Below are 141557 nucleotides of genomic sequence, written 5' to 3' on the forward strand. Positions count from 1 at the left end.
TCAAGCGCAACCCCTGCACTTCCTGAGGACATGTTTCTATCTTCTTCCTCAGAAGTAAATAAACAACGTGAAGAAGGCTGGGCTCCAACCTGAGAGAGTATTGCATTTACTAGGATATATATAGCCCTAACTCTGGTCCTGATACAGGACCAAAGAGGCCTGTAAGCAAGCATATGATTGTTTTCCACCCAGACAAAGTGTCTGGTCAAACCACAGGAGAAGCTATGTGAAGATGAATTAAACTCAAAACAGAAGGTCCTATATGGGCACCTCTTATTGTTTTCTTGTCTATTCCTCCACTTCAGCAGGAGCCCCCTCGGTCCAAACGCCAAATATGCTAAACAAAACCCCACTTACTTCTTTGAATTGCACTGACACCTCCAAAAAAGGCACCTCCCTGTCCTTAGAACTCTACCCCTCCTAGATCTTCCACTCAAGCCTCCGAATCTCTATTCCCCCCTCATGTCTCCCCATTTCCCCCAACTTTATGGGCAATTGCCACTTGTCTTTACACCTCTGACCTGAACCTCAGCCCTTTCTCATTACACACAGGTCTTCCAAAAATGTGTGTCCAGCTTAACTCTGGAACTGCCACTCACTCCACTTCTTAGCAAGCACAAGTGTCTAGTCAACAGTTTAACATCCCTCTTACATCTGTACTTCCTGGCTTTCACCTCTCAGCAGAGAAAAGAGAAACATCACAGGGAAAACAGAAAACACATATGCTTACTAAGTACGTAAAATTTCACAAGATAAAAGGTCTGATCTCCCTTAAAAGAACTCTTAATATCAGCCCAGCCTTCCTCAATATAATTCATTAAGTACTTTAAGCCTAATCCTACAGTCCACTGTATTGTTCTGGTTTTTTGGTACTTTCCAAAGTATCCTTCCTTGAATTTGTTTAAAGCTTTCCCAGCAAAGAGGAGTAGGTTGTCATAATTAAAAGTGTTCAAGCAGTAAATATCTTTAAGGTAATGATTCTCCACAAAGGAAAGAGACAGAAGATTGCCAAGGACTGTCCAGGGAAGTTTCAGAGCTGAGTTAAGCTTTGTCTCTTGCAGGTCAGTGTCTTTTCCATCATGCTATTCGGCGATAACCAGAGCTAGAAGGAATAGGTTGGGAGGGAAAAGCAGATCTAAGTGCAAAACAACCAGGGAAAAAAGTTTAATACCACTGAAAAAAAATATATATACAAAAGTTCTTAGAGTTTGTTTGGTTTTGTAACATAAAGCACCATTAATTCCACAGTACATTACAACTCAGCCTACTACACTTTCCAGAAAGCACCCAATACTCCTGAAATCTGATTTAGCACCAAGGGATTGCCATCTTGTTTAGCACCAAGAAACCTGTTAAACACACTCTTTGGTCCCCCTGCCCCCCTCTATCATGTGCATCAGGCACCATCTGGCTGCTCATGGGTAGCACAAGAGACCTATCACCGGCATTCAAACACCAAATAGAAAAGGAGGAAGAAGGAAGCTTGTTTCTGGAGATATTCAGTGTTAGAAAGGCTTGCTTCTCTTCAGGGAGACACAAGGGCACTACACACTGTAAATACACCTTGTCTGGGTTTGTAGCCTGTTGAGGAAGAGAGAAAGGGATTCAGTCCTGAGCATCACCTCCAGCATGTTGCTGCCTCTCTACTGCTTGAAATCCTGTCTCTGAGCAATTCCACGTGCTTGAACTGCTAAGGGAGGGGAAGAAACTCACAGTCTCCTTTAGTTCCCATGATCCCATCATCACATGTTTCCCTGGGAAAAAAAATAGCTTTGCTTCAGTGAAACCTTGTTTTTATACCCATTGCCTCAGTGATAGTGGTGGGGAGGATCCATGGCAGAAAGTGCCTGAAACTCATTCCAGTCTGTACAGCTTCCTCAGCAAAGCAGGGAGGGTAAGTAAACAGGGCAAGAGGGAAAATGTCCTGCAATTCTCTCAAGTTAATTTTTAATATTTACCCTGGGTCCCTGTGCCTTTGCCATCCTGGGTTGAGCATACTGGACCTAGTCCTGTAGAATGATGCATATCTCCTATGGGAGAGCTCTGGTAGTCCCAGGTGCTATAGGCAGAGACCATGGCTAATCATGAGACTGCAGAAGCTAGAAAAGTCAGAAGACTTCACTGTCAGTGATGGGCAGAGGAGAAATACAGTTTCTGTATTCCTGTCCTGAGACTCAAAAAAGAGACAACTCTTGGCACTGCAGTTTATGAGAGCATCACAACATGTGGAAGTAGGTTTCCCAAAGTGCTGAGTCAGCCTCACCTGCTCCTCCAGGACTGGGGCAATCCCAAACGGATGTGAGTGACAGCAGTGTGAGACCAGTACAAATGGTACCGCAAAACCCTACCACTGGCATTCCTTTCCCTCTGTGACATCTCCAACCTGGCAAGAAGAGCGAGGGTTTCTTTTAGCCACATGTTTTTCTCAGTTGCTCTGATGAGATTGCCAGAAAAGGGCACAGAGCGTGTGGCAGGGAAGATTTTAACCTTGGGGCAAGGTGCTGTGGTCTCATCTCTCCCTCTTCCATCACAAAGGCAAAGAGGTGCCAACCTGCCCAGGTTTGGAACTGATTCAACGGCAATTGCCCTTATAGCCTCCAGCTCAGGTCCTGAAATATCGGTCCCTCAATAGCAATGTAGGAGAACCACCTTCAGGAGGACAATGTAACAGCATGCAGGAGCCAGGACCTGATTCTTCCCTCACACTAGCGAGTGTAAGGGATAGCTGCTGATATCAATGGAAGGGCATTGGTGCACCTCTGCCAAAGAAGAGAGAAGATTCTGGTTCACTGTCTGGACTAGCTTCCCACAGCTGGGAAACCAAGACCAAATAACACCCCAGGGGAGGTTTGGGAGGGTTGTCTCTCTCTCTCTCATTCTGTACTTATGATCCCTAGTGGGAATAGAGCAGTGGGCTCTACTGATTCAACAGCAGATGCCTCTGAAGGGTCTGGCTGAGTGTCTAACCCTTCATCTCTTTGAAGAGCTAGAGTTAACACAGAACGATACAATCCCACCAGGCCTAGATTTTACAGAATCACAGAATGGTAGGGCTTGGAAGGGAGCTCTGGAGAACTAGTCCAACCCCGCTGCCGAAGCAGGAACATCTAACCTGGACTCTGTGACCCAGAAGGGTGTCTAAGAAAAGCCAATGACATATTTCAGAAGGCAAACAGCCCCCTTTTTGGAAAGACAGTATCGTCTCTCACCATTCCTACGTTCTCTCACTGCTCCTACATCTTCCTTGTCCTTCAGGAGGCCATCAGACCCCAGCCCGCTCTCTAGATTACACGTGTGAGAGATGACATTATGGCCGTGTTGCAGACAGCAAAACTGGCATGTCTTGCTGGGATGGAGAGGAGCCAGGATGCATCCGGGCAGCGGGGACTTTCTAGCCCTTTCTACAAGAGTCATTTTTGTATGAAGCCCCAAGGAGGGACACATCCTTGTGAGCTGTGTCTGGCAGATTTAGAAGAAGCCAATAACCTATGTTGGGGTCATGAGGTGAGGGGGTGAGAGATGGTAATGTCATGCTGTAAGTGGACAGATACAGGCCTGGCTACAAGAGACTGTGAGGTGGGAGCCAGTGTGGCAAGTTTCACACTCAGTGCTTGAGACCTGACAGGCCCATTTCTAAGTGATTTGCAGTGGTTGCGGGCAGTAAAGAGAGAGAGAGAGAGAGAGGAAGAAGGAAAAGGCCAAAGAGGCCCCAAGGAGGAGGAGAGGCAGTTAGTCAAGGCTGGGCTTGACCAGGTACCCGTTGAAGGTGATATACACGTCAACATCATCACTGTAAATGGCATTCTCCCGCTCCCGCTTGTAGAGCCTCACCCAGATCTCATCATTTTCCTGAAGTTCCAGCATGAGGCTTTGGCTCTGCATGATGCTGCGGTCACTGGGTTGGGCATACAAGATGACCGCCTCTTCTTCATTGTGCATGATGTGCATGTAGGTCTCCTTGAAGTTCCAGGTGTGGACATTGAGGCTGAAATAGTAAAGTCCACCTACATAGCAGTAGAATTTGCCATTGAACATGTCGAAGTGGCTGTAGAGGTTGACGAAGACAGTGTCGAAGATCAAGACCTGGAAGCCCTCACTGCTGTGCAGTGCTTTCTTGCGACCAACGGAGAATGCAGCGTACTGATGCTTGCAGGAGTCTCCTGCTGTGCCCATCTGTCCTTTACTGCCTTTCTGGCCCTGGGCACCCCTCTCACCTCGTGGTCCTTCTTTGCCCCATTTCCCTGGCATCCCAGGCTCTCCTCGGTCTCCTTTCTCTCCTACAAAAGGAAGCAGAGGACGCAACTCCTGTGTGATACCAGAGGCAGAGGTGGAAGTGGTGGTGAGAAAGCCTAACGAGGAGGCAGAGGCTTGCTCAAGGACAGGGAAATGCCAGAAGAAGAAAGGCTCCTGAGGGTCACAGTATCATTGTGCTTCATGGGAAAGAAGCCAGCAAAGCTCTGGGTGTGACTGGGTTCTCTTCTCTTACGAACCCCCTGTTTACCACATGATAGGGCCTTGCTGGAGGCACTAGGACCTGTCCCTAGGAGACTTCGGCTTGAGAGGGAGCCCACTAGTGCAAAGTACCACTGGGGCTCTTGGCCTCTTCTTCCTCTTCCACACTCCTCTACCCCCACCACAGCCCCTGCCCTCCCACACACCTCTCCTATGACCCAATTATCCTCATAGTGTGCACGCTGTTCTTGCTGTAGGCTGGAGAAGGGGAAGAAGTGTTAATGCCTGTGTGAGAATATGACTAGAGAAGGACAATGAGGTAGGTCAGAAGGAAAAGATCCAAGCTGAACTTGGTGGATGGTGCAGTGCAAGTTAGAGGCCTGATACTTTGACAACACCAGCATCCTTTGGGCAACCTCTATAATTAATACTGCAGTTCTACCCTGGGGTTTGTGCGTTGCCTGTCACACACTTCGGCAGGCATCAATACAGAGAGAGGGCAGCACCAGAACATACTTTGTGTATAGAGAGAACAGATGGGGGTCAGAGCAGCCTCCAGCACAAGTGGCAACATCCTAAATTTGTGCCTTGTTCTTTTCCTCCTCCCCAACCCCTGTGTGGTATTACGGGTGCCTCTGCAACACCCCATTCTAGTCAGGCCTCTGTCTGCCCCAGACACACTTCTGAGCCTTGGTGGATTGCAGCTATTTCCAGGCTGGGCAGGGAAAGGGGAGCATCTGCCCAGCTAGCCCAAAGGAACCACAGAGCAACAATAAGCAAATGAAGCAGGATCCAGCTGGGAACAGGCTTTTGCCCGCAGCAAAGGCTAAAAGGGGAGCCCTGAAGGGAGGAGCCGATCTAAAATAGGGAGCCTTTTCCCATTAGCCAAGCCAGCCACAGCAGGGTGGAACGAGCTGGGGGTCGCTGCCAGTTAGCCTGGAGGTGCTTGCAAATAGTTGCTATCTCCCCTTGCCCTCCTCCTGCTCCAAAATGGATGTGACCTATGGAGCTGGAGAAGGTTTCCTCACAGCCTTCCCAGGTGCCAATGCCTACCCTCTGAACATGCTTATTTTGCAGCTGGATAGAGACTGCTCCTTCCCTCAGGCACCACAGGACTCTGGAAGTCTGAGGCAAGGACAGTGTCCTCCCAGCTTGGTAAGAGGCTGTCATTGCCACTCCTGTGCTAGAAAGAGCTGGTAGCAGGCGACATCCTGAGACACAGAGGTCACAGCACAGATACGCACTGACTTCCCTCCCTCCAGGCTACTCTTCATCACAGCACAAAATATCCAAACCCTGGGCACAGCGTGTGTGGGCACATACCCTTCAGGACGGCATCTGGCAGTCTGTTAGCACAACCAGCACGCCAGCAACCCAGCTGTCACCTCCACCACAGTGCCACTAGTCCCTGATCAGGCCTTGGCATCCCGGGGCCAAAATGGGCACTTACCCTTCAGTATGGTGATGTTGATATAGGGACGGACCTCTGGCATTGGGTAGGGCAAGTGGTGGTGGTTGGGAGGGAGCGGTGGGGCATCTGTGGAAGAGTCCAGTGGGTCACAACACCGCTTGCAAGCACCAGAGGGTGGTTCTGTGAGGTTGGGTTCATCAGTGGGTGCCCCAAGCACAATGAGAGGGAGAAGAAGGAAGGCCAGGGGTGTTCGCAGGGAAATTTTGTCCATGGTGACCTGGGAAGATATGAGGAAGTGCCAGAGTGAGGTATAAGAAGGGGAGGACATGGGGGATGGAGCAGAGATCACCACAAAACATCCTTCTGAGGCTGCAGCCAGGGGTGGGGTGAAATGGCATTGTCCTGTGGGGCGAGTTTACACGCTTGAAATCCCTGAAGGTTAAAGACTACAATCTAAGTAGCAACCACATGGCTCCAGAGGGTGCCCCACGCCCTTCTGCCCAGACCAATGGAGCCTAGGAGCTAACCTTGGAAGAAGGCTTGACCCTCACTACACAAACCACTGGAACCACTAGAAGATTCAGTCCCTAGGCTGGGATAGAGGAGGGAGACATGGCAAACCACATAGCCCCTGCAGCAAAAGCATGCTTCGGTAGGCTGCTGAATCTGTGTAGAGGGCTGTGAAAAACTTCTCCAGTCCTCCAGTCACTAGGTATCAGATCTTTGCGGGAGTCTAACCCAACAACTCCCCTATCCCAGCCAGAGTCTGGCCCATATGTCTTTGCAGAGAGACCCCTTCTCCTGCGGGCTGAGAACTTAACTGCAACCCCCTCCTTCCCCCACCACATCCCATCCCTCTTCTATGCTTCAGCCCCCTCCCACCAATGCTCAGCTGTGTTCTCAGCCAAACCCCAGCACCTTCCCAAACAGATGGCCGGCTCCTCAGAGAGCAGCGGGCAGTGCCAGGCCTTTGCAGACAGACCAGAGGGGAGCTGCTCCGCTGCAGAGGGTGAAGGAAGCAAAGCTCGGAGCAGGCAGCCTGCAGAGAAGTATGCTTACGAAACACAGACACGCAAACAAGCTGAGAAAGCCCCTGTCCCAGCCTCTGCCCCCCTTCCCTCTGCCTGCACCCCAGCGCAGCGTGGCAGCTCACCCCGGAGGCTGAGGGCTCCCCTCTGTGCTTCCCAGCCCCTGCTCGTGGGCTCCCCTCTGCCTGCAAAGCCGGCCCCTGGGCCCATGGCTTTAAGAAAGCTGGTCTTGGCACAGGCACTGCTGACTGCTGGCTGGGTGCGCAAGCTGGGCTTGGACCTGCTCCCTCCCCTCTCCTCTCCCTCCCTTTCCCTCCCTGGCTTTGGGCGCTCTCCACTGCAAAGCGGCTTGTGTTTCAGCGCCTTTTAACTCTTTCCTAGGTAGTGCCTTTTCCTTACATACGTTTGGGGTTTTTTTTTCCTCTGCCTTTTCGCTTCCAAACAGCCTAGCCGTGGTCAGCAAAATGCAGGCAGCACTGATTGCAGTCTGTGCAAAGGGTGGGCAGGCAGCAGGGCAGTGTCCCACCCTGAGCATCTCAGGATGGGCAAGGTGAGGCGCATCCGTGCAAGAGACAGACTTTCCTTCAGGTGGGATGGTGCAGGACTCTGCCCTCACTCCTTTGCATTAGTCCCTTGTTCTATGCATTAGCCCTTCACTTGGCTGGCCTTGCGCTCTCCCCAGCTGTGCCTGTCCCACTCAGAGTCCCCAAACTTCACCTTTCATTCCATCCTGCACTGTTTCTTCTGCACATCACTGCAGCCTCTTGCCTCAGGCATGATATTTCTAGCAGGCTCATCTGCCAACTGGGAGAGGTATCCATTTTTTCCCTCTCTGGTCATCCGCTCTCCCTGGGCAGAGCCCCAAGCCTTGCACTCTGGCGCGTGTCATCCCCTGGTCATGTCCCCCCGTTAGGCCCTGGACTGAACAGTTCGTGTGGGAGGGGTGTGCCTGGCCTGAAGCACTGCCCGGCTGTGGGGAGCTGTCTGCCAGCAAAGCTGAGGATCTGGAGCAAACCCTGGCCGTGATCTTTGCCCCCAGCCTGGCGCCAAGCTGATGTGCTTGTGCTGTTGGGGTGAGCACTACATGGCTGCACCAGAACCTGGGAGTGAAGGACGTTTTGTGGGGGAAGAGTGGAGAGCGGGACAGACTGGAGACCTTTCTTACAATGCAGAATCTGTTGGGAAGAGGATTTTGGGGATCCCACCCCACAGCAAAACTGGATTTGTGAAGTTATACCCTGGGGGGGTGCACATATGTGTCTTTGGGAGGCAGGAGGAAGGATGGGCAATATCTCTCTTCTGCAGGGGCCAGAAGTGCCAAGTCAGCACTGCGCCTCCTGCGATTTCCAAGAGAAGCTGGAGAAGGCTCCAAGGTTTCTGAGGGGGAAAGGGTTTTGTGCATGTCTACGTGTGCTTGGACTTTTTTTTTCTGTTTTCCTTCTCCCATTTGTTTGGTTTGGGAATGGGAGGCCCCACTTCCCAGAGAGTGGCTGGCGGTTGGCAGGACCCCAGCACCACTGGAGAAGCAAGCGGAAAACTCTGGGAAAATATGTGCTGCGAGCCGGGGGGAAGGGAGGAAGGGGGGCTGGGATGCCTGGAGATATTCTCAGGCTGCCTGTCAGCCTGGAGCTCAATGAACATGGAGTGAACATGCCTCCCAACCCCAGGCAGGAAGAGGACCAAGAAATTCACTGCTGTGCTCGTGAGTTCCTAGGCAGGCTCCAGCACTGACATGCCATGAGACCCACTGCAAGTCTCCCATGTCTGCCTGTGCCTCAATTTCCCCTTTTAGAAAATGAAAGGGGAAAGGTTAGGGCAACAATTCTTGTTAATGGAGCCTTGCCAGCTGACAGAAGCAGGGTTTTTTTGATCAGTTGTGTTGTCTACTGCTGCCTGCTGCTGGTGGGGATTTCGGCATCTGACAGTACTACTGAAAGCCAATATATTTTCTGGGGTGCATGAAAACTCAGACTAACACTGAAGGCAAAGCTCCTCTCTGTCCCATCAAAGCTATTGCAGTGCCTCACTCCCTCCCTCAGGTTTTCCTGTCTGGCTTATTTCTGAAAATGACATTACCCACCTTTGCAGCTCTTAGCCTTAGGTCTGGCCTCCTCTACCTTTCCAAGGGGAACAGGTAGCAGGGAGGCCATTGTCCTAATTTCCGTCCCACATTTCCATCTGCACTCACAAGTTGCTCACAACCAAGCAAATGTTCTTCGTGGAGGACTTCATCCGCTGGGGCCTTTGCCTTTTTCTCATCTGACTGCAAGAACAGCTCACAGTGGGCAGTGAGTAGGACTTTGTATTTAATGTCTCATCTAAGCTGTATAGGGACCCGCAGGGAGCCAGCAAACAAAGATTTCCACTGGTGGCATTGCCCAGCAGGGCAGCAGTTTATGCTGGTAAAGACACTTCTGCCAGGGTAATATCACACTACTCCCTGAAGGGAACTGGCTGTACCAGCAACATTTTGCCAGGGCAGCCACATTTGCAGGAGGTTTTGGCTTGTACAGCTGAAGGCTCGAAGATACAAGTTTTGAGAAAGCTATCCAATAACCCTGTGCCAGCCACGCTTTTAAGTGTAACCCAAGCCTGAAGGCACCTTGTGCTCTCAACAATCTTCCCTCTACCTCATCACACACTCTGCCTTGGAGGCAGCCCAGGGAAGCTCTGGCCAGATTGGACCACAAGAATCCCTGCTCAAAAGCAGCTCCTTCCTCCTCCTTCTACACTTCCTCCCTTCTCCTGCAATTTCCCCCAACATGGCAAAGTAGGGGGATAAAGCCTGGCTCTCCCCAAGTGACTGCCTTCATCCTATTAACCCTCTTTACCATAGGTACAGAAGGAAGGAAATGACTTTGATGCTTTCTCCCCTTTCCAGCCCCTGTATAGAGCTCAGCTCCCCTGCTGCATATGTGGATCCCCTGCCCTGCTACACATACACACATACTCACATCCACCCACAAACACCAACACACTAGTCTTTCATGCATGGCTCCTCCCTCACCAAAACCTCCGGAGCAGAGGTATCACCCGTACCAATAGGCAGAGAATCGGCCCCTTCTCTTCCCCTTCCTGGCTGCTTCTCTTCCACCACAGCCGCTTTCCCTTTCCCCTTTTCCCCACCCCTCTGCCCCGACTCTCCAAGAGCATCGCAAGCCAGGAGGGGAAGCAGAGGACCTCTTACCTCCGCTCCCCTCCGGAGGGGTCCCGCGTTGGGTTATCCGTATCCTCAGCTGCTCCTGGTTAGCAGCGCAGGAAGGGAGGGTTGGCGGGGCCCAGCTGACTCCAGCCAGATGCTCGCCAAGTGCTCTTATGTAATTACTGTCTTTTCCATCCTGCCTCCGAGGCCTTTGTGAGTGCCTCCCCCCCTGCTCTGGCCCGTGTCAGGCTTGGCTCTCCCTCCCTCCCTCCTTCCACCCACCCCGCACAGCATCACGATTTGCTCAGCTCAACAGCTGATTCCTCCTGGAAGCAAACTTCAGGCTTTTGGCTACTGCTGTTGCTACCCTTGGACAGAGAGCTCACATGTGTTTTGAGAGCTGGGAAGTGATGGGCAGCACTGCTCTGTGCTCTTCTCCATCACTGCCCAACCGCTGCCGGGTACCTTTGCCTTGCCCTTCCATAGTGCTTGCAAACAGGGAGAGGAACACCAGAGACACGGAAAGGTGGCAGTGTGTTTTTATGCTTCAGTACTTTGGGGTGCCCTCGGGTTACCCTGTAACAGCAGCTGGCCCTCTGCTGTATCGGGATCACTGATCATCTCTGGCCAAGCTGCAGAGGGGGTTGGGAAGACAAGATGACCTTTAAAGGTCCCTTCCAACCCAAAGTATTCTGTGATTCTGTGATAAGATTAATTTTTTCCAGCCTGTGGACTCCACGGCTGCGCATGAGGCTTGTGTAACAGCCGGCCCTTGTTACCCAAGAGCACCAACACAATATGAAATTACTGGCTTAGAATATCATGTACATCTGAGGATGGGCAGGCCTGTTGGATGTCAGCTGTGTGGCTACATTTCTCTTGTAACTTCAGCCCATGTGGGGCCTGGACGAACGAGGAATGACAAGTTCCCTGGCTTTATGCAGGCTGCTGCCGAGTTTAAGGGCACTTCTGCCAGCAGGGATTTCTGTTGTGGGCTGCTCGGCGGCCTGGACTGTCTCACACAGAGATCAAGGCCTGGCAAAGCCACTACATTTTTTTGCTGTGCATTGCTGAAACGCCACGTGGCTGAGGAGCAGCTGAAAGAGCCATTCACCTGTACTCATCGCTAGAGCAAAGCTGTTGCTAGACTTGGCAGTCTCTGGCACTGAGCATGAAAGCGTGAGCTTGTCTCCCACTTCCCACTGCCCCCACAGCTAGTCCGAGACACCGCATGTCTGCCAGACACAGCTGAATGGTGTATCCAAGACTGGCTGACAAGCTGCATCAGCTGGAGATGCCTTGCAGCTGAGGGCATGTCATCCACGCTGCCCCTCTCCCCATAGGTAGCTTTTCCAGCTTGAGTGTCCCATCTCTTACCCCCACCTTGTGACCTTGCCTGTGAGACCAGTGAGACAAGAAGCTGTGCCAGTATTTACCCCAAACTCTGGCATGTGACTACAAGTGCTAACTCTTCTGCAACCAGCAACTTCGCTGCCTTGTGAGCGTCTAGGCCCAACAGATTGGCTGGGTGGAAGATACCAGATGACAATGCAGCCTGTTTCAACCAGTTCTTCAGCTGAGCCTGCTGCCTTCTGCTTCTCTGCATCTGAACGCGTCTGAATGCCTCTCCTTCCCATCCACTCCTATGTAGACCCAGGAGTTTTTACCCCTGTGCTGTCCCCTCCTACACATGCTCCTAGCCCTGCCCTGAGCAGTTATCACTGGGAGCATCTCAACTCTCACAAGGAGTGCTGAGAAAGGGAAACAGTGGTTAGAGTAAGAAAAACTTTCTTCAGAGGTACTCATGAGCTTTCTTACCAAAGAAACAAGCACTCTGTGGCAAGAGGGGGGAAGCTGGTGTTTAAGAGCTCACAGAAACCTCGGATCTGTGACAGGTACTTCCCATTAAGCGAACCATCCTGACACTGGGGTGGGGGGTTTGAAACAGAGAGGTTCCACCATCGCTTAGTAGCGCTGTCCTGAGTCTGGTCCTAAAACCAGTCAACAGGGCAACTGTCCTGCCACCTCCTCTGGCCATCTCATCCAGTATGAACATATTCATCACTCCATCTTCAAGGCACGGGGCACAGGTGTTGTTCGATACCCCTGCAGCAACGCTCGATGCTTTTCACAGCAACAGATCTCTGCTGCAGCTGTACAATGCCTTGCAGCAGCTACAATGCCCCTGAGGGTCTAACAGAGGGCTCTGCATGGTGAATATGCGGGATTTCCTCTTGGAAATCTTAAGATAGCGGCGTCCTGACAACACCCTCCCGCTCCTGCAGGCAACACACCGCGGGGGCGTGCAGGGGTGCAGCATCCCCGCCGGGCACAGCCCCGCCTCAAACCCGACACGTTTCCAGGTGGGAAAAGAGCAGCCGTGTGAGAAGCGGGCAGGGTCGGGCCGCGGCCTGCCCCGGCTGCCTGCCCGCCCGGCGGCTGCCGACTCCCCCCTGCAGGCCGCGCCGCGCAGCGCGGCCCGGCCCGGCCTCCCCCTCCCGGCCCCGGCCCGGCCCGGCCCGGCCTCCCCCTCCCGGCCCCGCCGCAGCCCGGCCGCCTGCCAACGGCGGGCAGCCGGCTTCGTCCTGCCGATGGGTGGGTGGCACCTGTGGCCGAGGGCAGGTAGGGACCGAGGTGGGCTCGCGTTCCTTCGTCCTCTCTGCCAGCTCCCGCCCGCAGCTTAACAGCTGCTCTGGTTAAAGACCACCAGAAGGAACCGGGGATGGGGCACGGTCCCCGCACGCAGTTTGGGAGCCGAGGTGTATGTATTTCCTTCCCACACGGCCGTGTTTGTCATGTAGCGGAGGCTGTGCCGCAGCCCAGGCACGTGTCTTTAGCTGGCTGCGCTGACGTGCGGGGTATGTGTGCGTGTGTGTTTGTGCATGACGCGGTAAGTGTGAGATCTGAGTGAGCCGGCTGCGTTGTGCGTGGCGTTTGCATATTTTATGCTTGGGAAGGCAAAGAACACCAAGTTTTCCTGAGCAAATATTTGCATATTTTCCACTTGTTCGAGCAGATAAAGCATTTTAATTCTCTGTTGAATCCTCAGGAGAGCCAGGAACATCTTTTCAAGGGTGTTTCCCTTTCTTGGACCTCCCCGTCTCTTTTATCTACTGGCTACCCTATTTCAACAGCTGATTAATTGCTCCTTGCCCCCTCCCCACACCCCCTTGTTCCACGGTCCTGTACAATAGCTGAAGCAGAACGTGGCCTGGGCAGTTTTGCTGTTGCCTGAGCTGAGCTGCTCTGTTTCCCTGCTGATGACAAATACAGCGGCTCCCCAACAATATTAACTGTGGGCTGTGTTAGTAACAGCCTGGAAACGCACCCTTGCCTCTCCATGCTGGAATCCCTCCACGATCGCCATTCACTGCCCTTCCAGTTTCTCTCCTGAAGATCCACTGCAGAACAGAAGTGTCACACTGAGTGGATCCTAAGCTGCTCCAGCACACTGTTGGGCTGGCAGAAATGTGCTCGGATGTGCATGTATGGTGGGTCCGTGTGTGGGGAGGGTCGTTTGCAAGGTCCGGTTATCATCTCCCAGTTTTAGCCCATGCCTGGGTATGAAGGTGCATGCGCCATGTTCTTGTGTTCGTGCTTAGGCCAAGAGGTACGTGCATGTCTGGGTATGTGTGCATCTGTGTGGGTGGCCATATATAATCTCACGCACACACAGATATACTTGAATCAAAGCACCCACAGACATGAATATGTATATATATTTATACACACTCACACAGTCGCATGCACCCACACATACACGCATGCTGTCACATCAATACTCATTTATATGCATGTATACACATCACATACATATGCCTCTCAATATCTGCTCTTGTGCACTCTGACGTGTGCATATGAACTCCCTGATCAGCTGGCAGAATGGGCTGTCCGTGTCTCTAACACCCTGTCTATGATCAAACATTCGCTGGGAAGAGGCATTGCCCAATGCTGCTGAAATCATTGCGGCCCTTTCTAGTCTTGCAGCTCTGATCTCTACGTGATGAGAATAAAACCTTTTGTGCAGCACAGGGCTTGATGGAGCCCTTATCTCTGTGTCTCTGCACCCGGAATAGAAAAATCCATTTCCACATCTGACTGGAACAAATTCCCCTGAACACAGCCAGAATTTCACTTAGCCACTGCGCACAGTCCCCACGGCCTCTGGGTTGCCCAGAGTCAACTGCACCGTCGTTAGTAGGGGGATCACAAGGGCAGCTGGATTAATGTTATTACCACAGAAAAAGCTGGGGATTCACCAGGAGAGAGACAGAGCTGAGGAGAGAGGTAGGGGTCAGGAGGCAGTGAGGTACCATCCGTCATTCCAAACGTCTGTTCCTATGAAAAGCAGCTTTTTAATCAATGGTGGTAATTTGCGGAATTTTGTAGCGTTTGTTTTCTCCTCATTAATTTCAGACAAAACATACCTTTTCTTTTCCTTCCCCCAGTCTTATTTTCAGTTCATCTCAATTTTTTTTTTCACAATTTGTCACTGAGAAACAGGGTGTGGTGTAGGGGGGAGAAGAAAACACAAGACAAAAATATGATGCTTGTGACCCCCTTTCTTTTAAACTCCTGTTTATACTAAAGACATCCAGACTTTTGCAAGTCTCCCTGCAACACATTTCGCTTTCCCCAGCAGGCTCCCCTGCAGAGCTGCCTTGCTAGTGGGCTCAGACTCCACGTTCAAATTGATGTCCCCTTGGTGCACTTGCTTGATGCTGGCATTGCAGTGCTGGGGCTCTTCAGAGATGTAGGTATTTTAAGCAGCCATCCAGTTGGTTGAGTTTCTTGAGTGGTGACTTGCAGCAGATGGAGCTGCAAAGGCGTGCGAAATGAAGTCTCAGCTCAATTCAGTGGTGAAGCAGAGCTGGTCTGTTAAGTGTGTTGGCAGCCACAGAACTCCCCCATCTCCCCATGGCAGCTGGGCAGCCACTCTGTGGAGAAGGAAACCCTTCCTATATCTGCCCCCCACCTATCTGAGCTCCTGTAAGGTCCTTGTTCGGTGTCACATGCCTTCTTCAGTGCCTGGTCATCAACTAGGAACAGCGCTACATGCTCCCCAGCTAATACCATTTCTCCTCTGTCCTACAGTGATGGCTGTGCCAGTGGTGCCCAGCGTTCACCTTGCCCTGCTCCTCACTGCAAGAGGAGCAACACAGACCCGCATTTAAAGTGATGCATTGTCCATCTACCTGACCACTTGGTAGCCAGGCCTTTTAATCTTTCTACTGTTTGTTGCCCCATATAGTGATAGAGAAGCAGGAGATTTGGCAGTTCATCATTCTGCTAGGATTTCTTGATTGTGTTTCGTCCAGTGGATGCTGCAGGAGCTCCCCAAGTGAAAAAAAAAAAAAAAAAAAAAAAAGAGGCTTTTTTAGTCCAACAGACTGTGTACCCGACACCCATGAACAGTTTGGCTGCTCTTCTCACTGGGGCCTACAGCGTGGGCAGCTGATGCATGGATGGAAGGAGGAGAAGATGTGAAGAAGTAGCAGAGGATAGAAACTGGCTACCAAGCACTTTCTTTTCCCCATGAGTTGAGCCTGAACTCCTGGGTGTCTGACTGTCCATACTCAGGGGAGCAAGTGCACTTTGTAAGAGGAGCTAAGCAATAGCTGTGTGGTATCGATGGTAGCTCTGCTCCTGAGCCTGAGCCTACAGGCACAGACAGCTTGGCACCAGCACCCCAGGCTCAGAGGAAACAAGAGGATGGAGGATTCATAGGGACAGTCTTTCTCTGTCAGGGAGACAATGGCTGTACCAGTGGCTGAGAGTACAGCTGAATGTCTTTTGCTTGGTCATGTCTGCAGTCCTTCCTGCCTTTTCTCTGCTCTCTGGCCTGGCTGGGACCTGTCTCCTCACCCGATGCCCTGTGACAGTCCTTTCCCGAACTCAGGCGCCCTGCACTTCAGTTCCGCTGATGCCTTCCAGGCCTTCACTTCTCACATTGCCTTCGGGTGACCTTGTCTCTTGCTTCCTCATGAAGTGGTTCTGTTCCCATCATCCTCAGCTGCTGCAGCTTGTTCTGCTTCCCTGTCCAGGGCTTTTGTCTTTTGTCCCAGCACACCTGACCCCATGACATCCCTTCACATCTCATGCTTTCTCTCAAGTGGCCTGTGAAATATCTTTCCATCACCCAGCCAGTTCTTGTCACTGACCCTCCACTGGCTGCCTCTTCCAACATCTCCAGACCTCAGGAAGGCGAGTCTTCTCCTGGTGGGTCCCTCCTTCCCATTTCTCAAAATAATTTGTGGAAAAAAGTGCCCAGATATAACCAAGGGCTATGGTATGAGAGTCTTGGTGGCTGTAGCTTAGCAACAGCACTCATAGAGAAGTTCAAGGTGTGGGGACAGACACTTAGCAGAGCCTGCAGGAATGAAACCAAAGTGGAGAGAGAGACCTTCATCCCACTCGCCCTTGTGCATTGCTGCTCCTCTAGCCTGCACACTGAGACAGACCCACCCACAACTTCCCTCCAACAACTGGTGCGCAGAAGCAAGCATTTATCCAACACTCACAGCAACACACGTACTCTCACACTCTTACCCAAGAAGTCACACGCGAGCACATTTTTATGTGCCCAACCCACGTGCATCTCCCACCAGCCCTGATTCCTCAATCTCTGATCCTATTCAGCCATTCTCATACATGCACAGTCCAGTGATCAAACTTTTGCATACAACCACCTTTGTGCACATGCAGACACATAATTTCTTCATCCTGAGCCAAATACTCTACCGTCTCCCACAAGACAAATCAGTTCCTAGCATTGCCCAGACTCCTGCAACCATACCTCTCACACACTGGAGATTTCCCCGACCTCCCTCTGCTCTCTGTCCCCGTCCCATACTGATACATGCCTTGATCTCCTGTACCAGCCAAACGTTAGTCCATACAGAGATCAACTCATCTCAAAGACATTGTGTATGCTCAAGAAGAGCCAAATCTATAGCACCTCCCTCCCCTAAACACACAGAATGGTTCTGCCCAGTTGGCTTTTTAAGTCCAAAGGGGTTTTGTTTATTTACAATAAGGCTTAGGGAGAGGTAAAGGGAAAGGGCATTTCAGCTTGTAAGAAAACCTGCTTTCAACCCATGCCTCGTTGTTTTCTTCTCTACCCTCGTTATGTCTTCCACCAGGGTGCAGAGGCACCAGGAAAACCCTGGAGAATGTGAGGTGCAGGAAAGAAATGTCCCATTTGCTCTCCCAGGTAAGTCTTATCAGCCTGTCCAGAGTCCATGAGAGCCCTGGAAAGAAAGAGGAGGCTTTGAGCAGTCAGAGTGGTCTCCAGCCATGACCAGCATGGGTAGGAACATTGTCCCCAAGACTTATTAGAAAGCTAGAGGCAGGGTCAGCCATTCATGCAACTGGCTGGTGTGTCTTCGCTGCAGACATCTTTCCTTCTCATTTTTCTTTTAGGATAAACCGCTTCTCAAGTTTATAACGGAGATAATCAAGGCACTGGGATGCCTATTTATTGAATATGCCATCTGAGGACTTCAGTGAGGTGCCACAGCCAGATGGCAGCTGATGCCCTTCACGGATGGGTCATTGAAGGATGAATCATGCAATCTAGGGCTGACCTTGCTCTCTCCATAAAGTCAGTGCCCATATTTAATATTCCCTTGTATCAATGTCTCCCATTGCCTTTGAGGTGGAAAAGCACAGAGGGTGAAGGGGATCCCATATCCCAATGTGTCTTTCCCCTGCACCATCCCTTTCATCATAAATAACTGACATGCAACTTGTTGCTCTTTTCGCATCCTGCGGGCTCCTCAGGGAGTGGTTTTTGCTCATTGCTTTCTCCTTCCCCACTGGTTAAAGGGTGCTCCTGCCTGTCATTACCATTCTGGGTGATCTTGCTGATCTCACCCTCTTCCCCTTCATCATCAGTCTTCTCTGGGAGGCATGCTGGCACCTCCTGGCTCTGGACTCGGCGGGACGGCCTGAAGATGGCCCTCCTGAAGCCCTGCTTGAAGCGGTAGGAGAGGAAGCCATAGATGATAGGATTGGCACAGCTGTTGGCATAAGGCAACACCACCACGAGGAAGTAGACGCCAAAGAGGGATGGCTCCTCTGGCAGTGGGCAGACAACATTGATTATGTTGAGGACGTAGAAGGGGAGCCAGCAAAGGACGAAGACAGCCACAACAGCCACCACCATGCGGGTCACTTTGCGCTCTGAAAGCTTGTGCTTGGAGGACAGAGCCCTCACCCGCCTGCCGGAGGAACGAACCTTCACAACGATAAGAAGATAGCAGAGACAAATCACCAGCAGTGGCCCAAAGAAGCCCAGGGTGGCAGTGTAGACAATGAAGCCCGCTCGCCACACCGAGGCAGGCTCTGGCCACTGGATGTGACATGTGCTCATCCCTAAAGGGACGTCTGAGAAGACGACCACAGGCAGTACCACTACGGAAGACAGCACCCACACAGTTGCACTCACAGCCTTGGCCACCCGTGCTGTCCGCCATTTGGAGGACTTCCCTGGGTGGACCACAGCCAGGTAGCGGTCAACACTCATCACCGTCAGGCAGAAGATGCTGGTGAACTGGTTGATGGCATCCACGGCCATCACCAGGCGGCACATGAAAGATCCAAATGGCCAGTAGGACAGGGCATTTTGTGCAGCCAGGAATGGCAGGCCCAGCATGAAGAGCTCATCAGCTAGGGCCAGGTTCAAGATGTAGACGTTGGTCACCGACTCGCTCACAGAGTGCCGCAGGACCACGTAAATAACTAGAGAATTCCCAGCCAGCCCCACCACACAGACAATGAGGTAGACCAGGGGGATGAGGACACCGCTGACAACCACACCAGGGCTGGCAGTGGTGGAGCTGTTGGGGGTGGTGAAGCCTGCCCAGCTGCCAGAGGCATTCCCCTCGTTCGACACTGCTGGTGTGGGGTGGCTGAAAGCAGAAGTGTCCATAGCAGAGGCAGGGAAGAGGGCAAGGGGGCAGTGTCCGTGCAGGATCAGTTAGCAACCTGGAGGTGAGAGGAGGAGAAAAAAGCCATTGATACTGAGGACATGACAGCCGAACAAGTCACAGATAAAATCATCACATTAACTGTGTGTAGGTATTGACAGGCATGGGAAGTCAAGGTGAGTTTGAGGATGCTGGCAGCCACTGGAAGATGTAAGATAATATCAACCCCATCTAGTCCTGGGAGGCACGGTGGGCATGGAAGGACAAACAGGGACAGGACTCAGTGTGGGCCAATGAATCCTCTCCCCTAGGGAAAGGTCTTCTGGGGAAAGAACCATAGACTAGCATAGGGACAGGGAAATTTCTCGTTTTCTGCTAATGGCTCCGATACTGGTGACATAGTCACCAGGTGCCTGATTCTCATTTAGTGGCAGGTGGGTGTCTTATGAACAAAAGAGGGAAAAGCATCTAGTGATGAAGTGCCATTCCAACTCTGGTTCCTCTATTCACTGAGTATCCTCCTGCTTGCTGAAGCTCTTCTTGGACTAGCCAGGTTATCATGGGGTTGTTAGCTCCACCAGCAGGAACAAAAGCACCTCCACTCTCAATCCAAGCTGAGAGGCTGAGCTCAGCACCTGAGCTGGAGGGTAGCAGTGTGGTTTGTGTTATGCCAGTTTGAGAGCAAAGGAAGAGCCGGATTATTTTGGGTACATCAAGAGGTATCAGTCCAGATCTCTCTTGTCTCTTTTCTCTCTCTCTTCTTCTGCACCCTGCAACACACTGCTAATGGAAGAGGCTCTGCCCACCCCAGCTGTTTGCAACACCAATGCAGTGTTCCAGTCTTCCTAATCTGAGGTGCCCAATTGCCTGTCACATCAGGGTTTGGCATGGAAACAGCACTCCGCTCACTCAGAGATAGCCTTGAATAAACAAGCTCGCCACTCGCCACCAGGTCTCTGCTGACAGTGGGTGAGAAGCTGCAGGGAGAGAAGAGACATATAAGGGAAGGACATGCCTTTTGTCTTTTGTCAGGTCTCCAGATATGAGATACAGAGCCCAACACATACTCCAGACAAGAGACGCCCTGGCAAACCTTATGCAGGGGAGATTTGTGATGCTTCCAGGATCACTCCAGTTCCGGCAATGACTGGCAGGGTCATCCTGTTGATGAACTAGCTCCTTGGAAAGGAGGGGTGACTTGGTGGAAGAGAACAGGAAGCCTGAGGCTCACCTTTACCCATCCCAACAAATCTCTTAGGGCTCTGAAGCCTCTTTGTTACTGAAATGAAAACTGAGCATCTCAAAGTAAAGGACTCCCAATATAAACTACTTGTAGGAGGTCAGAAACAATCCACAGACTTTTCTTCCGGATGGGATTCTCTGTAGCAACTTTCTTCACAAATGTTTTAATATTACAGCTTTTGTCCTTTTTTTGTAGATGTCATTCCAACTTCTGGAAACCTTAGGGGAGACTTGAGCTTTAGATGGATTCCTTGGATATCAGATAGGCAAACCCAACAGACTCCACAGATGTATCAGATCTTATGCTGAAAGAACGTCATCTGATAGGCCCATAATAACATGGTTGGGCAACATGTCTTAAGGCCTTTTCTACAGGCTATTGCATAAATGTTTCGTGCTATACTTAAATGGGCTTTGAAGGACTGAAATTGTTTAGACTTTCTTTATTTGCGGGTGCCTTGGGCTGTGACACACTGTCCTGATAGAGGCCTATCTCTTGGGGTGCTGCAGTAATGAGTTGTCCTACACATCATGAGTGGCTGCAAAGAATGGACAGAGTGGGAAGTGATTTGAAACTCTATTTCTAAGCTCGAGTGGTATTTTTTTCCAGTGCTGTTCCAGTGATGCAAGTCACTTGTTGGAGGAAAGGGGAAGGCCACAGCTGCTCTGGGGACAAAGATCCCTGCAAAGGGTGGCAGAGACCAGAACTGTATGTTCATAAAAAGATGATACTCTAAAAGGTGGGGCTGTAGTTAGGAATACCTTTGGATGTTCCTCCTGCATGCAAAGGAATTTCCAAAAAAAAAAATCATTTGGAAACAGCCCTACAAATATCAAATATGGATGGGGACACTCATGCTGGTTCTGAAGAGCATTTGAGGCAGTGTCTAGGGTCTAGACTTCAAAGCTGATTGCTCAGACTGTGGTTTAGCAATACAGCAAACCCAGCCTCAGGGCTCCAAAAGCCCTATCAAAAATGCCAAGGCATGCAACACAAAGCACGGATTCACTATAAACTCATTCTCCTGCTCAGACAGCTGCAGTGGAGAAACTTTGTCTTTAAGCAGGCATAGCTTGTCTGTGCCATTCTAACTTTGTCAAGTACCACCTACCAGCTCAAAAGCTGTATCACACATTCTGGCTAGTTCAACAGAACAACCACGGGACACCAGTGCCTCATCTGGGTTGCATCCACTCTGATGGCTGCTTTGGCAGCACGCAAATAGGTAGGAATTGATGAGGAACCTCAGCCTCCGACTGATAGTGCGTTGGCATCTGCTTGGGGTCTGTTCCTGATGTGGATAGCAACTTGAGGCTTGGGATCCCCTAACAGGTGCTGCCAGAATATACCTGGTCCATACATCTGGAGAGCAGGAGGAAGGCAGAGAGGTAGGAAGAGACAATAAATTGGTGCTACTGCTTTCTTTAGGAAAAAAAAATACTATCTATCTATCTATCTATCTATCTATCTATCTATCTATCTATATCTGCATTGAATGAGAGGAGGAGGTGGATGCTAAAAGCTGAGCCCAGACCTGGTTACAAAACAGCAATAGAAGCTGGGAGGGACCACAGAGTCCAATAACCTGCAACCCCTCTTGCCACCCTGCACACCTGTCCACCTTGTTTCTCATGGCCCTGCTCCAGCTGAGGACTCCCCCTGCCTCACCTCGGGGCTGAGCTCTCTGCTAGGGATCAGGCTGGGCTGGCAGAGTTGGGGGGTCGGGAGAGGGCCGGGGAAGGTCGGCAGGTTTCCTTCTCTGGGACCGCAGTTAACTTCTACGTGGACTCACGCCCGCGGGAGACATCTGGGAAGAGCGGGCAGAGCCGCCGGGTACTTACGTGCCGTCGGGATGTACATTTTCCTCTGCTTCACCGGGAGAATCCGTGTCATGTTTTTTTTCCGCTTCCCCTTTCTTAAAAGCAATTGAGCAAAGCGGTACCAGGAGAGAGCCAGTCCCACCGTGCGCTACCGCAGACGCAAGTCCTTCTTCCTGGACCTGCCCATCGCCCCCCTCCGTGACTGCTGTGGGACTGGGGCCCACTCCCGCACCGGCTGGCGGCCGCCCGGGGATGCGCGGTCCCTCGCCCTGACGCCGGCGGGTCTCTCCCCCGCGCTCCCCTCGCCGGCCGCGGGAGAGGGGGCTCGGCCGCCGGGCTCGGGCGGACCGAGTGGAGCGGCGGGTACCGGGGGGGAGACGGATGGCGGCAGCCAATGGGCGCCACGCACGGAAACACCGGCAGGAGAAGGAGAAGAATGAGAAGGAGGGGATGGACGATAGGGCTGGAGAACGAAGAGGAGCCGCGCGGGGAGAGACGGGGATGGAGAGTAAAAGGGGGAGAGGGAGGTGCAGGAGAGGGGCTAGGGGAGAGGGGGAGCGCAGAGGAGGGAAGGATGGAGGAATGGGGAGTGAGGTAAAAGAAGCTGGGGTCAGTGGAGGGGAGAGGGAGAGAAAGAAGGAAGGGATGCAGAGAGCAGCTGTGTGGTGGGAGAGTGGTGTGGCAGGGGGCAGGGCGGGGGGGGGGGGCTCGTCTCGGGTCCCCTAGGCAAAGAGCCCTGTGAATGCCCACAGGAGAGGGGCTCCCTGTTCCCTGAGGATCTTACGGGCAGGACCGGTGCTGCTCAGAGATGCAGGGACACAGCAAAGCCTTCTGGCTGGCAAGATGCTCAGAAACCGGAGTGGATTCTGAGCACATAAACCCTTCTCCCTTCTATTCTGCCCTACGAGCACCTCCAGATGGATGGAGCCATGGGCAGATGGGCAAATAGGGGGGCTGTCTGTCTCAATTCTCTCCCTCCCCTGGCTCCATGCACAACCTCATGTCTTTGCCCCTCCTTTGGGAAAAACCTTCAGTACAACAGCCCCAAACTCTCCCACCAGATTTCATCTCTGCTGCAAGGAGTGGACCCAGAAGAAATGCGGCAGGGTAAGAAATTAAGCTCCTTTGTGTGAACAGGTTTCCCAGGAAGGAAATTGGAATTTTCCCATCCCATTCCCTGCACAGTGCTTCCCTGTAGTCCTCACCCCCTTCCCTGCCCTGCAGCCAACATCAGTGACACTGCTGTTATAAGCCTTTGAACTCCTAGGGCCAGCTCCAGCCTTTACAGAAGTAGGGAGTATCTCTGCGAGCAGAACATAGCCAGGACATATAACCTGGCCTTCCAAACCTGCTTGAGCAATTTTATGTCCAGCCAGTGCTGCTCGAAGGTGAACAGATGAAGGTAGTACAGGGTTTCAAAACTGTCAGGATGCCTTAGCCTAGATCTTGGCCACAATGCTGTCTGAAGACACACAGGAGAGATGAGGCCTCACTGGGGAAGGAATGGCATGGGCAGCACCCAGTGGCTATCTTTGTCATGGCAGGGCAGGTGTCTGCAGCACCACGCAGGGAGCCCCCGAGCTCATGTCTTAGAAAAAACAGAGCAATCCAACAGCAGAGCTCTACCCAGGCCAGCTACCACTTGCAGGACTTGTTAGCATAAGCACAGTCATAGGATCACAGCTTCCAGGTCTCCAGCTCGCTTCCTCAATGCTCAGTCCTGCCCTGTTCTCTGCCTCAGCTCCAACGGGGTTGTGAAACTGCTTGAATTGTGTTAGAAGGAGAGCTCAGCCTGTGCACCTCCACAGGTAGGCAGATACACGAATTTTATTTCATGCACATGGTGAGCCTCAACTCTCTGCATTGCTGCACGTGATACAGAACAGGGCAGACTAAGAAGATAAAAGCCAAGGCTTGAAAACTGGAGAGGAAGTACTAACGCACTGGGATTTCATTGGTTTGAGTAATGCTTGGGATGTTTAAGGGAGGCTAGATCCCAGTCTCAAGGGCTTTGTGTCCCTTGCCTTTCCAAAGGTATATGTGCACACCAGAGACTTCATTTCTGCTCTTCTGGACTTACGTTGACATAATTTATGTTACATTTAGATGGGGCTTGGGCACTTCATCCGGCAGCCCATGTGCAATGCAGACATTTGTGGAACTCGCTGCCACAGGATGTCCTCCAGGGTTGCTCTGGGCATTATCAGTGCATAATATGTCACATCACTGAATTAATTACCTTACGCAGGTCCAACCATGAATTGAATTTGCAGAAATTTCCCTGACAGCAGGGTACCTCAGGGGCTTCACTGTAGCAAGTTGTTGCTGACTCTACTCATGCACCTCCTCAGCGCAGGAAGCAGCCTTTGAAACTCAGAAGTGGTGCTGCATCGGGGAGTGGTAAGCTGGCTCAACTCCACAGTTTCTCTGTGCCCTCCTAGGACTGCAGGATTTTGCAGTGCCAATCACTGCACCCTGAGCCCTCCTCCCTCCTCCCTCCTGCAAGCAGTGGCAGTAGCAGCTACCCTGTAACACTTCTTAGGCTCAAGGCCCTGCAATGCATCAGGAAGGCAGGTGCTCACAGCTGCCAGATCCATAGCACCGCTGGGACCACTCTCTTCGGCTTAATTTTAGTTACTTGGAGGCAATTTGTCTGGACTGGTGACTCATTCCTCGCTCTTTTATTTTTTTTTCCCCTGCCCTCCTCCTTCCTGTTCTCACTCTGCCTGTGCCTGGCAGCGTGAGTGAGTGGTGGTACTGACATGACTGCCTGTGACCTGAGCTTAGGAGCATTAATGCAGAAACGTTTTGGTGAAAGGGTGTCCCCAGCAACCTGCAGGGGCAGTCCCCTTGGAGAGGAGTGGGTGCCTCCTTTCAAAGCCTGCATCTCATCTTCTGTGAGTCTTGAAGGGGAGACAACATTTTCCTTTGAACACATGGAGTCTGAGAAGAGGAAGGGCAAAAGCCAAGGTGTAATCACCCTGCTGCCTTTGGCTGGCACACAATATTCACACTTTCCTAAGGAATGCAGGGGGCTCAGCGGAGAACTTAGCAACTTGGTGCATGAATCAGGCTTTGTCTCTTCATTTTATAGTGGCTGGGTCTCCCCAGTACCAAGCTCAGCATGGTGCTGCCTGGGTTGAAGGAGAGGCATAGCTGGCAAGTACCTCCACCCCAGCCATCCGGTTGCTGACTGCTTCAGGACTGTGTCCCCCCCAAAGTGCAACACATCAAGGACATGGCAAGAAGGTACGGTCTGTTTATTGGGTCTTATTCACTACGCTGTAACCTCGGGGGTTGGTGAGCAAAGGAAGGGGCAGACGGGGTGAGGTGAGTGTGGGGAAGTTGTGCAAACAGACAAACCAGTGCTACAGACCCACAACAGTCTTTCAAGCCAGCAGAAGTGAAAAGAGCAGTGACCGCCACAAGGTACTGAGCTCTGGGATGCTGGAGCCATCGCTCTCCTGCACGCTGGGCAGAGCCTGGCATCAGGATGGGGCCGGGATCTGCAGCCAAAAACATGACAGAACTCATGAAACCAGCTCGGCTGTTTTCCCGCTCTCCCTCCCTCTGCCCTGTGGTGGTGGTAGAACGAAGGGGTAGGGTCCCAGCTAGAAAGCTGTCACTCCTCTCTCCTTAGGCTCTGGCCAACTTTGCCTCTTCTCCTGAAGCCTCTCTCCTCCCTCTGCTGCCTTGAGTTGAAGGGGAAGGGCAGGTGGGGACAATATGAGGAGAAAAGGAGTCCTGGGGGAGAAGCAGCTGCCTGCCAATGAACAGCAACACAACCCCCCCCCCTTGAGGTGAGCAGGCCTGGTAAGAGGAAGGGCCATTAGGCAACTGCCATGAATAAGGAACAGGTTTGTTGGGGTTTTTTTCCTATAGGCAAAGGCTTCAGCTTCACAGTTTTTGCAGCAGGTCATCCTCAGGGCAGCCTGCACACAGTTCCTTCTGTGGCAGAAGGTGACAGACTGTTCTTCTCTGTGAGGGCAGAGGTGGAAAATCCTGGGCTGCCCTGCACCAGGAGATGGGGAAAAACCTGCCATGGGCAAGCAGCAAGGAGGGGGAAGTGGTTCAGGGGTCCGTGCACTCTGTCATACCGTTCTCTGTCCTTTCCCCAAGCAGGACTGCTGTCCCCCTCTCTCTCTTTCAGGGTGACCCATCCCACAAGGCACAGCAGGTCATAGGAACCCAGTGGCCCTGACCATCTAGGTTCAGGAGCAGGAAGATGCCACTGGTATCACTCCCAGGGATCCCTTTCAGACCTACTTGCTTAGAGGAGGCTGCATGCACGTTTCTTTGTCCGGGTGGGCTGCGGACAGAGGACTGCTCGGATGGCCTCATCAAACACCGTCTTGAGGCCGCGCTGTGTCAAAGCTGAGCATTCGAGGTATTTCACAGAGTCTGTTGGGAGGAAAGCAGGTGCTGTAATGGGGAGCAAGGGAACTGCAAGGCAGTGGGGCTACCCAGGGTAGCCAAGGTCTGCTGCAAAGTGTGCTCAGAAGAGAAACATGCAGGAGGGATTCCACAGATCGCGTCAATCAGAAAGGCATGCATGGGCCTGTATCACCAACATGTTTCTGGCTCCCATCACTTCACAGCCACAACACCCTTCTCCCTTAATGCCCATTTTACAGTGTCCCGAGGCACATATATACCACCTAAACACCCTCTGAGGCTAGTCTTGAGATGAAGTCTCGAGTCTCTTCAGGCTTCAAGTGTCATTCAGACTGACTGTCCTCAAGCACCTCTGGTGGCATCTCAAATCACATGGCATCTCCCTTTTGGGACTCTGTACCCCCAAATTCTCAGAGACCTTGTGCTGGAAAGCAAGGCACCTGGCTTTTGCCTGAATTGAATAGACACAGCTCGGGTGATCAGACCCATTAAGCATTGTCAGGACACACTTCACTCACTCAGGCAGTCTTGACTTCAGGGCAAAGCTTGCCAGCTGTGCAAGACCAGGGTTTGCCTATTCTTCACCCTTGTAGCCAGAGCAGAACCATCACATGAGGCTGTCTATGTTATCCTGGCCAGACGCCCTCTCCTCTGAACTCCTGGTTGAAAACTTCTCCCTCAAGCTGTATTTTCCACCCTCTCCGCTGCCTCTGTGTACTGCATCTGAGAAGAGAGGTTACCTGGAACAGGCATTTGTGCAGGTCCCAAAATACGGGAGGAAGCTGATGCCCCTGAGATGGATGGTGGGATGAGACATGCACACGCGGGGTTGCATGTAAAAGCCCCAGTAGTCAGAGGCAAGGACAGGAAGCTGCAGTTGCAACTCTTCCTGAGAGATGTTAGAAAACTCACTCTTCTGCCTCTTTCCGGATGTGGAGGAGAGGCCTCTGCCCACACAGCAGCTGCAGCTTGCACAGAAAAATATTGTCCCCAATAGAAATAGCAGACTAAAAGGGGAGAGGAATGTGCAAGTGTATATTTGCTTGCGTGTGTGGAGGGTGGTGGCTAAAGAGAGGCAGAAAACAGAGGGTTGAGGAGTTGAGGCTTCCTCAAGAAGCAGATCTCCTTCCTGAGTCTCCTGAAGTGCATTTTGTCCCATAACCCTTGATGTGTCTCCCTGCATCCCTCGAAGATAACACTGTAAGATACCTCTACAAAAGCCTCATTAAGTTGAGGGGAAGCCCTTATCTTCTGCCTCTCTCCTTTCAGTAGGTCCAAGATGTTGCCCCAAGCACGTACCGATTTCCTTGGCCAAAGCAAGGCCCTGAGGATATGTAATGGGGGATAGCTTCTTCTCCTTCAGCTTCTCAATGGTGTCCTTGTCATCTCGAAGATCCAGCTTTGTGCCCACAAGGATGATGGGAGTGTTAGGGCAGTGGTGCCGCACCTCAGGGAACCACTGGCATGGGAGTAAAAGGGCAAAGATGTGAGAAGAAGTCACACATATGGGCATTCACAAGGGAAACAAAAAAATGAAAAAATGTCAGCAAGATAGCTGTCCTTCCTCACAGCCCTTCCATCCAGCATTGGGCACCATAGTCTGGCCCAGGCCAGCCCTTGTTGCCAGGTCCTCAGGCAAAATCCCTGACATGGAGCTCAAATTCTGCCAAGCAACAGCACAAGGTGCTCTCCAACCTTCATGGCTCCCTGAAATCCAGGGAAGAACCTGAAAGTGGTAGGAAGGAAATACTATGTTGTGTCCTCTCCATCAATCGCGCCTTTCTTCCCTCACTTTCCATCCAATGGCTGTGGGTACCTGCTTCTCACACCCTACAGACTGGTCCTGCATGTCTGTGCTGCAACAATCTTGGCTGAAAGATGCCATCAAACTATAATCCTGTGGTCTCACAGCTCAATAGCCCAGAAAGAAGAATACTAGCCCTTCAATAGGGTTGGCCACCCTCTCTGAATCTAGACTTCCTATTAACAATTTCCACCCACAGTCACTCTCTTTGGAAGACCAGCATCAATCTCACCCTCGTCATCCCCTGAAGGACCAGGATACTTTATCTCACCTTAGCACGGACGTTTTCGTAAGATGCTGGGCTGACAAGGGAGAAGCAGATCAGGAAGACGTCCTGTAGGCATACAAGCATAGTGCAGAGTTAAGACAAGAGCATGGGATTGCATGACAGGAGACAGGGAGGGGGGAGAAGAGCTGAGTGGGCAGCAACCTCTCTTTGCAGCAGAGGGTCATGCTAGGGAATGCTGTCTCTCACAATGTAACACAGTCCTGACTGCTGCTAATTGCCTCTAGAGGAGAGAAGGTTATTTGCTCCACTGACTCATGGTAACCATAGCCACCATTATCAGAAAAGCCAAATGTTTAACTATGAGGATGGGGTTTTTGTGGTAGGCACACTTATCCTCATGGGAAATGGCCTGACAGTGCCCTGCTCATTTTTCACAGAAAACCAGAGAGCTTTCAGGCAAGAATAATTTTGCCTGTTGTTGAGACAGAGCTAGGCTCAGCCCAAAAAGTGCGCACGCAGGACGCAAATGAGGTGGAGTTGTGGTTATCCACGTAAGCGCTTTTACGGGGCATGGCAGAATTCAGACTTCTATTAAAAAGAAAAAAAAACCCAAAACCAGCTCTTCAGGGTTATATTTATTTCATCCAACTTCGCCTAGCTAAAACAAGAGCGTCAGGCCCAGCTTATCCATTTCCATACTTCTACAACCATCAGATGCAAAAACCTTGAAGAACAGTTCCCCCACCTATACTTGGGATGCCATTGCTGAGAAATACACCTGCTTGCACTGGCTGTGGATGAAGCCTAGGCAAACAGCTTATACCAGGTGTCCAACTTTGGGGTGGCTGAATCTAGCTGAAACAAATAGTGCCCTCAATTCCTAGCCCTTTTGGTTGCAATGACAGCCTTCAGACCAACTCCTGAGGCAGCAGGGTCTTTCTGAGCTTGTCAAGAGACTGCTTGGAACAACATCCTCCAGGGAAGATCTTTAAACCCTGAAATCACTTTGTCAATATGGTGGAAATTGGTGAACACAGTATCTGAGGCATCCATTTGTTCTGCTAGAGGCTTAGGCTTAGTTAAGGCATCAGCACATCAAATACATGTGTCCACACATCCGATCTCTTTTAAAAGGCAGAAGCCAGAATAGTGGGATTCACAGAAATGTGAGAAGAATGGCCTGCTTCATCTCCTACATTCCCTTGCCACTTTAACTTCCCAAAAGGACGGTTTTTTACCGCGGCTGTTCAAGGCATCTGCCCCACACCAAAATCAGTGTCTGCTGGGCTCATAAGTATCTTTAGCTGGACTCATAAGTGTCTTTGAAGATCTTGGTTTTCTTGCTAAGTTATACCAGTAATGAAGCTTAGATAAAGGCTCCAAAATACCCCTAGATGTATTCTCAGAAAAGGGCAGAGGGAGATGGGAACAGTCCTGTCACTCTTTTATGGCAAACGTTGATTTTTGCAGCAGGGGATGGAGACATATCTGAGGGAGGGAGGAGGGGCATGGAGTGCGACTCACCGTCTGTGGGTAAGAGAGTGGCCTCAGCCTGTCATAATCCTCTTGTCCAGCAGTATCCCACAGCCCCAGATTTACAGGCTTGCTGTCAACCATCACGTTGGCAGAATAGTTATCAAACCTGAAATGCAGAGACATAGGCCATGGCTGAAACAGGAGAAGAGGGAGCCGTTCCTGTAGTACACTACAGGAAGTGTGGTTCACTAGGTGCACCCACGAGCAAAGCATAGTGATTCCTCTTCTCAGCTCTCCTGGGTGATGCTCCTTTCCTGTGAACCTCGACCTTATGGACTTCTCACTCAACATCAACCTCCTCCCCATCACCCAGCTGTCCTGGACAGTTGCCTGACTGCGGCTCCACCTTTGCCACGTCACATGCAGATCCATAAACCCTTCAGTTTCCCCACTTCTTTCCCCAGTATCCTTCCCACAGCTGTGTCTGCTCTAGCCAAGACCCTGCCTTTCTTTTGTGGTCTAAACCCCAGCTTTCTTCTTAAAAGTGAAGAAGAAGAACCCAGGTAGCTCTGTAGCTCCCCCAGAGCCCTGCACTCCTTAACAACCCTGCTGGAACTGAGGCCAATATGCCAAGGGGTGTCCCCTTACTCTTTGACAATCTAGCATGAAATGTTTGAGAACAGCTGTCAGGATTGCACGCTTGGGAGCAAAGACCTGATGGAAAAAAAGGATATTAAATCAATAGAGATGTTCCTCCCCTCATCCTAGAAAATTTTATTTCCTGTTACTTCTGGTATTTTTTTTTTTTTTGGGGGGCTAAGATGAGAGAAACCAGTGATAGGAAGGAACTAACACAAAGACCTTGTGAACATGCTCAGGGTGTACACCACCATTGTAAGATAAGCAGTGCTGTCCAGGAGCACAAAGTGGACTCCCTTTCACATCTCCAGACACAAGCCTAAGACAGGAGGAGAAATGGTGTGCGACACACAAAATGCATAGTCACTTCATGACTACATGCTAGGAAGGGATGGTGTGCTTCCATAAACCAGCTTCTGCGAAAGCGTGAGTTCTTGCTGCCACAGCCATTTTTTGCAATGTCAATCACAAATTGGTCTGGAGAAAAAAGTGAGGCTCTGAGGTTTTCCTGCACCTGTCCTTGCCAAGGAATCTGAACCTGAGCTGGCAGCCTGACGCATTATGCCTATCTCCTTTTCCCACCTCAGGGAGTGTGTAGCCATACTCCACATCCCAGTGGTGTGGTATGAGTATGTGTGGTGTGCATTGTCAAACATATCCCCATGCGCTGTGGGGAGACGTATACATCTGACCGCTCAGACTAAAGCAACCCTAGGCTTGCTCCTTATTCCAACAGTCTGCAGGTCTCTCCCAGCCTCATGCATGCACCCACTGGATTGCATTGTGCTTCTGCTCTGGCACTGAGCTGAATCCTGCACTCTTGCTGTCAGGGTTATCAGTGCCTGCTCCAATGACAGCAGGTGCCTTGGACAAGGAAGTGGGGACCCCTGTCCATACAACTACTTTCTTCTGGGTCTGGCCCAATTTTTGTAGCTTGGTGCCTGGTTGTTTTGCCTAGCAGGACCCCATCTACCACTTGTAAACTTAGCAGGGAGATAGACTCTTGGGTTGGTTTGTGTTGTCCAAATATCCCATTTATACCAGGGTATTATGAGGTCACTCATGCTTTTGGTGAAAGGTGACAGATCTGAAGTGTAGTGGTACCTTCACTGGTTTGGCAGCCCTTCCTCTGCTGGTATGGAGATTGTGATCGGGCCTTCAGAGTGCACAACAAGGGGTTTCTGCGCCCCTTTGCATCCTGCTTTCCATGCCTCCCACCCGCCCCCCCTGGACCCATTTAAGTGTTACTCACACAGTGGGGATGTATTCTCCTGGGAAGGCATTGGTGGTGTAGCTGATAAGGAGGCAGGTTTTCCCCACAGCTCTGGAAGAGAAAGAAAAAACAGCAGGAAAACATGGTAGTGCAGGCAGTCTTGCTAGGCTGAGATGGGCATGGAGCAGTCCTTCCACACCTCTAAGCTAGCCCTGTCAGGAGACCCCTGGAAGTAAAACACATTCACAGGACCAAATAGCACATAACCATAGGTTAGACAACTGGCAGGAAGCAAGACAGGATGTCATCCAGAATTGTTTGTTTTCTTTGAGCACGAAGGCTTGTTTTTACGGTCTGGTACAGAGATCACTCAGCTAAAACGCACACACTCTGAGATGGAGGTGAGAGCCCAATTTCCAGTGTTGGCACAGTGCTGTACGCTCACAGCCAGGGTAGGTTTATTGATTCAATGCGGGAGTGCCATGACAAAGCTACCCAGCCAGCTACAGCCCCTGAACACAGGCACTCCTGCCTGCTTCTGCAGGCATTGTGGCCGGGGGCTGACAGCACCTCTTCTTGACTTAGCCGCACCACCTTCCAGTCTTGACTGACTGTGGTAAGCTGCAGCATCACCCATAGAGAGATCTGCAAGCAGCCAGCAAGGTGCCTCTCGCTGTGGGTGAGAGAGGCTGCTGGTGGTGTTTCTGAGCTAGAAGCTGGTGCTTCCTCTCGCCTCAGCCTCCCCCACACCCATGCTGCAGCAGAGTTGAGCGCAAACAAGCCAGGGTAGCAGCACAGTCCAGATGGGGTGAGACCATTGGTGTAAGGGAGGTGGGAAAGGGGGCAGAAAGGCTATCAAGGGGAGGAGAAGGTGTTGTGGGCAAAGTGGTGAGGGAAAGAATAAGTGGAGAGAAACTGGAAGAAGATAAAGCAGCCAAGACAGGTGTGGGAAAGAGAATCCTTCTCCTGCTGGGCTGCTATTTCTCAGGTCTGTGCAGCTTGGGAAAGTCTGGCCATGTTTCAGATACAGCATGTGTAAACTGGAGGCGGTGAGAGCAACCTGCCTCCTCAGCCTACAAGCACAGCCACAGGATAAGGGAGATGTCTTTCTTGGGGGAAAGGCTGGAGTTTCACTGCTGGGGATGCTCCAACCATCTCAGCTGTACCTGCAAAGTCCCCTGTAACAGATCCACAGCCCTGCCTTTATGTGTGCCCTTGACAGGCACAGCTGGCATCTTCAGCCTGGATCACGAGGTACCTGCCTTTGTCACTGCACTGTGGGGAAGCTGAGGAGGAAACTGAGCTCTTCGATGTGCTCTGCCACCTGTTTCTTCCTTCTGCCACCTCCCCTTAGGTCCTCCTCTCTCAATCCCTTCTCTTTCCCCAGATCTCTTGCTTCCCTTATATCATAGGGATATTGAGCGAGGGCTGTGGAGGCTTCCTGAAGCTCTGCAGGTAATGGCTCAGGAGATCTACAGGATTGTGGGTGGGTCTGTCATGGAAAGGGGGACGGTTCTTAATTAGTGTGGTTGAACAGAGAGGAGCACAAAGGGTCAGTGAAGGGGTGAAAGTTACAACAAAGCTATTGAGAGAAGAGGTGAGGTTAGTGGCACCTGCAGGTTCCTAGGACTGAACTCAGGGAGTGTTAAGAGGTCTGAGATGTGTGATGGAGGGGGCTATGGGGCCAGAACAGCTATCGGGCAACACGAGGGGCTTAGCTGAGTGACGGCAGAAGGTCCTGTGGTTGCAAGGTTAAGCCAAGGGAGGGTGACATGGCTAGTATGGCTGGGAGGGCGGTGAAGGGTGGTGAACCAAGAGCTCAGAGTGATGAGGGGATGACTGGACTGCTCTATTACAAGATGGTGAGAGAAGAGGTGCTGTGTACAGAGAAGCAAAATGACAGGACAGAAGATATTTAAGAAGAGTTGCAGTCAGAGGCATTGAGAGCTGGACATGTTGCAGGGTTAGCCATGCTATGATGGGAATGCTGCCTTGAGGGATGGCTACAGAGTTGGTGCAATGTGTGAGGGGGGAGTTGGGGGCTTAATAGGGCAACAAATAAATGTCCAGTGAGTTGCTCATCCAGCTCTAGCTTGCAGCCTTTAGGGGACTTTTCTTAGAGGTAATGGAGTCTATTTGGTGCTCTGTCCTTGTCCTTTCTCCCCATCCCCTTGCCTCAGCCCCTGAGAATGTATCTAACATGTATTGATTTGTTTGCAGATGTCTTCTTCCCCGGTCAAGTTTTGAAGGAGGAAGTGACTGTGGGGAGCAGGGCTGCTGCAAATGTCTCTTCATCTGCTACCTGATAGCTGCCCCAGATAACAGTCTGGCCAGATCCTAGCTGGGAAGTGAATTAACCTACTCCGTGCCAAATGTGGGCTCTCCTCCCCTCCCTCCCTTGCATCTACTCATCCCACAGGGCAAGAAGAGGCCTTGTCCACCCCATCCCTCCCACCACCAGCAGTACTGACTTATTGATGGCTTAGATTGGGCCATATGCAGGGATCACAGGACATGGGCAGTGATGCTATCATACTGTGAAGGCAAGGTTGTGTTTCCTCCCACTCCCAAAAAGGCATATACTTGTGCCTGTCTCAGTGGAAAGAGTTCCTTCTTCTTGTGCCCACAGAAACTCCTTGACGAACAGTCTCCCCCACACCCTAATAGAGATAATGTGCTGAGAAAAGCTGAACACAGAGATAGTGGCAGACATCTCATCAAGACCATAGAGCTGTGCCCTCTCTCAGTCAGTCCCAGGAAGCAGATGGCTTTCAAGGAGCCATTCACCTGCAGGAGAGTGCTTGCACCTCTCGGGTTTTAAATCTTACTCCTGCCTACAGGTTGAATCTGGCGGCAACACCACCACCTCCTGTGCGTGGGACAGAGCTTCTCCATTTTCCATGCCCCTTTTGCAGATGCCCTTCAAAATGCCCTCTTCCATGCCCTCACCAGAGGAAAGTCCCTTGCCCTGGGGAGGGAAGAGCAAGCGAGAGAGGGAACGCGGTCTGCAGGAGGTCAAAAGCAAAGCTGGGGAAGTTTCACTAAGCAGCCACCTTCGTTCTTGCCCCTTGTCGCTGCCCCTCCCTCCCCACATCCACAGCAAACCAGCAGGTTACCTACCCGTCTCCCACCACGACACACTTGATGGCTTGCATGTTTCTGGACCCGTGGTGGACGACAGCACCCGGGGCAAGGGAAAGTCAGGCCAAGGCAAACAGCGGGGAGAGATGGGCAAATGTGGGTATCAGCCCTTGTGCTGCAGTGTGCTGCAGGGAGGGAGGAAGTGGAAGAGGGAACTTTACTCGATGATCACCCTCCGGTCCCTCCTCCCTTCCCACCACAGCAGCAGCTCTGCGGCCGAGGCCGTTAGCTGAAGGCGGGGCGTGCATGACTTCATGGTTGGGGTGATGACTACTGTCATTTTTTTTTTCTCCCCGCGTGTCTCACCCACTCCCTTCCCACCCCATCCCAGTGAACAGCTGGGGGCAGCAAACTGCTTTTACAGGGGAGCTGAACCAAGGGTTAGAAGTGGGGTGAGAAAGTGGCGGAGTGGATTTCCTCCTCCCTCCTTTACATTCCAAGCTTTGGAGGAGGTGTAAGCAGGGAAGGAAATCTGAAGTGGAAGTAGTGGGGTGACGTGGGGCAATGAAGATTTTTCAGGTCTTCCCAGTGCCCCCTGAGTGTCAACTGCAAAATGTCACAAGGAACGTATGTTTTCTGTGAAGGCTGAACAAGGAAGGTAAGCAGCCTCTAGGAGGCAACAGCCACCCCATGGCTGCTCTACCCCTCCTCTCCTGTTGGTGATGAGGTCCTGCCACACTTCCCCACCTGCCCAGATTACTAGTACAAAGAAATACGTTGTGAACCTGTGTATTCACCATGAAGTGGAGCAAAGGTATCAAAGGACGCAATGAACTGTTTTCTCTCCCCTGCCAGTACTATGAGAGCAGAGACTGGTGGATGAGAGGAGCCCCTGCAAACCAGCTTCTCCCTATCCACCCTTTCCCCTACCTCTGTGCAAAAGCAACCAGTGGGAGCTGCTGCCATACGTCTTCCATCTTGTCATAGAATCATAGAATAGTTTGAGTTGGAAGGGACCTTTAAAGGTCATCTAGTCCACCCTCCCTGCAATGAGCCAGGACATCTTCAACTAGATCAGGTTGCTCAAAGCCCCATCCAACCTGAGATTGAATGTTTCCCAGGAGGGGGCACCTACAACCTCCCTGGGCAATGTGTACTGGTGTTTCACCACGCTCATCATAAAAAATTCTTCCTTATATCTAGTCTGAATCTACCCTCTTTTAGTTTAAAACCATAACCCCTTGTCCTATTGCTGCAGGCCCTACTATAAAGTCCATCCTCATCTTTCTTATAAGCCCCATTTATGTATTGAAAGGCCGCAATAAGGTCCTTCTGGATTCTTCTCTTCTCCAGGCTAAACAATCCCAAGTGTCTCAGCCTCATAAGATAAAAGAATTTTAGAGCTAAGCATCAAGGAGGAGAAGAAAGCAATCACCCTAAGAAAGAAGAGTCAAGAAGCAGAAAGCTCCCAGGAGGGCTCTCCCATCCGTCATTCAGCACTGGCCACAAACCAGAAATCTTCAACTGTGGAATGTTTCCAAGTCTTGTGGCTATTTCAGAAGAACAAAATGACCAGCTGTACTAGGTGTTCCCTCTGTGGATGGTAGGAAAGGGGGAGGAAGGAAACCCACTGACTCCTCTGCAAGTGAGAGCAGGAGCAGGCCATAGGAATACAGGTCAGAGAAGGACAGAAGGGAGAGTGACAAAGGCAGCAGGAGCTGGAAAGCGCAGACAGGCACAGAATATAGTGGGCCAGGAGACAGGGACTCAATCAGAAGAGAAGGCAGGTATATCTCGCTCTAGAGAATGCTATGGGTGGATGGAGAAAAACCATTACAGCTCCCTGGGCAATCGGACACATTGAGAGCTATCTGTGGGAGACATTTGAGTGACAAGTGAGAGCAGAGGGAGCTGGAGCTGGTGGAGTCCATAGGGATTCAGGGAGCTCTCGGTTCTGCAGGCAGCCTGGGACAGGCAAGCAGGAAATGAACCCCTTTCTGGGCATTGTTGAAACTACATTTGGAATCAGCTTCTCCAAAGGAACATTTCCATTTTCACCAGACTCTTTCTCTCAAGGTTTCCGATAACCCTTATGTGCCAGGGGAGAAGCAGGATGGGAAGAACAGAGTGAACACCCGGGGTGGGAAGGGTGGGGACTGAAGGGAAAAGAGCTGGGGAGAGCTGGAGAATACATTACTTCTTGCCTGGGACAGAGTAACAGTCATGTGAGGATACTGCAGCTAGCAACAGGATTCAGGCTAAGGGAGACTGGATGGAAAACTGTCCAGTGGCACAGTAGGACCGGGTGGCAGGGAATAACGGGGACCACTGACCTGCTGCATGCCAGTGTGTGCTTTTGTCCTTGTAGTCTGGCATATAGGCTTGTGGGACTGGCAGTGTGGAAGGGAGTGGGGAAGAAGAAAAGTTAAACTTGGCCAGGGAGGAGGAGCTGTTTTTGAGACCCAATGTCCAGGTAGGCCCCATGTGGAAGACACTCTAGTTCCGTATGGCCAACAATGAGCTGTGGGAGTCCTGGCAAGAAGGTATATCTCCTGGGCAAATTAGTTTTGGAAGATAATTGCCTGCTATTGTCATGGGTAGTCAGTTCTTATCCAAGTTAAGTTCTTGTCTATGCTGTGAATCTATAAACATCCCTTCTCCACCAGTGCCTCTGTAGAGGGGTGATAGGAATCTACATCAAGGCTTTTAGGGTGTTTCTTTCCATCATATATAAATTATTAAAAATGGGACATCTGTTTGAATAACAGATGTTATAATCACTCTGAGAACAACTGCCCCCTGCTGCATTAAAACCTTGGTTGTACATGCTGCAGGAATGGGAAAGAAATAGGCTTATAACCCCTAAATGAGCTCATACAGGTCTGTTGCTGCTTTGATGTTCCCTCACACCACCAAGAGGTGCTCTTGACGTGAGTTTCTTTCTGCATGTGCAGTGGGGCTGAGGGAAGGTAGGCACCCATCTGGGGTTTCCTGTTCCCTTTGCTGAGTTTGAGGAAGATGCTAATAGGAAAGAATTTCTCAGTAAGACAGTTTTACTCTGAAAGACCTCCAGGCCCTGGGCTGTGTCACCTCCAAGTGACCCATTTGTGCTGGGTTTGCATGTCACCCATGTGGAAAGGCAGGCAAGGGAGGAAATGCATGATACCATTTTTCCCCTCACAAGGATCCAAAACAGCAAAGACCACTCCATCTCTCCCTGTCTTTCTTTGGGACTCTGTTCCCTCAGGGAGGATGGGATAAGGGTGAGGGGGCTTTTACAGAAATGATGTTTGCACTTCACAGCCCTGCACAGGAGGGCAGGAGCTGAGCAGAAGGCTTGTCCTTCAGCACAGACAGAGTAGCAAGCTGAATCCTTTCCTCGGGGGGAACACGAGGTTTATTTCTTTGTGCACACAGGGCATGGCCACAGCTGGTAGTCTTATTTCTCTGGCCCTGATAAGATTTATTTGATGTGAGTTATCGCTCAGGCAATCCTGAGTGGCCATGAAAACTTTTCTGTGTGTGCTGGGCCTCCACCAGGGAAGACAGTAATTTTCTTCAGCCTGGCTGGGCTGAAAACTGTCTCCACTTGCTATATTCCCCTTTTGTGTCTTCCCACTTCCCTATTCACACAGCTTCATACCATCTGTCTCCTGCTTTTAGTTCTTGCTTTGCTGCTTCTCTTCTCCAAAACTCCCACCCCTCCCTGTTGCTGCCCCCCTCTCCCCTCACTGCTGTGGTTTCTTACTGTCACGCTTGTTTGAAAACCCTGCCCTGAATTCAAAGCTCAGATCGTAACTGAAGTGGGGCAATGCACCTCAGGCCATGATGCTCTGCAGTCCCTGTTAGAGAGGTTGTGCAGTTGCTTCACACAGCAACTGTTTTCTAACATGGCCATACCAAGGGCTTCTCTAACCTAAATTTACCCTGTCAAGCAAAAGCTTAGAAAAAAAGTGGAGTTTCTAATCCAGCCTCACTGAGCACAAACCACCTACATTTACAACGTAACTCATAAGCAACTCAACTTGCAAATAGCATTTGCTATGTCTTGGACATGCCTTACTCTTGGGCTTTCCTGGAGACCAGCCCTACTGCAATCAGGGGAGAGTGGCACATTCCTGATAGACTGTGTCATGGAGGCTGCTCTATCTTCGCAGTGTGACTGCTCTTAGCCTTTCCAGTTTTGGGCAAAATAGCAGGTCCTCTGCCGTCCTCCTATCTGCAGCACTGAAAGATGTTCACCTCCTCCACCTCTTCTCTGTTATGTACCTAGGTAAGCAGAAGACAATGGCATAGACCTTTGAGCATCAAGTTCTTTGTGATGGCTGGGTCACACTTGCACTTCGCTCAGCTAAGAAGTTGTTTGCAGGCTCTAAATCATACTGGTTTTTTATGGCATGGCCTTATCTGATTCTATGTAGTTCTGCAAGTCCCCAGCGATTCTGATATGGGTTTCTATCCTTATAGACATTTCATTCTCAGCCAGTGACAACCCCCATCTCATTGATCCAGTCTGTTACTTAATGGTGATAAACACAGATCAATATGTGACTGTGCATCCTTTCCCACAACGTACTTAGATGGTTCAACAACATTTTCACCTGCCTGTTGTAGAGGGGAGGTGATAGAGACTAGAGATTACATGGGTAAATTCTAACTTGAGTGTCCACTGCTTAACTTGACTCCTGTGCCTGCTAGCACTCTTCATGTTATCAGATGTTAGATATGTTTTTTAAAATCAGATCTAATACATATCTTTACTGGTAAGCTATGGTATCTTCTAGGAAGTCTGCATCGGGGAAGTGAAAAGAGCTGTTCAGAGTACTAGGGAAATCTATAATTACTCTGTTTTGCAATATTTCCTGAATATTTCCTGAACTACCAAAGTAAAATCTTTTGCTCGACTTCTACCATTCTTTTTTCAAAGGCATAAAGCTTCAACATTGCTGTTCTTCCAAGTCCAACAAAAATATCCTTCTGGCTTTTCATTCAAGTTTATCAGACTCTAAGTGACCCTCCTGTAATCTTTATAAGAGATTTTTTTTTTCCTGTGGCCTTTTATATTCATCATCTTTCTACCTCTAAAATAGACTCTAGTTCCTTGAAGTAAAAGCAGTTGAGAACAGGCTATTCCAGGCACTCTGCACTAGTAGCTTCACTTACTGCCAGCACATTTGCATCCTGAGCTACTGCTCTGGCTGTCACAGCCTGTGTTGCTCCTCACACTGGACGAAGATCATATTATTCCAATTGTTATACGAAAAATCCTGTTATTGTCTTTGCTCTAGTGCTGTTTTACCTTGCATGACCATACTGTCTGTGCAGCTGGTAATCCCCAAAATACTGTGTAAGAAGTGCTACACTCTCTTCTGATATACTGCAATCCCTAAGTCCAACCTGAATGGCAGCCTAAACCTCTTGAAGGGGCTATTGAATTTGCACAGATCTGTACTTTGTCTCTCTAGGAATAGTTGTGGGAATACAATTGACACGTTCAGCACAGAGAAATATATAGCACTTTGTCACTGTCTTTATCCCCATGAAAGTAGTAGGAAATACTTATATTTCTTTTTTGTTTACACAATTATTTTAAGCCTATACCAAGTAGTAGAAAAGAGCACCCACACTGTTGGTTTGATATTTTCTTTTGTGACCACCAGAAAAACAGGTATTTCCAGCTTCAATTTAAGTCTCTGTGTACAGTCAGGGAGCATCCTGAGAGAAAAATGGTTTGTGGCACGGGAGGCATAGGGAGCAGCCTGGAGTACTGATCTGCAGCAGTCTGCCTAATCTGCCCATGCTTGATGAGGTGAGAACTGCTGGTCCAGGCTGGATGCCCCCATTGCACACACTCCCACCTCTTGCCTGCACAGCCCCAGCCTGAGATAACCACAGCTAGGGACGATGTGCAGAGGCAGAAGCAAATTACTGGATCTAACCCTGTCCTGTATCAGAAGCGCTGATTTCCAGTGATCTGCTGCTGCCTGTCTCTGTTCCCAACACCTCTGGAGACACAGGATAAGCACTGCTTTACCTGTGGGGTGGTGGATGTGAATGAAGGGGAGTGATAGGAGGGGACAAAAAGGGCCAAATCCCACACCAATCCAACCCAAGACATATCTGACATGTTGCAGTCCTCTTCACTTTACCCTAGCATTATGTAGTCCCCTCAACCCTCCTCTCACCCAGTCCTCTTTTTCCCTTGTTGACACCTCTTCTTGCACAGCTAAAAGAACTTTGTTTGCACCTCTGAGCCAGGTACATCTTGGAGCAAGGAGTGGCCATTCTCAGCTCTACTCTTTGCCTTGTTGAAATAAAATCGAACACCTGGAAAATGTTCTTTGGTACTTCCTCCAGTCTCCTGCTTTTCCAAGGACTACATTCCTTGATGAGATGTGCCCTTGATCCCATCTGTGTTGCTCTTTTTCCAGATGTTGCTGCAATCATCATAGTGGGGTTTTTTTTTAATGTATAGGCCACTGGTTTCTCGAGAAGGAGGAAGATGCCAGAATCAGTGCCCAATATAAAAGCCAGTCCCCTGGATGTGAGTATCTTTCAGCATAAGTTGATTTCTTCTGCATGTGAAATTCTCTTCGCTTAGCCTATATTTGACCTAGGCAGTATCTATGCTGGCCTTGCTGATAACACCAGTAGGAGAACCCATGTGCTCTGAGCCACTGGCTATGGGCTAGCTCTGACCACACAGAATAGCATTTCAATCTCATCTCCCCTAGGATCCATTTGATGTTTCTGTGCCCCTGGGGCATAATTCATTTTTATGGGTTCTTGCTTGCTTGCTTGCTTGCATTTTCTTGCCTTCCTTCCTTCCTTCATGAGAGGGTTGAGTTGTAGCCCTTTCGTGGTATTTTCATGCCATGAGCACAGAACATGAGTTACTCACCTTCAGGCTGTTTCCAGATGCATTGCTGGCTGGGGTAGTGTTGGTATCCACCTGAGTTCACTATAGATCTGTATCGCCTGCCTGGGATGCTCACGCAAACTAACCTCTCATCTGGGTCTAGGTTTCCTCATGAGAGGAACTGGTTGTTTTGCTCCATGGTACACCTGGAACCAAACTAGTGTGTGCACACCATGTGAATGAGTGGGGAGACTAAGGACCTGGAAAGGCAGATGTACTTATCCTGCACTTTGGAAAGAATGGGAGATGCTCTAGGCTTAGTTTAGTTATGTGATCCTGTCTCACTTCTTGTGTACCCTCATAAGAAAACATCTCACAGGTGTTTCACTTTTATGTGAAGACTTATACAGTCTTTTAATGGTGCATTTCCCATTCAGTTCCTCTGGCTGAAATAACTGTAAGCATTTGAAGTGCATCAAGGTCAACTGCTGTCAAAAGCAAGGCTACTAGAACCAGAAGAATGCAAGTAGTGGAGGTGATAACTGAAATGAATTAGTAGGTAAGGTCTCAAAACAGTGCAGTCAGGGTTTCCAACCGACAGGCAGGAAAAGCTGTGAGAAGAAGGAAACATCAAAGAGTTAAGAGATGAAACAAGCATGGATTAGAAACACAGATACAGGTTTTGCATTGCTCTCTGTTGGAGTGGCTGAGAGTACTTCTGCAGCGCACAGAGGCATCCATTTTGGTGTTTGCAGGGTGCTTGTGGTTTGACCTGCCCACACGCACATGTATAAGAACAGCTCTGATCAAGCTGTCTATATATGTCACCTACCTTTGAGACAGGCAAGATCAGGTCTTTCAAGGAAGTGCTTTAGCTTGGTGTGTCTGCTGGATGTCAGCTGCAATACTGCTGAAACAATTTTTTTTGTGGAAAACGACGATGGAAGGACTGGAGGTGACATGCTGGACCCAGCCCCAGTGCAGGAATTGGGACACTGGGCCAGACTGTGGGGCAGTGAATTCTCCTCTGATGTGGCCCAGAATCTCAAGACAGATATTGAGTTTACAAAGGGTATGCTCTTGGCAATTTGTGACCCAAAGGCAGGCCTCTGATGAATTTTAAGCATGGACATTGGGTGTAATGAAGGTCAGGGTAGATATGGGCATAATGATTTGAAATCAGTTTGCATTAATAAAGCTTGCTTTCTTCTCCTTCCTTATATCCTTCTCAAATAAGCTTCTAGCTGCTTCTTTGAATATATTGATGCTGACCGTGGAAAGCGGGTGCAAAATGTTTGCCACTGACTTTTCCTAAAGTTCATAGGTTATTTGTGACCCTGCCTACATCTGCCTGGGTGGATTCAAGGTGGATTTCTGCCACCCCTTAACATCTTTTAGGTTGGGATATCTCCCACTTTTCACTGGACATTCATTGGAGTGCTTGTCCTCTCCAATAACAGCACTGAACCTATAGCATAATCACAAGTTAGAACAAATGCAAGAGACTGAAAGGGAGAGGAATCCATGTCTTTGTAGGTTGAATGGCCCTAGAGAACCTTAGCCAGAGCAGATCCTACCTTCACATCAAGCCTTTTCAACGGCTAGTTATTCTCTCCAGAGGATCTCAGACCAGACTCAGTTAATGGGAATGTGGGAAGGTAACAGCTCTTCCTTTCCTAGGAAGTCAAGAACCTTCAGCCTTACAGAAGCCTATTCTAGATGGTAGCAAGTGTATATAGATGCCAGCTCTGACAGCATAACAAGTCAGAGGGTCGTTTCTTATTTTCCTACACCTGCAATGCTCTTGCAAACTCTACCTTGCTGTCCCATGGAAAGATGGTAGGGAGAAGTCTGAATCTGTTTTGCTGTCCTACTCAAGGCCTGCTGTGAGTACAGAAACAGGTTGGGAAGCTACGGATGTAGAGTGCTTCAGAGGTAAGTGTACATGCATGGACAGGGGTTGGCCCTCTACAGCTTCAGTCCTGCTAGAGGAGGCAAGAGTCTTATTGGGGCATCACACCTGGTTTGAATTTTACCTTGACCTATTTATTTGATCACCAGTTCTTCTAAGTCTGACATGGTGCTCTCCTGCATGCTTTTTTCCCACATTGTCTACATCAAAGTTCTACCACATAAATCACATGGCAACCAAATACAACTCAAGGAGAAGTGTACAGCCTTCTGGGGCTGTGTGGAGGGGATGGAGGAAAAGGAGAACCTCTCCACCTTGCAAGTGAACAGAGCAGCACAAATGCCTTCAAAACTGTCCTGCTAATGCCAGATCTCTCACCAGCAGGAATATTGCTAAACCTGAGAGTGGACTTCACTCCTCCTCAGCTCACTCCATCCTTGCTTATGAGTCTTCTCAAGAAAAAATGTTTGTTGGTGGGAAAAAAAAGAAGCAAGACTTAGAGTACAAGTCATTTAGTGGGCAGTGAGGGAGGGAAAAGAAGATGATGACTCTCTTCGCCCCTCCATCAACCATTCTCCAATTCTGGAGCATTCAACAACCCCCCACCCTCGCCGCTGCTGCAAAATTAACACAGGAAAAATCTTTCCTTTAAAATGAAACCACAAGGGTTTTCTGAATCAAGAACTTCCCTTTTTCCCTGCCGCTCTCCTCAGAGCATCTCACACAAAAGCCCAAAGTACTGTCAGCCTCTCACTGCTCATTGCAGTCCCCTCAAACAGAGATTTCCCAAAAAGCTGGGCAAATGGAAATGCATTTGTGGTTTTCATTTCAGAAGTAGTCAAGGAGCCCTTGTTAGCTCATAGCGGTATGCACATACAGTTTCCTTCACTGATGCAAGCTCATGAGATGTGGTCAGAGGGAGGAGTCACAGGGCAACCCGCCCCTCTAATGCTGCTACGATCTTGGTCACTGGCTTCAAGTTGTTTCAGTTCTGTGAAGCGTCTGAACAAGCAGAAGGCAAGGAGGAGCAACACTTTTGTTGAACATATATTGGGCTCTTCAGGATGGACTTTTGTCCTGCTGGTAAGCCTTGATCATCTTTTGCCTTGTTTTCTGTGAGGGCTGTGCACTCAGTTTGATAGGGCAAAGCTCATCATTAATCCCAGCCAACAGAGTGGATGCTGCAGCTGGTGGCTGGAGGATTGAAATGGTGGTAGATGCATGGTGGAGCAGTTAATTCCTTGTCAACCTTTAGCATTAAGCATGGTTTTCTTTTTACTTGCTCTCCCATGAACAAACTCCTTTCACATTGGGAGAAATTTTTGCACTGATTTGAATGGCCTTTGTGCTGAGAGCGTCTACTGCTGTGATCCCTTGCGCTGGTGACCCTGAGCTGTGCGTGGAACTGACTCGGGGTATCAAGAGTATATGTGACACTTGGGATGAGCACCTATAAGCTTTGGCTTCTCTTTGCTCAACTCTGGCATGGCTTGCAAGCTCCTCAGTGGTGTTTCCCTACAGCCTCCAGGAGCTGGTTTGCCTTTGCAGAGCCTCTCATGCAGTTGGATATCCCAGTGCAACGTTCTTGCGAGGCTTTTGCTGCTGAGGCCTCTCTTGCTTATGTCCACGTTAAAGGTAAATGGCTGTATTAGGGTTCTACCAAGTCTAAGTGACCTGCAGGGGGGCCTGCCTCATCCTGAAATAATCTCAAAAGACAGATGTGGGTGGGGTGAGATAAGAAACTGAGAGAAGTCTCAGGGTTTATTTCCTACTTTGGCAGCTGGTGGATAAAGTGGTTGGGATTCAGCAGGGTAAGGCATACTGCCAGACCGAACATTTCTAGCCTCTGGCTGAGGAAGCTCTGAGTGTGTCTGTGCAAAGGCAGCAGATAGGGAGAGCCAAATGGGAATAGGCTAAACAAGGGCCAGGAAGAAAAGGGATTATCTTGCAATGGCCCTGCTGTGTCTGAACCTCTGTCCTCACAGGCTTTTATGTATAGGATATAGAGCACAGAGTGAAGGGAAAAGGCAGTGCCCAATTTTGACAACTGTTCTGTACTTTTGAGCTCCTAGGTGGGTAGCGAAGGAAAGGGCACGCTTAAATCGCATACCAGCCTTGCTTGTCAGGGAAATTGGTGGGACCTATGGAAGCTGAGCTCTTGCCACCATCTGGCTATGAATGTTGGTGAGGGTGGGTCTCTTCAGATCACCCAGCCCTCACCACCTGAAAGCCACTGTGGACAAAGCTTCTGAAGGACAAGCTGGGCAGGAGGAGTTGGGGGTACCTCATATTTTACTACTTATTTAGGGGCATGCTTTCCACAGAAACTGAGACTCTCAGAACTGATGGTCTGACACAGTCATTCATTCAAGTTATGTGTTACGGAGTTAATTATTTCTTAAAAGTTAAACACTGCAATAGCGCCATGACATCCTACTCAGAGACAATGCAGGTTTGCTCAGCTCCAGCTAGAGGCAGATCCTGGAGACAGGCAATGCCTGAAGAGACATACTGGTTCTGGCTGATGTCTTTGCTCAGTCCCAGCCTGTCACTTCACAGCTGGGTGGAAAATTGGGTTTGTTTGATGCTGCTCTGCCTTGGGAGCCAAGGCTGATGTCAGATGCAGTTTTCCAGTGAGCTTTAGGGCAATGGATGTATTTGAAGTTGCTCAGTTGTGGCATGGTTTTCCTGAAGGTCAGAGGTGCACATACACCTTCACTCCTACCTGGAGATGCAATGGTCCTGTTAGGTACCTGTCTGCCACAGCTGCATGCGGATGAGACCTATGTCTGTGTGGAGGCTGCTTTCCCTGCAGTGGATGTCCTCTTCCAGCTTCCTTCAGGACCCTCTAGTGACTGTCTGGGTGAGGCCACGGAGTCAGTATGCCAAATTGTTGAGCTGGCTGTGTGAAACATGGGAGAGCAGGCTGATACTGTGGTATCACGTGCTAGGATGTGTGGAGTGAGAGCCACAGACGAAAGTGACTGGAAGATATCCTGATTGATGTAAGTGGTCATGTGGGATAAGGGGACCAGGAGACAACATAAATTCTTCTTCACACCTTTCTCCTCATAGCTGTAATGTGCAAATTAAACCTGTGTGAGGTCCATGTTGAATTTCTTCTGACACAAGCTGGAAGAGAACTGTGGAGCGGCTGCAGGAGGGAGACACCTTGGGCTAGAGGGAATTGAGGAGCTGGAAGGCTTCCTGTTATCTGCCTGGTACCAGCCTGGTACCTGACTGGGAAGGTGGTGGTCTGTGCTGGCAATGACACAGCAGCCATATTAAAAAAGAAAAGGAATTTCGTGTCAAATTCTTCCACCAGACAGCCTCATCCAGGCAGAAGGTGCCCATAAAGCTGCTCTGCTTGTGTGTTGCCATGAGTAGAGGCGCCCAAGCCCTTCAGCAGCTGCACTCCAAGCCCTACATTGCCTTGCAAATGGGCCAGCTGAACCTCTGCTCTTATGCTGTGGGTGGGTATCTTGTGGATGGTCTGTAACAATACTACAGGTGCAGTCATTCTTCATAACCATCCCCTACTGTTTCTGCAGTCCATCCTTCCAGCTCTCCTGGGTAGTCACTTCTCACATATCTCTGTGCTCCAACAGCTATCTTCCTGCTCATATACTTTCGCTTGGGATTGAAAGCCTCACTTAGCACCTGGGTGGCTCTGCACAGCCCTTTGCAATAAGGAATGAGACCAGCAAACCCAGTACTCTTTGCTGGCCACATGAGTACCCAGACTTTTAGGTAACTCTGACCTGTCCCCCAGATGGGGAGGCTGAGGGTGTAAGTCACCATAACTGGAATTGAAGTCTGTGTTCTGTTTTGAGTGACAGCAGTAGAAATAGAAACCTGGGCAATTCATGAAGAACTGGCAGGTCTGTCTATCTGGGTCTGCCCTGAGAGTGGAGAAACAACCTCAAGAGCAGGTGTAAGCCCCACAAATGTGATGCTGACATGCTTTCCTTTCAACATTAGCTCTCTGAAAATGAATTCCGAGCAGCAACTTCATGTCCTCTCTGGAGAGGATGCTAGTCAGTTTTTTATGTCTTGTGTCTGAACTGGAAAACTTCAGCGTTGGTTTGGCTGACAGCAGCCCCCTGAAACCAGTAGGTGTTGTCGTGGGGTGTTCTTCATCGGGGTGAAATTTCCCCCTGTGCAGAGAACCCTGACCAGGGCTATGCTTCATCTGTGTCCTGACCTAGCCCTAGAGGGAAGTGGAACTTGGTGGTATTGAGGACTTTGATGAGGCTGAAGACGTTCCTCTACCCTACCATTGCAAGCATCTGGAGCAAGACAGGCGATGCTTCACTTGGAGTGTCCTTCTCCTGCTGGCTCGTCTTGTTCTCAATGTGGACAGGGAAGGAAAGGCAAAGCAGCTTGCTCTCATTATCTCATCTGCTGCTTGCCCAGCTGCCTCTGCTGCCTTCGCTGTGTTTCTGTGGACGGTTCCTCAAACAAGACTTTTGTGTTCACTTTCCCTAACTGTAGTTCACAATGTGTGCAATAACATTGACAAACAGCCTCAAAACAGCCTTGAGCAGAGCATTAGGCCTTCTGTAATGTGCAGCCACTGACCTCAAATTTATTTTCCAAGGCAATCAGGGACTTAAGCTGTTTAGGAAACTTAGGAAACCTTAGAAGGACCCTCTCTGCAGTTAAATCTAAATTGCTTTGCAAGTTTGATCCATCCATTTTTCTCCTTACTATGTCACCCTTTCTTGTTTTTCTATCCCTTGATCTCCTCCCCTTCTCCATGATGCTTTTTCTCCCCTACCCTCACCACACACAGAGTCCTTCCCACACTTTTTTTGTTCTGACAAACTGGACAGGTGAATCACTTGGGAGTTGGGGTTTTCAGATATTCAGGAGGAAGGGGGACTGAGTTATTTACAGTCTTGGGGGGGTCGTGTGGGTGAGATGATGTCCTCTGGGAGTCTCACATCTCTTTGAGATACTTTAGGCTGCTTCAGTAGACACAGAACAACCGAAGCAAGGCAACCAGCCACACCGCAGACTTTAGTGATGGGGTGGGGGAAGCAGAGGTTCCTTGGGTATGTCCTGCTATGGTGCTTTTGTGGAAAGAAATACAGGATGAAGGGTCTTAGTGGTAATTTGTCAAGGAATCACTCCAGTGATTCCAAAATTACCAGCACCCGTAGGGATGAGAGAGATGAAACTGGGGAGACTGAGAGGCTGGCCTCATCCCCTGCAGATGCGAGAATGTCAGGAGACATTAAGTAAGCTGAAAGACCCAGGCACTGCTCACAGGCGCAGGGCTGACATTCAAGGCGAAGTCAGCAACCCGCCTAACAAGCAGCAAAGCCACTGCATGGTTGTTTTTGTTGTTTCTTTTTGTTTGGTTCGGTTTTGTCTGTTTGCTTGCTTGCTTGCTTGTTTGTTTTTCCCTCACATACAGATTTGGCTGTTGCGAGCTGCTGGATGCCACAGGTTTTCCTTCCCTCTTGACCAGCTTCAGCATTCAGTCAACTTCTTTCAGCTCTTCACAAGGGCTGCTTGTAGAGCTGGGAGGGGACATGAGTCCTTCCCAGACTTGGCTTCATGCTGGCTTCTTGCTCAGTGCTTTCCTCCCAGAGGCTCGGCAGCCTCTCCCCAGGGAATACAATACTTGAAAACAGCATGAGGAATGAACAAAGAGAAGATGCAGCCTCAGGAAAGTAATAGCACACACCTAGCACATGGAAATCCAACCAGCTGGGAGGATGGGGGAAAGATTAGGATCGGGGAAGGCAGGTCTCTCTGAGCTGTTGTGGCCGTGACAGGAAAGAAGCACAAGGGCTCTGAGATGACTGCACTTGTCCCCTTTTTCTTCTGTCTGTCTTGGCTGGTTCCTTCCCCTTTTTTCCCCCACTCATATTTATAGCAGTTGTTTTGCATGTGAGATCCACACTAAGAGAATTTCCAAGGCAGCTGGCACCACTTCCCCTTTTTCCAGGAAGACAGGAGGCCCAGGGGATTTTGGCTTATGAAACAGTGGAGCGGGGCATCCAGTGACTTGACCTGGCTTCCTGGGGAAGCTTTGTCTCACAGTGTTTAGGTGCAGCAAGGACCCTGTCTGCAGTTTTGCAGTGACCTCCCAGGAGCTCCAGTGCTCTCAGCCTTCTGTAAGCCCCCTGTTTTTTTCCTGGAGGTCAGCATCTGCTTTGCCTCCCTAGGGCTACAGCCTCATCTTTCTCCTTGCTGAAGAGTCTGTGCTTCACATGGATTATATTTAGCAGCAGTGCTGTCACCCCAATTCTTCTAGGTCTTTTATGAATCATTTTGTGGTCACCTTGGCTCTGCTGATATCTGTTTATCTTCCTGTACATTGCAAGAAAACCTATTTGTATTTCTGCATTGTCTGTAGTCCACAGAGCAACAGCCTCTCACAGATGCTTCTTCTTCAGCAAAGCTTTCATTCCCCCAGATCTTGCCCTCAGACTTGAAAAACTTCAATTCTCTCTCTTAAGCCATTTCTGACTGTAGCTGTGGTGGATCAATCCATGAAGCCAGTGGCTCTTCATGGGAGATTTGGTTGTAGATGAAGTATTTAGGTCACAGCTTTTCAGTACATAAAGATGATCAACATAAAAACTACCAAAAAACATTTGGTAAGACACTTTCATTGTGCTTATGGTGAGCAAAATAGGTTGAGTAGGCGGAGTGAGTTGCTGCAGGGTTAGATCAGAGGGCTACCAGCACAGCAGCTGGCTGCCAGGATGGGTATATGGGTCTGTAGTGATCGCTCTGGACTGAGAACCATTTGCAGGGCAAAACTGAGGTGCAGTGGCTGCAATAGCAGGAAGCATAGATGCTGAAACTCAGAAATCAGAGTTGCTGTGTCATGACCTTAGGAGAGGATAGGTGCTGAGAGGTTGAGGCAGCTTTTTCTGTGATATGTTGGCCCCCAGTACTATTCTTACAGACATCTTTATTCTTCCAGGTTCAACTGACTTGAGTGAGGCTGAAGAGGCTGAAATAGAGGCAATCAGGCAGCACAGACAGGAGCTTTTGGAGGACATTAAGGTAAGGACCATCCTGTTCCTCCTGTCTGCCTAGCCTTCTCAAAACTTGTCTTCACCAAGGAGTGCCTTCACGTAACAGTCCAGGCCATGCAGAAATGCTCCTGCACAGGAGACATTGGATCTAGCGTGACCCAACTTTAATTCTGAACTTTAGGCTGCCCTGGCTTATTTGCCACCAGTGTACATCCAGCCTGTGGTACTCTCTGCTGCAGAAGTCATCAACTACCCTAATGGGTTATTTGAGAAAGGCTGGTCAGCTCACTAGCAGGGATGAGCTGGAATTGCATATTTAGGATTAAGGAAATTAGTATGACTTTATTAAGTCATACTGGCAGATATCTGGCTCAGCATTTATGATTATTTTTAATTACTGATTACCTGCTAGTGACGTATCAGTCCTAGTTACCTGCTGCATCCTCCTGCGTTTAACAAACTTTTGTTTGGCTTGTGGACCTCCTACAAGTCCTCCATGAAGGATCCTGTCTCTTTAGAAAGGTGTGATGGCAGGACCTTCCACACAATTTTCCATGGTGGAACCTGCTTTTCTTCTTTTCTTGTAGCAGACTCAAACATTTCTCCACTGACTCCTAAAATGTCTGAAAGTGACAGATTCAAAATCAGTCTGTAATACCACATTGCAGTCGTGCATGATGCCGTACACTTTCTAGACTATTCTGCCTCCACCAGCATGGAAAGTTGTCTCCCATTTGAGAGATCTTATTGCACTGAACCATTGGACTTGGACTGATTTTCCCAAAACATGAAGCTGTCCAGATGCCTGGGGAATAGATGCAGTATTTCGCTCAGTAGTGTAAAGGATTAAGCCAAACAGCCTATTACTTCTCAGACTTCCAGACTCACCCTCTCTGCTGCAAATCAGAATGGTGTCCTGACCCTTGCAAAACAGGCTATGAATTTATGTCCATGTGCTTTGCTTGTGTGTGGTTCTTATCTCTTCAATTTTCAGAATAGGCAATGGGCACTGTAGAAGGCAGGACACTTGAAAAGAACTACTACATTTTTTACCCACTATGGACAGAGAAAAGCTGCTAGACCACACAGACCCATACTCTAAATCCCAAAGCCATTAACCAATGGGGTATGCATTGTCCAATGGAGCAGGATGACTTTAGGTGAAAGAGTACCTAGAACTAGAGACATTTTCCCAGGTGGTTTTCTTCAGAAAGTGTCTAGCAATACAAAGACTTGGAGGGATGTCTGGTGGGGGGGAGGAGGGAGGAGGGGAGAGGGTGGGCCTACACTTGCTGATTATATTGCCAAAAGACAGCAACGAACAAAGTAACAAAATTGGTAATAATTTGAAATTCAAGAGCTAAGATTACAGCTTTGTTACATTTGTGCAATATCTAAAGCTTAATAAGGAATGCTCCCAGCTGTGGAGACTGACAAAGCACAACAGAAGGAAGGCCAGAGCAAAACTGAAATCCAGAAGCTCTTTTAAATTATGGGATACTGGAGAATTTCAGTTTCTCTATCCAGGTGCATACCGTGGCTACTCTTTGTGGAGGCAAGATCTGTCATTAAAAAATCACTTCTTCCCCTGCCTATTCTGGTTTGGATGGGAAAGAATTTGGGTAATTCCTGAAAAACAGCTGTGATGCACTCTAGCTCTGAGGAGGACCATAACTGCAGGACAGAAGCAAGGAGATACAGACACCTTCACTTCCTTGGTAATGCAGAATATCCAGTCAAGGCAGCCATGGTCTGTCATGGGCCTAAAGTAACTGAATTCTAGAACTGATTTTTAAAATTTTGGCAGTCATTACTCTTCTTTTACTCCTCCTCTCTTCTTTCCCCTCCCTAAAGACAGGTATCTGCTCAATAGTATTTGAATGATAGGTATGTTAAAAACTCTGTATTTCACAACGTAGCCACTTCAGGTTCATATTGACCTCACAGTTACTAGTTCCACTTCCCCTTTCCTGGGTGTGTGGCAGGGCTATGCAAAGTAAAAGCTAGAAGGAAATGGGCACAATGGAAGGAATCTCACATCTGATATTGTCTGAGGAACTGAAATCAACACTGGTGTGAGTTCTCTGACACCCTCCGCACTGGCTAAGCTTGATTTTCCAGCCTCGGTTTACAACAGACATGAGAATGTTCTTCTGCCCTTCCCTCCCATTGATTTCATCTGGAATTCAACAGGGTCACCCCAGAGCATAGACATCCTTGGCTGGTCATGACCATCTGACCTGTCTTTTTTCTATAATTGAGGGAAGAAGACATGCTCTGTATGTATCTGCTGGTTTTCCCTCCATCGCCTTCATCCTCCTGGTATTTCTTTTGCAGAAGCTGAAGGAAGAGATTGCTGAAGTATTTGCAGAGATTGAGCGCTTCCAAAATGCAGAGGAGAGGCAAGAAGTAGACAATAATCCCGGGGAGAAGACCAGGCAAGTGGGACAAGATGGGCATTCCTTTGTTTTCAAAGTCTCTCTCTTGATATTGAGAAAACAAAAATGCCGATGGGATTTGGATCACAACAAGGACATGGAAATGAGGCCCTTCTCTCCTCTGAGATTTCTCTTTATTCCTGGATAGTCAGACAGCTGTCCTTGAGATATCTGAGTTACCTTGTGAGTGAATTGAAATGTGCCCCTTTATTCTAAGTTTGATTTTCCTTCTTCATGTTTGCAGCAAACTGTCACAGAGGGATAAAATTCTGTCCCTGGGCCGGAAGAAATTCAATGTGGACCCTGCAAAGGTAGGATTTTCTCATTCCATTTGTGAGGGGAAAGCTGGGACAAAGAGCTTCTGTTGGCTACTGGTCCATTTGCAGCCACCCATGTCAAAGGAACTATGACATGGGACTGTGAGGCTGGTTTCCTACCTCACTAGGTCTCCAGTTAGTAGCACCCTCCATCCTGTCCCTGAATAAGGGCTTCTTATATGATCAAGCTGTGTTGCCTCCCCCTATCATGTGCCTATAGGCCATCCCATCAGATGCAACCCAAAACTAAGAGAAATAAAGGGAGGATGGTTTAACACTGCCAATATGTCAAGAGAGCCAAATCTCATTCAGCCCAGGTCTTCTTGCCTGTGAGAGGCTAAGAATTGGCCATAGTGGGATGGAGAAGAATGAAGTAAGAAGGTGAGAAGTTTTGAGGGTATGTCAGGTTCCTTGGCTTATTCAGAACAGAAGAGGACAAGCTGCCTCTGTCATTTTGGAAATAGTTGTATTGGTAGTAGTTGTTGGACTGTGGAGTGAATGCAGGTTTTCCACTTTCTGGGACTCTGACCTATGGGGTCCAGGCTCCATAACCTTCAGCTTGCTGCAGAAAGCTCTAAAATCATCATGATTAAGTAGAGAAGATGTGAGCAAGACAGTTTCCTCTTCCTTCCTCATCACCGATGGACCATTTTTTTGAGCTCTCTAAGGAAAACCACAAGCTGCGATTGAACAATTGCTCATCATCAGCTAACCACCACAGCTAGCATCTTGGGTGGCTGCTGGTCTGAGGGACAACTTTTCATGCCTTCTCCTCTGCCCTGCTGAGACCTTCAAGATGCCTTCCCCGTTGCCCACACCACAGCTGGAGTGCTTGCCAGTCCCCTGGACACCCCTCTACCAGTGGGAGCTGTCTCAGAGCAGTGATAACACTACTTACAGCCTGCGCGAGAGCAGGTTTCATTTTGTCTTTCTGACTGACCTTGGTTTGAGGCCCCAGAGGCATCTCTCTCTGTGGCACTTTGCCATGCTGTGCAGAGATACCTGAACTACTTCTGACCCCAAACCGGTTTAGCTTTATCAGTTAAATGCTGATCAGCCTGGTCGAAATGTTATACTATGTGCCTATATTATGCAGATCTCTGTTTATTGCTTCCCTTTTGATACATGCTGTAGGCTGAGAGGTGCTGCAATGCAAGGAACTTTCTTTGCCCCTCCTTGCTAAGGTTACACTTCATCTGTGCAATGCTGATACTTTAAATAAGTTCCTATCTCCAAGATTTCAGGGCAAGTTCCTGAGGCTAGAGGAGGCAAGCATTATGAATCTAGCTGGACAAAACCTTTTGGGAGAAATATTTTCTTCTGGAAAATGGAGCCCCATCATCACAGATTTGCAAAATTACATTGGTCTTACCGAAATTCCATGTGGGGAAAAAGAAAGGGAAATAGTGTGGAAAAATCTCACAAATGTTTCAATTTCTTCTTTTGAAACTGCTTTTTCTTTGGGCCATTTTAGAAAGAGTTTCTTGTATATCACAAGGCAAAGTGAATTGATTCTGTTGAAGTAGAACATTTTGATGGATCTAAAACAATTTTCATCCCTTTATTGTATTTTGTGAGGAGAATTGCAATGTGATCTGGAGAGTTGCTGTGGGTTTAAATATTCTAAGGAATCTGAACAGAACTTCAACTTTCTGTGACTTTGAAAATCAGGAAATTCCCTCTAAAATAGGATGTTGGCTCTTTGTACAGCCCAGCTCAGACCCCCTGTATTCCTTAAAAACATATTCCATCCTTACTGGCCGGGGAGGATGGAGCTGAAGAGATTGCAGACTTCTCTGTTCTGTAGTGTAGAAGAAAATGTAAGAAAAATTAATTTTAAATTGTCTCAAGCCCATATTTTTGTCTGAGTATATTTTTTCATTACATCTTCTTTTAAATAAATATTTTTTTCTTTAAATTGTTTCAGAAAAAAATTACATTTAGGAACAGAGCACTGAGATATTTTGACTGAAAATGTTAAAATGAAGTATTTTGACTTTGCCTTTTTGGACTCTTAACCTACGTTGCCCTTTTTTGTTTTCTTGAGTTTCCATCCCAGTGAAAAATTTATCCAAATCTAGGGATGAAATGTAAATGGGACTGACCCATCATGGTGGATGAAGAGGGATGGAATAAAGGTGGGAACAAGGCTGTGGTCTCCCATAAAGGGACTGGGGAATAACAGAGAAGGCAACATCATCAAAGCCAAGGAAGGCTGATACCAGGGTGTTGGGGTCCTACTTTCTCACAGCCCACACAGCTGTCTTACTTCATTGTCTTCCTTCTCCCCAGGGGATCCAGTACATGATTGAGCACCAGGTATTGTCCTCAGACTTTCAGGAGATTGCCAAATTCCTCCACAAGGGTGAAGGCCTGAACAAGACAGCCATTGGGGATTATCTAGGTGGGAGGTGAGCAACCTAACCGGGATGAGGAGGCCCTTTGGAGGCCCCTGGCAGACCTCCGTAAGGTGCCAAAACAACATGCCTCAAACTGCAGTGGGCTGGGAGGGCAGTACACCCCAGAGGGGGCGTTTGGAGTATGGCTAAGGCTGGCTGTATGACGTACCTCTCCTCCTGCCTATAATGGGATCAGTCTTCCCAGACAAGAGTGTGCATCTTGGCTTCCTGTAGGTCAGAGGGGAAGTGGGGACTGGGATGGAGCCAGGTGCATGTTGTCACACCAAGGGGTGCCCAAACTGAGCTGGTCAAAGCTCTCTTCTGACTTTTTCTCTTTGTACTCTCCCAGGGACCCCACAAACATTCAGATCCTCCAAGCCTTTGTGGAATGTCACCAGTTTGCCAGCCTCAACCTGGTGCAGGCACTGAGGTGAGTGAGTATGCAGGATGCAGGGGATGGAGCAAGAGCCTGCTTGTGTAAGTTGGCTCCAAGACTGCTGCTCTGTGAGATGTTAACACCTTTTCCTGGGGAAACTTTCATGGCCCCTTGACTGGACTGGCCATGTGCAGAGAAGATGGGAAAAGCAAAGTGGGTCACTGTGGCTTCAACGGCTGTGGGGAATGTGGCAAGTTATTTTTTGCACCAGGAAACATGTCTGTTCACAGTGCATGTTATGTCAATGATAAAGTGAGTCTGTCTTAGGACATTTTGTTTTCTTATAGGCTAGCCTCCTGGTAGGACTCTTTCTCTTCAGGTCTGTGCTGCCTTGCAGGGCACTCATTAGTGAAAAATGATTTCAAGGATGCTTAGTTCTGCTTCCTGCTTTTAAGATGTTTGAGGCAGATGATGGGCCCAGGTGATTTCTGGAGAGAGAAGCAGAGCTCCTGCTTCATGCACTGTGTTGTCTCCCCAGTGTGATGGGACAACTTCTTTTATTTTCGTCGTGTCCCATGGGTTGAGGGAAGGGATAAATGTCCCTTGCACCCAATCTGACTAACTCTCTGGCGTGCTGCTGCTGGTAGACAGTTCCTATGGAGTTTCCGGCTGCCTGGGGAAGCTCAGAAGATTGACCGGATGATGGAGGCCTTTGCCAACTGGTACTGCAAGTGTAACCCAGGAGTATTCCAGTCCACAGGTATTTATGGGGAGAATAAGGCCTCTAAAGCTAACCTCCACTGTTTGCTCGAGAGAGAAGCCTTCCTTTTCCATTCACAAATCACAGAGGGCATCACTTGGAAATGTGGATGTTTCCCCTTAAGCTGAAGGAGGCAGCCCAGTTCCTGAGAAGCTTTTCCGTAGGCTGAGAGTCTTCAGTCCTCATTTTGCTACTGTATTCCACTCCATTTCCATGGGCAATAGACTTGAGAAGTGCTCCCAGCCCCACATGAAGTATACCTCATTGCAGCAAGGATAGCACTGACAGACGTGGGTCTATAGAAACTTTCCTGCAGGCAGAGCCATTATAGGACCAGATATACCCAACTTGCCCTATCACCCTGAGGGGATGGAATCACCTCCATCATAGGATGTCAGCTCTGTCCCTCTTTCTCCTAGCAGAGGGACATCTCTCTTTTCCTCCTACAGCTGAGAGGATGATGCTGTTCTCCAGTGACTGGAAACCAAGTCACCTGTTAGGGTGTGGATTGATCTGCCCAAGCCATCCTGGTTTTCTTTCTCATTGTCAGATACCTGTTACATACTCTCCTTCTCTATCATCATGCTTAACACCAGCCTGCACAACCCAAACGTGAAAGACAAACCCCCCTTTGAAAGGTTTGTATCCATCAACAGAGGCATTGATAATGGAGGGGACCTGCCAGAAGAGCTCTTAAAGGTAAGAAGATCTCCCATTTTTTCATCAGTCCCTCTTTTTCTCTCTCACTTGGCGTCCACTGAGAAGCAAAACCCCACAGGTCTCAGTGTAAAACAGGCCTACTGACTTTCTGCCATACAAGGGGAGGGGCTGCATGAGGAAAGAGGGCAGCATGACAAAATCAAAGCTGGAAAATGTGGAAATTCCTTTGGAGAGGGGCTGCGTGCATGCTTGTTGGTGAGGACACGGAGCAAGATAGACAAGGCTGGAGACATTAAGGGAAAAGCAGTATCAGTTTAAGAAAGTTTGTGCTTTTAAGTGTGTCCATGTGAGAGAGGAACAGATACTGTAACTGTGTGAGAGCGGAAGACAGGAGCTGTGGGTGTCTGTGTGTCATGTAGGTATGAGGCTTGTGAATAGCGCACCCACCTCTGTGGGGGGTAGCTGGGCACTTGAATCTTTTGGCCAGCTTTCAAATCCCTAGCACCCAGGGGGGCTGTCTGTTTCTTTTGTGTGTCTCTGTGTGTGAGACAATGTCACCGTGGCCCACATGAATCCCTTTCCCTTGTTCATACCTAAATGTCTCAGCTGACTCCAGTATTCACATCAGTCAGGACACCAGTGCCTGACCTCTCTTACACCAGGATATATCTTTAAGCGAGTAGAACCAACAAGCCCCAAATGACTGTCAGGGTCTCTTCCAGCATCTCTTCCAGCATCTCTAAAGCTCTCAGTAGGTCCATAGTGTCTCTCATCCCAGAGGATGAGGATGTGGAGCAGAGGAGACTGAGACAGGGGACGCATCCATTAGCAAAGCTGGAGCTACCATTTTCCCAAAGGCTCAGCAGTCATGGGACCTACCCTACGAGGCAACGTAGAGGTGGGCAGCATCACCCAACCAACCTGGGGAGAATAACTTGTGACTTGTATCAAAGAGGCTGCCTACATCCCACACGTGGGTTTGCTGAGCAGCATCTTCTCAGGGTAAAGTCTTTAGATTTTTCTCCAGTGTCCTTTCTTTCAGGCAATTTAAGGGAAGTTGCAGGAGCCTGTAGTTTAATTTTTTTGCTTGGCTTGGGATTTGTGCAAAACCCCCCAAAATATTTGAGCAACATTTTTTTATCCCTTGAATGTTAGTAACCTGCCTCTCTGTCACTCTGTTGTTACGAATGTCACCCTTTGTGTCCCTCAGTGCTAAAGCCTTGATTCTATAAAATGTACCTCCTTGTGGTCGTGTAGATGTGTGGTGCTGATCTCTACGTACAAGTTCTCAGCAGAGTGTTTGGCACCACCAGCCCAGGGTCTAAATGGGGCTACAGTCACTGCCTTGTTGCATCCCCCGCAGTGCTTAGTACTAGCCACAGCGGCACTTGTGTGATGTGCTGGGTTTGGTCACTGCTGCAGCCTCTCTTGTTATGGGTGCACACTTTTGTGTCTGGGACTTCCCAAACTGGGTCTCATTTTTTTGACACAGGATACAGAAAAGAGCTGGTGATCCCCCTTGAGACCCTGTGAGGCGTAGACTGAAGACTGTTGTGCCCCCAGTGCTCACTGCCTGCTCCCCTCCCCGTTCACACTCCTGCCCCCATGGAAAGAGAGTGGTGAACCAGATGGACCTAGGAGAGTTGTGTACAAGCTTTGTCAGAAATCTGTCTGTCTTTCTTTCTCTTTCCTTCCCTCCACCACCACACTCTGGGGCAGAATCTTTTTGAGAGCATAAAGAATGAACCATTCTCCATACCAGAGGATGATGGGAACGACCTCACACATACTTTCTTCAACCCTAACCGTGAGGGCTGGCTCCTGAAACTAGGTAAGAGGGAGGATTCCCCTTATTCCCCTGAATTCCCCACCTGCCTGCCTCTCACCACAAATCTCCCCCAGGAACCCACCAGCATCTCCGCTGTCGTTCCCTTCCATCTGCTGTGGTGGGGTGAGGCTGACATCTGCTGTTGAAACCAGATGCCTGCTCTTTCTTCCCAGCTCCTGCAGGCTCTGTCTGCTCAAAAAGGGACTCAAAAAGATATCCCTCCCCCCTCCCCATTCCTAGCACCATCAGAGCAAAATTGGCTCCCTGTCTGTTCACATCCACCACATGGCATCACATCAGCAGTGAGCAACTTGGTTGCCTCCTTGGGGCTGATCTGCAGGAAGAGCTGGGAGGGTATGCCTGTGTGTGCATGTCTGAAGCTTGAGGGGTCGGGGGTTGGGAAGGACAGCAAAATGTGTGACTAACGGCTTTTGAACCTCACTGCCTTTAGGAGGACGTGTGAAAACCTGGAAACGCCGTTGGTTCATTCTGACCGATAACTGCTTGTACTACTTTGAATATACCACGGTAAAGGCTTAACTCCTGGTTGAGAAACTGTGTCCTGGGTGGTTATGAGCCTCTGAGGGGCCAGGGAGGAAATGGTAGAGGGCAACTCTTCCCTTCTACCGTATGCTTCCAGACTGAACTCCAACTTCCCTTTTCTCCTGTGCTGTTTCCTCACCTCTGGTCTTGAGGAGGAGAGAGGCTGAACACTGCAGCTATTGCTGTGATCTCCTGTTAACTAAGCTCCCATTGTGTAAATGAAGGGGGTCTCCCCAGGCATACACTGCCCTTGTCATCCCCACAAAGGCACACGTCTAGGAAATCAGACAGGCTTTAAATAGTGGCATAGATGTGGGGAGCATGTTGGGTGTTAATTCATGTTTCCTTACCTTCAGGACAAAGAGCCTCTGGGCATTATTCCACTGGAAAATCTGTCAGTCCAGAAGGTGGATGATCCCAAAAAGCCAGTAAGTTTCTATTGCTTGATACTCTGCCAACCCAGGCCCTCAGGCAGTCAGAGAGAAGAAGGTGCACACACCCTACTCTTACCATGGTTCTCAGAGGGAAGGTGCTGCCTTGTGCCCTCATCTAAACATGATGGTATCTAAACATGGTTGTATTTTACCAGGGATAATCTGGTGTAAACTGAGAGCTGTCCTTTGGTGGCTGTATTGTATGTTTTCATGTATGTGAGTGTGGAGGGGGGCAGAGATGAATGCATATGACTGACTCCCTACTCATTTTGCACCAGGAGATGTGGGTCCAATTTCTCCCTCCAGGACTCTCTGTAATGAGTTACAGCACATGTAGTCCAGACAGTGCTGTGGTGTTAGGAAACTTGCCCAGGAAGTGACTCTCTTTGTCTGTGCGTCTTTTGGGGATACCCACTCTTCGATGTGTCATGACTCCGGGAAAAGTGCCTTCTATCTGTGTGGTGGCAGGCAGAGGAGAGGATGTTGCATCTGCTTAGAAGGGGGATAGATCTTTATGAATGGAGCAGAGTGACAGATCCTAGAAGGTGTTTTCTGATACCCGTTGATTCTCCATCTCTCCATAAAGTCTGTTTTAGTGTCCAGTCCTTCACAGGAGGGGTGCATTTACCTAAGATGGGTGGCCTGAAGATCTAACTCATAGGGGGATTCTTGGGGTGCGGAAGGAAAGGTTCTGTTGCATTTCAGAGACAGAACACTCTCCTCCCCTTTGGAAGCTCTCTGAACCTGTCACCCATGGCTGAAGGCAGTATAGTCTTCTTGGTCCACCCTGTCCTCCCCTGCTGTTCCATTTTATTTCCTTTCTGACAGAACTGCTTCGAGCTCTTCAATCCCAACTGCAAAGGTCAGAAGATCAAAGCCTGCAAAACGGATGGGGATGGGAAGGTAGTTGAAGGCAAGCATCAGTCCTACAAGATCTCAGCAGCCACACCAGCAGAACGTGATGAGTGGATTGAAGCAATACGGTGAGGAGACCAGAACTGGATGCCTGAGCTTGCCTTTGTTCACCCCCAGTGACAAATGATCACACAGTTTATTAGGCTAACAGAGCTTGAAAAAGTGGGTGGAAATAAGTGTTTGCAGTCTAGTAACTGTGGCACCTCTTGACTTGAAAGAGTTTCAAGGTGCCCTCTGGAGAATCTCTAGCCACAGCTGAATTCTCTGCTGTGGCTCTGCAGATCTCCAGTCCTACATTTTGGTGAATGGTGTCTCTGCAATTTCAGTTAGGTTGCCTGTGCTGCTTTCCAGCATTAAATCTTTTACTTTTGCTCCCATTTCCTCTTATTTCCAGGACCAGCATCACACAGGATCCTTTCTATGATCTGGTCTCTGCCCGCAAGAAAAAGATTGCCAGCAAAAACTGAGCCGTGACCTGGTTGCTGGCAGCAGGAAGGTGTCGTTGTTGGACAGCTTCCTTCCCATGCTGGGCTCTTCCAGAGAAGAAATTTGGGAGCATTGGTTCCCTCTGCCTCCCACTTGGCAGGAAGATGACTGACAGGACAACTTGCCCAATTTGCTTCTTCCCTTTCCAAACTGAAGGCAGAGGCGAAAGGGTGCAATCCGCTGAGGACTGTCAGACCCATGGGCCTCGTGTTTTCCATGTCTGAAGTAAAGGCTCAAAAACTGGCCTTTGGGTTCTCCCGTATAGCCCCAGGCATGTAGGACAGGATCTGAGAGGAGACAAGAATGTCTCCAGAATGTCTTCAGCCCCTCCTGCCATCAAACCAGCCCTGGGTATTTTTCTGTGAGGAATCATGTGGATGCTCTTGGAGCAGCCAAGCATGGTCCAGTCAGTTTCAGAGCAGAAAAGCCCCAGTGGTTTCACTTCATGAACAGACATAGTGGTTGTGGAGAAGGGGCCACTGATATTTAAGACCTTACTGTGAAACCAGAGGCCAAGGGATGATAAGAAGCCTTCTGTTCAGAAGAAAGCCCTTTCTACCTTCTCTTGTAGCCATGACAGCTGTAATCCTGCAAAGTCCCTGCTCTGTAACTGAGTCATAGAAAGTTGAGGATGTTGTAAAGGGAGATAATCGGTGACTGAGTGTAGCAAGGCTGTGGGACCAGGCAAGCGGCACTGGGTCTTTTGTCTCTCTGTTTTGGGGCTCAGGGACCACCACAAGTCTGCCTCGGAAGAAAACCAAACACTAGATTTCCTCCTGGCTGGTGGCTCCCCAACAAAGGTTGCTTCCTTGTACCACCCCAGAGGCCTGGGCTTTGTATCTGAAGGGCCTGCAGCCAGAAGGCATGAAAAATTGGAAGTGCATACATGCCACACACACAAGCACACACAGACACACAGAGGCATTCCCGTCTTCACACATTGGTTTCATCTGGAGTCTGGGGTTTTCGTCTCTCGTGTAAAGAAAGAAATAAAACCACTTGAAACAAGCCCAAAACTCAGGGTAACATGATAATTTCCGTGATAAAGGTAGAGGATGTGAGATAGGAGTGTCATGTTCCTGTGTCTAGCAAAGCGGCCTGAACACGACTGCAGCTCTGCACTGCACCCAAAATGCAGGCAGGCTGAACGTGTGGCACAACAGGCAGCTGTTGGGCAGTATGGGAGGGAGGAGTAGTTAATGGGACAAGAGGAAAGGTGCAGGGAACTGTAACACTGCCAACTGGGAATAGCACAGAGGCAAATACCAGAGAGTCGCTAGAGACAATTACACCTACAGGGTTAAAGGACATGATAAGCTATTGCTATTTCATCTGTTACCTTTCAGGTATTTTCTAGTAAACACTGGTGCTGTCTCAATCTCTTGCCTTTTTTAATTCCTGCAGAGGGCTCTGTCTACCAGGCAATTTGCAGCAGGGCCAGCACAGCCTGATTATTCATTCCTGTTATTTTTGCCCAAACCACAGGAATGTTGAATTAATTTCAAGAGGCAGGGAATGTATCTTGGAGTTGAAGCACGTGCTTACCCTGGAGAAGGAACGTGAAGGTTTTCTTCTGCTCATGCCTGCAAATGTCTGCTGCGTTGGATCTCTGTCACTGATGTGATACGGTGTGAGTTTGCTGCCCACTGCTCTAGAGCACATGTGCTCACACATGCATTCACTCTTGCTTTAGGTTCAATGCAGGGAGGCAGGGTCGTGTCCAGAGGTGGGGGGAGAAGTCAGAATATGGTCCCTTGTCTTGGCATCATCTCCAATACATGTAAGAGAAATATAAATATGCACTTGGTTGGTGAAAGATGCCGCAGAGCCTAGGATTTGGGTGAGAAATGTCTGTTCTAGTGCCTCTCAGGCTCGTGCTCTTTGTTACAAAAGCCATCAAAATGTAGCCTGGAGTCCTTCTTCTATCCACAAACTGGTCTTGGGTGAGGGAATCCAGGCAAAGCTCTCCCTAGAGTTTACCTGGATCATTCCTATGACAGCAGGGTCTATCCAAACTCTTCCCAGTCCCTCTTCATCCTAAATCCTTGCAATTCTCTTCAGGCTGCCTATATCCTTTCCCCTCCCTTCTTCCTCCAGATAACCACACACTGCAAAGTAGAATTATTCCTAGTGGGGACAGGGTGGGAAGGACAACTTGAGACAGGCAATTGTGTAATTTCCATCCATCAAACTAACCACAAGAGTCAGGAGGAGATGAAGCAGGATTCTTGTCTCCTAAAGACCGAGGTAGGGAGAGAGAGTGTAAGTTTGAGTTTCCATTGGCTTTCCTGGGCTCCAGCACAGAAAATTCATTTCCAGACACCTTGCTACACCATACCCCAATCTCCTCAGTGCCATGAACACAACAGTACCTGATACTGCCCACCAGCTATGCAATATGTGCATTCTCCAAGGTATCCTTGACCTCATGTCTGCTGAATACCAATGTGTTTGGTATTGGACAGGGTGTCTCAGGACAGGTCTATAAAACTTGACCATCCACTTTTATCTGTGTGCTTTGACAGCCATGCTTGGAGCCCTTGCAAATTCATCACAGGAATGACTTGTGCAACTAGAATGGCACCACCAGGGAACATGTTGCTAGCCACCATCACATATTCCCTCTGCTGAGGGCAACTGCAGCACCAAACGCATGAGTGCATACACACAGACACACACAGAGCCCTTCAAGTACTAAATCTGACAGATTGCTATCTATCTGGTAGATGTGTTCTCTTTCTCATCATAGGCGTCATATGTAGCTCACACAGACATACACACGGAAGACTGACACTCCCTGCTTACCTAAGGACTCCTGTGCACACCCAGTAATTCATTTTCAAAATAAATGTCCATCTACTTTCATAAAAGGGCTGGGAGAAGAATACCACAGATGTGTGGAACAGACCACATCACTGTATCCTGCGTCCTCCCCACATCTTCCCTTCCTCCTGTCCCCTGTTTATCAGCTCCTTTGTTGAAGGCTAATACATTTTAAATAGGCATTCTAGAAATTATTTGCAGTGACAAAGATGCAGCAGCTGTGAGGAGAGCCAGTACAGTATTCAGTACAGCTTAGGTATATAGCAAAGGGTGGTGAAAATCTCTGGGAGGTGGAGGGGAAAGGCAGTGTACAAATGGAGACAGACCGGACTGAATTATGGATTCAGAACCAACCAAATGGCATGAGTTGAACCTATCTTTTACAGGGGGTGAATGCCCTTGGTGGTGGGAGCTGCTGAGCAAATGGTGGCCTGTGGAGAGGCAAGAATCTGCAAGTGGGTTGGCCAGGAATGGTTTTCAGTGGCGGGGTGGGAGCACACATTTTTGATACTATTCATTTCTGGCAGGCCTGAAACTGCTCAGCTGCGTGTCACACAGCACAAAGGGGAAATCAAGCAGCTCTTTTCTGCTAGATAAACAGGGTTATGTGGAGTGGGACTGCCAGCCTTTTAACTTCCTCTGTGATAGGCCGTGTGGGCCCCCACACCTCACCCCTCCACAGCAGTGCAGGGACTTCCACCAAGAGGGGTCGACAGGTTTGCCAGGTTGTAAACCTGGAGGAACAAAAGGCTATTACAAGGCCTCAGAGGGATGGGAGCCAGTCTTCACAGCCTCTGAGACTGGTCATTTGCATGGAAAGCATCACAGCCCCACTGTATTGGGGCTGGTTTGAATGGTGCAGTCAGATTCGTGAGTCCCACAGGAGCAGTTCCTCCTGTCTCCCATCCCTTATGTTTTTTTCCCTTTGGAAAGTAACTTATTACCAGAGGGTGGGGGACCCACTGTGATACTTCCTCCCTCTTAAAACTTTCTTTGAATATGCATTTCACACAGAAAGTCCAGTGCACAAAGCTAGAGGGCAGCACAGCTCTCAAAGGCACCATGTTCTCTGCTGCACCTCCTTCTGGCTCATTTGTCTCCAGCCTGACAGAGAGCCAGTCAGGGGGTTGGAGAAAGCCCAGGTAGACTGGGGTTGAGACTTGACCGGGGTTTCTTGGAGTGTCACCACTGTCACATGTGCAGTGGCTCTGCTCTAAGTGCCTGTGACAGGGGCGTGCAGCAGTCTCACCTTGCCATGCCATTTCCAATCCTGCTGCCTCCCTGTGATGAAGATGAATGTGGCCTGTCCCAGGCTATCACGTTCCTCCATGTGTGAGGCTGTGTACAGACATCAGTTTGCTCCTGCAGGCTGATGCTATTGGGCTAACCGCCAGGAGACTGCATATGGTGGGACAGAGGGGACCACAAGGAAAGAGTCAGGGAGGGTGGAGGAGTCTGGGTCTTGTGTGGGTAGTTGATGATGAAGGGCTTGCAGTGACAAGAACAAGGCTTTCACCTCAGTGCCGGGGCAGAGGCAGCACAAATGTCAGGAACAAGTAAGGTATGACATCCCTTGAACAGCCTGCAACCTTTACCACAGCCACTGTGTCACACCACCAAGGGGCACTCCATGTCTTAACAACTCTCCTTTTCCCGTGGGGTTGAAGACTAGTGTCGCTAGACATGCCAGCCCAACACTTCAGGGAGAGAGTGGAGATGGTGCAAGGTGGCCGTCACATCTGGGCCCTCAAGGGCACAGCATGTGCAGGGGAAGGACCATATGCCCTGCTAGCACAGCATGTCTTTGCTCCTCTACTTTGCTGAACAAGTGGGGTTACATGTCCCTTTCTGTATGTAAGTACGAACACAGGTATAGACACGTGTGTGAGTGTGCTGTCCCCTGCACACTCATAGCCACACATACGCAAGTACATCTGCACACACACAGGTAAACACAGAGTCCACATGCATTCAGCCCAATGCCTCTCCTTGCCCTCTCTTTACAGAAAGGCCCTGATAAGTCAGCCTGTAAGGGAAGAACGGATAGCACAGTAGAGCAAGGAAGGGCAGTCCTTGTGGAGTTGGACAGCAAACAGTACGTGGGGAAGAGGGAGGCAGGACAGACTGCAGTGAGGTCTACAGAGACCATAGGGCTCCTGCCCCATGGAGGCTACACTGGTGGGAACACAGCCCTTCACCTGCGTCAGAATTTGGGGAAGAACTGTGGTGGCTATGTTAAGGGACATGGCAAGGTGAGGCATTTAACAGTCTCCTCTTCCTTCTGAGGTACTAGGCTGACCTTAAGGGACCTACAGAAAAGGCATTTTCTGCTGCCTCTTTAACTGTGGTGGGTGGCAGCAAGGTTCCTGGGGTTGGCTGAAGAGGTGGTGATTTGTGCAATTAATGTCTAATCAGTTCTATGAATATTTATTGCTAGTCAGCAAGCTCCTGAGTGACAGTGAAGCCCCATCTGATTGGAATCACATTCACAAGTAAACCAGAGCCTCCTTCGGGGTTCACAGACCTCCCGCTGGAGCAAAAGGCCCAAAAGGTATAACCATCCTACTGCACATGGAAGGCACATGTGCAATCTGCGTATGGAAAATTGTATTCAATCATTTTTTGGGGAAGGAAAAACTGGGGTTTTAAAATCGACTTGCTGGGGAGAGACACATTGAAATAGTCTGATATATTAACAAAATTAACCCATGACTGAGTTTGAGCCTGTTTTTTATTTCTTTCTATTTTGTGTGTGTGTGTGTGCTCTCTCATTTATCTTCTGTTGCAACATGGGAGAGAAAAATAAAAGGGAGAGAAATATAAATCCTGAAACTGTTTGAAAAGTCATGTAACAGTCAGGAATTTCTTGGAGCTTGTAACTGACCTTTCCCCCTACATGGCGTAAAGTGTGCAGAAAGCTAGTGTTTTGTTTCCTCAAGAAATAATACTTTGGGAACTTTCTGTCATCATCAGAAATTTGACACTTCTCAACTTTGCCCAGATTTATGTTCCTTTCCAGAATCCCCCATTCTCTCCCTTTACTTTCCCCCTGCTCTAATCCTTTCACCTCGCCTCTCTGGCTTCTCTTCCCATGGTGCCTTCTGCCCTCTGTGCTTTGCTCATCCCTCTCCATAAACTTGACAGTGTCTTCTCACCTTCAACAAATACCCCTCTTCTGTTTTCCTGTTGAGGGATGCTGCTTCTACTGTCCTACTCCCTGGATAGACTCAGCCTGCCTTGACAGAGCTCTGGGAAAACCACCTATTACTGGTGGAAAGTGAGTTGCTAAACCTGAGCCAAACTCTTCGGCCCCTGCTGCTCACCTGCAGCGTGGGTTTGTGCTGGAGGCACTGCCAAAAGCCTGTTATTACCTAAATGGAAAAGATACACAGCCCTCCCTGAGAAGGAAGAGACACAGATAACAGTGATTTCCCTGTTGCCTGCTGCCTTCTGAGTGGGAAAAACACCCCAAACCCCAGCAGGGCTTCCAAGACCAGAACTCAGTGGAGGGTAAGGGACAGAGACAGCTCTGCACATTTTCACTTTCTGCACAGAAAGGCTCCTGTGGCTTTTGGTGGCAGGGTGAGAGATATTCCTCCAAATTTGCACCGCATATATCCCCCTCTTCTCATATGATTATACTTGGCCTTATGCCGATACAGGACTGGGAAAATACAAAAATGGGAGCAAATGATAGACCCAGAATAAACAGCAAGGTGTCAGGGGAGGGAAGAGAAGAGAGGGTTGGCAAGCACGAAATCATGATCATAGCATACAAGGGCTCTGTTGTGCAGAGCTCTGTTTTCTTTGCTGCAGCCCGCAGCTTTCTTCGCCAGCTGCACCACTGTGCTCTGGAGCTGTGATTTCAATATCCAGGAGATAATGGGCCGCTTGGCCTCCTCTCCAGAGGGTATTCAGCAGGAGAAAGTATGCTTCACACACAAGAGGCTACAGGGACTTCAAGGGACAGGAGTAGCAAGCAACTCAGAGCCACGTGCTGTCAGGAAGAAGTGCACTTGGAGGTTCCTGGAAATGCCCGCTGACTCTAAACCCCAGACATTCACCTCTCATGGTTTGGTGTCCCTACAGTGATGCCTTTACTCTGATGCAGTTAAAATTCATGTAACGGTAGACAACGCATTGGTGTGTGTAGACAATCAGTAGTCAAGCTGGTAGACAGTCAGTAACAAGTGGTGTCTCTGTCCTGGGACCAATATTATTAATGACCTACAGAGTGAGATTAAGTACACCCTCAGCAAGTTTGCAGATGACACCAAGCTGAGTGGTGCAGCTGACACACTAGAGGGGAGGGATGCCATCCAGAGGGACATTGACAGGCTTGAGAAGTGGGCCCATGTGAGCATCATGATGTTCAACAAGGCCAAGTGCAAGGTCCTATACTTGGGTCCTGACAATCCCCAATAACAGTAGAGACTGGGTGAATTGTTTGAAAGCCACAATGCAGAGAAGGATGTCTTGTGGATACAGGTGGATGAAAAGTTGAATATGAGCCAACAATGATACCTTGCAGGCCAGAAAGCCAACTGTATCCTGGGCTGCATCAAAGAAGTGTCATCAGCAGGTTGAGGGAGGTGATTCTGCCCCTCTGCTCCACCCTTGTGAGACCCCACCTGAGTCCTGGGTTCAGCTCTGGGGCCCTGAGCACAAGAAATACATAGACCTGTTCAAGTGGGTCCAGAGGAGGGCCATGAAAATGATCAGAGGGCTGGAACAATTCTGCTGTAAAGCCAGGCTGAGACAGTTGGGGTTGTTCAGCCTGGAGAAGGCTCCGGGGAGACCTTATTGCAGATTTTCAATACTTAAAGGGGGCTTATAAGAAAAACAAAGAGTTTTTACCAAGGCCTGTAGTGACAGGACAAGGGACAGCAGTTTTAAACTGAAAGATGGTAGATTTAAATTTGACATAAGGAAGAAATTTTTTATGATGAGGGTGATGAGACACTAGCACAGGTTATCCAGAAAAGTTGGACACTTCATTGGAAGTGTTCAAGGTCAGGTTGGGTGAGGCTTTGAGCAACCTGAACTAGCGAAAGATGTTCCTGTCCACGGGAGGAAGGTGGACTAGACAATGTTTAAAGGTCCCTTCCAACCCAAACTGTTCTATGATTCTATGAACATATACACATACACACACACATGTTCTTTTTCCACTGCAGTACCTTCTTATACCCATTTACCATTTGACCCCATCTCATCTTTCCCAAGCTAGACTAAAACATCACCAACCTCCCCAAATACAAGATGAGACTTTAAAAAAATGACAAGATTTTATTTGTATGTCAAAGGGACCCTTGCCTAGTTATATTTTGAGGATATTTTGTCCCTCTGGAGAAGAGAAAGAAACTTGCTTCCATCCTTCCTTTTTGTATTTGGTGTAAGTATTTAAATTGTCTTTTTATTCCCCTGACTCGGCACTGAGGCTTTAAGGAAATTATTAAGTATCATGATGCTTAGGACAAAATGGTAAGAATCTGCAGCATTTCTATGCACTCCTTTCATCAGACACCTATGCTCCTGCTGTAAGGCATTCTTTTACACTCACATCTTCTCCCAAATGCTTGCTTTCCTGGTTTCCCCAGCACCTGACCAAAACATCTATGCACCACATGCATCTCTGCTTAGTCCTTTGCAATCACACACAGAAAATACTCTTTTGGTTTGTTTTTCTAAAGAAAGGCCAATGGTTATCTTGCCACAGGGCAATGTACAAGGTCTCTTCCCAGCTTTCCCACAGACACCTCTATGATTCCCAGCTTTGCTAGACTCCTCCATGATACCTCCTCATGCCTGTTTCCCAAATTCATCAAGGAAGCAGATGTAGCATGTACCCTGAGGAAAATCAAGAACTCAGAAAGTGTTAGAAAGAGTTCAGCATGCTGCTAAAAGATCCCATGTCATTCAGTCTGATTAGGAGAAAACAAGGCTACCATTTTCATGTCAAATCCCTACACTTGCACAGACCACAGCTCAACCCACTTCTGAAAAACTTCCAGCCCTTTAGCTGTGGGATACTACCCAGCTACACTGTTATGCTCTCTCCCCACTCCAGAGCCAGGCTTTTTGGCCTGAGCAGCCAACACCCAGAGCTGCAGATGAAACCATGGGGCTCTGACATTGGGTCTTTGCTGTGGGGGAGGAAGGAGAAGAAGAAAACCTCTGTCATCTAGGCAGGTTTGGGAGCTGCTGTATATTTCGTCTCCCCTCGAAAGAGCAGGCAAACTGCTCCCATGAGCTGGGAATTGCTAAGAGATTGAAAACCTGTTGCTGTGAATTTCAGAGATGCCTGGCAGGGGCAGCTGGAGCGACGAAGGGTTCAATGTATTAAACTCACCATAGTAAAGGCATAATGGGATTTTACATGGTACTGCGACCAGAATACCCAAACCAGCTCAGCATCTCACATCATCAGACATGTTTTCAATACCTCCTTCTTGCTCCAGTCCCTCTCCCCCCACCTGCAGTGCGTGTCCCAGCCCTAAGGCTTCAGAAGAATGTCTATCTGTACAGGAGGGAGGGGGGCTTTACCACTTGTGCCACCCAAGTCTCATAAGCTTGTTGGCTTCTTCCTCTGCTCCTTTTAGGAATGTGATAAGCATTCCTAATACGTCAGAGGTGAAGGGGAGAGCGCAGAATTGCTCCATTGGAAGAAGGAGCAAGAAAGTGAGTTTCTGGGGAGGTGGGTCAGATGTATGTGGAAAGGAGGCTGGGGAAGACACAGATCAAGTGACAAATGGGACATGAAGGAAGGGCATGGAGGAAAACTGGGAGGAGGGATGCTCCAGGGAAAGACCTGGGAATCGCTTGGGGCAGGGATGCCTTCAGAATAAGGAGGGTGTGAACAGGGGTTTGAGAGGAAGGGCACCCAGATGGGGCTGTGAGAAGGCAGACACAGGTTTGGACAGGGGTTTGCAGCCTGTGGTCAGGGGAGTGTCAGGGTGTGTGTGTGTGTGTACATTTAGAGGGGGTATCTACACTATTACCCACAGGGTAAATTTCTCCTAGAAATAGCCACTTTGTAATCAGGAAGCTGGGATTTGCTCTGCTGGATCTGCTTCTCCTCTGGAAACCATTTAAGAGAGTTCATCTTGTTAAATCCTCTGCCCTGGAGGAGGTGAGGAGGTGAAGTGCCTTCTGGGGGATAGACAGCAAAGCTGTTTCCCTGCTGTTGCACCGACCCTAATCTCCATGCCTCCTTCCCCTGTTCAGCCTGTAATACCTATAAGGAAAAAAAAACAAGATGAGAAATCAGGGTGGATGTGAGAGCAAACCCTCCTTCCATTTTGCTTGGGACTCCAAGGCTGTGTGCTATCACCCTAGGCTGATTGCGCTACCTGCCCAGCTCTGCAGCTGCCCAGAACGGGTGAGGACAGGGAAGGCCTGGGAGTCCCTCCCAAACCCTATGGCCTTGTTAACTCACAGCCACCCAAATCTCTTGGTGGGGCCCAAACTTTGCAGCAGAGGAACATATAGGGCAAGTGCCTGAGGTGCCTATGTATCAGGGAGACAAGAGGTGGTAGCAGGGCTTGCACAGATGAGGAGAAGCTTGATTAGTACATCTGTTCCTGCCTTACTCTTTCAGCATGTTTTGGATCAGGAGACCTCAGGCACTGCAACAGTCTCTGTCCCACAGAGCTAACTTTGGGGTGCAGCTCAAGGGTTGAGGAAGCTGATTAGTCCTGAAACATGGGTCTGCTGGCAGCCCAGGATGGAAGGGAGGAGTATGGACAAGACTCAATGAGAAGATTAGTGAGGAAGAACAAATGAAGGAAAAAGTGAGGAGAAAGCAGGCAAATCTACCTGAGAGAGGCACCAGGGCAGCCTGTGTTCACATTTATTTAGTGGTGTTGCTGTGGACTCCTCTTCTGCCTGATCATTTTAGCCTGAACATGTATTGGCCACTCATCAGAGCACAGAATATGAGGCAGGAGGAAACCACCTCATTATCAAGAGAGGTTTTGACTGCCAGGAGGAACTAGGGCCCAACAGCCCCTTCAGAAACTCTCTTAAAGGCAAAAAGGATTTTTCACTCCCTTACCTCTTGGGCACTTGAAGGCCAGGACTTCGTCTTGAACTAGAAGACACTGAATTCACCTGTGGAAAGCTGAGCCTCAGACCTCCCAGAGTTGCTGGGGGTTAGCTATTTCATCTTTACATTTTCCCTACGTTTTCTCTATAAAATTGAATATTATACTGGAATAACCCTTTCACTTCACCCTGGATTGCCTCACCTACTGAGGGGCAAGCTCTTTAGGGTAAAGCAATTGCTACAGGTGCACAGTGGACTGTCACTTTTATTCTTATTTGGGCTAGTGGGAACAACCCTAATACATATTATTAGGGTGGAGTGTAGCCTCACAAATATCTTCTTCATCATAAGCACTGTCACAATTTGATTTGCTTTCTGGAAAACCTGACTCCTACTCATGCATACTTTCCTTCTTTTTTCCCCCTTGTTTTTCCACTCTTCTGAGGTTTTGCCCACTCCCTCTTTCTGTGATTACTCCTTACCTCTCTCCTGAGCAATTCAGTGAGATTGTGCTTGGCTGGCTCCTGGCCAGTGTGGCTTCTCCTTCACTGCAATGAGGAGGTAGGCAGGGAAAGTAGGAGGGAACTGTCAGTCTGCCTCTGGGGAACCTCCCTGCCACACTGGTTTGGTTTATCTGCTATCAAGATGCATGCCCCAAAAGCCCATCTGACCCCAGGGCTTGGCTATCACGACAGTCGGAGCTAGCCTCTCTCCTTCTCCACCACCCTCAACCAAAAATATAAGCCTGAGTGGAAGTGACAGAGATGTGAGTTAAGGTAAGTGAAGATTTGTCAGTGCCAATAATTTAGTAATTTGGAGTATTTAGGGTGGCCACCTCAGACACAGTCGGCATTAGCATAAGGAAGGTGTGAGACATTTATATGCACACTGCTGCTTTCTAGCCCAGAGGAAGCCAGGAAGGTACCTGAAGATTTGCTCTTCACCTGTGAGTAAGCTTGAAAGGAAAACCGCATTGCTTGGGTCACTGACAACTTGGCTGGCCAGAGCTCCAGGGGCAATGCTCCCTAGCTGGCTGGGTAACAAGAGCATCCGTCTCTAGTGCTGGCAGTGTGGCAGTCAGCCGCTTGGCAAAAAGATGGATCAAATCATAACACAGCTGAGGAAAACCCGTGAGGGAGATGGAGTCCAACTCTGTCAGGCCAGGCTGTGGCTGCTTAGCAGTAGAAGGGCAAAACTCAGTTGGGTCTTTTCTATGGCACTCTGAAGGGTGATTCCTGGGTGTGGATAGATGGGGGTGAAACCTAGTGTCACTATGAGCAGAAGAGAGTTGGGGTATTATGCTTATCCCTTCATTAGCCTTCCCTCCCAGCACCCAAGTCAGACACCAGTTGTCACCACCGCTGTGCCAAAAAAAAACCCCATCACAGATACAATGGGAGGGCAGAGCAGATTGAGGAGAATGGGTAGAACTAGCAAAGGGTACATTGCTCCACCTCTCCCTAAATGCTCTTTTCTTTCCCTTTTTCCTTTTGGTACTGCTTGTGCAGTGGTCTCCCATCTGCTCAGTGAGGAAAGGCAGATGAATCCCTTCCTTTCACCATCTCTCCACAGAGAGTCTCCAAGGGCTGGGGAATGGCACTACCTCATTTGCCAGTGCTCTGCCACAGAGCAGAGAGGCAAGTCATACCTGACTGAGGATGGTATTGCCATAAGACCAGGCTGGAAAGACTCAACCCACAGGGCTCCAGCCAGCAGCCAGCCATTCCTGCCATGTCTCCATTTCACTCCACTCCATGGGGCACGAGCTCCATATCCAAGCTTCCCCCTTCCCTTTGAAGGATGGACATGTCTCCCTTTGTTCTTCTCAAGGGCAAGGCAACGTTGGGCATAGAGGAGGACAGCAGATCTGTGTGGGTGTTAGAGAATGTCTTTCCACCTAGAAATAGGCAAGCTGTTAGCAAACAGCACTGCATAGGATTATCATCACGAGATGCGGAGTCACAGAGTAAGGTCCCTGACAAGAGGAAAGTGCAACCCTGTAGTCAGCACATACAGTCTGTTGGCCCTAATTTCTCCTCTGCTCTGGGCTCTGTGTGCCAAGATGAGATGCATCAGGAGAGGTACCATTTTGCTAAATCTTGAAGCTGACACTTTTAATATCCATTAGCGTTGCTACTCTGCCAGAGAGCATTAGCTGAGATACATGGACTGTTCCCTTCCTGATCCCTAGCCCCAGCCCTTACCACCCCTCCTCTTGTCTCCCCAGCCTAGCCTGACTGCTGTACCCAGTACCGACAACATCAGTTATCTCAGGTTCAACTCCCCTGTTCAACAAATCTGTCATTGCTGTCTTTCACTCTGCTCCTTTTCAAGGATTTTTGTATCTAGAGGAAAGTGTCTCTTCACACAATGCACATGGACCCATACCCAGACACATACCTAGCAAAGGACAGAAGGCAAGACTTACTTTCTTCTGTTTCCAAGAAACAGATATGAAGCACTAAATGGAGCAAAGGATGGAGAAAGTTTGAAATACAGACTCTGGCATTCCCTTTTGGCTGCATTGCAGGGGTCAGCAGGATCCTCTGCCAAGATTCGTTTTTGAGGCACTGTGTAAATGAGTTGTCAAAGGCATTCCTGCCATCCCTCCACTAGCTTGGACTACTGAGCATCCAAAATCAGGATGGTTGGTGCTCCTCTGCAGTGGGTGAACAGAGGTAAGGAGAGTGAGTAGGATTTGCTTTGGATGTCTGTGAGCAGGTTAGAAGATGGAGCTGGCCCCCTACACATTGGTCAAGATGCCATAGACTCAGTGTGCTAATTGCCAAATCCAAGAGGCCTGAAGCAGTTTACACGCAGATAATTAAAGTCTCCTCTCCTTTACCCAAACAGCGGGCTGTATAATGACCCTTGGCATTGCCTCTCCCTCAAACCAGGCATTAACATCATATAGCAGATTGCTTATTTGCACAAGCCACAGCCATGCTCAGGAGTAGGCTAACAATTGCAGTGTGGACAGCCTGAGGACAGCGCTCTGACTGTCCTGCATGTGTTTGGTATTGATGTAACCCCAAAGGGTTGTGTCCATGGGCCTTCAGAGTCTTCTAGGCATTGAAGAGTCTTCGGGAAAAGGCAAGAGAAGGACAAGCAAGACAAATTCTTTCTGCAAAGAAATTTCTGGGGAGATTATTTTAAATTACTCAGGCAAAGAAGAAATTATTTGGGGAGCAGTGCAGCTTGTTCTGCACTGTTTGAGTGTGCAGCTGTCAAACATCAGAGACAGGAGGATTATATCAGGATTTCCATTTTGGCTGGGTGACTAGGAGCAGCAATACATGTGTGTAACCAAGAAATGTCAAAGGCTGCTACAGATCCATGTGCCTTCACCCACAGTCGTTTTGATCTACCTCCTAGTCTTGTTATCAGGATCTGTCTTTTCTCCTTCGAACCACAGAGGTTCAGAGAAAAGGAAAAACAAGGAATAGTTACCCACTACACCTAGCAAGCCAAGATCAGCACAGTACGCTACAATCATGCTACCTCAGTAGGGAAGTATTGGGGGACATGTTTGTAGGCATGTGCTTAATGATGGAGAAAGGCTTTTGTGGGAGTACAGTATGGTGTACTTCAATTTGTTTGTGTTCATAAAGAATGAATATCCACCAAGTATAAATGTGCTTCTGGTCACCCTGTAATACTGACAGTTTTCTCTCCTTTCTTATTTTCGGGTGTACTGTCCTCACCAGACAGGCAAGAGTGGCAAATACGTATTTGTTACAGCTGGAAAGAAAGATAAATGCCGATTGTCAGGGAGCAACAAAAGCAGGACTGCTCCATGATAAAGGATGAATCAGGGGCCAAGGATAACATAAGCACAGGCAAGGCAGTGAACCCACATGCTAGGGTGACATACCATACTCCTGAGCAGGGGTATTGATAGCAAGAAGATCTATTAACAAACTTAGGTAAACCAAGGTGAGGAAACACATCTCAGATTCAGGAGCAGTACAACTGCAATACACAAGAAGTGGGTCCCTTGGCCTAAGCTTAAACAGACCCCTGGGGTCATGGGCAGGTTGTGTGGGTAGCAGCCACAGATGAGACCGGTCAGGGCAGTTAAGGCTCATTAGTGCACTCAGGGCCCTGGCACTAATTAATATCACTGAATGCCATGCTCTGAATGTGTTGGTTACTGCACTTGTGACTGGGATGGCGGGGGGCGGCGGTTATACAGTTATATTCTAGCGTGTGTCTATGATGAAGAACTCTGTGTAAGCACAATCCATCAGTGTACTGGTATGAAGCTGTATGGCTACTGAATCCAAAGGGGGAAAAAAAAGTACCTGGCATAGCTGCTTCCATCTACTCACCCGGTAATCTGGTCTGGTCTCAAAAGTATGGGTGTTAAAAAAGTTATTTTTACCTTTGCTATTCCTCCCAGCTCAGGTAAACTAATGACGGGAAAATCTTTTCAGAAAGACAAGCCTTAGCCTGAAATTTGTTTAATGTCTTGGTCTCTGAACTGTTGTATTTGACTGAGTTTGAATCAAAGCGACTGTCAATCACTGTACCTGGAAAAGTAGTAGAATGCACCAACATTCTTGAGTGACACCTGTTTAGGAAGATGCTGGACAGATTGATAAAGAGTTTGTATCTATGCTAGAAAGTGGGAAAAACAGATTGGGCTTTCTTGAAGGTGGGAGACGCTCTCTGTCTGGGACCCCCTTTAACAGGATATACTAAGGAGCCTCTCACAGTGAGAAAGAAAGGAAATAAAAATTTGCTCCCTGCAGGCAGATGATATTGTCATATTGTTCCTATGCAGAGCAGAGGTAGAGGAAAGATGCAAAAACAAAGAAAAGGAATCAACAGGTGTTAAGGTACAGAGGCATGCACAGAAGTCTGAAAGGATCATAGACACAGGAGAAGAAGGATTGATTTGAGGCTTGAATAAAATAAGTATTCATCAAAGCACCTAGATAGACAAAGCCTTTAAAAGATATTACTATGTAAAAATAATTCCATAGCAAAGCATAGGTGTGAAAAATCATTATCTCACACAGAGATCTCTTGGCAGAACAGTGCTTTGGCAGCTCCATCCCAGCCCCAATACAATGGCAACTCTAGGCTATGTTTTGTGATGAACCCTAGTCCTACCTTCTGACTCAGGCTGGGACTAAGACCCCCACCTCTGGCCCACACCACAAAGTTCCTGTCAGCATAGATCTCTTAGCAGCATACGTTTTGGTTTGGCATCCCCATTTTAGACCCACTCCAACCATACCTCTAGTTATTATCTTTATACCTTCCCTAATGGCTTTAATCATCTTTATAGGATGTAATGGATTCTCAAATACAAGACTCTTGGTTGTGTTCTTTGCAGTACTAAGTTAATCTTGAATCCTAAGACAGTTTTCTTAAAACATCTGAAGTTGCAAATTCACGTCTCCCTTTTACCACATCTACTGTTTTTCAAGGCACAGTCCAGCTATTTATCTTAGGAGAATGAGTTAGTATTTGCCATGTCTTCTATCAACATAGTGTTCAGGCACCAAGCAGAAAAATCCCTGGGACTGCAAAAAGCCTGGAACTGCTTCTTCTTCCTGACATGGATACGCTCAAGTGCACTGGGACAGGCCAGGAGTTTTCCTCCCCCAAGCCACAGCCTGCTCAAGAACAACACGTAAGATCAGACCTGGAGGACAGAGAAGGATGATAAGCAGAGTGAGGACTGTTGCTGTCTGGCTTCTTTGTCCCTTTGTTTTTTCCTCAATATTGAGATTGTTGTAAGACCATCTCATTGTCTCTGATTGTTCTCTTCCCTCACTCCACCCCTTATAATGGCACTCTTCTGACAGCTTTTGATGGTGAGGTTGGAAGGAAGGATGGTTGGGTCTCAATTGCTTGAGGTTACTTGAGAGTGGCAGGACTTCATGCCCTATTGCCCACATCCCAAGACCAGTGTGGAGGTACAAGGTGAGGCTGACAAGTGAGAGATGTCTGGATACAGCAATGTGAAGAGCGTGAGCAGATGACACAAGGAAGAAGGAAGCAGGAAGAGCTGTGGAGTCCTGTCAGATCCCTGTGATGATACTGTGTCAGGGGGTCACAATGGAGCCAGGAGAAAACAGGCAAGAAGGGATCTAGGCCTTCATCAGAGAAAACCAAAGAACAGTAAAAGCATCAGTCTGCAAGGCCTTTTCGGTGGGCTTGCCAGGCAAATCACAGGACAAGGGAGAGCTCCAGAACCAGGCACATTGCTAAATGCCTAATTCCTATTTAGGCACCTAAATTCTCACTGATTGGAAGGGACTGTATGTGTGAATACTAGAGTAATTTGTTATTCCCTCACTCTGGTTTGTAAGGGCTAGATCAGCACAAACAGACAGAATGAATGAATTAAGCAGCTCTGAATTAATCTGCGGTTTAGCAACATGTTCCTTTTGTCCTCGGGAAGGATTAGGTAGACAACACCTCAGTGCTGACCTGTAAGCTCTACCCACTGCTATTCCAGGCAGCCCAAGGTTGCTTTGCCTTGTATTTGAAGCAACTGCTGTCAATAATATAAACCTCAAGAGGTGAGTAACAGGCTTCCTCACGAGATCTTTTTTTTTTTCCCAGCCACCCTGTCTGCTCCTGCAGCTTTAAACCCAATGAAGAAATGACTAATTTTTTTTCTAATGATTGAAAGAAGGTAGATAAGAGGTAGGTCTTCAAATTAAGAATCCAATACTTGATTGCAGCTCTTATATTTTTCCACTTTTCCCTCTTCTTCCCAACAGAAAATAAATTGCTTCAATAAATTACATCTTTAATCTGCATAGGGGAGCAGCAGGCTGGGATCTTCTTTTAATATGTTCTGTTGCAAAATAATCAACCCCTTCCTCTCACTGCATGGAGCAAACTAATAGATTTTAAACAATTCCATTATTTGATGATTTCTCCCATTATTAATACAAATTACCTGCACTCGCTTTCAATTAGAGCATTTTTATTTTCTAATAAATCCCAATCAGGTTCTCTCAAACACCACCTAAACATGGGGAGATTACCTCACTTTCCATTTAAACAAAGAACCCATCACACTCACATGCCTTGCCTGCCTCTGTTTCTCACGACTTTCCTTCTTCCAAACTCTTCTTCCATTTTCCCCTCCTGTCTCTGTCAGCAGAAGCAGCTTATTTTCTTCCCTTACTGCTTCCTCCTAAATCTAATTCTATGTCCCTGTCTCTGGTGGTGAAGTCAGCAAGGCCACGCATTAACACTATCAATTTGTGCTCTCCCCTATTATTCTGCCTGCATTCCTAAGAGTGACACAGCTCACAACTTGTACAGATCCCCTCTCCACAGGGCCTCCTTTCTGTCCTGACGCATGAAAATGAGAAACTCTGCTAATCTTCAAGTGAGGGTTACCTCTGTCCCAATGGCAGCTCTTGCAACATCAGCTGCATTTCCATGTTTGTGATGCAAATGTGCAAAGATACCTCCACTCTGAAAGCAGAACTTCTGTGGTCATTCAAAGTGGAGGGAGTATCTAATCTGGGGCCAGTTCTTGCAAGGGTTGCAGGAGATTCTGTTGCTGCTCTTACCATGATTGCATTGATCGTGCCCAACTTTTCTGCTCTCCTGAATGGACTTTTGGCCAGACACCTTGGCTCTGGAGGTTTTCACTCACCTTTTTGGGTCGCTAACCACTCAGGTTAGCCCAGCCTTGAGCACTAGACACTACGCTTATTTCTTTGTTATCTGTCTCCAGCAGCACCAAGAGACCGCTGTTCAAAGGAGGCAGGGAGGAGATGAGCACATGCAATAATACCCCATCCACAAGCCTGGGACCCTGAGGGTTGCAGATGGAGAGGCAGCATTGCCACCATTATCTTAAAGCTGAAGGAGGAAGATGTGGTTTGCCCCACAGGTCTATGACAGAGCTGAGATCTCCCAAATCCCACAGGGCTGTAATGCTTCTTAATCTAAACGTCTTGAGTTGTTTTTTCTTTTTTTCTTGGGGGTGGGGGGTTGTGGGGTTTTTTTTGGTGGGGCTGAGCATGCTGTGTAAAGGCCCCAAGTCACACAAATAAAGGCCATTTCAAGTGTTTGTGTAAAAGAGGTTTAAGAAGGCGCACCAGGACATAATGACACAGTAAAAATATAAGAATGGCTATCTCAGGGTGGATCAAAGATCTAGAATCTTCTCCTAAGGAATGAATCCTTAAAAACATATAAACATAAAATATTATCCCCAAAAAGGAACACTGTCTTTTCAGAGGACACCAACTGTTCTACAAAGCAACACAAACTCTCTTACTGCTATCAATTGAGTGCATTCCCTAAATGATGCTGCTTAGGAAAGACAGGGGTGGCATTCAGCTTACCTTTTAATGCAGCTGCTTCTGGGGTGCCCTGTTTGCTTCTGCATTGCAGCAGCATGTCTGCAGGACAGAGAGAGAGGAATAGATTCCTGAAGAGGTGAGATTCAGTGCAGAAGATGTCTCCACTGTCATCTAGGAGTGGTCTGGAGACCCCTTCTTTATTTAATGCTGTCATAGCATTTAGCTTTCAGAAGGGGGCACTACTGAATCCAACCCAGCAGCTGGGCAAGACGGGGTGTAGGTGAGGAGCGCCATACATGCCCAGTACACTAGCAGCTCTGCCTCAGACACCTAGATGCTCTGACGTGACTACCACCAGCCTAGAAGGTTACCAAAGGAGTCCCAGCTGCTCTTCCCGGGAGACAAGGACACAAACAGGCCAGAGGTTTCTTTCTACAACCCATCTTTTTTACTGTTGCTGTCTGTCCTCCTGAGAGGTAGGACAGAAGTTGTCAGCTGCTATGGCAACCTTGCCTTGTCTGGCAAGGAGCGAGGAAGGATGAGCGTGAGGGCAGGGATGGGAAAGGGTGTGGGGATAGGAGATCTCCACAGCCTGGTTCAGAGTAATCAACATGCAGAGAGGTTAATAGCCTTCACTGTTCTTCATCACTGCAGTGCAGTTGGGGCTGCATAGTGGAGGAGAAGGAGACTGCTGTGGGGTGGACAGGCATAAGGATGGGAAAGCTGGGTCCCTGCGCATTGTTGGGCAGGCCGTAAACTCCACATGCATGGGCTTCATCTCCTTCTGCACGTTGGCCACATTGCTTGCAGTGTGTGCCATGTAGCACTCCCACTGGCTTGCACCTCCACCTCGCCTCTCTCAGCCCACTGGGTGACACACTGCTGTTACCCACCTACACATGTTCTCCGTGAGTGTCACTTCACTGCTCTTCCTTGACATGCACAAAGACTCACCTTTTCCCCCAGCCTGCAGGCAGGTTTGCAATGTACGGACCAGCCCTGCAGCTGCAGAGCTGTGGAGTTAGCTTTCAGTTAGCTGTGGTTCCTTATCCCAATGTAAACCCTACCCGGAGCCTGTGATCCTAGACCCCCAGACACACTTACACTTTATATGCACACAGAAAGCACAGCCCCCCTACGTACACACTCCCAGGCTTGGCCTCTGCCACATATGTTTGCATACACCACCACAGCCAACATTCTTCCTCCCCTCCCAAGCAAATTTGCTCAAAGCGTCTGATTCCCCAGCATACACGCATACTCCCCTCCACCCTGATACTCCCTCCTGCCATGCCAGCCAGCCAGCGCCAGCCACCCACGCAAAAACACATGCATGCAGATTGAGAGCGACGGCGGAGCCCTCAGTGATCTGCTGGAGCAGAACAGATGGCTTAGCAACCAAAAAAACAGTCATTCGCTCTACAAGTTTCTTCCTCAACGTTCTGTTTGTTTTCAGAACACGTTCGTCACCAGAATAAAATCCAGGCAAGATGGGCTGATATAAACACCCCAGCCTTGATCCCACGAGGTGTGAAGTCCCACCTGCTTTTTGCACCCTTTTTCTCACAGATCCCAGCTAACCCTTCCTGAGGCATTCCCCTCCCTTCCCTTTCCCCCTTGCAAATCTTCTGCCCCTTATTGGCATACAGATTAACTTCATCTTTCTTGGGAGACCATAACCCCACAACTTGCCTTGTTCTTGTCCTCAGTTTGCAGGCACCCTCCACACTTTCCAATGATCATTTTTCTATTTCAGGTGTGCACCTGACCCAAAGGAGCACTTTGTCTCTAATCTCATGCTGGAGCCACATCCCTGAAAAGCATTCGCTAAAGGTTTGAGGAAGCCGCATGGTGGATGGGGAAATTGCCAAGTCTGTAGCAGTGGACATAGTACCCATTGGGTAGCCCATGCTGCTAAAAGGAAGGGTTGGGGTGTGTTGCAGCTTCTTCTCCCCTACAGTGAATTCCTGACTGGGATTTGGGATAAAGGCAGAAAGGAAGCTGTCATAACCTTTTGATGCCCTGTATCACAGCCAAGTGGGAGGTATACAGGTTGCCCAGAGAGGTGGTAGAAGCCCCATCCCTGGAAACATCCAAGGTCAGGTTGGATGAGGCTCTGAGCAGCCTGATCTAGCTAAAGATGTCCTTGCTCTCTGCAGGGAGTTTGGACTAGATGACCTTTAAATGTCTCTTCCAACCCAAACTATTCTATGATTCCGTGAATCTATATCTATTCCCAAACATACAGGTCAATTATCAGGGCTGTCTTTATTCAGGACCTGTGGCAAGGGAAGGGGGAGTCTTAAACCCTGCCTTGCCAAAGCTCTCTGCTTTCTGTGGCGGTTGGGGGTTCCCTATACCTGCCATATATCAGCAACTAAGCAGTCCTGTCCATCACCAGAGGCTTCTGGGTCAAGCTGAGCTGCAGCAGAAGGCAGGTCTATGACTCCCTCTAGTGATATACCTGGAATAGAGCCTCACAGACCCACTCCCCCCCACAACTTCACCAAAATCCAGTGCTGGGCCCTCAAGATGCAGGGTCCAACCTCCCCTGCCAGCTGAAAGCAGGCTATTTATACAAGGAAACCAATTAATGGCTCTCACGTTCATGCCCACATTGACACCTAATGATGATGTCTCCTGGGAGAGCTCACCAGATGCATGGAGTGGGAGAGTGAAAGCCCCAGGAAGGCAAACAGTTGGCTCCAGTGCAGTAGGAGGAGAGGAGAGCTGGCTTTGGTTGGGGTCACTCTATGCCTTCTGGACAAATTGTCTCAAACCTTGCCTCCACCCCTTAAACAGGTGTCTCTGCCCTTGAAATGTTCTCTGCTGTAAGGGAACTGCACATCTCTCTTTCATCACTGAGGATGGGCTGCAAAGTCCCAGAGTGCAGCCAATTAAGAGCCATGCCATGCATAAGCTGCCTTTGTAGTTCTAGCAGTGGCTGGGGTAGTGGCCTCCCTGCATGTCATCTCTCCCTACTCCCTTCCCCAGGAAGAAAAGAAAACATAAAATGTTTCTGTGAGATGAAAAAGAATTTTTTGAAAGAAAGGCTAGATGAAGAGGTAATTGACAAACACAGTCAGTGTGAGGAGAGGCAGGGAGGGGGCTGGGGAGTCCATAAGTATGGAAAGGCAAAGGGTGGTGTGAATAATTCATGATGAGGAAGTGCTCCTGTGCTCTGGAGGCTGGTGTCCTCGGCCTGTGATAAACAGCTATCAGGCCAGGGCAGCAGGGAGCGAAGGGTGTCAGAGCATAGGTGGAGAGTGTGATGAGGTGGGGATCTGGACAAAGGAGGGATGGAAAGGTTGAAAAGAGAAACTGGTCCTTTCTGGGAGATGAATGGGACCTAAGGAGTGCAAAGAACACAAGGTAGGGTCTCTTAACCCTAAAGAAAAGTTGTGCTCCCACATAATTATGCTAGGTCATGCTTAGCTCTGACTAAGACATCTTTGTTATACTTAGGGGATCGTACTTACAGTCCCACTTGCACTAAATGAAGTCATCCATGCTGTGTCCAGCTTACAGGATAGAAGGTTTTCGTATGAAGGCAGGGACAGGGACTCACCTGTCTGCAAACATGCTGTATGAGTTTGTGCATTACCAGCCTCTGCTGAAGGCTCAAGGTTCTCTCCTCTGTGAGACTCGATTGTTCTCCTGCAAAAGCTACATCTAGACTGGGCTGCAAAGACAAGCCACAGCATACCTCGGTATTCTCATCCTACATCAATGAAGCCAAGGAGACTGTAGCATGCCATGGCTCCCTGCCCACCAGGATTCCTACCCTGCCACATCAGGCAGGCACAGATGATGTGGTCTCACCACACATGGGCTCAGCACAGGACAGGGGTAAATTGCAGAGCAGCTGAGAAGTGTTCTGGAGTGCTGAAACTCAAATGTAGCCTAAAAGAGCTTTTCCTTTGTCTCCAAGGGCCCTTCCAGGGGAGGAGAGCATGAGCACTAGCCTTGCCACCACCGTGAAATTGTAAGCAGTTGTGCTACGCAGCACAGCAACAACTGTGAAATCCCGGGGGGTGTCACAGATTCGTTATACTGTAATGTATCTGGGTCAAAACAGGGCAGGCGAGGGGAAGTGACAGGACAAGGAGAACTGAAATCCTTCCTCCCAGACTGCCTCCCCTGTGAGCAAGAACAAGCACCCACAATGTCAAGTAGGCTGTTGTCATGACTTGCTGCTGGAGCTGGCCGTGGCTTTTGCCAAAGATGGGGATGGGTGTTGCCCTTGCCCCAGCACTTACTGAGAAGACAAAGTCCCTCTGGGCTGCCCCTGCACCAGGCACTGTGGTAGCTCTGCCTGTCTCCTCATTTGGGTTGCAGCAGCCTTTGGAGGTCTGCAGCTGAGGTCAGGGCAGGGAGGGAAGGCCACAGCCCAGGGAGCCTGGTGTGGATCACTGCCAGCTCCACCATGCCAGGGCAGGGCAGCCAGAGATCATGGAATTGCACAGCAACAGATAGACTTGGTCCGGGTGCCAAGAACCAGAGAACGGAAGAAAAACGGTCTCATTTCACGTGCAGGGCATCGTTTCCCTCCCTTCGCCTCCCACGCTTTTTGCTGACATGCTTTGAGACTTCCTTCCCTCCTTCCCCTCCAGTTCCAGCATCCCTTCTCATATTTCTGTGAGGTGATTGTCTCCACTGTCTGTTTTTCTCAGCTACTTCTTTCTCTGAAAGCACTGACAAGTGACTGTTTCTCCATATTGGATAAACATTTCCCCCCAGAAAATGGTACTGGCCATGCATTATTGCATCTGCAGTCCCCAGACACTAACCACAATGTCATCCTGTTGCTAAGTATCCTCACCAGCTGCCAGGCTGAAAGACCAGGGAGAAGTAGGAGTTCCCTTGCAAAGTCAGTGGGTGCCCAAGGTGCCAGGAAAGGATCCTGATCCTTTCACAGCTGGTCCCATGCACAACCTGCCATATGTCCCTCTCATCTAGTGACAAACAGAATTTCCCCTGCCTCCTCCTTACACTGGGAGTTCTCCTCCAGCCTCCCAGCCCTGCTCCCTCTCTCCGGTGCAGTATGGTCATCTCCCTCCTCCATCATTGTGGAAGATGCCAGCAGGCTGTGAGAGCAGGTCAGGGGGAAGAAGACTGCATTTCCTGGCAAGGTCAGTCAAGGTTTGGCACAGCTGCTCAACCCTTGGGCCTTCCCTGTGTTTCACCCACACTTACTCTCATGCTCTTTCTCCTAACAGGCTTCCCCACAGACATCACCCGATGTGGTACGCAGCTGGTATTTCTACCGCCACGGGATCATCTTCATTTTTGTTGCCTTTTCCTCCTCAATGCCCCCACAAACAAAAATTTATTATCACAGAGGGCCATTATGGATAAATGATCTCCTGACAGCTCTATTTACCAGGGGATGGGGAGGAAGCAGGAGACTGTGTGTGTGGAGGTGGGAGAGGCCGGAGCTATGCTTCAGCTGACAACAGCATTCATCTGCAAATCTGTGCAGGACCTAATTAACGAAATGATGCTGCCCATGGCAGGTAATGCCACAGCAGGACATCGGCAGGGAAGCAAACAGACCAGGATGGAAAAGACGAAAGGGTAGAGAGACAAGTGGAAGAAGAGGGAGGGCAAGAGAGGAGAGGACAGAGGAACGAAGGCAGGGTGATAAGGGCAGCCCACTGCTTCTCCATCACCCTACGTGTGCTTCCTCCCCCTGGCTTCCCGAACAAATTCCTAATCGCAGCGACTTTTTGTTTTTCACCTGGCTGCTGTGAAGTGACAGCCTTTTTTGTAATGTTAATGGTGTCTTCAAAGCCCAGAGCAGCAGCCAGACCCCATGAGGTGTGGTGAGAGATGCAGGGGCGTGAGGCAGGGAGAGGAGTGGAATGCATAAGGATTTTTTATTCTTGCAGGTGAATTCAGGAATTGGGCTTTTGGTTGACACAGAGTAAACAACCCCACCAGGTCTGGGGAGCCAGGCCTTGGCATCCATGGGCACACACCTGGCTGAAAGAGAGAGGACAGGGATGAAGAATGTGGAAGGGCAATGGAGCTCTGTGAATGGGCACACAGAGGTGGCAGGAGGTTTTGGTGTGAGGTCAAATCAGCCCATTTCATATACTTGAGTGAGTGGGTGATTAAAAACTATGATGCGGCGGGGGGAGACACAAAGTCATACAACAGAAAACAAGCTGTATTTACAGGGACTGGATGAGAGCAGTGGGAAAGACACTTTGCGATGTGCCTATGCGTGCTTGTTCACTGTGTGCACGCTGCTTTGCGCCCATGTGCTATGTGCCTCTACACACAGATTTCTCATTGCCCACATGCTCAGGCTGTGCGTGTGTGTGTGTGTGCCCACCCAGCCTGTGTGCCCAGTTGCTTAGTGTGAGCCTGTGAAAGTTTAAGTGGCAGCTTGGATTTGTGCCTTCAAGGTGCTAGCCCTGGCTGCTGTTGCACAGTTGCGCAGTTAAGTGTGGGTGTGGGTGCGTGCGTGTGCACACACGTACATGCTGCTTCCCTTCTGTACCAGCTGAGTGCCCAAGGAGCTGCAGGGCATACGATGTCCGGACAGCAGCTCTGTGCTCATGGATGCTGTGAATGATACAGGCTAGCTGTGGCAGTTCTCAGCAGCTCAGGAGAAGGCTCTTAACTCACACAGACAGCCGGTGCTGGGGGCAGCTGGCAAGGGGTTGGAAGCCAATCCATTGTGACAGCTGCTCTGCCAGGGGTGGTTGGGGGCTTCTTTCTTCTTTTTTTCACCACAAACTGGTTATGGTTACCTAGTGTGAGGCTAACAGGGCTGCTGCTAAATCTGACAGAAATGGGATCTAAGGGGACAAGCACAGGGTACATTAAGCAGAAGAGCATCAGGAAAGCAAAGCACTCAAGAGCTGCACGCTTCTTGGTTCCTGCGCTACCGATACATGCTCCTCTTCTCATGCTTGCTGCTTTTCTCAGGGCTTCTCTTCGTTTCTGTCTTCCATTGCTCCTCCTCTTCCTCTACATTTGCACCACATCTTTCTTGCCTTTTCCCACGTACCTTCCCTCCATGACCCCACTGAGCACTGAGTCAGGATGCTGTGAAAGCTGGAGCTTCCAGTGTATCTGGGACTGGTCCTTTGGATATCTTTTGGCAAAGAAATCTGAGCGAGGACTACAGTCATCCCCTACAGTTGCCACACTTTGTTTAGCATCCCTGGCCTTAGCCACTCTGGGAGTCCCAGAACCAGGCAGGTTGCCAGCTCTCACAGGAAACTGCTGGGTTTCTGCTTCCCAACAGGCTCCTGACAGCACCAGTCAGCCTCATGCTATGAATAAGGGAGAAAACAGTAACAGCTTTGAGCCTGTTGAGGAGATCCAAAGGGGCTGTGATGCCTCAACGTAAAGTGCATCCTTGTGGATAGGTATAGGTAAGAGGGAGGCAAGCTTGAGAGCAAGCACAGAAAACCTGGTGTTCTGAATCACTCTTGAAAACCATCCTAGTCTACTCTGAGGCTTTCTGTCCCATTCATGCCCCACGCTGATCCCTCCTCCACAGCCTCCCTCTTTTCCTTCGGTCCACTGCAGGAATGCTGCTCCTTCCTCCAGTCTCACAAACCAGTTGGAGAAGCCAGTGAGGACCCAATTTTCTGGCTCCCCAAAGACTGGGAAAGAAAGAAAAAAAAAAAGAGCACAATGTGTGACTTGGCGGAGGAAGCAGCTTTGTCGCACATCACCTCATAAATCTCATGCCTGACAGAGTTTCTAATGCTGGAGTCATTTAAAACCACAGCATCATATTGGGTTAAACTGATGAATGGCACCAAGAGAGGGGACAGCCTAAAGCGCTGAACAGGGACCCTGCTGATGGCAGGCTCCCACTCTCATTCACATTCTGCTCCCTCTCTCCATTAACGGAGCCTCATCTCTTTAATCAGAAAGTAAGTGCCCTCCAGGTTACTGCCTGAAACATTCAGAGACACTCTTTAGGAGACCTGAAAGCAGCAATGCTTGGCTTGAAAACTCTTCAATCAGGAGAGGACAAAAGAAGGGAAAGGACAAGGACCTTCAGAGCATTCATACATGAAGGTTTGTGCCTCCTCAGTTGTCAGTGGTACCAACAACAGCCTATCAAATTGTTGGAGAAGCTCAACGTCAAGCTGGACTTGGCCAGAAGAGTAATGATCATAGTGATTCTCAGAAAAGGCCACCACTAAAATGCACAAAGTCCAGAGCAACAACCTTCTCTCCTCCAGGAGGGAGGAGGGGACTCCTGGAGCAGCGCAGTGCAGACTGTAGGAGATCATTTCAAAGCAGAGATCTTACCTCACTGCAGTCAGCACTGGAAGTTGCATTGTTGGGATCAGGCTAACCCTTTCTCAGAGCATTTCTTTGACTCCCTGGTTTCATTCATTCTCAGCCTAGTTTGCTGGTGTATAGGAGAAGGTGTTTCTAAATGTATCTGCCTGGTTTGGTGTTATTTCCTATCCTGTGGTGATCCATGTGCAAAACACTGGCAGACATCCCGCAACCCTGTGAAAAACCATTTTTTACTTCCATTCTGGGATCATGACCTTTGGCATTCAGACTCTACGCTGTTACTTCTGTCTGCACAATGCCAAGCCTGAAGACTTTGAGTTGCCTCACCCTCACTGTTAGTTTGGCCCTCTCTCTTCCACTCCTCTCCCCTGCCCCATCCTCCTTCCCTTGCAGTCCCAGAACCCTGTCCCCTACTCTGCCACTGCTCCTCTATGTCTGCCTTCCTCCTTTAGCTTCCATTCCCAGCCTTCTCAGATTCCCCTGCCAGGCACTGTATTTTTCCCAGTTTGTTCTAACTGCATTTTTCCTCTGTGGTGTTCCCCAGGGAAATCCCATTCTGTTCTTCACATCATTTTTCCTGCAGGTGCAGGACTCATTAAGTACCAAGTTTACTCATTAAGTGTCATGTTTTCTTCCTCACCTTTACTGGACATGTGTTGATTTGGGACACAAGCTCCTTGGGGGCACCCCAGCCATGGGGTGAGTATAGCTACCTCCTGCAGGTCTCAGCCCAGGCAGCCAGGAAGAACACAGGAATCACAGCCAGGCCAAGCTTTAATTAAGGAGTCAAAGTAAACCCATCCAAGAAGTGCTGGAAAAGCTGCATGCCTAGTTTAGACAGCTATGACCTGAACACATCTTTGGCATTGCTGTACTTCTGGAGTGGGTGAGTACAAGTTCCCTTGTATAAAAGTAGCCTTGGAATGTGGGAACAAAGGGAGCCTAGAGGTTTAGAAGCCCTGGTTGATACTTGCATGCCTTTTGAGTAAATGGTGATTCACCAGGTTTGGTGTGTGCAGATGGGATCCCTCATCCCCCCCCAGCCTCCAGGGCCCCAGCATGAGTGACTACTCTCTACTTCACATCATGATAATACTATCTGCATCTTTGGCATTTTTCAAATATACGCTTCTCTCAAGTATCAGGGAGTTGGGGTAAGGAGGCAGGGTGACAGATGAACTCTGCACGTGGAATACCAGGAATTTCATGTTACTACTATGTAAAATCTTTGGAAACAAGGCAATCATGTAGAAGTCTGTAAATCAAATGCGCCCTTCAGACTTACAGAGGGGTTTTGGATGAGGCTTTCAAAAGAAGCTCGCTGTGATTTAGGTGTCCAGCTCCCAACATGGCCACCAGTCCTCTCCTTTAACTTCCAGCCTCTGACTCAGCCTTGTCCTGTGCAACAGAAGTTCTGGGTGGCCATTCCTGCTCCCTCTTTTGCTCTCTGGGACAGTACAAAGTCAGAGTTCAGCATCTTTACCATGTACCTCCCACAACCACTGCCCTCCACTGTCACCGGCATGCAAACACGAGGGTGGCAAGGGGACTCCTAAAGTGCTGGGGGGAAGCACTGGAATATAACTTGCAATGCAGGTGCTTCAAGAGAGGTCTGCTGAAATAAAGGCAACAGCGAACATGTAAGACTCCTAGAGAGCTCACAGTAGGTAGGCTAAATAGAGCAAGGAGGTGAGCTAGATACCGAAAGGCAGAGGGAGGAGGGCTGGAGTGGAGAGGGAGGTGGAAGGGGTGCCTAGACAGGGCACATTCCCTGCTTGGCTGCTGGCAGGCACAGTGATGTCAGCCCTCCTACAAAGGGACCAGATAATTTCAGCTGTGGCATTTTCTAAATGCTGGCTGTGCTGATGAGCAGGGCTGCTGCGACGAGCTTACCCTCTGGAGAGAGTGCACACAGGGCCAGCTGGGGGAAAGGGAGGGAGAAGGACAGTTTGGGACAGGAGGAAGAGTAAAGTGACTTTGAAATGTTGCAGACTGCAATCTCCTCTGCTTGGGTGGCTGCTTTGAGGGATGGGGGAACAGGTAGAGGCAGAGCCAGGAGGAAGACACTGCCACGCATCATCCCTGCAGGTAGTGAGAACAGTAGATCTCTTCTCAGCTAAATGTCTCCCTCTCAGAGTGGGGACTGCTTCCTGAGGCAAAGGAAGCCTTTCCATCCAGGGATAAACCATCTGTGACAAGTATCTGCCACTATGCCATGTTCCATCTTCTCTGAAAGTTCCAAGCATGACAGCTTTCCTAAGGTATTGGTCCCCAATGTCTTCTATTTTGCTCTGGTTTTGTTAGATATTTTCCCTCCTTTATATCAGCATGAGCCCCACCTGATCCTTAAGCAGAAAGGGACTCCTAGAATCTTCTGATGCATCATTTTCCTTGCCCAGGATGGCTTCTGCTTCCTGAGGTGCAGAGAGCAGGATGGGAGCACTGTCTCAGTGTGTGCATCAGGGGACTGCTGTAAGGGACAGGGCAGGAGCACTGGCTCACTGTGTGTAAGTAACTGCAGGGGTGGTGTGGGAACGCTACCAGAAAGGGATGGATGGGGAAAGATGGCAAGTGGTGGGCCACATGCAGTAGCCCCTGCGCCCCACAGCTGTCAGACGTGCTGCCATGCTCACCCCGCATGCACCACAGTGTGTGGGAACTCTGTGTCCTTCCAAGTCAGTGCCTCCCCATCCCCTTTGGCTGTATGTAATATGCGCTGTGCTCAGATGGCACAGCCTGGTTGACTCCTTTTCATCTCAAGGCTCTGCCTGCGTGTACTGTTTGCTGCTCTAAGCCTGTTGAAGAGAGAGGCAGGGCAGGAAGATCCCACCCCTTCCTAAAACCAAGATAATTTTCCCTGTTGACAGCGAGAACATTTGGCTTCCACCTCCCTTCCCCTCTCTCTCCTCCTCTCTTTTTCTGTGTGCTACATTTTCTCTTCTAATGAGGGCAACACCTGCTTCCCAGCCTCATTTGAATCCCTGAGCATCTTTCCCTGATGAGTGCAACAGGAGCTCAGCAAAGGGATGAAAGGGCAGAAAGCCACCACTGGAGGACGGTTCACCTGTCCAGATGTTGGGCACAGAGTGTGAAACACTGCAACAGCTCTCTTGGCTACGAGTGGGATCAGGGCTGCTTATGCAGGAAACTTGCAAAGCTCTGGGTCCCAATCTCTGCGTGTTTGAGATCTAATGCTCAGGTTGTCATACTAGTCCTCCAGAGATGATTTCATAGCCTGTGCAATTCAAGAGCCCATGGGAGCCTAGGCCTGCCCAGCCTATTTAATCTGAGGGACACAGATTTAGTACACATGCCACATCTACACTCCTTAAGGGTCTCTGGGGCATCCTCTGCTCCTCCAGTTACTTAGCCAGCCAGCCAGAGCACAGGACTCCCAATGTCTCAGCTTCTAGCTGCGTAGGACAGGTTTTTTGGGGGGAGCTGTGAACAGCTAGGTGGGGGGTCACTCTGCCTGTTGGTGATCCTTAGGAGCCTGGGCTATGACTCATTCACTGCAAGGCAAGACCACAGGCTGAGCATTTGTGACAGTGGCCCCAGGTACCAGAGAGCCTGTATGCAGCTCTGCTCTGAAGCAGAAATCCCCATCTTTCACTCTGCAGACTTGGATGCGCCAGCTGCTTGGCTAAACCTGGTAACTGTGCTAATTGGGAGCACAGGGAAGGGGGATGAGACATGTCAGGGAAAGATGGAGTGACTGAGAGAGCAGATGTCAGCGGTGGCATGGGGGGACAGTCAGAGAGACAGAGGAGGATTGCATGGGGGGGGTGAGGAATGGCAAAGAGGCTGAGGAGAGGAGGGGCTGAGCAAAGCAGAGCATTTGAGAGAGCAGGCGTGCACACGTCAGAGCTGCAGGGACTCAGGGATGGCGTCACAGGCAAGGCTGAAATATAAATGGAAATTCTCACTGAGCCGGATCAATACTGTATTGGTGAGTGAAAAAAGGGAGGCTGAAAGAGTGAAGGAAAACAGCACAGCCAAGGCAGCCCATCCAGCATCTTCCCAGGCACCCTCAGTAGCATTGTCCCACCCCACCAGTGGAGGCTGCTGAACATGGGGCTAGGTAGTCAGTGAACTGGAGGGGGAGAGGGGCACCAAGTCATTAATTAATCATTAATAAACTCATAAAGAGAATGAACAAAGACACACAGACTTTTTTTGGTGTCTTTCTTGCCTTTCCCTTATCCCATGTCCCCAGCCGCTTCCTCCTTGATGCCTTCCTGGACAGGTCTGGTACCTATGGCAATCAGCTAGCCCTCCTTTCTGCACCACCCCTATCCCCTAGCCTCTGCTTCCTACAGGACTTGTTTTGTGTACTGGCATTTCTTATTAGGGTTCCAGGAATCCATCGAACACGGGGCTCTTACAGCACATATGTATTCCTTAACAACATAGTTACTGCTTCCCTTGGTCTGGTCCTAGAGGAGCTGGAGATCCTTGGCCCGGTTAAGTGTGCTGCTCTTGGAAGAGTCAGGCAGCACCTGTCCAGCAGCTGTAGGCAGTCAGGTTAAGATGAGAGGGAGGTAGGGGAGCAAAGGGCATGATCTCTTAAGTCAAGGGAACTGTGGACTCCCTTGCAGGATGGGCTGGTCTCTAACTCCCCTAGCTTTTGCCCTCATGGCTTCCTCATGGACACTTTTTGTTTAATTCTGTTTTCTGCTTGGCCACAGCTCCACACACCTACCAGCCCAAATCCCACAGTCACGTCTACTCCCTATCAGATGTTGTGAGATTTGGCATGCTACTTATATAGAACTTGCTTAGCATTAATAACCAAATTTGCTAAAGCCTTGGGCTGCAGGCTGTGAACTTTCAACTAGATATATTGAACTTTCACCTAGTTAAGTGGAAGAAGGCCCTAGGACAGGTTCAAGCCAGAAAATAAAGAAGCTACATTAATTAACAGAAGTTGCAGCCTTAGAGATAAGAAAAGAAATGGCCCATCTAGAGACAATGAAAGGACCCAATGTAGAACAGGAAGACCCCAGACCCTAATATTACTACTGCTCCAAACTGTCACATGAGGGGTGGGGAATTTAGATTGTAAGGGTGTAAATGCCCAGGGATTTCTTTGTTTGAGGTCCCTCTTAGGATGCACGCAGCTTGAGCTGTGGTGCTATTAATGAAAAGGACCTTATAGAAGAATCTCTTTCTGGCCTATTGATTCAGCAAAAACCTAGAGTCGAACCTTGCTATGGCATGTGTAATTTCCATAACACAGCTCTACCTTCGTTTACTTTCTTTAGCTGTGCTGCCTTCTCCTCCCAAAACCTTTATCTAACATCTTTCTTCTTCTCCCACTTCTCTATACACTGAATTTCATGTCACTGGAGAGGAGTTTTAGAAAAGTCAAGATGGAACAGTGCATATTAGCCCCAAGGTCTGTCCTTTCCTACCATCTGTCTTTACCCACTGCTCATTCTCTGGTGTCCCAGGAAGAAAGCTTCCTCCAGAGCATAGGGGACTGTCTTCTCAGACAGAAATGTAAGTGCTGAGAGTGTAAGTGTTGCCATGCCTTTGAGGCCTGCAGCTTGGAAACTCCCAGGACTGAGGTGCCAAGAACAAAAAGACAGATGGATGGATCAGCAGCCCCTTTCAATCTGGATCTGCTGTGGTCTCCTAATGCCACAGTCCTGACCCCTTCCTGTTCATGAACAACAAGATGGTGAACCTCTGGCTTTGAAAGTCCCAGAGCCTAAAAGCAAAAGGGATGCCCCTCTAGGAGAAACAAGAGCACTTTACTGCAGTGGACATATTCACATTGAGAATTTTGTCATTTTCTGTTGACTCCACATGGGCTACAGGTATAGAGAAGCAAGCAGAAGTATTTCCATTTGATGCTGTTGAGATTTATTGTGGTATACCACCAAACCTAGATCCTCTGTCTGACACTGATGCCTGACAGCAGTTCTCCCTAGGGAGGGAGGATCCCTGTGTCATTGCCATGACCCTGCTTTTGTGAGCACCATTATGCCATGAGACACAGAGGGTTCCCACTTCGTGTAAAGAGCACTGACTCTGCTTCTGCAAGGTAGAAGGAAGGATCATACTACATACAGCCATTTCCTTAGAGCAATCATGAGCTCTGGGGGAGGGTAACCCTGACAAAGTCAGTACAATGAACACAAACCAGACTTGCTTACTGTCCACATCAGAACCATTTGTGCAAGTGCTAAGAGGTTGCTGGTGCTCTGTGGAAGGGATGTCACCTGCATGGTGACATCTTAGCAGGCCCATGGTCACAGAGTTTGGATAGAGCAAGGCCTGTCCAAATGCTTGCTTCAACATGGTGTACCAGCAACATCAAAGCGGGGCTCTGCCTACGCACAGTGTGGGTACATTAATTCAAGTTAGAGCCAGTGGTATGGACAAGCATGGCCTGTGCCACACCTAGCAATGCAGTCAAATGTCTACATGGCTCTACCAGTCTAACATCTTTCCCCTTGAACTTGGAGGTCAAAAGTTTTCCTCAGGAGGCCAGAGATCAGAAAACCATTCCACTTGGCTTACTTGGATCAAAACCACCAGAGGAAGATATTTCCCATTTGCCCCAAATCTGTTCAGCATCTTTGTCACCCCCCCTGCACCATCTCATCCTGTGAAGTGAAAGAAGAACATCTCCCTACCCTGCACAGCACCCTCCCACCCCTCACGCTGCCTTCCATCAGTCCTCATGAACATCACAGCCACTTTCAGTGCTGTTAGAGCAGTTTGCTTCTCTCTTGATTTTTCAGAAGTGATTATCGAAGTCAGAATTTGTCACCCACAGAATGAAAGGAAAATGAACCTTCAATCACAGATGCAGATCTATCTGCTGAGAAAGAAGGAGGGAGGGGGGACGAGAGAGATGGGCAAGGGAAGGGAAAAGCAAGGAGAAGGGCATGTGAAAAAGAGAGAAGAAACCATGAACAAAGTAAGCAAGAATAAAGACAGAAAACACAGAGAGAAGGTGTGTGGTAGGGGTATGTGTGTGAAGAGGCTGAGATGAGGAGGCTAAGTGAGGCAGAGCAACTAAACCCAAAAGGGTAAAAGATAACATGAAAAACGGAGGAGCAGGGTAGGAGAGATCACTATGTCTGGAGATGGAGCAGCAAGATTTTCTCGTTCTCCTTCCCATTCCATCTCCTACCTGATCCAAACCCACTACCCTCATTCTCTTCTGACTCCCAGCAGAACTGGTCCCTTTTTGGTGCTGTGGGGTGATTCTGCCTGCCTTTGAGCTTGGGCAGGGGCAAGGTAGCCACTGCGGTCTGGCTTTTCACAATGCCATGACCCCGTCACTGCCCTAAAGCATGCCCCCACATACACATTTGCACACAGTTATTCATATCTCTCAGATGGGAAGATGGTTATTACACATCCTCTTAGTCATCACTTAGCAAAACTAAACACATTTAGTGCTTAATTTTCCCTCATCAGTCAGGCCTTCCTTTGCCCCTCTATCTGCTGCTCTGCCTGAATCTTCTCCATTTTCTCTCCATTTCAGTTAATAAGCTGCCCAGCCAAGCAGAGCCCTCTGGAGAGGGGCCAGCAGCTCCCTGTTCCATGCCTTGATGCTTCATTAAGGACAACCATTTCCCTCTCTAGCCCCCCTACTCCATTCCATCTCCTCCAAATAACAGCTATGGATATTGTTTTGTAATCTTTTCCACCCGTCCCTTCTCTACCACCCTTGCTAAGCCTAGCAATTTACTTCCAGATCTCTCAATGGCTATTCTCCTTTCAACAACCAGTTACTGGTGTCAGATGAAGAGGGGACAATTTTGAGTTCTTGAGAATTATATATAAAAGTATACGTGCTTTTCTAAAATAAAAGGAAAGTTGTAGCTGAGAAGTTTGACAATAAGAAGCCCATATACAAACAGAGCTTAAAGATAAAAACCACCAAGTATTCCAATTATCATTTAAAATTCATTATGATAATCTTATCTCAGTTGCCTGAACCCAAAGACCCTCCTTATACCACAGTATTTGTTGTGTCACAAGCTTCGTAAGATTTTTATCTGTCTATGCCTTTCAGTAGCTTCCACAAATCTGTTTTTTTAGAGCAGTGCTACCAAACACCTCCAGAGGTCCAGGTTGCAGCCCCGACATCTCAAAGCCCTGCAGTGCCTTCCCTATTGATTGACTGTCCATGTACCCACAACATAGTCAGATTTGGCCTTCTTGCAGCCTGTATGTGCCCAAAGTGACCAGACAGATAGGGGCAGCAGGGTAAAGCAGCCCACTGTACATCTTGCCTCAAAAGCTGTAATGGGACCAAGGTTTGTCAGAGAAATCCCAGAGAAATCATAGTGAGAGCCATGGAAAGAATCTACTCATTCATTGTGCTGCATTAGCAATGTAACAATCACTTCAAAGTTCTCCAGCACACAAGCACAGAGAGATGCTGGACTGTATATTGACACACACATTCCGACTAGGAAGGCAGGGGGGAATCCAGGACAAGGCTGTGCGTGTCTGACAGGGACGAATAAAAATGATACTGCAGGTTTAATGATTGCTATGGAGCCTGTATTTGCTTATGGATAAGGATGGAGGATCTGACTGGATTTTGAATAAGTTCTGCTACAAACTGATCGAATGTCTTTTAATCAAGTGGATTTAGCTGCTACCTTTCTTTAAGATGATTCCAGTACACAGTTAACTTCTTACATGCAGCGTTGGTGGTCATCACCTACACATAGGTATACACCGCTTCCCGAAACAGAGGCATGTGAGGGAAGAACTGTGTTTGAGAGAGGGCTAAGGAAGCAGTGCAGTCCGGTAAAAGGATATGATAACAGACAGGAAGTAAAAAAAAACCCACTAAGAACAGCCTGAAGAAAGGGGTTTGGGCAGCAAAGAAATTGTCTCCTGGTTTTTGACTTATGAAAGCAGTGCTTTATACCTCCTTGGGAAACAGAGGGTGTCCCCACAGAACTTGGTAGATCCATCATTAATTTGTCTCCTTAAGGGAAAACAATATACAGGAGCTTGAACTTCAGCCAGAACTTGAATCAAAAAGATTCAACACATTCTCTGGGTGTAAGTCTAGAGGAGGGATTCTGTACTGTATGTCTTTTCACCCTACAGCACATCTCCCATTAGGTTCACCTCTTCTCAACACTTAGCTAGCCCCAAGTGAGTGGCCTGAGGTGGGGCTCTACTCTTTCTCTCTCCCCCACAGCTGTGTGTCTGTGCACATCAGGTCAGCAGTAACCAGGGAACTGCCTGCATATCCATCGCTGTCTTTGGATGAGCAGAGGAAAGAGAGAAAAGGAGATGACAGTAATATTTGGAGAGGATGGGAAGGAGCTCACCCGGACCCTTGCTGTTTCTCTGTACACTGACTTTCCCATCTTCTACCTCCTGCTCCCCTGCAGCCGGAGGGATGTTTTCCCTGTTGGTTTCAGAGGCAGCAGGAGCCAGCTGCTAATTAGGATCCACTATGACAAAGCACAGAGTAGCCTGACACTGCTAGACCACAGGCGCCTAGAGGCAAAGGAGAGAGTGCTTGCCTGGGGATCAGTTTCATTAAGATGAAGAACATCAAACAGCTTTTCCTGAACTGACATCCGTCTGTCAAAAGAGCCTGCAAGGAAAGGCAGAGCTGACAGGGGCCCTAAGGAGAATCTCATTAGGATGGTTTTAGAGGGGCCTCTTGATGAGAGAGCTGTGGGGACAAACTTCACCCTCCCATCAGGAATGGCTCGTGCCTGTCAGTTTGTTGTCTCTGTTCTCAGAGGATGATGGGGATGGACAGGTAATACTGATGGAGGTCACGGGCATGGGAATGTGAGCAAAGAGGAGGCACTGGACTAAGGGAGAAGTAGTGGAGCAGAGCACCCCAGAGCAACTGCGCAGAGGGAACATTCAAGGCGTGCCTCGCTTTTTGGCTCCAAGGAGACAGAGCTGCTCTGAAGGGCAGACTACTACAGCAAACATCCCAGGCAGTGCTGGGCTGCCCAGAGGGGTCCTGGTGGGAGTGTGAACAGCATCTCACCTCCTTGTGCACACGTGCAGACTATGCAGAATTGAATACAGACAGCTATCCTGCTCTTTGTTCATAGGATTCGGGCACAGCTTTCATTCCAGACATACCTGCACATCCTTAGAGGTTCATCAAGATCTCAGCCCAGATTAATTAACCCACAGCCCATCTTGACAGGTAGGGATATGCTTCTTTCTCACGGGAGCAGTGATGAGGAAAGACTCCTTCACTCCACAGACAACAGCAACATGAACGTTTGGATGGAAGAGATATAACCCCAGGGACATATGGCTCTCTGGGTCTGAGCTACAGCCACATGGCTCTAACATAAACCAATGATTTCTGGAAGGCTTAAAATCAGGCATTTATCTAGCACTGTAACTCTCTCCTGAGGCACTCCGGCTGGTAAGCGCATTCAGACACTTCCCCTGCAGTACAACAAGAAGACATGTGCTCAAATTCCCCAGCCAGCTCTGATTCAGTAATCACAACAAGTGTTCATTAGTGCCTGCAGGGGTATCCTACTTATTAGGAGTGGTCAGCTGGGCACCACACTGTGTTCAAGTGGTTGACCAGCCTTTAGCGTCTAGAACTGGCCTTGCAATTGACTGCTACACAAGTTGGTGACATCATTTAGTGCCTCTAGAGGCTCACATGGGTGATATCATCACCTTTTGTTAAAAGTTGCTACTCACAGTCTCTCAATGTAGAATGAAAGCATGATGTTTTCATTTCCTTAGAAAGCTCATGCTGATGGTCTGTCTTCGCGGTCATCCTTAGGGCTGCCACACATGACCTCATTGTTTTGTCTAAAGCAAGGGCGGGAGACCTAAAGCCCATGGGCTGGATATAGCCTGGAAGAGCTCATGGGCCTGGGATGTATCACAGACACTTGACATGCTCAGAAGATCTGCACCTGGGCCACACAAGAGATGCCCCTGGCACAGGCCAGGGTCTCTGCATATGTCATCACAATCTCAAATCATGTGTCATCACAATCTCAAATCAAACACACAGCTCACAAACAATATTCCCAACCAGCACTGAAAGATACATGATGTTCTCACTCTGTGTTATTGCTGTGCAGTGCTAAGTTATGTGTGAATTTGCAACCAGCTAAAAGGTGTTGGAAAGACCTGCTCTCTCCTCAGGAAGAGAAGGCTCATCGGCCCTGCATCAGGACTTTGCAGTGATGACATCACCCAGGCTTTGAAGAGCACTGCCAGATGATGTCACATGGTACCTCTGAAAATGAGCAGTGCTGATTCTGTCCCTGGCTTTAAGGGTTAGCGCAAATGATGTCACTCAAGGAGTGAGTCAGAGGCCCAAACGCTGGTGTTCAGTGCAAAGTCACCCACCTGTCTGCTGCTTCTCCTCCAGAATATCTCCCACAGGTCCAGTGTGGTATTTGCGAGCACTAAGCAAATGTTTTGGTAACACAGGGCACGAAAAATAGTTCTGGAAATCAGAATCTCATCCTTTAGATCCCTGAGAGCCTGCAGCAACGATGCCATCCCCATCTCCAGAGCCTTGATGGGATGCCTTTCTTCCAGCTTTTCCTCTCTTCTGAGGACAGTCACTCAAATGTGGAGGGCTGTTCCCAAGCACGTGGCTCTCACACTGCTGTCCCTCCAGCTGGCAGAGAGCTGAGCTGCATTATATAGTGCATAAGCGCTGCAGAAACTCTTGTTTTGCCACCACATTTATGTTTCCCTCACACTTGCAGGGCTTGGAAAGGCTCTATTACTGACCTCTGACCAAAACTAAGGGCTCTCTGAGCACCGGATGGCAGGCGAGGCCCTCTGCAAAGGCAGCAGGAGCAGGATAGCTGATGTATTCAGGCCAAGCAGGTGCTAGGAAGGGACATGATATTCTCCCCGAGACTGGGAGTTTGTGGTGAGACAGGACTGGGTCTGGCCAGCTGCAGGGTCTGGCCAGCTGCAGGATCTGGCTGTCCTGTGCTGGCCATTTGGCTCTGTGGAGGAGCCTCCTGCAAGCGAGAGGAAGGCTGTCTGCCTCCTGCTCCGGTTACAAACAGCTGGACTGGCTGTGTGAGTGGGACGGCAGCTGCTGTCTGTTGGGGCCTTTGGGCTAATCCTCTGTGCCTTCCCAGTGTACATGGAAGGGAAAAGGTTTGTTCAACCAGTCTCCCTTGCTTCCATCCTCACTGTTGCAGACTAGCCAGGTGGTATTTCAGGCTTGGTGAGGATGGAGGACAAGCACCATAACAGGGAAGGCATGTGTGCAGACAGGAGGTTGTTGCGACTCCCCAGCTCCCCCTGGCATCGTTGACTTGAGCCAGAAGGGTCAGTGCACGCCTTTTAGGACTCCCCATCCCCACCTCAAATGTGCTAACCCACCTCAACTCCAAGCCCCCTGAAGTGGCCTCCCAGGCAGAGAGGAGGTTAGAGAGGCTCTAACTTCAGCTCACCTCTCTCCTTCAGCCTGGCTGTCATGCTCTCACTCATTGGCACACTGTAGCTATCTCAGGGTCTCTCATACAGTCTGTCTCTCACACACACACAAGCTCTAACACAAACATGAAGGCTATAGGATACATGTCTCTCATGCATTGTATAGGATCCCTTTCCCTCACACAGTTTCTGTTTCACACACACAGTCTCTCTCCCTCTCACTCGTTCTTGCATACACCTCATTTTAATTCTATATCTCTTTTTGGCATTGGTGGGAGTTTCAGGGAACAAGGCTCTGTCTTATTCACTCTGTTCACAGTATCTTGCTCCCTGCTAGTCTGTACCATTTGTTTTGCTATATTACTACTATTTTCTTTGCTCAGGGCTCAGTTCCCTCAAGGAGGAGCTCAAACCATTATGGCTTAGCAAGAAACTTGTGCCAGTTCCTAAGATTCACCAGACATGCCTTCATTGGTAGGTCCATGAGGGTTTTGCTTTAGAGCCTGCTCTATTTTGGCTGTATTACCTGTCAGAAAGTGATGCTTCTAGCATGTGGCAGGTTTATATGAGTCAACCTGAACACCAGGTGAGCTTAATGTGAAAACAAGCTATACAGTAGCAAAGATCAAGCTCTGAAAGACTATTGAACTGCAGTTCAACTACCTGGAAGAACAGCAGATCCTCTTCTTCTTCCTTATTGCAAGCGTGGATTATCACAGTGGGTATCTGTATGCAAATGGATCATCAAACAATTCCTTAATCTTCTGCTTTCTTTTCTTCCCAGCTCACCAATCAGTGCAGGGTATGTTGTTTTTACAGCTGGGTCTTTGTGAAAATAATAATTCATATTTTAACAGCAGTGCTGTGTAAGTGTGATACCTGAAGACTGTAAGAGTGGCAAGGCTTGTAGACAAGGATCATTTATGATACAAACAGAAGGAAATTGACAGGATGTTAGGCATACAAGCAGGTATGGAGGAGATAAATGCAGCTGGCCCAAAGAAGAGCTTGTCCACTTCTACTTTCAATTTGGCTTTTTCAAAAAAAAAACATTTGTCTCCCTCTATAAACTTTGCCTCACCAACATTGTTCCAACTTGGAACTTCCTCGCAGCAGCATCACCCCTCTTAGAGATGCATGTCTCTAAGAAGACAGAGGAATATCAGTTCCATCCTTCCCAGATGGTGTGAACCTTCCCACGCGTTCATATAGACTTAGACCTTCCATAGTGACATTTACATTCCTCCAGTCCTCAGGCGCTTCTCCCAGTCACTATGAGTGTTCAAAGATTATTTAGAGTGACCTTGAAGTGATATCAGCTAGTTCCTTAGCACTCTGGGTGAATCCCATCAGGGCCCACAGACATATGTAGGTCCAGTTTGCTTAAGTATTCTCTGATCCTCTTCTACCAAGGTTAAGTTGCTCCATATTTTCTCCTGGACTTTAGGGCCTGACATTTCTGAAGGCCAATCTTGCTAGTAAAGACTGAGCTGAAGAAGGCATTCAATACGTCAGTCTTTTCCATGTTCTTTCTCACCAGGGCACCTGTCCCATTCAACAACAGGCCCACATTTTCCCAAGTCTTCCTTTTGTCACTTATCTACTTTTGTACTTTTGTCAGTTTTAAGGTTCTGGACAGTCATGGGGAACTCACCTGGAGGCTTACTCAGAGACACTCAGCACTGTGTCCCACAGGCAAGTAGTGCAGAGTGTACCTACCATCTAATCAAGAGAGGATGTGAAGCTCACTGCAGAAAAGGTCATTAGCACATCTAGCATAGACCTATGTCTCTGAGGATAAATCCCACAGGGACTTTTCTGTCTCAAGTTGTATCTTGGTTCAGAAGGGGCTTTAGGTCATGAAGCCATATGTTTCCATTTCTTCCTTGTCTGTTTTCACCAATAAAATCCTGATTTCTTCTGTCTTACCACTCCACACACATGCTCTTGTGTCAACAATTGCTGACATCAGCATTCTAGTCATGAGGCAAATTTTGCTGCTAGGAGGATTCCACTGCCCTGGTACAATGGCTCTCCCTCTCTCATGTCATCTGATGTGCCTGGCCTTGGTCACAACACCTGCCAAGGTGCTAGCAAGGGTAATTGTGAAGACCCTGGTGGCCAAGGCAAGCATGTCTCCAGGGCTGTCCTGACTTCCATGGTTTTATTTGATGAGAAGCCCAAACTAAATGTAGTTCTTTCTCCTGCCTATTTGTCTGATTGCTGCTGTATACATTTAAGCTTTTTTCTACCTAAGCATCCCACTTGCCCTTTCAGCCAATGCCAGATAGTTACAAGGCCTGAATTTTATGCAAGTGTTTGCTGAGTGCTGGGAGAACCATCAACAGCAGCTGCAGAAACTCTGTTCTGAAACAGTGAATCTCTCTGCTGCAGTGTTGGGAAGCTTCAGATGAACCTGTTTTCCCATCAGGTCTGTCAGATGATCTTAGCATCAGGCTAAGAGTTATCTGGCATTTCAGACCACTGCGGCAGCCTTGCTGGGTATACCTTGGCACAAGGCTGACAGAGGTTGAATAAGATGTGCAAAAATGCAGAAGGATGGATGTACTGGATCAGCATGAAGATCCATCTGTCCCAGTATTCTATCTCCGATGATGTCCAGGGCTGGCTGGCTGGGCAAGAACAGGGCATGAGCCTTCCCTATTTCCTTTTCCCTGATACTGTCCATCAGCAGTTTAAAGACTTCTAGAGATTTGGTTTAAACACTTTGGCAAGGAGTTTCACAAGTTATTGCTGTACTACGATATGATGTTTCCTTGGATTTTTCTCTTAAGTCTGATGCCTGATCATTTCAAAGATACTCAGAGTTCTCACACTGTAAGTAATAGTCCATATTTTTGCCTTCTTCAGACCATTTGTGATTTTACGATCCTCAGTGGAGGAGGAGATGCAGACCACTTTGGTTCATGCTGATATAGCAATTTTTCTACTGCTGTTCCACAAAGTATTTCCTTAATTTGTAAGAAAGGTCTTGTTCCCTGAGCAGATAAATTCGCCCCATCTGCCTGGTGGTCACCTGTGATGATCATACAAGAGACCAGAAAACATGTGCCTTCTTTCATTGAGCCTTTTTATTGCCTGAGACACTAGCAATGGAGGAGCAGCTATGAGGGCTGCCCCATCTGGAGGATGAGAAACCCTGACATCATGGCTTTCTGCAGGGAATGTTTCTGGCAAGAGCCTCCTGGATATGTGCTGTCCAAGTAACTTTGGTGCAGATCCAAGGAATCTCTTCTGTCCAGATTGTTCCAGGTGGTGTCAGCAGAAGCTGGGAGAAGGAGCTGACCCATAAGGGGAATCCTTTCCCGCCCACCAACTCCCTTCATTTATAACAGCAGGTGGGGAGCACATGCTCCCCATTACACACCAGAGGAACCCTGCTGCAGCTACAGAGCGTGATCATGGTAGGATTTGACTCCAGAACATCATAAGTTGGCAGCACAGCCATAGCCTTTATATTGCTTTGAGATTCCCAGATGATACCACTCAGCTTGGGCTGTGATATCCTGGTAAAGGAGAGAGATCCGGTGCCGTTCAGAGCAAGACCACATGGTCGCAAGGTCTCTGCTAGAAGGCACACTCCATTGCTACCACTCTGCCATTGTTCCTTCCCCAATCTTCTGTCTGTATGCAGCCTCCCTCTGCATCAAGGCCCAACACTGCCCCACCACCACTACTTGAAGTGCTGTCTCAGGCACTGACAAAGCAGATGCCTGCCTCTTCACCCTCTGTTCAGCTTGATGCATTCTAAGAGAGGCACGCAGTGAATCAGCCTAAGACCCAGCTGTAGAACAGCTGGTTTAGCTAGATCCCAAGACATTTTTCTTTTAATCAGACATCTTGTGTCTCTCACTGCTGCACTTGCAGATGCTGATCTTCACCTGAGATCTCCCTATTTACTAGGAATCTTTGGAGTCTAGCTTCAGGGCTCCTGAAAGTCAAGCAAGAAAAAGTCCCAGTTACCCTATCCATGAACAAACTGCTAAAAATACCAGAATCACATGGGATTAAACCTCTGCTTGCTGTACACAGAGATACAGTTTGTTTAATAGATCACTGCAACACAAAGGTCTGAGGGATTCATTGAGACTTTCTTACTCTGCCCACCAAAGCTGCTGTCTGATTGAGCTATTGTGGGTTGAGTCAAATTCTTCTTCGCCCTGCTTAGAACCTATAGTAGTGCTGGGTCTGTCCCCTGCTTGTAAGAACAGTATGTTACTTTCTCTACCTCAGTCATCTCTGAGGTGATGCCACTACCCAAATCTATTGGATTTCCTCTTTACTGTGGTCTTTGTTAAGGAATTCCAGCCTGTGAGTGATGCCTAGGCACTGCAGTAGGTCATCTCTGGGATCAAGGAGTGCAATAAGTTGGTTACAGTTGAGAGCATTCAAAAAGGACCGAGAGAGACCTGGGGATCTGGCAGGACCATCTGTAGGGGAAGATGCCTGATCCCTTGTTGAAGTACTTTCCAGGACTGCTTTGAGTGTTCACCAGGTTCCTATTTCTAATGATATGGCACCATGTTAGAATGGGCCTACCCCTGCCCTTCCTACCCCACAATCAAGGACATTTCTGGAAGAGTCACAACTGGGTTAGTTTGGGCAGAGACATCACCTCAGAAATGACTGAAGCAGAGAATATCCAAATGCTTCATGGGCTGCATTTCCCTTTTCCTTTCCTCATTTTGAAGGGCTGTACCTTTACATTATTCCACCCTCTGTTTTATAGAAGAGCAAGGTTCAATGTTCAGTAGGCTTTGTACTTTTTCCCTAAAATTAGATTTCTTTCCTGACTCAGCCTAGAAGGACAAAGACATAGGACTGGGGAGGAGCTCTGTGTGTGTGTGTGTGTGTTTAAGAGACATCCTAAGTTTGTTTCACATATTGACTGTATCTCAGCTGCATCCCAGATTCCACCTTCTGTCAACCCCAGTACAGTCTAGGTTGGCCCCACTGCAGTATGTCTGACTGAGACTTTTGGTTACACACTGATGCAGAAACGCTCAAAACTCAGTGGTGAATACTTGCTCAGACAAGTTTTGCCTTTCTTCAGCCCTTTCTGAGCAATGAGCTGGCTTTTTTTTTTTTTCCTAGTTTGTTGGGTTTTTTCCACCCCATATGGTCAATATTTAATTTTTGGTGAACAAAGATATTTTTCACATTCTGTTTCCCTGCGGGAAACCACTTCCTTGCAGGTTTGGATGACTCAAGATGTGAGGAATTATATTAGATATTATATGAGAGAGGAAAATACGTGATCATGGGAGGAGACAGAAGGGATTGAATGGAGGGAAAGAAATGGAGAAATGGAAGAAGGACAACAGATGAAAGGTGGTGAGTTAAAGCATCAGGAAAGTGAAGGAGAGGAGAGACAGAGGAAGTCATGACTCCCTAAGGAACAGAGAGGTTAGGGACAGTGAAGGAAGGTGGAGGAGGGAGAAAACAGGAAAAAAGTGAAATGTGAAGGGAGTGGTGGGCGAGAACTGTGAATAAAACACAGTGTGGAAGAAAGGAGAGAGGTGATGGCCTAGAAGATAAAGCAGAGGTGAGAGGAGAACCTGTGTCCTGTTCTGCAGTGCTTCTCACAGGTAAGTGTCAGGCAGAAGAGGCCCAGAGGTCTGGTTGCCATCACATGTTGCCTTCCTCCATCTGCCACACTAAACTTTGGGCTTAGTGATATGGAGAGAAAGCGAGGGAGAAAAATCTCTTCCATTTCCCAAAGACACTTCATGAAGCCTATCTGGGGGATAGGGGATGTGACTTTCCAAGAGACCCAGAGAAGTCCATTCCTCCCTTAGAGCCAGAAGGGAGTTCTTCAGTTTCTTCAGACCCAGGAAGTCTATCACAGTGTAAATTCACAAATGCAATGACCTTGAAGTTTATACTCTTCCGTGGAAAGGCCCTATAATATGACAGAGTGATCACTCCAAGGCCTTCTAGAAACAAGACAAGTTTCTTCTTATTCCTCTGAGAGGGTATGGGGCTGTAGAGAGGCTGTGCTGGCAAAGGCGACCTCTTTAGAGCATCCCTACATAGCAACAACTGCAAGTAGGAAGGAGAGCTGTCATCTAAACCTCCCTCGCATGCTGGCTAACCTGCCTCAGGCAGTTTCACCTTCAGGCACACTGACTGCACAAACAGGACTGGAGAAATTAGTGGCCTCTTCTCTGTTAATGATCTGGGTGGGGTTGAGGGAGCAGTGTCTTCTCATCATCCCCAGAGTCAAACAACCCAGCACTGGCAGAGTGGAGACAGGTGCAGACACAGCAGCTCTGGGATGATGAGGACAGCAAAACCTGGAGAATCACTTCCCTCCTTCTCACACTCCACCACTGGGGCTTCTGCTCTCTTCCACTGCACGCTCCGTGGCAGGCAGGCTGACCTTCTTAGAAGAGCAGGAAGGGCCCATGATGCCTCCATACAGAATCAGGCTACTCATGCCAGAGCACAGTTGTCATCTGGCAGCTGTGGGTGGCCAAGTGCCTTTCAGAGGTCACTCAAGCCTCAGTTTCTATGGATGTTGCCCTCAAGAGACCTCAGGGTCTCTTTTTACCTACTGGATTTTAGAGAACCACTGCTTTTGCTGCAGCAAAAGCCCAACTCCCATCAGTTGAGAACTGTCTCTCTCTCCCCGGTTGCATTTTCTCCACCATCATGTCCTCCCGCTGCAGTCTGTGTCCAACCTTTCTTCTTACTCTTCTGAGCTTTTTGCTCAACCTCAGCACCTCCAATGCCACTAAGGAGCCAGAACACCCTTTTCCTGGCCACCACAACCACTATCAATGCCATTGACAACTTCTTACTCCTCTCCTCTCCCCTAAAGACACCATTCCCTACAATGGCCCTGAAAGGAGGGCACCGTCCTCATGGAGTATGGTAACATAGCCCTGGAAAGCCTCTAATTAACCCTAATTATCTAATTCATGGCTTCATCCTGGCAGCTCCTGCCATGAAGTGCTCAACAGACAGTGTCAAAAATACCAATTATCTCCCTGGCTGCCACTTGAGAAGCAGAGAGAAAGAGAAACGGGTGTCATGGGCAGGAAGCCTGGCTGATGATGGTAACAAAAGACAGAGACAGAAAATGTACCGCAAAGATACAGAGGCAACAGCTCTCTCCCCACCTTCTCAGGTGTAGAGAGAAGACACAGTCTTCTGTCCCAGTGCCCAATCGGAGCAAATCCCAGAATGAAACCCCTTTTCCTCCAGATAAGCAGATATCATGACACTAAACAGCCACTTTGCTTCAACTGAAGACACTCCTACACAACAGGTATAGCCACTTCAGTCTTCATAGATTTAACCTGTGAGGCCTAGCACCTCCTTGCCCTGATGAATCTGCCCTATGACACAGTTTACTTGGCTCAGCCATTTTTGTCAGCTGCATCATTGTCCTGCAGCTCAGGACCTTGGTCCAACAGCACACAGGGCATTTTTGGCTGTTAGGAATACCCGGTCACCCCCACCTTTAAATTCACTCGTGGATAAACTCCAGATGTTCAAGAAGAGAGAGAACAAAGGAAGGAAATTGCCAGGCCTCTGTGAGCAGGTAAGAGCAGGCAGCTGGGGCAGACTTGTGCTTATTTGCTCATAAGTCTGCAGGCAATCCTGGTTCTTCCTCTTGTTCCCTGCCTGGCTGTGTTTCTCCCTCCTTCAGCCACTTCACGCCAGAGGTCCTCAGCGCCCACCGCCCTTTCTTCAAGATCCATCTTGTTATTCAGGTCCCGTTTGTCCCTCTGTACTCATGGCAGAGCCTCCACTGTCTTTGGAGCTGGAGCAAGACAAGCGGGACAAGGCACTGGGCTGGAAAATTGGGCGCAGAAGTTGCAATGAATTCTTAATGATGCCCTTTCTGGCAAATCATACAGAGAGATGAAGCCGAATGCTTTTCTTTTTTAAAGTGTTTCCTATTTAAAAAGTGATGAGGCTTTTGATCCTTTTTCCACAGTAGCATTGGCTGGGCCTCTGCTTACTTCTGCCTTGCTTAGCAGGAGCCACCAATACAGCTCCTCAGACTCACTTTTGATTCAGTTCCCTCCTCCTTTGAGAATGCGTGTTAACTATCAGTCCCTGAGTAGTCTGGCAATCCCACTGCAAGAGGTATCGTATAACTGTGTTGTGAGAGACTGACCCTGTTTCAGAGAGCCCAGTGAGGGAAGGGAAGACACAGATCCCTCTTGGATACTTGGGAAGCCAAGGAATGGAGCAGTTTTGCACCCTGCCATAGCCTCACCAAGCCTGTGGCAGAACCTTGAGTTTAGATGTGTAGTGCAGCACCAGCGATACTAATCCATCTATCACCTTAACTATGTGTGTGAACCTGTTCCTTGTGTATTTGAGTCCTCTTTCCATCTCTCTTGTCCTTCCGCTCCTAAATCTTTCACTCTCAAGGTGTTCGTATTTGCCTTTTCTCACGTTGCGTTTCCTCCAAGAATGAGATGAGAGATGTACACGTTGATCAGTGACATCCTCTGTTCCCCTGCTAAGGATGGGCATGGCCTGTGCACTTACACTCCCAAATCTCCCTGGGCTCTATGTAGATTTCAGTCTGTCCTCCAGCTCTGCATGACACACACCTTTCCCCAAGACCTGGGGAAAGATGTTGGCCTGACCATCCCCTGGCCTGCACTGCTCTCCTCCCCTTGAGGGACAGTGCTTGGGACAAATATCAGCAGTATGGCCCTCACACCCTCATCCATTTGCTCACTGCCCTTCAGAGCTGTTGGTTACTGGTTCCATTATCCGGAGGGGAGAGATTCCTGACTCTGCTCTCTTAGGCTTGGCCTGACCCTGAGGAATCATGATTGCTCAGAGTCCCCAGGCACTGGAACTGCAGAGAGCAGTGGTATCCCCTAATCTGACCTAGCTATTGTAAAAGCCACCACGACTTGGATAGGAAATCAAGGCTCAGAAAGGATGTTACCTTTGCAGTGGAAACAGGATTCATCTGCCAGTCTGCAATTCCACCAGAGATGCTTTTACAGTCCTGACAGTCAGTCCAGAAGAGGGCAATGTTGCCCACTTGCCTGCTTGTTTCACAACACATACGCACAAACACGCGTGCACACACAAAGAGATCCCAACTGTCCCTTATGATTTCCAGCAAAAGGCTCAGTTCTTCCTGTGCTGCAGCAAATGATGGCTTGGATAAGTTAATGAACTTCATGGGGATGAAAAAGAACCACATCAGCATGAACCAACCACAAGACAACACAAAATGGTCTTCCTGAGTTTGTTGCCAGCCTAAAACCTGAGTCTATGCAAAGCTTCACTGTTCTTCTCCATGACGTGTTTGCTTAGCTGGCCAGCTCACACTGGCCACCCTGGTGACTCCCTCCCTCACACTGTCCACTGCAGCCACTTCACTGTTCACAGCACAGAGCTGGGCCTTTCTCCCACTCCATGATGCAGCTGTCATGGTCCAACAGCAGGTTCTGGAGCCAGAGGTCAGTGGTTTGCTGCAGGGACTGCATCAGTTGGACACAGTTATTCAGAGGCACTTGGGAGAACAACGCAGACTCCCTGACGCAGCTCACACCTCATCCCTTCTCCAAACACACACCGGCTCACACAAACATGTGCAGGGTAGAGGACTCCCAAGGTCTCTGATTGGAATCAGCCAAAGGCTGCTTAAATACGAGCACTGCTTAACTCTTTCATCACGGATTATTTTGGCCCAGAGGGCTGACTACAGTGCCTCCATGTAACCCCAGCTCAACAGCCCCCACCTGGCTTCAGGACATATGTGATTACTTCAGCCCTGACAGTCTTCCCTTCCCAAAGCTTCCCACTCCCCCTAGACAGCATTTGCAAATATATCTTGTCCTTTCTCATCCCTGTGGCAGAGCAACCACATGAAATGCAGGGACTGTGGAGACAAAATCAAATTTAGCAACAAAATAAACAGCATGGGGGCACTCTACTGATTAGATTATGCCTCTTTATAATTTATGCATTAATTCTTCCCAAGGTTTGAGATTCCCTGTCTCAGAAGGCCTATATCCCTGCACCACAGAGATGCAGGTGCCAGGAACATAACCTTGATCCAAAGATCCAGCTTTCCACCAAGCTGGTGGTGAAGCTCTGATTAACCCCAGCAGAGCTCCTCTTTGTTATGCACCATTGTCGACCCCCCAGAGATGCACAGCCCAGCACCATTCCTTCCCACACTCTATCATTCTTCCCAAGACCAATGAAGAACGCGTCAGACTGTGAAGCATCTGCCTGTAGTAGCATCTACCCCCAAGGCTGCTCTAAAATCAATTCAAGCATTAATAAGAGTCATCAGCCACTGCAGCATATATATCCAGGAGCTGAAAGTCACTGTTGTGTTCATCTTCACAGCTCCCTAGGACCGTTTATTCCTGTCCCTCCCTACACGAGAAGCAGAGGCTGTGAGCTCAGCACACCCGAGAAGAATGCTCAGAAGCCATGGTTAGACTTGTCTGATCAAAGCTGGATGTGCAAAGGCAAAAGAAGAAGCCGTTTGAGTCAAGCAGCAGTACCACTCTTGGAAGAAACTAGGAATGAGAAAAAACAGGAGGCGGAGAAGAGACAAGACATGCAAGGGAATGGCTGCTATGTCACCATGCACAAATTGACCTAATTATGTATATAAATGCACCAATAGCCACGGATTTGCTGGCTGTATTCTCAACTTTAAATATTGATGCTTAGGAAGAGCTGAGATCAGGGTATCTGCTGGTGGATTAAGCTACAGATTGCTCAGTCATTACCCATGGCCCTGTCATCTGGCTTGGACTGCCTTCCTCCAGAGAGCTCTGGAGCTTGGGCAGAGGATGCTTGTGTAGGTGATGGGCGAGGAAGCACTGCCTTACACCCAGGCAGTGCTGCATGCAGGCCCAGAATGGGGCATGAACTGGATGCTGATCAGTGCAGGAGGGGACCAGTAAGATGGAAGAACTGAGGACTCAGTAAAAATGAGGATGTGTCCAAACAAGGTGATATCCAAGGGCAAAGAAACAGTGTATTTGGGGGGAGCAGATGACCACCAGGTGCCTGGGAGAAAACACAAACTTTCTCCCACACCCTGTTCCAGGTTTCTCGGTTTCTCCCATTCTCTGTTCCCTCCCATCCCATCCCACCTTCTCTGCAAAACAAGGCTGGGACAAATGGACTCAGAAGCAGCTTTTCATATTCTTTGTTTGTTGTTTTTTGGGTTTTTTTGTTTTTTTTTTTTTAAATAAGAAATTTATTGCAAATATAGAAATTGATTTTCTCCATACAGGAATCTCCAAGTTGAGGAAAAACGATTTCGTGCCATTCAGTTTTAAAACAGGAAAAGAAAAGAAAGAAAAAAAAAAAGAAAAGAAAGAGAAAGAAATGAAAACCTAAAAGATGAAAAGAAAGAAGAAAAAAAAAGAAGAAAGAAAATAACATAACTCCAACTCAAATTTGTCCATACACAACCAGGGGGGTCACAGGATTGTTACGGAAGGAGAAACACCAAAGAGGCCACAAGGAGCCAGTCCCAGCAGCTGCCTCCCAGGCCCTTCCTTACATTCAAGGGCTGATACCCCCAGCTCTGTGCCTGGCAGCTGCCCGCCCCTTCCCACCCCCTCGCCCCAGGTGCTGTGCTTGTGGATGGACCAGCCGTACCAGCCCTGGAGGGTCTGGCCTGACCCGGCCGGCCTCTTCTTCTTCCCCCCGGGGAAGGTGGAGAACAGGCGGTGGGGGCAGGTCACCCAAGAGCAAGGCCTCACAGTGGCGGTGGTAGTTATGGGGAGACAAAGGCCAAGCCAAACGCGCAAGGATGGGGCAGACGGGGAGGGGACCATCAGAGGGAGAAGGGGTGATATACCTCCCGGAGGGGCAAGGAGGAGAGGAGGTGCCCACCCAGTGGAAGGAGAAGCTGGGCAGAGATTGCCCTCTCTCCAACCGGGGACAGGGCGAGTGGGTTGGGGCGGCCCTTCGGAGAGCTGCCCTGGTGGGACTGCGCGCGGAGAGGTATAGAGATGTCTCCCCACGGCGCACAGCAGGGGAAGTCGAGGGGAGGCAGACTGAGAATGCCCCTCACAGTACAAGGCCAAAGCGGCTGGAGGGACAGGGTGCAGGAGTGCGTGTGTGTATAGTGGGGAGGCAGCAGACGCCTCCCCTCTGCCCCTTCTTTGGGGAAAGACCCAAAAACACCTGCCTTGGCCAGGGTGGGCAGGGTGCAGCTGAGGTGGGGCAGGCTCCGCCAGCCCTACAAGACACCCCTGTAACCCAACGGAGGGTGGCACGCAGTGTCCATCCCACATCAAGCCACCCTGAAGATGCTCCCTCCTGCTCAGATGGTTGGACAGCATCAGGCTGGCTCCAGCAAGAGGACACAGCTCCATGAGACTTTTCTTGCATGCAGCTTGTGCTGAAGGAGGCGGTGACGGTGGAGGGACATTCTGCAGGTTCCCAGAGGCTGTGTGTCCTTCCAGATGCAGCTGCACTTTCCGGTCAGCAGCAAGCATGGCAAATGTGCTTTCGGGGCCCTGGATCCAGCTCCTGCCCGTGTGGCAGCTGCCCGCCCTGTAGCGCTGAGCTCTGCCCTACAGAGAGGGGCCACAGCTCGTCATGAAGTCTGCCCAGCTTTTTTCTTCAGGCATTGCTGATTTACTCCCCACCTCCTCTCAGAAAGCCTCCTCCCTTAACTCAACCCTTTCTCTCGCTGGTCCCTTTCTCCTTTTACCATCTCATTCTTTCCAGTGAGGCCATCCCTTCCCCTGGCCTTTCTAGCCTGTCCCTCATCTCCACCCTCTCCATCTCCCTCTACCTGTCCCCGTCCTTGCCTTCCCATTCTCCCACCACTGTCTTCCTCACCCCTTCTGTGTCTGCCCCTCCTCTCTCTTTCCCCAGCTCCTTTTCCCCTTCCCTCCTGCATCTCCCCCTCCTTCCCACAAGCCTGCCTGGCAAAGCCTCCTCCAGGAAGGCAAGCTGATTAGCATTGCAAACACACAGAGGCCTCCTCAGCCCGACATAAATCTTCATTTGTCAGTCATGAATATTTCACACCTGCCTCGGGAGGGATTTATTCAGCATGGAAGAGTGAGGAGGGGGAGAGGGAAACGTGGCACCACAGCATAAGCTGGGGCAGCACCAGCTGGGATGGGGAAGAGCTCTGCCCCATGGGAATAGCACACCTAGGGTCTCACCTTCACTCTTCCGTGTGCAGGAACCCAGCCCAGGCTGCCTCATGAGCCTGTTCCTGGGGGAAGAGCGCAGGTCAGCACCTAACCTCATTCCTCACCCTCCACACTTTCCAGTGACGTGAACTAAACTTTTTTCCCTGCCAGGAGTCACCAGCCCAGAAATAGTGTGAAAGGGGCTGGTCCTGGTTCTGCGCCATGGATCCACTTTGCCCTGGGAGAAGGCAGGGGTGAGGGACTCTTACCAGAGCCAAGCCACAGATGCCTTAGAAACTTCAGGCAGTCTCTCCATGCTTTTTCCCACCACAGAGGCCTTCAAGGTTTCATCACATCATGCCCTGCCCTCTGCTAGGACCACCCATGGGAGAGGAGGGGTAGGACAGCCCTAATCCAGAGCTCTCTGCAATCAATGAAAGGAAGGTGGTGGGAGGTCTTCTAAGTGATTGCCACCAGCTCCACATCAGAGGTTTCCCTGCAGCTGAAGCACTCCTTATTCCCCCAAGAATAGCTTTGCTCATAGATTTGGGGAAAGAGCAACCAGGGCATAGGGATGGTAGTGACCATCTTATGAGATCTATCTTGATGGGCCTCACTTCTGTTCCTAAATAATTAGAAGAAATTATGACCGCTAGAAAGAGCAGGCCTTTGGTATATAACACATCCCCCTTCACGCACACGACCCTGAAAAGCATCTGAGAGACCACATTTGGGGCAAGGTGAAGAGAACACTAGAAAGAAGAAGGAATGTTTTTTATGGGGCTGATGGGGTTGGGATCTCTTTGGGGTGTGTTCCCTCCCAAACTGGTAGGAGTCTCTCATAAAATCACATCAGGGATGAATGAAAGGAGCAGGGAAAACAGGGACAAGGACAGGAGAGACTTTGTGGGAGGAGGTTAAATTCCAACAAACTGGCACATACACAACAGGTGTTTGCTCAGAAAAATACAGTAAAATCGTCATGCAAATAGAACGTTAAATCTGCTTTCCTCCGACAGGGCTGGCATCGCTTTGCGAGCCCTCATCCCTGGGGAGGCAGCAAGACAAGGAAGAAGAGAGGAGGAAGGAAGGTGATACACTTTGTTCCCCTTCCTTGCCCTCTTCTTCCCGCAGAACAGTCCATCTTGTGCAAACTTCACCCACTGGTTTGGAGTGGGGGGCTACAGTTGGGAGAAAAATGGCTTGTGCCTCCTACCCAGCCTTACCCCCACCACAGGCAAAAGAAGGGCCTGATGATAGCTGTATCCCTGACCTTTCTTTTCTGCCTCGTTGGGGTGATGGGGGGAGTGAGCAGAAACCATTACAGGTTAATGTTCTCCCCAAAAGTATAGACTGAGCAGTACTGATTACAAAACCATACAGCAGAGAAGCACAGGGAGGGAAGAGGTGGGGAGAGGAACAGGACTCCATCCCCCCATGCCTGTCATCCCCCTTTTCCTGTCCAGTTCTGTGCCTCAGACATTAGTCTTTCCTGCTTGGATGGTTGCCACACTGGAAGACTGCTGGGCCTGCTCCATGTGGTAGCTGGAGAGCTATCTGCTTTGCCTAAGTATCTCTCACAGCGTTACCTTACTTGATTTGCTGCGTTGTCCCAACATGGAAGGATGCCTGGCAGCAGTGATGTGACTTCCCTTCACCCTCCTGGATACACTCACACATATATAGGTGTGCACACACCCCGCTTCCTCTGGGTTGGACTGGCTCTAACAGGGTGGAGTCAGTCACGTGAATACCTCTGGACTCAAGGCAAAACAATGCTTTGACTGCGGGGAAGCAAGCTGACAGTGAAGGAGGCTGAGGCAATGGGATCAGGACCTAGCTTATGATTGTTACCATCAGCATCCCTACACGGAAGGAACCCCACAGATCTTCACAGGTTTAGACCTTGGGGATCCCGCCCCTGGTTTTTGCACACCAGCCTCTGCCTACTGCTGCTCCTCACAGAAGATGAAGTCATGTCACCTGTGGCATAGAAACCAGCTCTCACAGCTGGCAGTGCTAGTACCTGACAGATAATAGGCAGGTTCTCTGCAGGCAGCATGTAAGTCCCTTACAGACAAGCTCCTACACCCTCATCCTTCTCTCAGGGCCCCAAAACCACTGGGGTTTCTGAGGAGCACCCCAAAAAGAAAATAGCCACTTAAGAAAGGCCAACACAACACAGGCCCTCACCCTCATCCTGATAGAGGTGAACGATTGTCAAGAATTATGGGGTGTAGCTCATGAAGAGGAGGCCTGCTGAGCTGCATAAAGATGCATTCAGCAGGCAGCACCCCTACCTGACAAGAAAACTTTTGGGACGATGGTGCCAAGACTATGCTTTGTTGGGCTGCTCAGAAATGGGACAAAGTGGTGAGGTAAGTAGGCTCATTCCCAGCTCTGTGGGAGATCTTCTACCCAAGGGAGAGAGGCTGGGACCTAGCAAGTGAAACCAGGTTTTTGCCAAGACATTAGAGGATCCGTAAGAAAAGTTTGTCACAGCTAACTGTGAGGAGGTGGAAGATTTAGGAGGTTGCTCAGACTCTCATGAGAGCCTCTAAGTATTCAAAGGAACACTGCCGTCCAGAAGCTGGTATCCTCTTCTACCCCAGCACACACAGTGTGGCTGCACGCACAAAGGGAGCTTCTTTGGAGCCATCCCTTTTGGGCTACTCCCACGCCCCATTCTCACAACCCTTTTGTGCCCTTGTCTTCACTCTAGGCTGTTTCCTATCCATGCCAAAATGTCCATGGCCTATTCAAGTGGAAGCCACTTTGTGGCTTTTCTGTCAACCTGGTGAGGTGAGCAACTGAAATCCTTCACATCCGCTTCCAAGTGAGGAAGTTGGATGATGCTCTTCTCATGCACACCCACCCACCCCACACCCCATGGTGCGAGTCAGTTGGGAAGAGCTGCAGAAGCTTCATGTCAAACTTGCTGAGATCCTCTCCAGGTCCTTTCCTCATAGTAAGGGAAACGTGAACAGATAGTATCAAACCTACTGGACAAGGGAAGGCTGAGCATAGGTGTATATGGTGGTGAGGACCTCTGACCTTTGACACTCATGGAGAGATGGGAACCCTTCACACCTCTGAGAGACCAGACCTTCCTGCCTTTTCCTCCATCACTTTGTGAGGATCTGGCTTGACATGCCAAAGAGCACATTCATACCCCCCCCCCCCACCAACTGGCAGAAAACTGGCTCTGAGCAGAACTGAAGAATGCCCATCACTCCAGAACTGCTGGTGTTCATCAGCAACAGTATGGTGGGAGAAGGGAAGAAGGAAGAGCAGCAAGGGCACAGAGCCTGTTGTACAGTAGGTCCTACCTCCCTTGGTCCTTCACACCTCCTCTCCTTCCTCTGAGGAGGATTGAGGTTCGTGAAATATCTAGACCGACAGTGCAAGCCTAGGGAGTGTTAACAGGGAAGGGTAGGGAAGGGCAAAGGAAAAGAAGCAAGACAACTTCTTCAAACAAATCCCACCTATCTTGGAAGGGGACAGGAGAGAGAGAAAAGCCTCCACTGCCAAAAGAAATGAGGGGAAAATTAGTGATGGAAGATTTGGAAAGGTGAGCAGAGAAGCTTTCTAAACCGAAGTCCTACCCTCCCATCTAAAAGAAAAATCAGTCCTCAACAGGAACAGAAAGAGCAATAGTTCACAGCTGAGTTTCATGCCCAGTAAGTGTCCATCCCTGCCCTTCCCCTGCCACTGCTCTCATCCCCTCCCAGGGTATTCCCACCCACCCGCACTCCAGTGTTGTTACCACAGTGTCAGAGCAGGATGCTCCTCCCAAACCATTTGCAGGCAGAACAATGGTCCCCGTAACACAGTAGAGACAATTCGGCATGTGTGTGTGTCTATGTGTGTCTGTGTGTGTGAGAGTTTTCTGCTGTTGTTGTAAACTTTAAGAAACGATTTTGTCAGTTTTGTATTTGTCAGGAGTATTTTGTTGTTGGTTTATTTATCACAGTCAAGTGGCATTTGTTTTTTCTGGTTGTTGGGGGAGGTGGTCTTGTTTTGTATTGTTTCCTTGGAAAGAGCAAAGGAGAGTCACAGCTTCTGCTGAGCAGAGACGCCTTTCCAGTAATCCAGGATGTCATGCAGATCCTCGTCCTTGGCAAACTGAACTTTCTTCCGCAGGGCATGCCCAGCCGCCATGTAAACCTCCTCCCTGTGGTGCTTCTTGTAAGGCCGGAATCGCTCCCAGATCTTGTGGGTGCTCTCTGATGAGTACTCAGGGCTGGAGGAATAGCCTGAGAAGTAGTGTCTGGGGGAGAGCTGGGAGTACGTGGAGTCTCGCTTGGACCGGGAGAGTGGCTTGAGGAATGACACCCGCTGGCTCAGGGTGTCAGCACTTTCCTCATAGTACAGGGCTGGGAAGGAGTGACGGTGCTCACTGCAATGATAAGAAGGCTTGACCTCCAAGTGGTGGATGGCGCCCGGAGACACCAAGGGAAGACGATCCAAAGGGCTGTTGAGTGGGCTGCCCTTCTCAATGTATTTGGAGTCAGACTTGCTGAGTGGTGGGTGGTCAGGCACATCCAAGCTGAAGACCTTGGCGCTCTTGATGGAGCCACTAGAGGATACACTGCAGGTCTTTCTGGCCACAGCAGCATCAGCACTGAGCTGGCGCTGCAAAGGGTGGTGGGAGCTTTCCTTGTAGGGTGGGGAAAGAAAGCTGGGCCGCTCTAGCCCACCCGAGGAACTGGCTGGGATGGACTGGCACTCAAAGGCCATGTCTGAGTCAACACCAGTCCCACCACCCAGGAAGGAGGCTGTGTCCAGCTTGAGAGCATCAATGCAGTTGTTGATGATCTGGTTGACCTTGTCTACCTCCTTGGCTATAGTAGAGATCTCAGCAGCTGAGCCTTGCCCATTGTCAAGCTCCCTCAGGTCCTCATCCCGTTGAGTTCGCTCCAGCCCATCCCCACCACCAGTCCGCACCTCAATGTAGTTACCTTTAGTGGTGACTTTAGGAGTCTCCATCCCAGCCTCCATTGACTTTGATGGGGGCAACTTCTCCCCAATCATGGAAGGGATGGAGGACATCCGTGAGACAGGGATGACTGGAGGCTCACCCAGCTTCTGGGAAGGATGGACCATGGTACTGGTATCAATATCTGATCCATAACGCATTTCCAGAATGGTCTTTTTGACATTGAGGGACTTCTGTTTCTCCTCCTGCATCCTCCGCTTCCGCAGGCAGTAGTACACCACCCCCAGGACAATGACCATCCCAAAGAGGCAACCCAGGGTGGTCATGATATAGTGCGTGGTGGTGGAAGTACTGGAAATAGGGTCCTCCCTGCCTTTGCTCCGGGTTGCAAAGGTCAGGCAAGTGTGGTTGTAGCGCCTGTTGTTGCGGATGGAGGCCACACAGAACGTATAGTCGGTGTGGGCCTTCAACTTGTTGACAGTGACATATTCCTTCTTGCTCTTCAGTGTTGCTATGTCAGAAACGTAGCTGTTGTTGTATTGGACCAGCACATACATCTTACTGTAGGGCATGGGGATGGTTACCATCAGGATGGCTGAGGTGATGGTGACATCATGGAGCTTGATGCTGGGACTGAAGGAGGAGTCAGTGGTGGAGGAGGCTGGAGGCTTGACTGAGAGGAAGTCCCCAGGGCTGATGGCTGAGCCTTCATCCAGGTCTCGCTGGGAGTCAGGGGTATAAGGGGTGGGGTTGACCCTGGAAAGCGAGGGGATGGTGCCACCTCTGCACATGGACTGGAAGATGGTGATGGCATTGCGGTTGTGGTGAGGCCGAGGTACAAGGAGTGGGTACCCAGCAAACTCCCGTGGAGTCTCACACTGGAGCCGGTCATAGTTCTTGGTGACATTGTTGAAAAGCGCCAGCCAGTTAAGAAAGCTGTAGAGGCTACAGTCACAGTTGAAGGGGTTGCCAGCCAGCTCGCACACCATCAAATTGCTCAAGCTGGTGAAAGTGTTCCCCTCCAGGCGGCTGAGTCGGTTAGATGACAGGTCAATGCTAATCAAGCTGGGGCACTCAGAGAAGGCAGTAGGGGTGACCAGCTCAATTAGGTTATGCTGCACAAAGAGGAACTGGAGACGGGCCATGCCACGCAACATGCCCTCTGTCAGGTTGGTGAGTTTGTTGTAGCCCAGCTGTAAGACCTGGAGGTTTGACTGGCCCATGAAAGCCCCATCCTCAATATAGGAGATCTCATTCTTGGTCAGGTTCAAATCAGTCAGGTTGCCGAAGCGGTTGAGGGAGGAGTACAGCACCACTTTGAGCTTATTCTCATTCAGACGCAAGTCATGCACAGTGCTGTTGATATGCTGGGGGATGGTCTCATACGGGGGCTGGTTCTGGCTGCAGATGGCCAGCCACACATAGCCTTTGTCCCCCTCAATTAGCCAGCAGTCACCTCGCACAGTGCCAGGGGAAAACAAGCAGAGCAGGGCAGCTGTCCACAACCCCAGGCACATCATGGCCTGCAGTGGTGCCCTCATCAGGATGGAAAAAAAAAAAAAAAAAACAAACCAACAAAAAACCACCCCAAACCTCAGGGCCACAGCAGAAGCAAACTAAGGGGCAGAGGGAAGAGAAAGGGGCTGTAGCTGGGGTTTAGCAATGGAAGGGCATGAGCACCCCAGTCCTATTGGGTGTCATCACCATTATTTCTTCTTGCCCTCTGGGTCAAGCCAGGAGCATAGAGCAGGTGGAACACGTGCAATTTGCTTCCAGCACACCCAAAAGCTGTGACCATGGATAATTGGTCTGGAAGGGAACTACCTTGTGCTTCTTTTCTAAACAAAAATTCAAACCGAAGATAACGAATCTTCTTTGATGTTCATGAGCAACTCGTCCACCCTTTCCACTTCTCTCCCTCCCACCCACCCCCCACCCACACTGAACCCACCCCAAAACAAACCCAAGTCCTCCACCCTCTAGCTTTCACCCGCCCCTCCACGGTGTGATTTGGAAGAACAAGGCAGAGCTGCCTCCTCTGTTGCTCACGCTCCCTCAGTTCCTCCTCCTTCTCTTCCTTCTCTCCCAGGTTCCCTCCGAGAAGCTTCAGAGCTTCAGATCAAACATGTCGAAAACAAAAATACAGAGAGGGAAAGTGCAAGTGCGCACGAGAGAGATCCATCTGTCACTGGAATCTGAAAAAGAAAGCACACAGGAGACGAGAAGAGGCATCAGTTGGAGCGGTCTTTGAGATAAGAGTATAGGCAGCAAGGCTTCACGAGAAGAAGAGGACGGGGAAGAGACAGCATTATGGGAGAGTGCAAGCAAGAGAGGAGTGGTACTGCCTGCCATCCTGATAAGCCTTTGAGAAGGGAACCCTCACCATGTGTAATCTTGTATCAGGGGTATACAGAAGGGTACCCGAGCTCTCTTAAGTAACATATGTGATCACAGCCAGGAACCTGGGGGAAAGCAGTAGCATGGGGGTAGAAGTGGAAGGGGATGGAGGGTGGGAAACATAAGGCTGTTATTCTGGGAGGCTCAAAACTCCTAGTGTAAACAAAGGCAAGCCCCAAGCACAGCCAGAGTCACAGATTTTTGTCTGTCTGAAAACGATGTACACAGAGTGCATGAAAAAGGGAAAAATGCAGACAAGCCTCCTCCCCTGAAAAAAAACCAACCCACTTTTTTCTTGGTTTCCTTCCTTCCTTGATGCAAGACGGATAAATAATTCAAGCCACGTGTAGCCACTTGTGCTCTAAAAATTTTTCCTGCTTCTTGGTGCAGGGACAAGGCTGTTGAGGTGAGCCAGCCTGGCTTGAGCGTGCTGGGAGGGGCAGGGTGCAGGCAGTGTGTCAAATACCAGCCTCCAGTCTCTCACCCAGCAATGCCAGCAGTTCTGAACTGGAACACATCATCCACCTACTCCCTACCAAAGTGAGGTGCAGAGCTTCCACTATCCTACTTTGCCACCTCTCTTTCAGGGCTATGAACACTGCCCCTTTGTGAGAAAGGACATCTTCAGGAATCAGTGGCAAAGTGACATTTGCTTCAGTGCATTTCTGGACTCTAGGCAAGCTCCTGGTTCTGACTAGGAAGGGCAGCCTGAAGCACCCTTCCCTCCGGCTACAGCTTCAACCCTTCTCCCACTGTGCTGAGACAGGAGTCTGGCAGGGGTGTCCTCAGGCAGCGCAGAGGAAATAATTTCATACAGCAGATAAAACATGTGGGCACTGTGCTCTCTTTTTTTTGTTGTTGTTGTTAATTTTAAGGAGAAAGAAAACAATAAAATACAGAGAAAAGGATTCTTAGTTAATGAAAAATAAAGATCCCCTCTTGCCCCTTTTATTTTGGGGGGAGGCTGTTCACTAAAGATACCGCCAAAGCTTTTGCTGCAGAAGCTGAACCAATTTCTAGCACAGAGACACAAAGGGCAGAAATAAAATGAAGGAAGATAAATGGAGGAGGAGTAAACCCTTGAGGAACAAGGCTTATGTCTGTGGAGAAATCTGAGCTGATTTGGGTCTGTGGAATTACCAGGCCAGCTGGATTAAAGGATCAGAGATAGTGTCACAGAGAAACACTTAAATATTCAATAATCCAAAAAGTAAAGCCAAGATGGAGATGGGGAGGGGGAGAAGAGCTAGACCAATGGAAAAGACAGAGAAAAAGCCTCTGTTCCCCACAGCTCATTGTCTGAGGCCGCAAAACTCATGTCATTTATGATTGTCATATGATGGCCTCCAGCTGCTGCCTCAGCTTTGCATCAGCCAGCACTGAAGCAGAAGGCAGAGGTTTTTACAGTCTGTTGCTTTGTTTCTCAGTCTTATAATCCAATGAGAAATAATTTCATGACACTGTCTCCCCAGATGCATCAGATAGGAGGCACATCTGGCTCTCCATAGGTTGGGACCCACAGGCCTCTAATATTTCTCAATGCCAGTCCCCTGCCTTGTCCCACCTTTTCCAGATGTGACTCCATGCAGAGATACATCAAATCCACCACACCATCTCTGTCCCTTTACCTTCCTCTCTAATGCTCTCTCACTTTGCCCAGTCTCTTCCACTGAACAAAATTGTGGCAGATACTACCATGGTTTTTGCACATTGGTGCCCAAAGTATGTCCACCCCAGGAGAGGCCAGGGACAGCCCCCAAGCAAGCAGTGAAAAACTTAGCCTGAACTTTAGCCAGCATCCTTCTCTGAGTATTATGCTTTGGCCTGTCTGTCTCACCTCACCAAATACCCTGCACAATATCCAGTTACCTACAGGAACATCCCAGCCCCCTTGCTTTGACCCCTTCTGGTAGGGCAGGCTGCTCCAAATGCTGTGCTGAAGTCGTCATTGTCTGCTGTAGCTTGTATGGTGCACAGGGAGAAACTCTGAGGCCAGAACTACGTTCCTCTGCAGCAGCCCCAGCGATCACTGAAAGCCACCCCATCCTGCTCAGGGAGCGGCACTCAGGCAGCACAGAGGGGACTGGGAAGGGGAGATGTCCTAGCAGCCTGGAAAGGAAAGAGTGGCTGGGTTAGGGAGTGGATGGAAATGAAGGTGGTGTTTATCCTTCCTATGTGTCACAAACAAGGGCACCATGCAGAGAAGACCTGCTTCCTGCCTACCTCCCACCTTGGCTGTGCAACCTTGCCTCAGCCACAGGCCAAAGGAGGGGACAAGCCATTCCTTAAGCCAAACTCATTGGTCCCCTCTGGTCCCCAAGGTGGCTACATACAAGAAATATGCAGACTCTGCCATTCTTCCCCCAACGGCTCCTGTCTCCCCGCTATTGTACTGGTTTTAAGGGCCACGGGGCCAGCCCAATCTGTGGCCTCCTCTACCCTTGCCTATGGCCCAGGACCCCATTTCAGCTCAGCCCATTGCTGTCAGTCCCTGCCACAGCAATGCCGTAAGAGTGACAGTCTCCAGCGCCACCATAGCCATGCCCTGCCCTTTAGGATGCAGCTGTTTCCTGACACTGGCAATTCACAGGCAAGGGGAGGCCAGGGATGGGGATCAGCACCATGCCCTCTCTCCACTGTCTAGATCTAAAGTGAACATAAATCAGATAGCATTGGACTCCAGTAACACAAGGAAGCAACACTCTGTCCTTTCTGCTGGCCTGAAAGGTGCTGACAGTGGAGTTGGCTGTTTCCCTCCCTTGCTTCTCGGGCAACAGAACAAGACACAGGGATGGAGGGTGGGCAGGGAGAGTAAGGCAAGCAACTCCAGCCCAGAGGAGAGCCAAGGAAGGGGTACACATGAGTTCTGGAGAGCCTGATTTGCAGGGAGGCTGTAGTTACGGGCAAGAGGAAAAGTTGGGATGTGGGATCTGATTTATAGGGCAGGTGCAAGGTCACCACGCCCAATGTGCTGGGCCTACCTGGCTGTAGAGTGCCAACACTCTTCAGAGTAACCCAAGATGGTTCTTACAATGTGCCCTTGGCCTCTGGCCATCCTCACATATGCGAGAGCATCAAGGAACAGTAGTGGCATTGTGCCCATGAATGGCTGTACCCTCCTTGGCTAGCACAAAGTCAACCCATCAGCTCTGAGCTCCCAATAATTTCCCTCGGGTTTATTCCCTATTAATGGATATCTCAATGTTATTGGCCTTTCTCTGCACCAGAGCGTTTGGAGAAGAGCAGAAGGCAACAGGGATGATTCCCCTGTTCAAAGGAGCGAGCAGGGAGGGTGAGATGGAGAGAGGAGAGCCCCAAATCTGAGTCAGGAGCTAGATGTCCTGATAGCCACAGATGATCAAGGGGATCAAGATGTCACAAGAGGTGACACAGGAGTACACTCACTAGTTAGATGGCCATGTATGAGGGCAGGTTAAAATACAACCTCTGAAAGTGTGGGCAGGCATGATATGAAGGACAGAGACAAGCTGGGGGCTGAGGGGATGAAAGGACCATGACTGAGAAAGGATACAAGGTCTAGGGGCCACAGTGTAAAAAGGCAACCAGAAAAGCCACATACCGCAGCAATTTGGGCCTGAAATTCTGACCTTGTGAACCTTGTCCTCCTGGGGCCCAGTGCACTGGAAAAGCCAGCACTTAATTCTACCATTGCTTAAATGGTGCTAAGAGCCTCCCATTAGAAATGCATGCATTTAAAACCTGCCAAACACTCTTGGCTTCTCTGGGGACACCCCGAAACCAGGCCAAAGCTCCTGCTGCTTTCTTACGCTTTGTGCTGCAGCTGGGCATCAGCCGTCTTCCCAGCTCAGCGCGCTGCCTGCTCCTGGCGGGCCTGAGGGCACAAACACCATCTCTAAGAGGCTCTGCCTCCCCACTCTTGGCTTCAAGGTCCTTTCAGGATTTCTCTAACCACTTTCTGAAAAAGAGGCCCTTGGTACTAGGAGTTGGTGCCTTACTTGAAGGGACTCTTCACACCCAATGTATAGTTTCTGTAAAACACACTGGTCTAAGCATCACTGCAGCTGCTTCAAATAACTACCCAGAGATGGTCCTTGCTTTTGTCCCTGGCTACAGTGAAAGGCCAGTGCTGTAGAAGAAGCTTGCAGCACAGGTGTGGCACTTACTTCACAACAGCACCCCCTTCCCTCTCAGCCCCACTGCTTCCAGAGATGCTCTGATTTATTGCAGGAGTTACCATCAAGACATGCAGAAGAATCTTTGGCTGTGCCCAGAGGTGCTCTAGAAGACCTGAGAAGTTTGGGACCAAGAGAAGAGGGAGCAGGAAGCCTGAAGACCTGCGGATTTGTGACATGAAAGACATTTGTGTGTGTGAGAAAGAGAGACAGAAAGATATAATGTATTCTATTGCAGCTTCTCTGATGTCCACCAACAGTTGAGCTCACACAGTACTCTTTCCTTTAATGGGGCTCTGTGAAGGTTTCTCTCTTGCTTTCTCTCTTCTCTAATTTATCCCCCTATTTTCATGAAACACATAAGATCCCAGCATCTGAGATCTATCCCAATGTTACGTTTGTTTGAAACCGGCCCTCTAGTTTCAATGATCCTGAGGCCTGAGGAGCTGGCTTAGGCAGAAACATAAAAAGAAGGAAAAAGCTGTAAAGCCACCCTAGAAAGCCGTGCAACAAAAGGTGTTTTCACGTCACTAACCAGACAAAGCCTTCATTCTGCTAAAGGGTGGCCACTCAATGGTAGAGGCTCTGAGAGTTTTTGCAGAGTGCTGCCACAAGAGAAATCTCGTGGTTCAACTCTAGGCAGGTTCATTTCACCATATACAAATCCACAGTGCTGGCTGGGAGAGAAATCATCCCTCTGAAAGCTGGGCTGGCCCTGCCATGAGTGGGGAGGAAGCCTGTAGCTCCCAAACTCCAGCTGTCTCTGACACGAGGGAGCCCAAAGCACTAGGATCCCAGCAGGACACTGTGGTGAGGAAGCCCATAAAACCACACAGAATCTCAGCTGCTTCTCACAGGACACCGCTGCAAGGATGCTTCAGTGCTCAAATTCCAGCCAGCAACGATGGGGCCCTGCACAAAGGAAGGGCAAAAGGGCTGAAATACAGGCTGTAGGACTGCCCCAAGGACATGCTGCTCTGCAGCCCTGCCCTTTGGCCAGTTCAGGGCATGGGGAGAGTTCAGGTGTTAACCTGAAGTTACCGTCTGCCTTATATGTGCACCCAAGCTCAAGGAAATGCACAGCCATTGACTCCAAGCCTTTGCTGGGCCAAACAGCTTAAAGACTAACCGTAAAAAAAAAAACAACAAGATGCTGTATATAAAACCCCTGCTCTCCCATTGCGCCTCCCCAACAGCGATTAGATGCTTAATTTGTTAGGCAGCACGAAAGAGAGAATAGGAAAGCTCAGGGGAGAAAAATGAAGCAGCTCAGAAGCATGAAAGAAAAGAGAGAGCTTTAGAAGCGTAAATCTTATTTTAGAGTGATAAATACTGACAGGAAGGTCTTTCATATGCCAGTGGTTCCCTGGCAGGCCAAAGAGCCACCTTTGTTTTCCAAAGTGAAATGGTTACCTTTTATATTAACATGATTATTGAAGATTAAGGGGGATTTGCACCAAGCCAGCTCCACCCAGACAGCCCGCGGCAGCAGCCCACGGGAGTGTGTGCATGGGGGTAGGCTGGGGGAACAGCCTTCTCCAGGTAGAAGAGGATGTCAAGAGATTACAGGTTCCATAAAACATATTAGCGGCAATAAAGCCGCCTTTATGACCCTCTCTCCAGGGGGGAGGGGGGCCTGGGAAACATCACTCCCCTTGGTGTCGTCCCGTGAACCCAGACATGAGGCAGTGGAAAGGCTTAGAAATGTTTCCTGTTGGCAATGGGGAGGGAGCATGGGCTCTGTCTGTAGGGACCCACCATAGGGAGCACAACAGCAAGACTGGCTCTGCCTGTGCACCTGCACGGGCGTGCATGGGTGCGAGTCACTGTAGAGAAAGGGGTGGCAGTGTCGGCTCCCCAGGGGTGCAAGGCAGAGGTGGAGTATATGCAGAGGAGTTGCTAGAGGTGATGGGGTGGATGTGCGGGCCGGGTGTGTACCTGGGTCAATCACTCTGTGAAGCAGAGAATGAGCACTGACTCCTGGGGGGGATGGGAGGGAATTGCCACGGGGAACCAAGCAAAGTGGTGGTTGTGAGTGTATGTGTGTGTGTGCATGTGTGTTTGCACAAAGCAGTCACCGTGGAGAAAGGGGTGGGAGTGTTGGCTGTGTGTGGGAACAGGGTGGGAGCGCAGGCTGCACGTGGGAGTGCGTGGATCACGGGAGACGACCATGGTTGTGCAAGTATGTGTTTGGGGAAAAGGTTGCAGGAAAAGATGTGAGAGCACTGCTTCTGCATGTGTCCCCCAATGCGAATGTCGGGAGCAGGGTGTGAGGGCTGGCTCTGTGCGTGTGGGAGGGAGTTGCTGTAGGGGATGGGGAATGACCTCTGCTCTCTGCAAGCTGCCAGGGGGACAGGGACAGGAGTGACAGCTCTGCATGAGTGTGCGTGTGAGCTGCTGCAGGTAACAGGCCAGGAGGAGGGGGGGCTCTAGGTGCATCGGAGGGAGCTGCTGTAGGGAGGAGGGTGGGACCACTGGCTCTATGTGCAGGCAATCCTGCAGGGGAGGGCAGCATGTCCGGCACGAGGTCAGGAGAAATTCTTGGGCTATATGTGATGTCACTGCAAAGACTCCCATCCCCTCAGGGTCACTGTGACACCTCTGCTGTCCTGTGCTGGCCTTGCTACCCTATTTCCTACAACAGCAACTCCTGGCTTTCATCGGGCTGGCTGTGAAAGGCAGGTCCACACGCTGTTTGAGAGATACCCTTACTCAAAACAAGCATACCTCCAGTATTTCTGGATGCTAAATACATCCCCAGCAACCCAGCAATGCCAGTTGAGACTGCTCCCAAACATGCTACCCTGCAGGTAGGGCAGGGAAGGGGGGTAGAGTGGGTTAGTCCTTGCATTATAGCTCACTACTGTCTCTTGCTGGAGGGACTCAGAACCTAAGAAATCACATAGGTCCTGGGCTGCCTGAGGGTAACAATCACTTCAGAAGATGCACTGGCGGCCAGTTGTCCTGTGGAGGATACCTCCAGGCCTGCAAACTCATGCAGGGCACACACTTCGGCATTCCAGCCTCCTCAATCATGTTTCAGCTTCCAGCCAACCTTCCCCTGGGCGACCATTTGAGAGAGGTTCCCTCACTGGCAGTGAGACCTCTCTTCGAGTAGGACAAGTAGCCACCCCAGTACAAGTCCAGCACGAAAACTCCAGAGGTCAAGCCCCTGTGCTCAGGTTTCCCACAAATGGAGAGTCAATGAGAAGCAGAAGCTGTTACAGATGGTGGTTCAAATATGGCAGATGCAGTCTTGATCTGGCGTGGGGCAGAAGTAGAGGAAAGGTACGGGGGGACATGGAGAAGCTGTTTCAGGCAACCCAAGAGTGAAATGCTGTGGCAGCACGGGCCAGTGGGGACATTTTTAGCCCCTCAAAGCTCTTCCTCTGGTCAATGTGTGCCTGGATTTATCAAGAGGAATAGCCCCATGATGGGCAGGACATTATGTTTCCACATGGCTGCTTCCATTTTCCCTCCATCCTCCACCCGCAGGCAATGGCACAGCTCAGCGCCGCTGGGGAAGGACCCTCCTCCCGGCCAGCTCGCCCACCTATATTTCAAGCTAACATCTGACATGCATTTTGACACAGCCGTGCCTCCCCTCTCTTTTCCCCACTACCTTGCCTTGTTTAGAGCCTGTTTTTTTCTTCCATTGCCAAAACACAATGACTGTTATAATTAACAGATTATCTCAGTGCGACAGCTGCAGTCCTTTGAAAATTAGGTTGAATAACAGGATCCTGCCGTATGGTAATTTCTTTTCATCTCTCAAATATTTTCTCTCTCTCACTCTCGTTTCTACCTTATTTCTTTTTTTCTTTCTTTCTTTCCTCTCTCCCCTCTCCTACCTTTCATCAGCTCCCTGACTGCATGAGTGATATCTTTGGGGTGAGATAGGCTGAAGGGCTCTGCCTACCTTCATCAGCTGTTTTCATTCCTCTTCTTTTACTACTTCACCTTGCAGAGAGGCAATGTTTGAAAATAGGACCATAAACATAAACATGTCAGGAAAAAATGTGTCCACCAGAGGCCATGGTCAAGGGCCCTCTCTGAAGACCCACTGGCTTAGAAAGGCAGCCCAGGGAATTTCATGGGAAGGGGAGAAACTGGGATGCAGCAGCCTGAACCACTGACTGCAACTTTCCCACGGGGAGCTGAGTGCAACGGTGTGGCTGAGTGGTTTGTACCGAGCTAGCCAGGGTGCTCTACCCACCCACCTACCCGTCCGCCTTCTTGCTGACTCAGTATCTGCCCCTGACTCACCACTTGCTCACTGAATGGGGACTGGCAGTACTTACACGGCATCCTTCCCTCTCGCTAAGGCAATAGCTCTGCCACTTACCACCCCCTCTCCCCATTATCCACCTACATCTGTCTCTCTACCGACTCAATCAACCGAAGCCAGCCAAAAAAGCAGCTTGCTGGAAATTCAGGGTTTCAAAACCAAAATAAGAACCGATGCTGCTCCCAGCTCGACCCAAACTAAAGGTTCTGGAGATCTCCTCCAGGACTGGAGATCCCCTGGCCCCTGCTGCAAACTGGACCGATCCATTCACCAAAGTGGCTGGACTCCTCGGCCTCTGCTTGGGCAGACGTGCTAGTACACAGCGTTTCAGGCTGTTGGGATGTCCAGCCAGATATGCAGGACTGAACCTTTGGGATGCTGCCCTGGATTTGTCAAATGAAAGGTTTCAAGTTCAACATGTTCTGGACTCAAGAAATCTGCAACTTTATCATCGACTGTACCAGGACCTTGGTTAATTATTCTTGATGCCTGGCTTGAACTCATGCAAAATGCCTTGATCCTACACTGCTCATTTTGACCACATCCGTAACCTATACATCATCTGTGACAACTAAACACTGCTTTTTCCTCTTGAAAAACAGGGCAGTATTCCTTCACACCACTCATCAATTGCAGCCTAACCCACCTCTGCAGAGGGTAGCTCCAGCTGAGTCCTGGGCCTCCTCCTGCTTCCTCAGCACAGCCATTTCCTCTCTTCCCATGGAGTTCTACCTCATTTATTTCCTTAATTCCGACTCGGTAGAACAGAAACACTTTGTCACCATTATTCTGCCAAAAGCCAAGTAGAGCCTTCTAACAAATACTCGTCCGTTCCATTGTATTTCAGCAGTCTCCAGTAATGCTCCTCCTCATTGTCCATGATCTCTCTCTTTTCATCCTTCGCCACCCTCACCCTGCATTCTCCCTCTGCTTTCACTCCAGGCCCTGTGTTGGCTCGTGGCACTTACAGCACAACTCCTCATTCATTCACTGTCACTTATCCAAATGCTACCTTCACTTATTAATTCTCGTTTTTTCTAGTAGCATCCCTCCTCTGAATGCTTTGTACAGTCCTACTTACGTATCCAATAATAGTATTTTCCCAATGAGTGAGTCATATACCCCTTTGCTGACATTTAGAATTCTCCTTGTTCTTTGAAACACGTTTATTCATTCCCCCTCTCTACAATTATATATCTCTACTCATGGTGTTGCATTTCCTACAGCAGCCGTGCAGCAAACAGATGATCTATGTAAATAACCCACAAAATAATTGTCTTTGCTGATACCTTGTCATCATCCTTTTTAACTATGTAGGCCAAACCTAATTCAAGCTATGAAGCAATCAAAACTAAGGGACAGCTTAATTTAAAAAAAAAAAAACCACACCCTTTCCTATGTTCTTGCTCGGTCCAGATTTCAATCTTTTTTCCCCACCTATTCACTGCTCTGCCTCTTTCAGTACTGTTAGTAGCAGAGTACATGAATGTTGCAGTTGACATTGGGCCTCTGGTTTCCTAGGTGCTGTAAATATGTTAAGTGAGGAACAAACTTTGCTCTAGACTGTTTTCAAGCTGAAAGGACAGAAAAAAAGGAGTATCACTCAGGTCATAGGGGCACATAAATGTCTTATCCACCAACCCAGGCAACATACCCTCCATGACCGGGGACTGATGCCACATCCCACTAAATGTCTCTCCAGAGGCTTCATCAGGTAGCCCTAGCAATTAATTAATCCGGTAGTCCCTCCTGATTTCTCACTGTAGCCCTTATTCCTTTCCCCACACTGTTCTTTGCTTCTCTCCCAGTCCTTGCATATGCCATATTTTATTTATTCCTTACTACTCCTCTTAATCTGCATAGGCCAAACCCTAAGTTCTGTAGTCACCCTGACTCATTTCCTACCCAGGAAAAGTAACGCTTTAAATCAGTGGGAAAGCCTGTGATGTCAATCTGGACAGAGACTGATATTGCATGGGGACTCCCGCATGATTATTTCTTGTTCTGTTCTCACTCATTCAGGTCTCCATTTAGCAACATACTTAAGCATGCACCCAACTGTAAACCTGTGCAAGTCCCATTCAGCTTCTCAATTACTTTCTTCTGCAACATCTGTGTTGATGGTTCCCACATCTTCCAAACACAACGGAACCTCCTTCCGTGCTTCCTCTTCCTAGCCCCTTTGTTACCCACCCACCAACATCCTTTCTCTCACTTTGAGAAATTTCGACTTTTCCTTTTTCCCCTTTGCTTGTTTGGATTTTCTTATTTTCACTGCTGCCCAGGGACTCCAGCTTGTAGTTTCACCTCCCTTTTCCTGAAATTGCTGTGTTGAATAAAACACTGACTTCCCTCTCTGCTCTCCAGTATTTTGAAATACCGAATTGGTCCGTTGAGGAGAAAAGCTATTGGCCAGGACTGCTGTCTCTGATACTGAAACAGAGCTGGCAGTAATATTTACAGGCTACTTTGAAAGCTCCAGGGATGGCTTGTGGCCAAAAATTATGATATCCACCCCCTTTTTTTTAATGATGTCTTCCTATGACTCAGTCTGGTCCATAAGTCAAAATGAGATTTTTTTTTTTTTTAACCATCCTCCCTTTAAGCAATGAGAACAAGAGCCTAAGAACAGAATGCCGTAGCATCACGGACAGGATGGATTACGTCACGAGTAATGCAACTTGGGGTGTCCTTGGTGGTTTTAAAAGAAGCAGAACAAAAGGCGCATGTCCTCTTTCTGGAGAAATGAGTTTTGGCAGAGTTAAACTGGAAATTGCCTGAGTTTTCTAAACTTAGTTTTATCTGTAAGCAAAGCAAGAAACACGCGGGAAGCAGAGACACTGTGACCTCAAGGGCTCATGACTTCCTGGGCTCAGCAAGGAGCTGCCGTGCCCTTTATTATCCACCATTGTACAGAGGCAGAGTCTTGAATAAAGGGGACGGTGTAGGGGGAACTGTGACAGCTGTTTCAAAGTGGGACTGTGGCGTACCAATGCAGCCTGCCCACACACTCTTACCTCTGCCTCCAGCTATACAGTCTGCAGCAACAAACAGCCATTCAAATGGTTGATAAACGAGCAGCTCAGCCAGAGACCACGTAATTTGCTCCTTGCCTTCTTTGTCTGCTGGTGGCAGGGAAAAATGCATGTTTGGAAATTGGCAGTGTTGTGTATAGCATTACCAGGTTGGAGTTACACTGACTGCTACAGGAAAAAAATAACTAAACCAGAAGAGGGGAGAAGGCTGAGAAGTGGGGAGAGGAAGGGTGGGGTGGGAGTGGGTGAGAGTCAGGCGAGGAAAAAGGGAGAGAAATGAGACGGTATTGTATCCAAGACTAGATACTATGATGATGGGGACATTAAGAATATGATAGATAGGCAGGAAAAGAAGGCAAACAGACAGAGGCAGGCACAGAGAAAAAGACAGAGATGAAGGAGGGAGGGAGGGAGAAGGAAGAGAGAGAGCCAGAATTAATTTAGGAGGAATATACTGAAAACATAATCTTCTCAACGGAGGGGAAAAAAAAAGAGAGAATTAAACAAACAGCGACAGGAAACTGGGAAAGAATAACTTTTTTTTTTTTATGAGCTTGTTAACATTTGTGAAGTTAAGTAACCCTAAATTTATGCCATTAATTTGCATGCATTACGTTTTTTTTTCTCTGCTGCCAGTTTATAGTCTCTGTGAAACCTTTAAAAAGTGGCTTTTTTTCCTCTTTTCCCTTCACTTGTGTTAATTAAGGCTTGTGATATATGTATATTTTTACACTGCTGCTGTGCTCTAGCATTTAATCATCAAATGGCCCTTTTTGCCTTTCCTTTGGGCCGCTCCTGCCTCTTCCCCTCCCCTCCACAGAAACATATGGAGGCCTGTGGGTCCACACATCTGCACTGGTCTGTAAGCATGCCTAGAGCCAGGCTGGGCTCCCACCGACCTTCTCCCTGTGAAACAAGGAGGTTCTCACAACAGGGAGATGTGGGGAGGATCCTCAGCTGCTGAAGAGTTAACAGCTCCAATCCACTCTGGCAATCACATTGCCACGCTGAAGCACACTGTATTTACACATTAGCAATCACTGGGGAGCCTTAAAATCGGATTCTCAGGGGAAATCCAGCCAAAGAACACAGTGAGATTCCTAATGAAGGTACTCGCAGCCAGAGCTGGGAGAGGCACAAGTGATTGATACACTGTAATTGCCTGTAGAAAAGGGGATGCAGGTCGTCCTCCAGGGCTTTAGCACCTAGAAATCTCCAAACTAGGACATACATAGAAAGAACTGCTGTAGAAAATGCAAATCCAGCTTCTCCTCTCCTTCCACACAACTGCCCCACACCTCTTCCAGGACAGCCATCCCTCCTCTCCTCCCAAGGACTCTTCTTTCTGGGCAGACAGCTCTTCTAAGCACATCACTGACTTTGGAAGTGCCCAAGGCCAACACAAAGCATAGCTGGTGGAGCCCTTTTGGCAGCTGTCCCAGCGAGCATATTTCTGAGCTCAGCTGGACAGGACTCTTGGTCCTAAATGTGCTTTGATTGCTTTGCTCCTCTCTAAAGGCTCTGTATCTCCCAGCTGTAAGCAGAGTTTGCTGAAGCAAGAAGCAGGTTGCTAAGCCTGGTTTGGATGCTGTTTGGTCTCTAGTGGAGCTGACGGGACTTGTCTTGTTAAAAGCCAGCTGAGCTGAGACCATGAACACTGAACATCGATTCAGACCTAAACACCCGCCATGGGAGATACAGCAACCGGAGCATGGAATAAGGGTGATTGCTGGTCACAGCAAAGATGGCATTCGCTCATCCCCCGTGGAGCAAGCTTGCGACCTCCTTGGGGCTCTGACAGGCACATGACAGGTCTCTGTAGGGTCTCTGCTGAACTGGAGTTGGGAAGGAGAGGTAGAGGAGACAGACCAGGCTTTCCACACTGTCACTATTATTTTGCCGTATGGGGGTGTTGAGCACCAGAGAGGATATTCTGATTTACTCCTTAGCTTACCGTTGCTGTGGCAACGGGAGAAATACAGGCCAAACCAAGCTGCATCTGCAATGTGGTGGTAATAGGGAGTTTGGGTTCCCATGTGTGTGTTTGTTTGTTTGTTCAGCTGTTTGCAGGAGCCACATAGTAAAAAAGCACTGTCGCAATGAAAAGGGAATAGGGCCTGAATGATATCCAGACAAATACACTCTCCTCTCATGCAACAGCAAAACAATCATGCATGCAGTCATATTCACAGCACACAGCCTGAGGAAGACCAGCACATACCTGTTCCTCTCTTCCTACCACACTTACATCACTGGAGCTCAGGGTCCCCTAGCTACTCTCCCATCGTCCCAAGAAGCCAGACTTCTAGTTTCACAGGCACAAGGCCCCTGTGCACCAGACACTTTCTAGTAGGGCTCTGAAGCACAACTAAGAGTCTGGGACCCACCAGTTGTGTCAGCAACAGAATCTCCTCTGTCATTATGTCCACACATCTCAGTTAGCCACTATGTTAAGGGATCACAAACCCCTCTTTGGCTGCTAAGCAAATACTCCTCCCTGCAAATAGTCCTTCAGCACATCATAGTGACTAGTTCTTACCCCGCAAGGTGATCAACAAAACAAACTTATCCCTGTCTTAACAGTCATATCCCCAGTTGGGAAAGATAGCCATTCACAACATCAGAGTGAGTCCTGAGGTCACATAAATTGACTCGTTGCAGATGCCAACCTGAAACTGTGACACCACCATCTTATGAGTCTGCCAGCACAATTCCCACCCCAGAAAGCAAGCTGTAGAGCAGAGTTAAGTACAGCCTCTTTCCCTCCCTCTCCTCCAGCCTGCTGGGGCCTGAGTGTTCCCAACCTAAACTGTGGCCTTTGGAGAAAGGCTCAATGTCTGATGCATCCAAAGTACTGGCCCCAGAGATCTCCTTCAGGTCAGGTGGAAGGAACGAGATGATTTTTCAACTGCCCATCACAGCCTCAAAGATACTACCTGGAGAGCTGGAAGCACAGTATAGCCTTATAGCAAGGCAAAATTGCTGTTCAGTCACATCATGATCTGTTCTTCCTTATCCCACAGCCCATAACAGGCTGCGGCTAGCAATGGTGCAGGGGAGGAATGGCCTGCTGTCATGGCAGGAACAGGGTTTGCTCAGGCATAAGAGGCCTTGGTGTTCCTGGAAATCAGCTTTGGGAGTCCTGTGTTGCAACTTTTGCAATGGAGAAGTAAAGTCCATGTCGGAGAGAGACTGAATTTCCTCCGTCTGGCAGGGCAAGGCCCTGTGAGGTGGGATGTCTCTACGGGGACAGTGCACTTGGGGTCTGAGATACTCTCAAGACAAGGCCTGGCACTGAAAGGGTGGTGATGCCCATAACCTCTTGGCTGCTGCTAGTAGTGACTTGAAGGACATTGAGGTAAAAGAAGGGGGGGAAACAAAAGGGTTAAGGTTGAGCTGGAAAACGTGAGGTGATGGAGATGAGAGGCTCTGCAGGCACAAAAACCTTCTACAGAACACTGTGCAGAGAAGTCCCAACAAGGACAAGACAGCTGCAGGGCATATGTGATGGCTGCATGCGTGCTACAGGAATGCTATGGGTTTGCAGAGTGCCTGGCCACCCACGGCCCTGTGTGTGCAGGAGAGGTGAGATAGGGTACAGATTCCCCTCCTTTGACTCCTGGCTGCCTTTTCTCCCATCATTCCTGAGACTCCATCTGGCTTCACTATTTTTACACACATACACGGAAAAAAAAAAGAAGAGAAAATAAACACTTAATTTCTAACCTAATCAGCCCTTCTCTCACTAATTAGCACCCTCTGAGCACATCCACAGGCTGTGAGAGATACTCTGGGGCTGATAATGACCCCCAACCTGCAGTTGCATATGCTGAAGGGTCAGCAGAGCCAAGAGCAAGCCAGGGGGAGGCAGGGAGCAGAGCGACCTTTGCCATTTGTTTTTTTCCCCTCAAATCTGGGATACTGGAAAGGGGATGTCTCTTTTTTTGGCAGGATCCCTTGCGTCTATGTGTTTTTCGGTGAGACAGAGTGAGTGTGTGTGTGCACACATGTGTGCCGAGGAGGGGGGAAGCTGGAGAGGTTTGGAGGGAGGGGACTGGAACAAAATTCTGGCACTGAGCCCAAACCTGAAACACATGCCAATTTGTGTCTCTTGCTGGTGGTAATGAAGGGCTCCGTTCAGGACACACGGGACACTAATTAAGGGGCTTCAAAGGCGGCTTTCTGCAGAGTGCTCTCTAAAGGGGGGTTGAGGGGAGGAAGGAGCACAAGAGGGGGGTGTTCTCCACTCAATGGAAGACTTCTGGCTCCTAGTGCTGCTGGGGAAGGCACTTTTTCTTTCTCCTTGTCTCCCATAGCAACTCCTACCCATAAGAGCTAAGAAGGTGCAGGCATCTGGCAGCTCCGGGCAAGCCCTCAACAGCTAGCAGGCAAGGCAGGCTCCAGTACGGAGCGTGTGCTGCCATGGGGAGGAGAAAGCTCCCAGTGGAAGTGGAGGAACACCATGCTGAAAAGAAGCAAAGGTGGGCAAGTGGCACAGCAGAAAGAGAGAAAAGAAGAGAAAGAGCTGGAAGGGGAGAGGCAGGGACTCAGTGTGATTGGTTTGCAAAGGTAGCACCTATAGGAACAGGAGCTGCCCTTAGTCTCCAGGGATTTGCAGGGAATAGAGCTCTGGAATCACCACAGATCAGAACTCCATGGCTGAGTCTTGTCAACTGCATCCCATGAGGTTATTTCTCATGAGACACTGGATGGGGCAAGCTTTGCGAATAGGACAACAGGCAGGGCTGAGAATGTGCCTCCAACGTGTCAGTCTGGGCACAAGTCTCTTGGCTTACCTCAGCAACAAAGACAAACAAGCACTGCACGGGCCCTCTTCCAGGAGCTTCACAGACCTTGGCCCTACAACCTCTAAGACTGCAGATTCACTCACAACTGTAGCATTCTGGTGTTGAAGGGAAGGAGCAAAGCCACAGAATGGGTGACATGACTCAGCCATGGCCACGAAAGAGAGTCCCAGCTCAGCTGTCTTGCTTCCTACCTGGTATCTTAACCGCACACCTGCCCACCCTCCCTCCATGGGAGTAAGCACGAAACAGCAGCTCTGGTGGAAAACAGGCCTGTGCTGAGATTGATTAAACGGGGACAGAGTGTGGGAGGAAAGAGAAGAATAAATTGGCAGAGCAACAGAGCGTTAGTGAGAGACAGGAAGAAAGGATGAGTGAGAAAGATGGTGAGGAAGAGAAAAGAGAGAATAGAGGCTTATCCTTGGATTATATTCACTGGGCCATGCACCAAGCACAGAGAGAAAGTGAGAGAAAGAAAAGAGAGGTGATATGAGCACATGAGAAGGAGAAGTGAGAAGAGACTCACAAAGAGCAAGAGAAGCAGACAGCTTGAGAGATAAGCAGTGCTTCACTGATCCTGCACGACAGCATGCTCCCTGCCATCACTCACCACCCCACAAGCTGCCAGAGTGCCCCACAGCTCCCTTTAGCTTCAGATGGAGCTGCCTTCTCTATGCCAGGCTGTCTCAGCACCATGCATGGATCACCTGGACACAGCTGTTTGGGAGTCAGGACCAGTCCTGCCACAGTGAGCCATTGGTACACAATATTTAACCAAGGTGAAGCAGGCGGCTAACAGAACCCACCTTTCGGTAGTCCTCTAATGCTTCTCCACAGTTGTCCAGATCTTTAGTTTTTCTGACCTTTCGTGCCTTTTCCTGTTCACTATCCTTCTATACACCAGCCCATATTTAACTGTTTATTCCGGATGACCTGCTCCATGTCTCCCATGTTCAGTGTCACCCAGCCAAAAGCATGGCCACCTGCAGCCCAGAGCAGTTCAGCGAGGCTGTGCCTACTGCTAGAGACAAAGAGGGAGGAGGCTTACAGCTGGGGTGAGACTGGCTGAGGTGTGACTCACGCCAGTGACTGCCCAGGGCAAGAAGAGCAGTGCAAGGCAGTTCTTAATATCAGCTCTTCGGCAAAAGTCTTCACATGCATATCCAGCGATTCCCTGTCGGCCTTCTTACTACTGCCCAACCATGAATCTCAGTGCCTAGGCCATGTGGTCTCTGAGAAGAGGTGGTTCGATTCCTGGACAGACAGAGTCAAAGGGTTTGGATGCAGAAACACATTATGGTGCTGAAATCAGCCCCACAGCAGGTCTTGCAGCTGCCTGGGCTGAGGAACACCTGAGGTCTTCTAGGATCTGCAGAGAAAAAAGATCAGCCTCAAGGAGGTTCAGACAGTCTCAGATGCAATTGCAAGACACAGCCTTGGAAGGGCTTAGCTCCATCACTGTCTTGTCTCATACAAGTGTGAAAACCACAACACAGTCCAGACAAGTCCAGGGTACTCGTGTGCCCTGCCTCCTTCCATCCCACAGACCATCAAACCCCATCAGCTGCTAACAGCTGCTGAACCTTTACTAAGAAAGTCACAAAAGATCTAAATCGAATGGGAGAACAGAACTGATCATCAACCCCATCTGATCATGAGGGAAATAACAGCCAAGACTTTCAGGTTCACAGAAAGATACCAGCTTCAGTTTCCATGCAGAGAGGAAACAGGGGCACTCTCCAGCCTCCCCTTTCCTCTCCCAGTTCTTCCTTCTCCCCGCTACCCTTCTGCCCTGTGCAATCCAAAAAGGATAGATAAACAGGCAACTAGTGAATCACTCTTATTAAGTTTGAACTGATTATTAAAAAAAAAAAAAAAAAAGAAAAATTGAAAGAGAGGGAGAGAAAATCAAAGCAGGGATTACAGGCTTAGCAAGCATGAGTGCATATTCAGCCTACACTGTTCTCTTTGTGACTCTGTCACACCGGTAGACTGCTAAGAGAGTTATACCATTACTAACATGACAGCATTGTCCTACCCAGCCTGGATTAGAAATCCCAGTGGCTGTGTGGAGGGGAAAAGTCCCTTGGCAGTGGCAGGCACTTGGCCTCACAATGCCTTCCACTTGCAGCATGCCGGCCAGGCAGGGAAAAGTATTCAATTATCAGACAGGCTCTGCCTTTTCCTAGGCCAGCTTTCTCTTATTGTCTGGCTGCTTTTTCCCTGGGCAGTGATGCTTGAGAATTCTGTCATGCAAGAGAAACTCAAGATGGTCCAGGCAATTCCTGAACCAGGCAAACTTCTCACAGTGGAACTCCTTCTCCTCCTCACGAACACTTGTTCTTCTCCAAGTATAGATAGGCTGCTCGATCTGCAGACAGTGAGCATGTCCTTCACCAACACAGGACCTCCAAAAACTGCCTGGAAAACTGGATCTCCCCATTACCTAATGGCTTGGGAGCATCAGCCATTTGTGATTCCTTAGCACTTCTCTGGCCTAAAATCAACTTACAGTCACAAAGCTGAGACTGATTGCCCTCATTACTTTCATTTCTTAAGCAGGACCCCACCAGGTTTTAAACACCTTAAAGACATGTGTGTTGCTCTGATGCATTTCACAAACATTTTCTGTTTCAAGTAATCCCCCTGTAAACACCACTCAAAACATCATAGCAATCAGATCATCAGCCACACTCTCATCCACTGCTTGTACCCCTTGCGATGTCCCTGGGGACTGTGTTTCATCATTGGGACAGTGCTGTTACAGTGTGTCTGTGAGCTAGCACAGACTGACAAAAAAAGGTAGTTCACAACAATAAATGCATCAGCCCAGCAGGATGCAGAAAGAGGAAAGGTCACTGAGTAAAATCGTCTCTCACTGCCCTGGCAGCAGCCAGAATTTCTGCTGATGTGGCCACCAATGCTGGGGCACCAGCTTTGGTAGCACTGAGGGAAAATGAAATGGATGCTGTGTGTGTTGGCTGTGTCAGTCCCTGGACCTTCAGAGAGGGAAGGAGGAGCTGGACTTGGAGTGAGAAAGGCAATGAGCAGAGAGAGGGAGAGAATTGGGTATGCAGTGCCTGGAGGGTGAGGGTCAGGACCAAAAGCAACAGAAGGAGCTGCTTAGGACAGCTGCTCACCCAGATGGTCTCTAGTCTGCAGCCTT

The 141557-nt window shown here is 49.1% G+C and overlaps 5 protein-coding genes across 7 annotated transcripts; 1 reads left to right on the forward strand and 4 right to left on the reverse strand.

The window, feature by feature from the left end:
• Nucleotides 1-3729: 3729 nt before the first annotated feature.
• On the reverse strand, nucleotides 3730-6191 carry C1QTNF6 (C1q and TNF related 6). The gene is made up of 2 exons (XM_009947993.2): nucleotides 5903-6191; nucleotides 3730-4277 (listed from the first exon to the last, which is right to left on the reverse strand). Exons 1-2 carry the CDS (start codon nucleotides 6189-6191, stop codon nucleotides 3730-3732), a joined length of 837 nt encoding a protein of 278 aa, XP_009946295.2.
• An 11538-nt stretch (nucleotides 6192-17729) lies between these two features.
• Nucleotides 17730-18965, reverse strand: SSTR3 (somatostatin receptor 3). The gene has a single exon (XM_009961245.2). It carries the CDS (start codon nucleotides 18963-18965, stop codon nucleotides 17760-17762), a length of 1206 nt encoding a protein of 401 aa, XP_009959547.1. The 3' UTR covers nucleotides 17730-17759.
• Nucleotides 18966-25269: 6304 nt separating this feature from the next.
• On the reverse strand, nucleotides 25270-35088 carry RAC2 (Rac family small GTPase 2). 2 transcript variants are annotated; one of them, XM_009953489.2, is made up of 7 exons: nucleotides 34903-35086; nucleotides 31822-31893; nucleotides 29979-30096; nucleotides 28497-28559; nucleotides 27721-27880; nucleotides 26293-26427; nucleotides 25270-25532 (listed from the first exon to the last, which is right to left on the reverse strand). In XM_009953489.2, exons 1-6 carry the CDS (start codon nucleotides 34935-34937, stop codon nucleotides 26297-26299), a joined length of 579 nt encoding a protein of 192 aa, XP_009951791.1. In that variant the 5' UTR covers nucleotides 34938-35086; the 3' UTR covers nucleotides 25270-25532; nucleotides 26293-26296. The 2 variants fall into 2 exon arrangements, with proteins under 2 accessions (XP_009951791.1, XP_086335803.1); XM_086479677.1 differs by lacking the exon at nucleotides 25270-25532 and having other exon boundaries at nucleotides 26331-26427; nucleotides 27717-27880; nucleotides 34903-35088.
• A 9610-nt stretch (nucleotides 35089-44698) lies between these two features.
• On the forward strand, nucleotides 44699-61799 carry CYTH4 (cytohesin 4). Of its 2 annotated transcripts, none has more exons than XM_086468810.1 (13): nucleotides 44699-44717; nucleotides 50581-50663; nucleotides 52973-53091; nucleotides 53318-53384; nucleotides 55683-55801; nucleotides 56139-56219; nucleotides 56813-56925; nucleotides 57476-57624; nucleotides 59305-59416; nucleotides 59865-59941; nucleotides 60313-60384; nucleotides 61219-61373; nucleotides 61700-61799. In XM_086468810.1, the coding sequence occupies exons 1-13, from the start codon at nucleotides 44699-44701 to the stop codon at nucleotides 61770-61772; spliced, it is 1239 nt and encodes a 412-aa protein (XP_086324936.1). In that variant the 3' UTR covers nucleotides 61773-61799. The 2 variants fall into 2 exon arrangements, with proteins under 2 accessions (XP_086324936.1, XP_009951780.1); XM_009953478.2 differs by having other exon boundaries at nucleotides 52973-53073.
• A 57027-nt stretch (nucleotides 61800-118826) lies between these two features.
• On the reverse strand, nucleotides 118827-121253 carry ELFN2 (extracellular leucine rich repeat and fibronectin type III domain containing 2). The gene has a single exon (XM_009953468.2). The coding sequence runs from the start codon at nucleotides 121251-121253 to the stop codon at nucleotides 118827-118829; it is 2427 nt and encodes an 808-aa protein (XP_009951770.1).
• Nucleotides 121254-141557: the final 20304 nt, after the last annotated feature.

The sequence above is a fragment of the Leptosomus discolor genome, chromosome 1 (genome assembly GCF_034619465.1).
Source record: "Leptosomus discolor isolate bLepDis1 chromosome 1, bLepDis1.hap2, whole genome shotgun sequence".
NCBI lineage: Eukaryota > Metazoa > Chordata > Aves > Leptosomiformes > Leptosomidae > Leptosomus > Leptosomus discolor.

Excerpts from the sequence above, each read along its gene's own strand:
- C1QTNF6 (XM_009947993.2), bottom strand. The coding sequence starts at position 6,191 with ATGTCCTCCCCTTCTTATACCTCACTCTGGCACTTCCTCATATCTTCC. Across the intron at positions 4,278-5,902 it reads CAACATCACCATACTGAAGG|GAGAGAAAGGAGACCGAGGA; the intron begins GTAAGTGCCCAT and ends TTCCTTTTGTAG.
- SSTR3 (XM_009961245.2), bottom strand. The coding sequence starts at position 18,965 with ATGGACACTTCTGCTTTCAGCCACCCCACACCAGCAGTGTCGAACGAG.
- RAC2 (XM_009953489.2), bottom strand. The coding sequence starts at position 34,937 with ATGCAAGCCATCAAGTGTGTCGTGGTGGGAGACGG. Across the intron at positions 30,097-31,821 it reads GGAGAATACATCCCCACTGT|GTTTGATAACTATTCTGCCA; the intron begins GTGAGTAACACT and ends TCTGCATTTCAG. Across the intron at positions 26,428-27,720 it reads TGCTTTGGCCAAGGAAATCG|ACTCTGTGAAATACCTCGAA; the intron begins GTACGTGCTTGG and ends TCCTCCCAACAG.
- CYTH4 (XM_086468810.1), top strand. Across the intron at positions 60,385-61,218 it reads TGGATGATCCCAAAAAGCCA|AACTGCTTCGAGCTCTTCAA; the intron begins GTAAGTTTCTAT and ends CCTTTCTGACAG. Across the intron at positions 61,374-61,699 it reads GAGTGGATTGAAGCAATACG|GACCAGCATCACACAGGATC; the intron begins GTGAGGAGACCA and ends TCTTATTTCCAG.
- ELFN2 (XM_009953468.2), bottom strand. The coding sequence starts at position 121,253 with ATGAGGGCACCACTGCAGGCCATGATGTGCCTGGGGTTGTGGACAGCT.